The sequence below is a fragment of the Saccostrea echinata genome, unplaced genomic scaffold (genome assembly GCF_033153115.1).
Source record: "Saccostrea echinata isolate AGI-Se365-2 ecotype Australia unplaced genomic scaffold, CSIRO_AGI_Sech_v1 ptg000054l, whole genome shotgun sequence".
Taxonomy (NCBI): Eukaryota; Metazoa; Mollusca; class Bivalvia; order Ostreida; family Ostreidae; genus Saccostrea; species Saccostrea echinata.
In genome coordinates this window covers 49,414,422-49,542,378 of record NW_026889803.1, presented here as the reverse complement: position 1 = coordinate 49,542,378, position 127,957 = coordinate 49,414,422, and the positions used below count along the sequence as shown (strand labels likewise).

General features: G+C 34.6%; 7 protein-coding genes, 1 long non-coding RNA gene and 1 pseudogene across 17 annotated transcripts in view; 3 read left to right on the top strand and 6 right to left on the bottom strand.

The window, feature by feature from the left end:
* The first annotated feature begins 3,975 nt into the window (after positions 1 to 3,975).
* Positions 3,976 to 15,080, top strand: LOC133172268 (DDB1- and CUL4-associated factor 17-like). Its single transcript, XM_061307124.1, has 14 exons — positions 3,976 to 4,088; positions 7,203 to 7,264; positions 7,411 to 7,452; positions 7,960 to 8,053; positions 9,061 to 9,203; positions 10,083 to 10,158; positions 10,885 to 10,977; positions 11,102 to 11,209; positions 11,484 to 11,583; positions 12,017 to 12,153; positions 12,273 to 12,382; positions 13,354 to 13,537; positions 14,201 to 14,365; positions 14,507 to 15,080. Exons 1-14 carry the CDS (start codon positions 3,981 to 3,983, stop codon positions 14,897 to 14,899), a joined length of 1,815 nt encoding a protein of 604 aa, XP_061163108.1. The 5' UTR covers positions 3,976 to 3,980; the 3' UTR covers positions 14,900 to 15,080.
* Positions 15,081 to 16,561: 1,481 nt separating this feature from the next.
* LOC133205575 (60S ribosome subunit biogenesis protein NIP7 homolog) lies at positions 16,562 to 26,492 on the bottom strand. Its single transcript, XM_061341415.1, has 5 exons — positions 26,385 to 26,492; positions 20,433 to 20,519; positions 19,273 to 19,411; positions 17,201 to 17,341; positions 16,562 to 16,895 (listed from the first exon to the last, which is right to left on the bottom strand). Exons 1-5 carry the CDS (start codon positions 26,438 to 26,440, stop codon positions 16,776 to 16,778), a joined length of 543 nt encoding a protein of 180 aa, XP_061197399.1. The 5' UTR covers positions 26,441 to 26,492; the 3' UTR covers positions 16,562 to 16,775.
* Positions 26,493 to 26,542: 50 nt separating this feature from the next.
* On the top strand, positions 26,543 to 42,816 carry LOC133205574 (FK506-binding protein 5-like). Of its 2 annotated transcripts, XM_061341413.1 has the most exons (6): positions 26,543 to 27,172; positions 28,583 to 28,636; positions 30,227 to 30,751; positions 36,654 to 36,700; positions 36,809 to 36,955; positions 41,819 to 42,816. In XM_061341413.1, the coding sequence occupies exons 1-6, from the start codon at positions 26,719 to 26,721 to the stop codon at positions 41,903 to 41,905; spliced, it is 1,314 nt and encodes a 437-aa protein (XP_061197397.1). In that variant the 5' UTR covers positions 26,543 to 26,718; the 3' UTR covers positions 41,906 to 42,816. The 2 variants fall into 2 exon arrangements, with proteins under 2 accessions (XP_061197397.1, XP_061197398.1); XM_061341414.1 differs by lacking the exon at positions 28,583 to 28,636 and having other exon boundaries at positions 26,545 to 27,172; positions 41,819 to 42,814.
* A 3,422-nt stretch (positions 42,817 to 46,238) lies between these two features.
* LOC133172260 (zinc finger protein 628-like) lies at positions 46,239 to 63,883 on the bottom strand. Its single transcript, XM_061307108.1, has 4 exons — positions 63,386 to 63,883; positions 60,648 to 60,920; positions 49,792 to 49,976; positions 46,239 to 48,794 (listed from the first exon to the last, which is right to left on the bottom strand). Exons 1-4 carry the CDS (start codon positions 63,630 to 63,632, stop codon positions 48,015 to 48,017), a joined length of 1,485 nt encoding a protein of 494 aa, XP_061163092.1. The 5' UTR covers positions 63,633 to 63,883; the 3' UTR covers positions 46,239 to 48,014.
* Positions 63,884 to 91,312: 27,429 nt separating this feature from the next.
* LOC133172267 (ankyrin repeat domain-containing protein 46-like) lies at positions 91,313 to 93,652 on the bottom strand. Its single transcript, XM_061307123.1, has 2 exons — positions 93,331 to 93,652; positions 91,313 to 91,905 (listed from the first exon to the last, which is right to left on the bottom strand). The coding sequence occupies exons 1-2, from the start codon at positions 93,639 to 93,641 to the stop codon at positions 91,608 to 91,610; spliced, it is 609 nt and encodes a 202-aa protein (XP_061163107.1). The 5' UTR covers positions 93,642 to 93,652; the 3' UTR covers positions 91,313 to 91,607.
* A 419-nt stretch (positions 93,653 to 94,071) lies between these two features.
* On the top strand, positions 94,072 to 100,303 carry LOC133172262 (transmembrane protein 185A-like). Its single transcript, XM_061307119.1, has 7 exons — positions 94,072 to 94,197; positions 95,797 to 95,973; positions 96,633 to 96,840; positions 97,165 to 97,248; positions 97,867 to 98,043; positions 99,033 to 99,156; positions 99,367 to 100,303. Exons 1-7 carry the CDS (start codon positions 94,160 to 94,162, stop codon positions 99,579 to 99,581), a joined length of 1,023 nt encoding a protein of 340 aa, XP_061163103.1. The 5' UTR covers positions 94,072 to 94,159; the 3' UTR covers positions 99,582 to 100,303.
* A 2,646-nt stretch (positions 100,304 to 102,949) lies between these two features.
* Positions 102,950 to 103,567, bottom strand: LOC133172269 (uncharacterized). Its single transcript, XR_009718924.1, has 2 exons — positions 103,455 to 103,567; positions 102,950 to 103,016 (listed from the first exon to the last, which is right to left on the bottom strand). It is a non-coding gene; the product is annotated as an uncharacterized LOC133172269 (long non-coding RNA).
* A 10,762-nt stretch (positions 103,568 to 114,329) lies between these two features.
* LOC133172264 (uncharacterized) lies at positions 114,330 to 117,405 on the bottom strand (annotated as a pseudogene).
* A 5,069-nt stretch (positions 117,406 to 122,474) lies between these two features.
* The window catches only part of LOC133172261 (zinc finger protein 135-like), a 110,350-nt gene continuing 104,867 nt past the window's right edge, over positions 122,475 to 127,957 (bottom strand). For 8 of the 9 annotated variants that reach the window (XM_061307110.1, XM_061307111.1, XM_061307112.1 and 5 more), the window contains one exon: positions 126,457 to 127,957. This exon is cut by the window's right edge and continues 3,789 nt beyond it. Coding sequence is in view for 1 of the 9 variants with exons in the window: in XM_061307118.1 (XP_061163102.1) it covers positions 122,602 to 122,631 (30 nt within the window). In the remaining 8 variants the exon portion in view is untranslated. Of the gene's footprint in view, positions 122,632 to 126,456 lie in introns of those variants that run through there. The other variant, XM_061307118.1, reaches the window with a different exon arrangement.

Below are 127,957 nucleotides of genomic sequence, written 5' to 3'. Positions count from 1 at the left end.
GTTATGGCCAAGGTTAAAGTTTTTAAAAGAGTAGGTCAAACTCCAAGGTCAAGGTCAATGCCAAAATTGTTGGTATCCAAAGGAAAGTCTTGTCCCAAGGAATGCACATGTGAAGTATGAAAGCCGTAGCACCAAATGTTTAAAAGGTATGGCAAAGATTAAAGATTTTCAAAAATAGGTCAAACTCCAAGGTCAAGGTCAAAGTTGTTGGTATCCAAAGGAAGGTCTTGTCACAAGGATTGCATATATGAAGTATAAAAGCCCTACTTCCAACCATACAAAAGCTATGGCCAAGGTTAAAGTTTTTCGAAAGTAGGTCAAACTCCAAGGTCAAATGGTCAAGGTGGTTGGTATCAAAAGGAAGGTCTTGTCACAAGGATTACATGTGTAGTATGAAAGCCCTAGCACAAACCATTCAAAAGTTATGTCCAAGGTTAAAGTTTTTCGAAAGTAGGTCAAGGTCAAAACGTCAAAGTTGTTGGTATCCAAAAAAGGTCTTGTCACAAGGATTACATATGTGAAGTTTGAAAGCCCTAGCACCAACCGTCCAAAAAGTTATGGCCAATGGTAAAGTTTTCCAAAAGTAGGTCAAACTCCAAGGTCAAGGTCAAAGGGTCAAAGTTGTTGGTATCCAAAGAAAGGCCTTGTCACAAGGTTTACACATGTGAAGTATGAAAGCCCTAGCACCAACCGTTCAAAAGTTATGGCCAAGGTTAAAGTTTTCAAAAGTAAGTCAAACTCCTAGGTCAAAGTGAAAAGGTTAAAGTTGTTGGTATCCAAAGAAAGGTCTTGTCACAAGGATTACACATGAGAAGTAAGAAAGCCCTAGCACCAACTATTAAAACGTTAAGGCAAAGGTTAAAGTTTGGTAAAATTTTGCAAAGCTGGGTCAAACTCCACGTTCAGGGTCAAAAGCTCAAATATGGTGGTACCCAAAGAAAGGTCTTGTCACAAAGAATACACATGTGAAATATGAAAGCCATAGCTCCAACCAATCAAAAGTTATGGGCAATGTTAAAGTTTTTGCGAACAAACAGACAGACAGACAGCTAAACAGACGGACGGACAGGGCAAAATCTATATACCCCCAAATCTTCGATACGGGGGCATAAAAAAAAACAAAACAAAACAAACAAACGAACAAAAAATAAACAAATAAATAAAATAAACAAGATGTGTTTGTGAAACACTGATGCCCCCGTATGGCAACTTATAGCAAAGGTTAAAATTTCTCAAATGCAAATCAAATAGTTAGTACCCAAAGGAAGGTCTTGTGCCGAGGAATATACCTGTGAAATATGAGAGCTCTGGCACCAACCATTGAATAGATATGAAAAAGGTTAAAGTTTTTTAAAAAGTAAGTCAAACATCCAGGTCAAGGTCAAATGGTCAAAGTTAATGGTGCCTAAGGAAAGGCCTTCTCAGAAGAAATCTGTATATTTCTTGTAAAATATGAATTAAATAAAATGTGTAAAATATGAATGTTGAAGCACCAATCGTTCAAAAGTTATGACCAAGGTTTAAGTTTTTCAAAAGAAGGTCAAACTCCAAGGTCAAGGTCAATTGATTACAATTGTTGGTATCCAAAGGAAGATCTTGTGACAAGGATTATATATGTGAAGTATGAAAGCCCTAGCACCAACGGTTCAATAGATATGGCCAAGGTTAAAGTTTTCCAAAAGTAGGTCAAACTCCAAGGTCAAGGTCAAACGGTCAAAGTTGTTGGTATCCAAAGGAAGGTCTTATCACAAGGATTACATATGTGAAGTATGAAAGCCTTAGCACTAACCGTTCAAAAGTTATGGTCAACTTTAAAGTTTTTCAAAAGTAGGTCAAACTCCAAGGTCAAGATCAAAGGGTCAAAGTTGTTGGTATCCAAAGAAAGGTCTTGTCACAAGGATAACATATGAGAAGTATGAAAGCCCTAGCTGCAACGGTTCAAAAGTTATGGCCAAGGTCAAAGTTTTCCAAAAGTAGGTCAATCTCCAAGGTCAAGGTCATAGGGTCAAAGTTGTTGGTATCCAAAGGAAGGTCTTGTCACAAGGATTACATATGTGAAGTATGAAAGCCTTAGCACCAAACGTTCAAAAGTTATGGCCAATGTTAAAGTTTTTCAAAAGTAGGTTATACTCCTAGGACAAGGTCAAAGGGTCAAGTTTGTTGGTATCCAAAGAAAGGTCTTGTCACAAGGATTACACATGTGAAGTATAGAAGCCCTAACACCAATTGTTCAAAATTTATGGCCAAGGTTAAAGTTGGGTAAAATTTTGCAAAACTGGGTCAAACTCCAAGGTCAAAAGGTCAAATATGGTGGTACCCAAAGAACGGTCTTGTCACAAGGAATACACATGTGAAATATGAAAGCCATAGCTCCAACCAATCAAAAGTTATGGGCAATGTTAAAGTTTTTGCGGACAAACAGACAAGCAGACAAATAAACAGACAGACAGACAGACGGACGGACGGACAGGGCAAAAACTATATACCCCGAATCTTCGATACGGGGGCATAAAAATAAAGTAGCATTACTTTTTACAGATAAATAATTCAGTTAAAAATATTATGTTTTTATGCCACCGTAATCGAAGATTCGGGGGCATATAGTTTTTGTCCTGTCCGTCCGTCTGTCTAGCTGTCTGTTTGTCCGCAAAAAACTTTAACCTTGCCCATATCTTTTGATTTGTTAGAGCTATGGCTTTTATATTTCACATGTGTATTCCTTGTGACAAGACCTTTCTTTTGGTACCATCATATTTGCCCTTGACCTCGAAGTTTGACCCAGTTTTGCAAAATTTTACCCAACATTAACCTTGGCCATAACTTTTGAACAGTTTGTGCTAGGGCTTCCATACTTCATATATGTAATCCTTGTGATAAGACCTTCCTTTTGATACCAAGAACTTTTACCGTTTGACCTTGACCTTGGAGTTTGATTTACTTTTTAAAATCTTATCCTTGACATTACTTTTGAATAGTAGGTGCAAGGTCTTTCATACTTCACACATGTAATCCTTGTGACAAGACCTTACTTTGGATACCAACAAGTTTGACCTTGGAGTTTGATCTACTTTTGAAAAATGTTAACCTTGACCATAACTTTTGAATGGTTGGTTCTAGAGTTTTCATTTTTCACATGTGTAATTCTTGTGAGAAGTCCTTTTCTTGGGCACCATTAATTTTGACTGTTTCACTATGACCTTGATGTTTGACTCACTTTTGAAAAACTTTAACCTTTTCCACTTCTTTTCAATGGTTGCAGCTAGGGCTTTCATGTTTCACAGGTATATTCTTCGAGACTAGACCTTACCTTTCGTACCAACGTATTTGATTTATATTTGAGAAAGTTAACCTTCGCATAAGTTGCCATACGGGGGCATCAGTGTTTCACAAACACATCTTGTTGTTTTTGTTTCAAACTTGCGATTTTCAACATTTTGTTATAATGCAGTCGGTAGGGGTTGTGCCGGGGTGGGGGTGGAGGGTCGCACCCAACGCACCTCTATTATGATCATTTATATTAGGTCATTATAAGGCTTGGGAGGAGTAGGCTGGCAATACTTCTTCAACATTACTGAATGGAATTATAAAACTGCTTGTATGAAAATCATACTATGACGATCATTTTGACCTGACTTTTATTACCTATGTTTTAGTATTATCACCATTGATTTACATATATATTTTTTGTCAAAATATGTATTTTACACCTCACTCGATCATCCCCTTTTCCTTTTGGAATCCTGGATTCCCCTCCACCTCCCTCAAAAATGTCTTTGTTTGTTTGTTTTGTTTTGTTTTGTTTGTTTGTTTGTTTGTTTTTTTTTTGCACGGGGAATTTTTTTTTTTTAGATTGTGCCCTCCCATCTGAAATTTATCCCCGGGGCCTGTCGAGGCCTTTATTATTATATCCGGAAATACTGATCTATATCGTGCTATTTCGTGGTCTTACTTTCTACTTTCATTTTCATTTTTATAGTGACATGGAAGAAAAGTGTAGAAATGTGTATCAACAAATTAGGAGACGAGAATATGGTGTAAAAAAGAGACCGAGGTCTAAATTTGAGATACTGAAAACACTTGTATTAGATGTAAGTTATGTTTTTTTTTTCTCTTTTATTAAAACATGGTACATAAATAATTCAGTGTACAGAAAATCATAATACATATATTGCATAGAAATTTATAAATCAAAATCACAAATAAGTAAGATATGTTTTTATAAATGAATAATGCATATTTAAAAAGTATCAAGGTATAATTTGCATGTAATGACCCCAAGGATACATGTATCCATACAGGTTGCACAACAGTATTAAATTTTGCTATATATTCTTACCAAAAATGTGCAACTTTGAGTATGTGGTATTAATTGAAAACAAACTTTTGAGAAGTTTCCTTTTCAGATCTTGTAAAACAATTCTTTATAAAGATTTTAGTACCAAAAAATACATAGCCATCCAGCAAGGCACGCAATTTTGTTTTGGTCGAAGTCGAGCAGGTGCTTGAAAATCAAGTCCAGGACCTAATCACTCACCACTCAAATACAGTATATAGAAAAATCAGCACGCCCTAAATTATAATGAATCTGGTCAATACAGGAAGTTTACATATTGTTTTTCATCTCATAAAAAAATTCAGCTCCAGTCTCGTATTAAAATGCCCGAATCGGAAGGGAAGATTCAGGAATTATTTTGCGTCAGCCATGATTTGACGTGAACCTCAAGTGAAATACTCAGTTATGACACCTACATATGGATGGCTATAATCCGAGATTCCTCTGACTCTAACCCCTGCTTTTATATTGTGACATGTCCCCTGCACATGACACAGTATAAAAGCAGGGGTTAAAGTCAGAGGAATCTCGGATTAGGATTGCTACTGGCTGCAGCTGAGAAAAATATAGGCGTCAGATTCATTAGTCAGTCTATAAATGTGTGTCATATTTTCTAACAAAGGATAACCAGGGTACCTATTACTTTCTGAATGGATTTCAATGAAACTTGCACATTCTTTATAATTGTGATAATACATGTATCTACTAAACATAAATATTAATACATTTAACCAAGCAACTGCTACAAAAATGAAGCAAAACTTTGTTTAACAAGCATTCTGAGAGTATTGCATTAGCAATACTAGTCCCCTACCGGCAAGTGTAATCTGGTTGCCATTAAAAATTGAAAATGCCATAATTCTGTCAAAAATCATTGAAGCGGAACGAAAGGCAAACTTGATCTGTAACTCATCAAGATACACTCACATACCAAAAATCAGCTCAATATCTGCAAGCGTTTAAGAAAAAAGTGCGGAAAACCAAGTGGGACAGACTGACAGACAGACAGAGGGACAGACAGACGGACGGACAGACTCAGAGGAAACCTATAGTCCCCTCCGGTTTCACTGGTAGGGGACTAAAAAATCTTTATTTACAACTAATTACAAAAATCAAGGAAGATGGATAGGCTGTGTGCTACTCCTGTGTGTTTTGTTTTGTTTTTTTTTTATATGAGCTCCTAAAAAAATGTCATTTTGAGAACAAATAAAACAAGTCAAAATATGCCCAGAGAGGTCCTAGATGCCACCTCCTGCAATGTAAATTTTAAAAATTTCAGGGGGAGGACCCCTGGATCCCCCTATTGCCAAAAGGGGGAACCCCCCTCTTGGACTCCTCCCCTTGGACCGATGGGGCTTGGTTCAGGCCTTCAGCCCTCAAATTAACTGTTTCCCCTACTTTTTCTTTTTCTCCACCTACTTTAAAAATTAATGAGAACCCTGCTGTATACTACGTCATCAGTTTCGGAGAGGGGTGATATGGATTCAGAAAACACACAGTGTGGTGATCTGGAAAGTTGGATCACACCATCATGTGATTGAAATCAACAATAAAACTGAGTGATACACAGTTGGATATATAATAAATGAAAATATGTGCGTGACAGTGTAAGTCTGGCTGAGCTCAGTAGTATATGAAATAATTACAAAATTTTTATTTTATTTTTTTTGACTTGACAAAAGATTTCATGTTGTCTGTCATTTTAGATGGCAGAAAAATAATATCCTTGAATGATAGTCAGTATAGTTGGAATAATCTAATTGTGTCTCGGGACAGCCCTGGGTCCGTAGGACATTTATCATTTTAATGATAGAACATTCTATCTAGATGGTCAGGTTTGGTACAATCACTACAATTAGCTACGTAGCTTGAATTACCTGAATAAGTTTATTTGGCTTCTCGAAGTAGCTTTATGAGCTGCTTAATTATAATTACATGTATTCCTTAAATATGCATTTCTTCTACTTGCAAAAAAAAAATTTGCACTTTAAAGATAGTTTAGACTGTTCTGAAAACATTGTATAAAAAATTGTTTTGAATATTTCTCCTTAAGAGTAATTGCAATCAAAGTTCTTAAAGTTTTGGGGCCACATGCAACAGTTGATTTGTAATTAAGATAATATTACTTCTTTAATGAAATATGTACACTTGTGCATGTATCTAACTGTTTAAGTAATCAGCTAATACTACGTTGTACTTTTTATTATACGTAACCTTGTTGTATGCCAATATGTTTGATGAATCAATAAAAGGAAATTGAAAATTGAAATGAAATATAAGATATGACCAATTCTTGTTAACATGTTAATTGATTGGTTATAATTCAGCACAATGTGAAGTAATCATGGCGGTCAGACGGGTTCGATCCCCAGTGCTCAGATAACTTAGTTGGCAGAGCACCTGACTGGAAATTCAGGGGACCCAGGTTCCAATCCCAGTCTGGTCCATCACATTTTTCTCCTATTACACAGTGTGAAGTGATCATACTTATCCATGCCTGACTACACACAGAGTGGTATACAGTTACTCAAACAATGGATATATATATCTTCTGCTTAAAAGTGTACAAAATCAGCGATGTTTAAACTAGCTTTGCTCTATGTTGCTTTTTTTAAAAAAAATCCACAGTTCAATTATCAATAGTCACATATTTGTGAATTTTTGTCTATTTTAAGTAAAAACCAAACTTAATTGTGAAATTGCATTGAAATAGCTAATACAAGCTATTTCGAGTAGTGAAATAAAGCTACCTAGGTAATTAAAGCTATGTAGCTAAATGTAGCGATTGTACAGGATCTATTAGTGCAACAGAAGGATAAGTCATTACAATACAAATCAAAGTGGTTTTGCTTTTCATTTTATTTAACAGGAAAATTATGTGTACAAAGAAGTATGGACAAAATATTCCAGCAAAGGCATCAAGACTGAAGGGTAACACTGTGCTTCTTTATTTCAATATTTCTTAGACGACTAAAGATAGAGATTTGTAATGTTTCAGTGTCTTACATGACATTAAATCCACTTTCATTTAATGAATATTAAGACTTCATAAATCATTGTATGATTTTTTTTTCTAGAGGAAGAATATACTTTGAGAATTACACAAACTGTTATGGTGGGTAAGTATAGGAGTATGTAAAGAATTAAGTTCACAAGATGGACTTATATACCAGTACATGGTACCAGTATGCAGTGACATACAGTCAAACCTCATTATCTCAAACTTGATGGGATAAAGAAAAAACTTAGAGATATCCAAGGATTAAATTTATTGAGGATATAACACTTTAAGGAATAAATGGATGGGACTTTCAAATCACCATCATTGTTTGTGGGGGGATCAATGTTTGTGGATTTCATGGATAACCCTTACCCACAAATTTACACCCCTTGAACAAATCGGTTTGCTGAATTTTCTGTATGTATGAATTACGTCCCCACAAACAAGTAAATTTTGGTTGCCAATTAACATTGACCCCCTAACAAATTAAAATGATTCCAGAGTACTATGTATTTGTACATTTGCTTTGTTCACTGTTGCAAGTCATGTAATAGTAAAAAAAGAACTATTAATTGTCTACTGTACACTCATGAATCCCATTGCAGTTTAAATTTTGTTTGTTTAGGTATGGGAGGGACAATAAGCCAGTACATCTGCATTCTCTGTCTACTCCCTGGGAACAGAAGATAGAGACAGCATTAGTAGCCTCCATTCAACCAGTAAGAAAATTGTTAAAAGTGTTTCAATATCATGCCATTTATTTTATCTTGATAGGGGTATATGTCAGACTAGTGTAGTGCTGGAACCAGATTGTTCTATGCCAAATTTTAAATGGGACTGTTTTGGTAGTTGAGTTTTGGGGAGAGGGATACTTATGTCTGGCTGTTTCCTCATGGATACTGGAGTAATTGTACCTGAATCCAAATTATGTTTTTAAAAAAGTCTTAATCTAGTAATAAAGGAAAACCTTTAAACAGACTTTAAAAAGCTAATTGGTTCCACCTCTTTTTAAAGGATGCATGTTCAATAAGTTAACTCAGTTTTATACTTCAAATGTATTATTATTGTAATATTATTACCAGGGTGCTGTATACAGGGTTATTTTCGCCCTTTCACACTTGCAAACAATTTTGCCCCATTTTAAATTTCCCTGTCACAATTCTGTTTAACAAATTATACTGTGTTTTTTTGATTTTGCCCCATTTTAAATTTGCCCACATGTAGGGCGAAATGGGCGAAAATAAAACAGGGGCAAAAATTTCCCTGTATACAGTATTATTATTGTTAACGAGAGTGAAAGCTTTTGATTGTGATGTCTTAATAGAACAACAGAAAAACACAGTTCTTTGTGACATATTTTTATTTATATGCCAAAACTCAACATAATAAGATGTAAACAAAAAACGACATGCATAAATTGCATTAGAATAGGAATAACTGTCTTCTCATTTGTTATTTGTGACTGATTTGCTGATTTAAAAGTAGCAAGCATCCATATATTTTTACTTGCACCGCTTACGTGTCGCTGGTAAAACTCAGTTTTGACCCTTAAATTAGCTTTAATGGTCACAAATAATGAAAGAGAAGACAGTTATTCCCTATTTGTATGTTTGTTTTAATGGTAGTCATTTAATTTTCCCGTATATATTCAGCTGAAATTTGGACAATGTACCTTTATATCAATTGGATGAGAGAATTTCAGTGTCTTACTGTAATAAATTTTTAGGAGAAGTTATCCTTGCCACATAAAGGAGAACGGCCATCTTTTTTCTGCATTGTGGGTAAATGTTGGTTGATGCGCTTTGACTGGATCACTGGACAGCTATTGGAGGAAGTGTACTTGCTGCCACGGACACACTGTCATTTTAGGTATTAAGGGTGCACACAAAAGCACTCATCTTTGATGTGTTAAAATCAGCTAATGTCTGGTGTACACATCTTAGATGCTTTGAAGGCTACTAGTTGTATAATTTTAAAATGAAGCATGTTAATGTATTAAGGCCAGTTAAGTGACTCAGGTGACCAACTGACCAACTGTTTTCTGTTTTTGTCCATCATAACCCTGTATCTGTTGTACATCGTAAATAAACTTCTCACTTTGACAACTTCCCCCTGAACAAATGAGTCAATTTTGATTAAACCTGGCACAGAGCATCCTTTGGTGAGAGGTACTAGTGTTTCAATCTATTCAAATGAAAGGCTTGAGTCCTTTTCAAAGGGGAGATGAGTAATAAAGTAAAAATATGGTGGGTTCATTTACAAATCTTTTTCTCAAGAGGCGCTTAGCAGGAAATAGCCATACTTATGAGGAAAATTCTTCATAAAATGAAGATTTCATTTTTTTAAATAGTGACCCCTTGGACAAAGTTTTGTCCGCAGAAGTGTACCGCATGTTCCACTATGCATAGGAAATATCTTAAAAATGACATCACAAAAACTACAAAGCTGCAAATTGCCTTGCATCTTCATTGTTCAGTGCAGAATGAACTTAATGCAGGAAGTCACAGTTTTATATGCATATAGTATTCATTCACATTTGCATAAACCACAGCCATGGGGGGGGGGGGGGGGGAGGGGAGAAGGGGGGACAAAGTAGCAGTGCATTAGGAATGAAGGTTGCATATGTCACTCAGGTGACCATTAAGATCCATAATTTATGGATGAATATAATTTTTCTTTCGAAAATATTTTTGTAACAGTTTCTCACAGTCTGAGTATACATTTTATTGAGGACATTGTTTCTTTCAGTGATCTAAGCTGGAATGAGCCTGGAGCTTCTATCGTTTTAAGATCCACTCACAAAATGACTGGTTGCATTAGACAGGTATGTTACTTTTTCCTCAATACTAACAACGTAGAAAAGTACCTCGAAAACAACGAAAATTAAACTCCCACAGAAATGAGAGATTTCACAGTATGTCAGTCAAAATACGACCCATTGATTAGTTATTTTTACCAACAAGGTTGTTAAAATGACTGTAGAATTTACAAAAAGCTGACTTTAAACAAGAATGTTGAAATCCCTATAAAATCAACTAAACTCTCAATTGTCTACCTCAATTTAAAAATTGGTCGTACTCATTGCATGCTCTTGAGTATCCAATAAGTTGGGAGATATAAACACCATATACAGGTGATTGTGCAATGTTACTACAGAAATAAGGAAAGTTGATGATGGAAAGACTGAAGTCATCTCCTTTGTCATACATTTTAGTTGTTAGTATACCAAGAACACGAGTTGGCAAGTGGACTGTTGATTGAGATTTTGACATATATTTCAGCAATATAAAATAAAAATGAGTACCCAGTAATTTTATTTCATGAGTTGTGCTTTTTGCAAAATTATGTGATGATAAATTTATTATGCATATTAAGGAAATTGACTGCAGTGACTCCTGTACAAATTATTACTAATGATCAAAACTTCCTTTTCTAAAGAATATTACTGAGGTTATTATCATGAACTCTTAGTGATTTTAAAAAATCTTAAGAACTTTATATCTGACCTGTATATTGTGTTTTTATCTCCTCTCCAATTCTTTGTGTGAAGGTTGAAGCTGATCGCCCTAATGTTGTCAAAGTCCTCGCCCTGTTTGATGTGTTTCCAATCAGGTTCACTGGAATGTTTGAAGTCACAAAGAGTTTAAGTTTACTGAAAAAGTACTCAGGTAAAAATCTTTCTTTGTACCAGTGAGAAATATGTTGTTTTATTTACTTTCAAAAATCTAGGACTACCCTTATTTTTACTGTTGAACTGAACATTTCAGGTGTTTGGAGATGACACAGTGGATGCTATGGCATCTAGTGGTTTCTTGACCACCATGCATAGGTCTGGAATGGTCAAACTTCACAGCATGGAATACATTCTACAGAAGGTGCATTGAATTCTTAGCTCTTCTGAATGAAGGCCAGAATAGCATATGCATTGTTAAAGTTTGTTGCTTTACCAATTTTGCTTTTAATTTTTTAAAATAGAATAATTTATTAAAGTAAAATTATCTTTTCTTCTATAGGGTATCAGTAGAGCTAAAGTTTCATCAAATACTTTCCATTACTAGTGTTCATATAATGCCACTAAATTTGATTTTTTTAATCATACACACGTTACCTTGTTTAGAAATTCTACCATTTCTCGATTGTTTTGAGTAGTATAAGCTATATGAAGCAGAACTTTACACAAGACTTCAAAACCAAGAGGAGATTTGTGGGAAACAGCCATGTGGTCTACCACTAAACATTATAATCAAAGGTAACAATCCTCATTCAAAATCTAGATCTGAATATTTTCAAAGTACTGAAAACATTTGATCTTCCTTCCAACTATTTTTTTGTATAAGAGATCCAAACAGCCTTACAGTCAGAGACTTTCTTGAATGCAAGAAACAAACCTAATTTTGCCCCTGACAAAAGAGGTATCAACCAGGCTAACAATTGTACTATCCTTTGCTTTTGAGTCAAAAACAATATACCCTTTATCAATGGACACTTAATAAAATATGACCTCTTTTTTAACTCTGACCCTCAGCATTAGATTTTAAGAAATGGACAGTGGACCAACAGGTTCTGGAAGTAATATTCAGGCACAAGAATTTACAGTCATTCAGAACAGAAGATGTTAAAAGCAAAATATTCTGTATCCGTGGTGACATCTGAATTGACCCTTGACCTCTTTGTATTTGTAGAAGAACCACCTGTGCTATTCCAGGTTAAATGTCATCAGAACAGTTTGGAGGTGGGAGGATGTCCCTGGCACTTCATGTACACACCCCCAAGGAAGGAGGGGTCCTTCCATGTGAAGTCTCTTGTTTCTGGACAACTCGTAAGTATGCTAACATATAGAGGTGAACTCTGTTACAAGTTACCCTTTGTCCAGGTGTGAAATCTGTTGAAACAGTCCCTATTTACATTATACCGGTACATGTAATTTTATAATTGTAGGCCAAGAATGGTGTTCTCAAGTCTGAAGAACTTGGCCTTGATGCAGACAGAGCCCAGTTTTGTACAGATGAAACTGGCAGGATTTTACATATTGACAGTAAATCTGTAAGGTAGAACACCCTCTTTTATGTCAGTGAGAATTATAAATATTTGAAGAGACAGATGGACAAACAAACAAAGAGATGAAACTCTAATACAATCACAAAATTTATAAGAGTCTTATTTTTATAATCAATTCCTTCTGTATAAAATTTCAAATACTTTTTGTGTCACGATAGATATACATACAGTCAGACAAAGTGATATAGTTGCAAAATTTATTGGGTCTTTCTCTTATTGTAAAGTATTGAAGTACAAAATTTGACAACATTAGGTTGAAAACTGGGTTATTGTGTCACAATAAAAGTGTTGACAGACAATTGACTGAACATACTGATAGGCCTTAAAATTGACAGGTGTCTTCCTCTTATGGCCAACTCTTTCTGTATAAAATTTGAAAAAAGTTTTGATGAAAATTAATTGATTTATTGTTTCTTGATGGATATACATTCAAATGTGTACAGATAGACAAAGTGATATGACCCCAAAATCTACAGGTGTCTTGCTCTTATAGTAAAGAACTCAAGTACAAACTTTGAAAATGTTTTGATAAAAACTGCTCGAGTTATCATTTCATAAAAAATGTCATGGATTTACATTCAAACATACATACATACAGACAGGCAAAGTGATACGACACAAAAATCATTTAAGTGTCTTGCTCTTATAGTAGAGGTTTTCTGTACAAAATTGAATACATTTTGTTGAAAACTTATTTTTTCACAACAAAAGTGTTGATGGACAGACATATGGACGATGTGATTCCTATAGGGCTCCTGCATTTCATGCGGGGCCCTAATTAAGGTTTGGAATATACAAGGTAGTAACTTTATTTCAAGGAAAGGTGTACACTGTTAGTCATTGGGTCACTACATTACAATAGCTTTCCATGGTTCTTCATTTAGGTATAAACATAAGATACATGAATGTCATAAAAGCCAAATGAACATCAGGACTCAGTATGTATGCTTTGTTTTTACAGTATGCACAGAATTAAGGAGACAAAATCTACAAAATCAGAGATAGAGAAATGTTTCACAATTAATCTAGAGAGAAAGGACAAAGCCCAGGTCACATCCACTGACACATACACCTCCTCAGGGCGGCACGTCACAAGGATCAGTTTTTGGTCGATGATCCACATGGACGTGGAGCTTCCAAACATGGCAAGTCAATTCTAGATTACAAAGTTTTGATAGATAGTAAAACTGTAGAAAACTTTATAATCAGACCCGTTGAAAAGTGAAAAACCTGTGCTACTAAGTCTAATTTGCATTAAAATCTGATAGAAATTGATTTTGATACAGAAAAAATGTTCATGTATTTACTGCATTTGATAACTAAGAGAAGCAAAATTATAGTATTTCCTGCCAAATGAATGATGGTTTGTCCTTTTAACTCAACCGAGCCACAGTATCAAGTGAGCTTTTCACATGTCATCTGTCTGTTATATTTTTTCTCTTCTTCTACTTCTATAAAACCATTTGCCCATTTTCAATCAATCTTAGAACACAAATCCTTTGATGAAGGAAATTCAAGTCTCATATCATACCTAACTCTTCTGTGGCTACAATAAGGGTTTATTTATCTTTATTAGGAAGGGAAATGTGCTTCCAATTGATATACTGTATACAGTGTTATTTTTGCCCTGTGTTATTTTCGCCCTTTCACACTTGCAAACAATTTAGCCCTGTTTTAAATTCGCCCATCTGTGTGTAGGGCAAAAGGGGCGAAACTAAAATAGAGGCGAAAATTTCCCTGTATACAGTATAGCCTTTGAGCCCATTATTCTGATGTTTTATTCATTTGATTTTTTTTATCACCTTCAGGTTATTCACAATGTGGATTATGAAGATGAGCTGGATCTTCTGTGGACAAGTGTGGATTACTTCATAGCAGACAATGACATGGAGAGTTATCTTAGATTCCATGACAACAACACAGGAGAAACAATCAAGGAGATCAAACTAGCTCAACCTTTTGTGGAATCAATGGTAAGATTTGTGTCTTAAAATTTTATAGACGAAACTCTTCTAAATGGAAATTTATAACTCTCAAACAAAGGGTACATAATTAAGTTGTTCATGGGTTAATTTTAGTTATTCATTCCATTAATTGATTAACTTTTTTTCAAGAATGAAGAAAATGAGGTGAAGGTGGACCTGGATACAGTGGTACAGACTGTGAAGTCATTTAATGGAGAGTTTGCGTGTGTGGTGTACAGACTACAAGCCAAAGTAGAGGAACAGGAACAAAATACAGACAAGCCAAGAAGAAAAGGAGCTAAACTGGAAAATAATCAACCAAGAGAGTCAGAGGACTCAAGTACAGGCTCTCAAAACTCATCTAGATCTCGTCGAGCTCAGCGGAGGAGTCGGGAAGGTGAGTCTGACGAGGAGTGGACAGTTCCCGGTAGTTCGTCAGAAACCCGGCACTCAAGGCGACGGAAACAGCGTGGTACCAGTGAGAGGTCATCTGAGAATCGACAAACTGCCAGACAGGAGAGTAGGAGGAGAACAAAGGAATGAAGAGACTGACTGTCAAGAATCTAAATCTGTGTTACCACAGAAAAGGCACTAACTGAGGATACTTCTTTCTCTCTGATCTCAAGGGACCAGCAAACAGAAATCAGGTCCAATACAGAAAGGAACTGATCAAGTGATCATGGGTTCTGGTCACAGCAGGGTTTTCAGGCCCGTAGAAAGCAATTTCATTGGGGGGGGGGGGGGGGGGAGGTTGGCACAACCAAACATTTTCAGTTCAAGTGAGCACTACCAAGCATTAATTCCCTGACAAGCAAAAACAAGTCATCAGATGTTATTATTGTAGAGGCACAGACATAATGTAGCTTTGTTTTCTACAGTATACTATGCATTGGCAAAATTATTGGGGGAATTAAGGGAGCATGCCCCTCCCTGTACCCCCCAGTTCCTACGACCCTGGACTTATTGAAAGGCACTTTTGAAACCCTTCATACAATTATATTTCTCATTGCTCCCTTTGGAAGAAACATTTAGTTTTGGCATGGTTGACTGTCTGTCTGTCTCAAATCATACCTGGGCCATAACTTTGAAAGTCTGGAATAGATTCAAACTTTGATATGTTGTTACTTATCTCTTAAAAGTATGTCTTGATTTTGAATTATGAATATAAGTCAAAGGTTTGGGTTACTAAGCAATGATGTATGAAACTGTGTCTAGGCTTTAACTCTGGAACCCTTGGTTGGAATAAAGCCAGACTTGAATTTGTTGTTGCTTGCAACCCATGGTTGGGAAAAAATTCAAACTGGAGGTGCAGTATCTGATTACCAAACGCATGTCTTTGATGTTGATGTAATGTAATAAGGTCAAGGTCATTGGACAGTGTTACATCAGAATCCTTGATTTGAATGAATTCAAACTTGAGCATGCTGTTGCTGATACCCAAAAAATATTTCATGATAGATGTATTGACTTAGGTCATGTCTCGAAGGTCATGTTGAAACTACGTGTTACAACTTTTGTTTGTTCAATTAATAACAATTATGAAGTGAATTAACATATTCAATGCCTAATATGTTGTTAATGTTTGTTGAAGACATTTTAATATTGGCTATAATTGGAAAATGGGGGAAAAAGTTTGGTCCATTGGTCAAAAAAAAAAAAATGCTAGCATTCTCCAGCACTAGCAGCTATGTTAGTCTTTCTGTACTGGGATACGTGAATTCACAGTAGGGCATTCTGGGTAAAGATATCATGTCAGTTTCGCATTATCATCTGAAAATAAATATTAGATGAAGTTTCATGTGTTTTGTTGTCTAACCTGTATGAAAAAGTACCAGTAACATAGGCCCTAGCTATTACATATATATATATATGCCAAGACTGCAGAGATCAATTATTTCTATAATTGATAATAAACACCTAGGTCTTCTTAACAACTGTATACAGTGAAATTTACGCCCCTCCCCCCATTTTATTTTCACCCCTTTCAACCTATATGCCCCCGACCATTTTATGGAAGGCGCATAAAAATACATGTAATTCAGAATTTATTTTCTTATATCATTATTATTATTTCTGAACTTGTGGTGATTTTCTCAAAGATTAAAATTTGTTATTTGCTGTGAATTCCACTTCTATCATATACAACAGAAATAATGGAAATTAAATTCCTAACACTCTTAGTCTAATAAATTTAACTGCAACATATTGTTATTCTAGCTTTTATTTTCAACAAGGTTATGTGAGGAACATACAAGCCTTAAAGGCAGTATTACAAATGACATGAAATAAATGATGATTCACATAATGATTTGTCCATTATTCTTCAATCAGTACAAGTTTATGATATTGCATAATAGAGGAATAGTCCAAATAGTGATGAACACCAGTCCTGACTGTAAGTGACTGACAATTCTGTTGTCTATAATAAAGCCTCCTCATTTCGGATGTACTCTCCTATATCAGCCTGATGAAATGCCACCAAGGTCATGGGGTCAGCATGGCGGCAGTCTTGAGTGGATTTGGCAGCCACCCCAAAACCCTGAAAAACAATTCTTGAATACTAAACATGTTCTGTTGATTTATGGGTAATGGATACTGACAAACATTGACAGGTAATTCAGCAATGAGAGTTTACAAATGTATATAATTTTGTGAGAATGATGCTGCAAGGGAAAAAAATACAGCAATATTTATTTTTAAACTTTAAAAAATGCTTCAGTAGATTAAAAAAGGCATGAGAACTCTTCAGACTTTTTTCCACAAAATAACAGTGCAGTACTAGCCATTACCAATACAAATATTCTACATATTTAGTGAGTACATTTCACAGATAACGATACATACCAAAGGGAGGTCATTCATGCTATAAACTACCACTCCTTCATACTGGGAGGTATTCGCTGTGATTCGACCTAAGCCAGACTTCATTACATGATGGCCATATACAAACTGCTGTTCAGCATTAGGCTTCAGCCAGATCTTATGCTAAAGTAAGACATTGTCATTTTAATACTTGTTTGGCTTCAAAAATTGAGCACTAATGAACATAAAAAACAGAGAGCAGAAAAGAGCAAATAAAACAAGAGGCCCATGGGCCACATTGCTCACCTGAGCACTTTGGCTAGGAAAACGGAAATCGGTCATTATTGTAGTTTAAATATAAAAGTGGTCCGGGGTAGGGAGGGGGGTCATGATTTGAACAAACTGAGGATGCTTCCATATAAATATGACTTACTACGGTTTTGCTGTTCTAGGGAAGAAGATTTTTAAAGATTTTTCTTGTGTATTTCTATGTAAAAATTTGATGGCCCATTGTGACCCTCCCTACCCCCAGGGCCCAGGGGTCATGATTTGAACAATTTGGATCTACACAACCTGAAGATGCATTCAGTATCGTAAAATATAAATATGACCAATCATGGCTTTGCTGTTCTTGAGAAGAAGATTTTTAAAGATTTTTTCTATGCATTCCTATGTAAAACTTTGATTGACCATTGTGGCCCCACCCTATCCCCCTCAGGAAGATTGCACATAAGTTTCACCTTTTCTGGTCCAGTGGTTCTTGAGAAGATTTTAAAAGATTTTTTCCTACATATTTTAATGTAAAACTTTGATTCCTTATTGTGGCCCCAGCCTTTCCCTATGGGGCCATGATTTGAACAATTTAGAATCTACTCTACCTCAGGAAGATTGCATATATAAGTTTCACCTTTTCTGGTCCAGTAGTTCTTAAGAAGATTTTTAAAGATTTTCCTACATATTTCAATGTAAAACTTTGATTCCCTATTGTGGAACTACCCTTACCCTGGAGGCCATGATTTGAACAATTCAAAATCTATACTTCCTCAGGAAGCTTCCACATCAGTTTCAGCTTTTCTGGCCCAGTGGTTCTAGAGAAGAATTTTTAATGACCCCACCCTATTTTCATTTTTTCTTGATTATTCCCCCTTGGAAGGGAGATTGGCCCTTCATTTTAACAATTTAAACTCTCCTTTATCTAAAGATGCTTTTTACCAACTTTGGTTAAAATTTGCCCTGTTGTTCCAGAGAAGAAGCTGAATATGTGAAAAGTTTACAGACGGGTGGACAGACAGACAGACCGGTGAACAGAAAAGCTCACATGAGCTTTCTAAGGTGAGCTAATAAAAATAGCCATATTTGTCCAGTTATATCCAAGTTTTACAAGGTAACCTTAGTCACTCAGTTGACCAATTGCTATCCTTTTTAGCTCACCTTGTCATAGTTGGAAGGAGTTTATGCTATGACCGCAACACTGACATCCCAGGTTAAAGTTTTTGGAACAATTTTAAGTGTCTCTATGCCCTATATTGATCAGAGATGCATGAGCAATGCTTCTTGTATGTTTCATTGTATTAGTCAGGTTTCAGATACTGTATTTTCAGCAAATATTTTACATAAGAATGACCAGGTTAATGAATTTGGTGCAGGTTAAAGTTCTTGAAGCAGGTTAAAGTTTCTGGAGAAGGTCTCAATCCCAAGTAAGTATAAGCCCTACGTGTGTAAACTTTCATGGATGATGCTTCTAGGTATGGACACTACCAGACTTGCTTCAGAAGCTGGATCTGAACAAATTTTCTGGGCGATTGAAATGTTAAATTCAATTAATGCAAGCAAATTTTTAAAATATATAATATAATTTCTATGCATGAATCACCCTGATTCTGTTAATTTACTGGTAGATGTATCACAAAATATGATTTAGAAACAGTGAAACTTAAGATGCTGAAACTGAATACACAGTCAATGGTGTTTCAGAGCAAAGATCCAAGGTCACTTAGACAAGGGCAAATTTATTAGATTGAAATTTCTTTACAGAGTAACAGGCTTATAACATGGGACTTTGATATTTGTATTACCCCTGACTGTCAATTAAGGCCCAAAGAGCCAGATCTGACCTTTGCATAAGGAGCCATAAAATCCAACGCTGTTATTTGCAGACGAAATTTTCCAGATTTTGTCATTTTTCCAAAGCATGTCCCCATACTGAGGAGGTTTTTCCTGGAGACATTGCCAGCTTTCTTCATCAGATCCTCCCTGTAACAGAATTAAAGGTGACTGTAGTCAGCTCAGTTGCATATAGGTTATAATTAAATGGGTAAATACAGTATTCATTCTCATGTAAAATAGACCTCAATACAGTACAATACAGCACATTTACATTACCGTGATTTTCATCTACCCTGTATCAACCCTTTGAAATCTGTTTACTAGAAAATACACAAAAAAAAGAACACTAAAAAAGTACTGTGAAAAACGCTTATAACAAAGTGCCAGGGACAGGTGCTTCAACTGCTTTTGCTTCGTTACAAGCACAATTCGTTATATCCATCAAGTTTACAACGTAATAAAGTCATGGGGAGTGAAAATCACTTCGCTGTAAGTGTCAATTCATTATAAGCATGTTCGCTACCTGTTTACTGTATACAAAAGAAAAAACACTATCTGATTTGTTGTGAATTTGATCTCAGGTGAAATATGATTGACTTAACTGTAATGTTTGAATCCACGCCAAGATAACATCTTAAAGATCTATTTGAAATGGTCTAAAATATACTGTAAACTTGGAAAATGTATGCACAGAAGTAAATTGTCAGCCTTCCAGAAAGGAACTTCTAATAAGATGATCTATCTTGTGTCAGCTTGTTTTGTATAGTAAAACTTGTATCTGACAGGAATAAATCTTGTGCTTATGGTATAGGTGTTTATAAAGGTTTGTGAAATCACAAACACAAGGACTTTTCTTTACTGAAGTTTTTATTACGTACTATTTAGCATTTGTTTGGGTTTAAGTACATGTGTTTAAAGTGAGCATGCTTTCATTATTTTCTATTGAGTCATCGTTTATACAATACAGTACATATAATCATATGAACTAGATAAAATTAAGTAATAAAAGTCTAAAAGATAACATGAAGTAGCCTTGACTGCTCTGAGAAGTCATAATGTGTTACTATAAGCATGTATACTGGTATACTGAAAGTCAGGGTGGTATGTTGTCATTAATATCAGTCCTATGATTTTATATCTATATTACAGCTAATGCATGTGTACTTACCTGACATAAAATATTCTATCTCTGTGAAGTCTAAAGCAGTAAGATCCATCTGGTCTGTCTATAAGTAGTTTTATATTTTCACCAATGCTGAAAATGAAAAAAAAAATCTATAAGATAGTCTGTTTCACAATTTACTAAACATATTAAAGGCTAGCTGTGCCCAATTTCCTCTTTCGTAAATTATGAATTCAACAATACATGTGATCGACATGCATATGAAACAGATTATTATACAGATAAATTTCTGTTTCTCAACATGGACGGAACTCTCGCAGAATGTCGAGATATCTGGGGTGTCAAGACAACAAGCTGAGATTCAACGACTAAGATTTCATGGCATGGCAAAACAATGACAAGTTTATTACGTAGTACATGAATTCAATAATCAGTCATGCGTCTAACTTTCGGAATTTATAAATTATATATATAAATTTTGTTTCTTATCTTGTGTATTTCACGGCAAATCTCTAAACGTAAAAAAAAGTACAGGGTTGCAAATAACCACTCGCCCACTCACAAATGTGAGTAATTTGCTTGTGGGCGACCAACTCTTAAACATGTTATCACCCACATGGCGAGTAAGAATTTTGTTGAACCTTTTCCAGAACCTGACCATGGTTTAGTTCCACTATTAAATGCACTTTCTTTTTAACTGATTTCTTCCTATAAAACATTTTCAAGACCCAGAATCATGTGGATGATACTGTTCCTTAAAAGAATGAAAATTTCCTCAACATTTATTTAATTTCCTTTTATGTATCAACGGTAGCGGGTTTTTGTCCATATCCTATTAAGGACTGTATATTATTCACAATTAGCAGCTATATATTCATTTATTTTCCTCCTGAAATAAGTATGTTGAAGACAAAATCGTGGGCCCCAAAATATCAATGTAAGCTAGTAAAACTTGTGAAGTTTGGGGCCCACATAGTCCCTAAGGTTTTAAGTGTTATTTGCAAACTTGAAGTATAATACATTTGCATAGAATGAGATATAAGATGTGACTGATGGGGAAATATTATATTTTTGAGAAATTATACGCTCTTATTATTTTTTTTATTTAATTGGGGGTGGGGTGGGTTTGATCCACACTTCTGGTGCCTGTGTGGTAGTGTGCAATGCACAGCTCCTACTAGCTTTGGCTAGTGGGTAAAACCTTTAGCTCAATATTGGTAGGGCACTGGACTGGTATGCCAGTGGTCTCAGGGTCAGTCTAAAGCAGAGGCAAATCCTGCCTCTGTTACATGTTACTTTTGCAATTCTGTCGCATATCCAGCAAGCTTGAACTTATAGTGAAGTTGATATATATATATATATATACACTGAGTGGCCAAAAGTATTACAAAAAACATGGCTGACGTCATCATGTTTAACTCGCTTCAAATTTTGTTTTCAATGTTGATGCATAGCAAAAAAGATTTGGAACATAAAATTCAGGGTGTGAATTAATAGGGTATGATTCATTTTCAGGACCATTTTTGTTTCAACTAAAGCAGACAATTTCCGGTGGGTTGTGAATGTAAATAATGTCGAACAAAAAAAAGAGAACTGTATTTAACTGAATTTAAGGAGGGGATCATACTTTTGAACTCAAGGGGATTTAACAACAATAAAATAGGTGAAGCATTGGGAATTCATCGTAGTACTATACAGTGGATCGAGTTTTGGTGAAATTCCATCAGAAGGGATGTGTAGAAAACAACCCCAGAAGTGGTAGGCCAAGAGTGACAGATGAGAGGGGGGATCGGAAACTTTATCGAATCCTTAAAGGAAATCACCGACAATCTCTTGGAGATATAACATCAACTTTCAATAGAAATGAGCTAACAAATGTGTCCAGTAGAACTGTTCGACATAGATTGCATCAGGAAGGATACAGGTGGGATAAAATCCAAAAAACTCTGACAATATGTAAAACTAACCAACAACAGAGAATACTGTGGTGCAGAGGGAAAAGACATTGGAATTCTGAACAATGGCAAAAAGTTATTTTCTCAGATGAAACACATCGAAGTAAGTTGTATGTTTTGGGGTTGTATTACCTACGACATTATTGGTGTTATTATACCAGTTGATGGAAATCTAAATTCTGTAAAGTATATAGAATTGCTAGATCAGATCACTTATGGCCAGTTATTGCTAAAGTGTTTGGAAATCGCCAGTTTATTTTCCAAGATGATAATGCTACCTCACACGCATCTAGACAGACCAATGCTTGAAAACAAGAAAACGGTATTCAAAAATATATCTGGCCTGCTCAGTCCCCAGACCTTAATATAATCAAAAATGTCTGGCTTTGTATCAAAATCAAATCATCTCGTGAGATTGACAACATTGAAAACAAGAATGACTTGGTGGCTGCAGTCTCAAGAATCTGGAATGGACATTCACAGCCTTCCTTCCAGACTATGACAGATCATCATCCAAAAAGGCTATGCAACAAAATACTAAAGGAATATTGTAAGTAAATAACTTTTATTTTATAGGAAATTGTTTTGTTTTCATACATTCCATATTACAACGTATGTTTATTGCAGCAATACTTTTGGCCACTCAGTGTATATGGTCAAAATTTAATGGAAGTGTCTATCGGCACGACGGTCGTGCCGATTATTTTCGTTATTCGCACGACGGTCGTGCTAATTACAGTTCTTATCCGCACGACACAAGAGAGATAACTCTATAGTACATTATGTACACTTTTCACCAAAAATTTAATACAAAGTAAAAGAGATGCACCTAATACACACATGTAGAACTAATATAACATTCGGTTAAGTAAAATTTGCTTACGGTGAATTTTCTTCGTGAATTGTCGTGACACAGTATAATAAGACTTAATTTTTTATTCGTCCTTTATTTTATCTCTTGAGTACATGTAACGTACTTTGAACAGACGTTGATGGGAAATATAAAAAAAAAAATATAGCTATCTATTTTCAATAATTTTCTTTCGTTTGTATGGTGTTTATATTCTCTTTCCATAATTTTCCATTTTTCTGGATGGTCTTAACCCTCTCTCCTTCCATGCAACCTTCCAGTATACTGTAGACGTATTTTTTTTATCAAGGGGATTAATTAATAACGCTATATGTGAAAATTTATCACAGCGTACAAATTTAAAAATCTTTAACAGTGCAAAGGCAATCAAAAATTCAGATAATTTTATATCTGCGAATATTGAACAGAGTTTGCGATTCCATGGAATTGTGACCCCGTGGAAAAAATAACGTTAACATTACTTCACATAGCTATTATAAAATGATTAAAATATTCTGTCGTATTTCCCCTATTTATTTTATTTTAAAATAAAATTTATGTTAAACAGTAAATCAATTTATTTCTAATATATTCATAGAGGATTTTTTTTTAAAGATTTATGCATTATTATATACTTTGATAGTGAACATATATAGTTTCATCTAAACGTTTTCTTATTTAAGTACGTTGATCAAACTTGTTTGGAGTTTTTCAAATATACAGGAACATTTAAATTCATTCAAAAATTCTTTAAAATTAATATAATACGATATAATCCATGTCCATAAAAGAAAAGATACTGATTTTAATTTCAGAGTAGTAAATATAAATTTTAAAAAAAAGCATGGGATAGATTCACATCTAGTCTACTTTATTGCAATACTGAGACCTTGATCTTGATTCCGATATAATAATTCACGTGTACATGTATATGTATCAGGCGCGGATCCAGGAATTTTTTCCAAGGGGGGTCCACCCCAGTCAAAAAAAATTCAAACCCAGAAATTTCTTGACAAGTGAAAATAAACGTAAACTCCTTTCCCAAACGTGAAAAACCAATTTCGGGGGGGGGGGGGGGGGGGGGGGGGTAGTCATTGACATCTAAAGCTTCATACCTATGTCTTTTCAGACCAACTAGGGGGTCCATGGTCACTTTTAGTTGGTTTAGTATATACATTTGTCGCAGCCTTAAATATGTGGTAAAATACAACACAACACAGCTGCTGGGTTCGATGTTTATATATAATATATATTCTACGGTTATGGAATTTATTAACATAGAAGGAAGGGTGACCGTAATTCCTAGACTGAAGTTCACAATTATCGTGAGATAAAGTTGTGTTGGGGAGAGAGAGCGTCTTCTCTCCCCAAAGTCTTAGGTTGGAGTGCTTGAGAATTAGTATTGGCGCGAATGCGCAGGGGACAGAATAAAACCAGTTTGACCACTCACACACCCGTACTCTCACTGACCACTCACCCGTATAAATGAATGAATGAATGAATAAGGCAATGAATGAACATAGTAAATTCCGTAGTGAGAATGGAATTCACTTGTTACTATAATAATATAATGCCTTAGACAAATGTATGAATATGATATGAATGATAATTAGTAATATTAATTAATTAATTATAATTCACCCTGTGACATTCTCCTCCTCTTTGAGAAAAATGTGTCCTCACATTTCATCAAATTACATTGTAAAAAATATATATTAACTGAAATAAAAATATTAAATATTAAAAATATCAACACACATATAATTGATAATTAATGTTTTGCAACATCTTCTGCTCTATAACAGGAAGCATTTTGTATTAGCACAAGCTGAAATACAAAATCATTCAATCAATTCATATCAATGTATTATTGTCATAAAACTGGAATCATGAATGGCTAAGCTGAAAAGCAATCCATGATTAATAAAGTATCCTAAAATCTAGGTAACATGATCAACTAGCGATCATGTAAGTCGTAAAACTATCAACTATCACATATACGTCCTAAAACTATCAATTTTAGATATCTACTTCATAAAACTATATACAACTAACTATCTGAAATATACTATCTGAAATCTAATCCCTGTAATAATCCTGTGACACATTTTATAACTGCAAATTCCGGGGAGGGGGGTGTCCTCTAGATCCGCACATGTATATCATAGGACGCAGACTACCAATTTTTTTTCTATAATGTACTCCTTTATAACAAAAAAATTTTAAAGAATTTCACTGCCTCAACTCACCTGGAAAATCAGGAAAATTCGTAGTGTACAAGCCATGCTGTGACACTTCAAATAACCCCTACACTGCACGTATTTCAAATTCCCTTAAAATTTGAGAATTTGAGAAGCAGATAAAAAAGTCTTTTTTTATACCCTTCCTAAAAGCAAAGCAAAAATTTAAAAAAAAAATTCCAGACATTTTTTTCTATCTAAAATCAACCAATTCCACCCCATACACATTCCAGAAACCCTGTATTTTTTTAAATGGCACCACTTGCACAAAATGGGGCACATTAACCATCAGTGTTGGACTGTCCAGAAGCTTTTTTTCTAATATATAAAAACTGAAATTTGAGTGTCATATTTCGAAAAAATGCCGTTGTTTTCTTTTTGAAAAATCGTAAATTTAATTATGCCGCGGCAAACACTCTAGCACTTGAATGAACTAGGAATTTCTGAAGAGTTAGGGATAAGTTCACTTTTTGTGTCCGTCTAATATGTTAAATTCGCTTTGAGTTTCTATACAAACAATAGCAAAAATCCGAGTAAAAATTTATTTATATAAATAAAGTATATGCAAATATTAATAGTATAAAGTTATAAACAAAAAAATTATAAAATTGTTTCAAAGTTTGTCGTGCGAATTGCCTCCGTAATCGGCACGACCGTCGTGCGGATAACAACAGTAATTAGCACGACCGTCGTGCGGATAGCCTCGGCCAAATTTAATAAATAAAAAGATCATACTTTAGACAAAGGGTTATTCCTTTCTGTGTTGCATAAAATATTGTATGATCTCATATTAGGAGTTCCTGAAAAATATTAGACTTTTTACTTTTAGGTTTGTTTGTTTCTTGGTGAGGGCTTGTCCCGAGACACAGTTAGATTATTCTAACTACCTGTTTACCCACAGCAGCTGACTACATTTAGCAATTGAATGAAACTACATGTACCTCAAACTTACTATTTGGAAAGTTTATCAAAGAAAGTTTTCGTTTCTTCTTCTGTAAGAGGTCTCATAATTGTTGATTTATCTCATTTTTCTTAAAAAATATGTTTTGAAACACCAAGTGACCAACACGTGTTTATAAGATAAGATTAAATGAATCTTGAACCCGAGTTTAAATATAGAAGTATTTTTAATCGAGATCGAAATTGAATTCCGAAGTGTTCCGAACGGTTGCTATGGGCGCGCAAACAATTTTCAATGTAGCTCAATAATCAGAAAATCGTACTTGGACGCTGGGTTTTTGCAAGATTCAGTATTATGTAAAGCAAAGTAATTGAGAAAATGCAGGATGACCACCGGTGCATACACGGGAGAGGGCTTTGCAGTTACTTTCGACGCAAGTCAATACCAAACAGATTCGAGGAAATTCGGAGGAATAATAAGCAATCGCATGTCCATGTACATTGATAATACGCCCCAAACTGCTGTCATCAAATTTACTCACAACAGCAGCAGCTTGTTATTTAACGAGAAAAAACTTGATGTAGAAAGACTCCAAAGTCGAGTCAACAAAGACGAAGCAGATAACAATTTAATAAATAACTTAGACTCGCATTTCAGATTATTAACAGCAGAATCTAATGCACGACCCACATCTAGCAATGTAAGTGACAGGATAGATTTAGGAGCTACACAGCCCATCAACAGTCGACTCACTACTCCACAAACTGACAACAAAGAAGAGGATGTACAACTTACCGAACACAATCAAAAAGTCATCTCAAAGTCTTCCAGCAGAAAGGGTAAGTTTACAACAGTGTCTTCCCTTTATTTCAGAGTAAAGGTTGGAGATCAATTGTAAAGGATAGGTGTTCAGGTTAATGAATAAAATCTCTGTGGACCTTATTACAGTTATGTTGAAAATTTTGATTTCTAAGTGGCATTTATATAAATTGAAGTGGTCAATTTGGCCGGTAGCCGTTCTTAGGGAAAACACTGGTACAAAACACCTTTGAGACGCATTAAGTATATTCTTAGGTTTAAAAAAAAAAATAAGAATATTGCACCTCATAGGTATGGAATAATTACTTTCAGAATAGGACGTGTATTGGTACCTGATATTAATATCTAGACTATATTACTGGTATTACATGTATAATCCAGTTTAGCTTCTACCAGTTTGCCAATTATTGTTACTGTGAAACAAACATATATGTAAAATATGTGCTTTTGTGCAGGTCTTTTGTTTTCTGTCAAGATATCAGGGGTAGAAACTCCCTAAAATTACAGCTCGTAAATAATTGCGAGTACCAAAAAAGTGAACCCGCAATTTCACAAGACTTCTCGCAATTTTCATATAAAAGCCTTTATTGATTTAGATAAATCAACTCGCAAGTTTTTGTAAGTAACCAAATTTTAAACTTGCAATTTGGGAGTTCTAACTTGCATTTTGCGAGTTGTATATAGTGAATTTCGAATGTTCATTACTGGTTACTGGTCATGCAGATTAATGGTAACTCAAGTGTAAGATTTTGGTATATTCCATCATGTGTACTTTTAGTAGAACGAACGTGCCCTGCTACGCATGCTATCCGATTAAAGACATTTGATTTACTCATCAAATTGATATTTCATCCTTTTGTATAGGAAAAGGTGCACTATGCCCTCTGAGTTAAAGCAGGTGTAAATCAAATTTGGGAGTAGTTTAAAGAACCAGTTTTACTCAGATTGATGCATGTTAATCATTTACAGAACCTCTTTTAACATTTTATGCTGATTTGGATAAACATTCATACTTGGAACATTTCTGTCTTGATTTTGGTATCAATTATTGAACTTTTTAAAAAAAATTATTTCATTTTGATTTAAGAATTCTAGACATCATAGTATTTTGTTCTTTATGGTATCCCACAATACTTGAGAGGAACGTACTTCCCCCCCCCCCCCCCCCCCCAATTTAACATGCATCTACTTATATTGGTCTATAGTGAATCATATACAGAATGATGTATTTACATTCAAAACCATCAATCAAATGGATTGAAATGGACAATTTTTCTCCAGTTCTGTGTAATCTTTCAAGGTTTAGACTTAATTGATTTGTTTTTGTACTGGTACACCATTAGTATACTAGTATGCTTTAATAGATATGGCTAAAATATTAAATAGATTATTAACCATCAAAATGGTAAGTGATTTTTAATAATTTTCAGAATTGAAAAAAATTCCAAAATTGCTGCAAAAAGTTACTAAAAAGAGGAAACAAGGTCGTATTTTCAAGAGATTGCTGTAACAATGTGTTTATTCTTTCACTGTAACTGCATGCTGTTTCTGAAATTTAAATCTTTTTGTTTTGTTTGATTTGGGAAGTTAATGTTAATGTATATATCATCTCTTCAGATATGTTCTTTTTTCTGAAAATTATTATTTGCAATCTGGTAGGTGTTATTAACATTTTGCACAGAATCAAGGCAGTGAGTTCACTAGTTTAATATACATGAAAAATATTTATTTGTGACCAAAATTTGTAAATAAAGAAGAAATAAAATATTGCTGAAATCTTCTTCCCTTTTCATCGATTGTAGGAATATGTTCGTATACTTGTGACACATCACTATTGTACTGTACATAACGGAATGTTAGTAATGAAGTTTAAGGGTGTGTCAGATGATACATACATAATGAATATCCTAATTATTACATAAATAAATTTTTTGTAGTCCACAATTACCAGGGATTTTCCACTCCATTTTGGGAATGGGGCCCAGGCCCTTGGAATTGGGAATATAACAACATTTTATGACTTATTGGGAAGTTTTATTACATGACGTTTGTCAAGAAATAAACACTTATGATGAAGAAAATTAATCTTTTACTTAATTATTCAGAACTGTAAGTCAGAGAATAGATCAATTATAAGGCCAAACAAAAAAATATGTGTGGTTCCGGTTACATCTCCAAAAAAATTAGGGTAGGTAGGTAGTATTTTTTTTTTTTTTTTTTTTTTTTAACAAAATGATTTTCTTAATTTTTCTAAATAATACCTATCACTGCTTTGCAAGTGACATTTAGATGTGGCGTGATAATATACTAGTCAACATTGGTAGGGGACACCTGCATGCTAGCTTGATTTGGATTTAACACTATCAACAACTTGCACTATGTGTTGAAATGATGTTTTGCAAGGAGGACGCCATCGCTGCATGAAACTAAAACTAATAATGGAGCCGATGATGGAAGTCAGGGAAAATTCTGGAAAAAATATGAAAATTGCCAGAAAAAAGTTTAGGGTCGGGGGTATAAAATAGGGACGGTCGGGTAACCGGAACCACACATATTTTTTTATTGGCCTAATAAAGTTTTAGCCAATTTTCTTAAAATTTTGTTCATTTCATTTAGATTTCCAAACCTGGCCATGTTTTTTTTTTTTACCAGAACTTTGATCATATTAACTTTGGGGGTTCATTTTTGGGAAAAAGGGAGGGATTTTGCAATTGGGAATGGGGCCTGTATTCGGCCCTACACAGTGCAGGGGAAAATCCCTGGTTACAGATATAAAATGCATCCATACAATCGATTGAAATATACTGTTAATCAAAATAAGGAGTAATAGAAATAATTGGTAATCAGTCATTTAATTAAAAGAAAATTCATTTAGCCCTCTACAAAATTTAATTATGAAAAAAGCACTTGAATTTGTTTGTATGTTTGTTTGTTTGTTTTTTTTTTTGTTTTTTGTTGTTGTTGTTGTTTTTTTTTTTTGCTCAGTTCCATCTGATTTGGACAATAAAAATATTTAGAACTACAGTCAAACCTGTATATATTATACAACACCATATATATATCTTATTTTATAGGGAAGAGGAAAAAGCGGGCAAAATCCAGTAGAGGCTTACGGAGCAGGTCTACCCAGGGTAAAAATGGCGGAGCCTGTAAGCAGAGCACTCCTGTAGCAACAAAAGTAAAACATAGTGTGATTCAGAATGATGCTCAGAATATGACCACAGGTGTAGCTGGGCTTGGTGTTCTTGAATCAATGTGTAAGCCAATGGTTCTTCACAAGACTCTAGAACGAAAAAACTCAGAGAAGAAAGATTTGACTAAAACAGTCAGCTCAACAAATCGTCAGACAATCCAACCCAGCACAAAACAAATATCACTTCCACAAATGACCAACAACTTCATGGTCAAAACTGATACCACTTTGAGGACATCAGTCTCCGAATCTCTCCAATCTGCCAAGTCTGTGTATTCATCTAGTCGAGTAAACCATGCTGAGATTGCCCGCATTACAAAAATTTATCTGTCAGAGAAACAGTCAGGAGTAGTGAGGGATTGTGGAATGGAGGTTCCTTGTGCACCTCCTGCCACTCCTCTTCCTGGTGAGTTCAAATCCTTATTAATTAACAAAAGTGTGTAAAAATTAGCAATGCCCTACAGTGACTTTGCCAAGATAAATGTTAAGTGTTCTTTTAAAAATTGTAAAAAAAAAAAAAAAAAAAAAAAAAAGGAAGTGGGGTAAGAATAAAGGCTGTTATTTATCGAAAGCACTGTTTCTGGCATGTTGAACACACTAATGGTAGGAAGTAACGGTATTTAGAATAGGTATTATTTTTCTGCAGCCAATATAAGAAATGTATTTTCAATTCTAAATTTTTAAACAGCAATAAATTATAATATTCTGTAATCAATATCTACTATTTTATAATAATAAAGATTTTGAATGATAAAATTGTAAGTAGGTTATGACTTAAGATTAATTGTTACCAAAACTGTATATGATTTAATTTAACACACTGATGTCATAAAAGCAATTTCTGTTTCAATTGTTCAAATATACTTTCGTATAGAAAAACAAGACCACAATTAATATGTTCCCATGTAGTTTCAGCTTTGTTCAAATCATGGCCTAATAGGACTAGGATGCTGGGTTAAGATTGCTATTAGCCAATGGCCAGTTGCCAATAAAAATTCAAAATAAACTGTAACAGCCAATTGAAAAATGGCCAGTAAGTTTAACACTAAGCAGACATTATGGCTGATTAAATTCACCCATGTACCAATGTACCCAATAGCTGGTCATATCATTTTTTTTTTCATTCACATCTGATGAATTCACTTTTACTATTTTCTGCAACTACATCATATGCAGGAAATTCTCATGTAGTGTAAAACATCTTGAGGCTAGAAGAGAAGTGATTCAGATCAGTGTTGTGGCCTATGGGTAAAGTACATCTGAGATAAGAAAGCTGGGTTTCTTCTGTATGGGGAACAAAAGACTCCTAGTACATTGTACAGTTATAAACATTATATTTCATCTGGTATTTGTTTTAGGGATTCTTGAACAATTTGAAAATTCCATGATATGTAAATTCTACAAAACTAATCAGAAAATACCTTTGACACAACTGGAGTGCCATGTAACTTGGCATGAAACCCTTTGGAACAACAAACTTGACAAATTTAATCCAAATATTCTTAGATCTTAAATGTTTGCCATTATTGATTCAATTCTTTCAAAATGCTACTCCTCCTACAGTCTTGAACTGATCTCAATAAAACTTTCTACACATGTAGAATACACTAAGGTACATTATACTGTATATTGGTTTTTTATTTCGATGAATGATGTTGCTATGGTTACTAAAAATAGAAATTTCTGTGAAATTCATTCAAATTGCTACTTCTCCTACACTTTTGATTCGTTTATCGGTTTTTGATCACAATAAACATTATTGCCATGTTTACTAAAAATAGAAATTTCTATGAAATTCTTTCAGAATGCTACTCATCCTATAGTTTTGGTCTGATTTTAAATAAAACTTGGTATACAAGTGGACCATGTATAAGATACATAATTTTGACAAATTGTCTTACCATGGTTACTAAAAATAGAAATTTCTATGAAATTCTTTCGAAAGGCTACTCCTCCTACAGTTTTAATCCAATTGCAATAAAATTTGCCACAAAAAGAGACTAAACCAAGGATCATTTTATTCTACTTATTGTTGCCATAGTTTCAAGTCAAAGTGCTACTTTACTCTTCCTTTGTCATAAGTACAAGCCAGCAGAGCTACAATCTCATCAGAGACTTCTTGTTCATATCTAAATTAAATTTTTGAAAACAAACTGAACAACCATTACTGCATTATAAGTAGGAAAATTAGTCGATTGTTATAATATCCAAAATGCTGAAATATAAATTTTTATTTCAATTAATTTGTTCTATTATAAACAAGCCATATTTGCAAGATTCCAGTCATGACCTATCTATTACCCTAAGGCAACCGGTAATGGCACATCATGCTTTTTTACCAGGTGCTCCACATGCATAATTCCCACAATATATAAAAGTCTTTATACATGTACAGTGTATATTTAAGTAGTATTCTAGGTTACTTTTAGTTTATTATAGTCGCAATTATACACTTCCAAGAGATAAGTGAGTACAAGCACATTTTATGTCAAGAAAAAAAAATCTTTCTGCTTAGAAAATGTTATGTTTCAATTTATAACTAATAATTAGTTACAGGAAACCCATCACTGATAATGAAATTCTTACCAATTCCCATCACTATAATTATAAATGATAAGATGTTATGCAACTTCATTTCATATGTTAATTAGTATATGTAGTTGACCAAAATTTTTCTGATCTCCTATTCCATGTAATACTGAGAGAATGTGAATTTGGGATTTGTATCACCACCTGAAATTCAGTATTTAATTTAAAAGTGTCATTAATCAAGGAATATCAAAAAATTGAATGCACTTGTCAGCAGTAAAAATTTTGAAAACTATTTATTGCAAGTCATTTAGGATTATTTATAAATCTCTACTGTAAAAAAAATCACTCTCTTCTCAGCTAGTGCCAGGAATCTCTCCCTAGCTTAATAATCTTATTCAGGTTTTAAGTAATAAGTTTAAAAGTCTAACGTGCAAGGAACTCAACATAGAAAATATTTTAATTTGTCCTTTAAACCTCATACAAACAATCCGTGTATTGACAAAATTGCTGAATTCTTGTGAAAGGTAGATGATGGCTGGATGATCTAATTATATAAACAATGAAAACGGGGGAATTGAAAGTCCTATTTGGTATATTACACTAAATGAATATTCAGAAGTGGAATTTCTGAGAATTTGAACTTTGAAAAAGATTCATAATATAGTGAATTAATTGGAGACCATTTCTGAACATGGCGTTCTGTTAGTCGGAGAGGAATTAAAATGTGTGGATTGGTGAGCAGTCGACAAGACACGGAAATTATCAATGTAGCTTCCTGTCACGGTAGTGTGAAATTCTTTCCATCTACTTAGGTGGTTGTATGTTTAAAAAACTCCAAAATTCAGTTTTTGTTTAAAGAAATACTTTGTAAGTCTCAAAAGCAGTGATAGGAAAGGACAGTGCTTTTTTTTTTATTCCGTGATTTCAGGAGGAAGGGGAAATCATAAACTTTTTCAACATGAACAAAAAACTATATATAAATTATTCCTAATGCTTAAAAGGAAGTGAAGGTATTTTGAGACAAAAGGACCTCACCAAAGATCTGAATAACCAAACTGTGTGAAAAAAGTTTCATAGAAAAATTGGTTACATGCAGTGACATTCTGCATTTATTACATGCCTGCATAGCTTAATGTTGTTTATTTTTAAATGGCTCTTATGTTGTGAGGTCATTTCCCCTTCTTTTTTTCTCAGAAGAGACTAAAAAATGTAGATTTTAAACAAAAGCAAACAAAGCTTGCACAGATTTTGTTACATTTTTTTGTATGTTATGGTCCCTTGGAGGTTTATTTTTGTAGCCATATTCAATAGAGTGTCAAAATTTTTCATTGGCATAAAGAGGGACAAAAATAATATAAAAGTATTCTTCTGAAGCACAGCAGCTAGGGCCAATGTTACACTGGTGAGCATTGTGGCTCATGGGCCTTTTGTTATTACTTTGACAACATTTAAACCCCTTTTGTGGCCCCATTCCTTCTTGGAAAAGGGGGGGGGTTACATTGAAAATCTTGAATCTACACTACATAGGGCAAGCTATTCCTGTTTGACTGCTAGATTGATTGATTGATTGTATATTGTTTTACGTCCCATTCGAGAATTTTTCACCCATATAGAGACGTCACCATATACCGGTGAAGGGCTTCAAATTTTGACCTTTACTCGGCACTCAGGGCCATTGAGCAGTGAGGGATCTTTATCGTGCCAACGCCTGCCGTGACACGGGGCCTCGGTTTTTAAGGTCTCATCCGAAAGACCAGCAACTTTCACTCCAAAGTGCCGAGCGCTTGGCGAAGGAACAGTTGCTACCTATTTTTTATCGACTTAGGTCTGTCGCGGCCGAGATTCGAACTCACGACCTCCCGATCACGGAGCGAGCGCTCTACCGACTGAGCTACCGTGAACGGTGTTTGACTGCTAGATGTTTATTAGTTAAAAAGATGTACAAAAGTGAATGTATAATTTTCTTTATATGCCCTATTATGCCCCATAGACCATAGTTCTATCAAAAATCATTAAAGCAGAATAAAATTGAAACATGATTTGTAAGTCATCAAGGTAGACTCACATTCCAAAAAGCAAGCAGTATCTGCAAGTGTTTAGAAAAAAAGCACAGAAAATCAAGTGGAACAGGTTGACAGACACAGGGAAAGACAGACAGAGAGACAAGGAGGAAACCTCTAGTCCCTCTCCAGTTTCACCCGTAGGGGACTAATCATAACTGAGGATAAACTTTTATTACAGAAACAAATGCTTGTGGGTATATAATATTCCACATTTCAGCAACAAGGAACCTAACTAAAAAAATTATGTTTTAGTATATTTTCAATGAAGCTGATCAAGATAATTTTATCAAACCTTATATGCCTTATTGGTGAGAGCTTTTCAACTTCATCAACATTTTTGACCTTGATCTTTTCTTTGACCTTGACCTCAGTTTTCTTAACCGAATGTTTAGCTGAGTTTCAAAGAAACTGTTCAAGATATTTTCATCAAATCTTATATGCTGATACAAATTAGTGGGAGCTATTCAACTTTATCCGTATTTTTGGCCTTGATCTTTTCTTTGACCTTGACCTCACTTTTCTAAATATTAAGTTAGCTCTGTTTAAAAGAAACAAATCAATATATTTTTATCAAAGTTAATACGCTGATACATTTTGGTGAATGCTGTTAAACTGCATCAAACCTTTGGACCTTGACCTTCCCTTTGACCTCTTTTTTCTTTAATTTGCATTTGGCTTAGTTTTAAAGAAACTATTCAAGATATTTTTATGTAAGCTTATGCACTGATGCATAATTTGATGAGAATTTATCAACTGTGTCATTTTTTTTTTTTACCTTGACCTTCCCAATGACCTTTGATTTTACTATTTATTGAGTGTAACACTCACTTTTCAAGAAACTATTTATAATACATGTATTTCATCAAAGTTCATACACTGTTAAAAAATTTTCATGTTGCATTACTAATGTACCATGGGCAGGGCATGGACATACATCTAGTTTTCACTGTGCTTTTAGATAATGAACTGATTTTTGGCGTGTGTCTTTATTTTGATGACTTTCAGATTTTTCAATTTTGAGTTATATGTTGATTGACCCATTTTCTCAATGTTACTGCCCTTAGATTTAGACTTTTGGAGTTACATGTATTTTTGGTAATGTGTTTGTAGTTGATCACCAGTGCCCATTTTCATGCAGCTTAAGTATATTGTGGTATTGGTAATTCAAGAAATAAATAAGGGGCAATACATGTATATTTTATTTTTGTATCATTTTCATCCTGTAGTTTTTTGTTATCCTCTGACTTTCAAATATTTAAAACATCAGTTGGGGCAATCTTGTCACTGAAACATCTTGTTTTTTTATCATTTGCATTTATTGTAACTTACAAACTGCATAAAACTACTTTGTACTCTTTCTGAACAGATTTTTATGTACAAAAATTTTAAACACAATCTGCATGCAGAGATATGGTTAGAAACACCATTTATCTCAGTATTGAAGGACACCAGCTGATTAAATATCAGCCATCAAAATTAGAATTCAATAGCAATTCAATTCACTTTATTGAATATACAATGTCAGCATGTAGTCATGAACATCAGACATGATGCAGTGTGAAAGAATGGTATCCTCTGTTTAAATTTGAAATAAATTTTCTTTCTTTATAATAGGAAATTATGTGTTGTGCATGAGACCACTCTTTTAATTTTCCAGAATGTTTTGGATACCTTTAATAATATGAAAATCATCATTTTTTGTTCTCTTTTCAGACCCATCCAAGAAGGTTGAATATATACCAAGTATGAATGACATAAGGGTATGTTTCTATTATAGAATTTTACAAGTCAGAACACATAATTTGACGAAATAATATGCTATACTTCTAAGGCATTCAAAGGGAGTATATTTTATAAAAATATTTTAGGCACAAAGAGCAGTCAAAGTTAAACTGCAAGTTCTGGAGAAGGAAGCCCAAAAGAGGTCAGCCAAACGCAGGGATGACCAAGCAAAGCAGGAGAAACAGCAGCAAAAAGAGCGAGAGAAGGATCTTAAGGTCAAACAGAGGATAGAGGTAAATCTAGAAAGAAGGCAAAAGACCTGAAGGTCAAAAACAGGAATGAGGTTAGCATAGAAAGGATAGGCAAAAGACCTCAAGGTCAATAAAAGACAGAGTTAAGCCTATAAAAAGGTTAGGCAAAAGATCAAAACATAGAGATAAGCCTATAAAGGGAGAGTGACCTTAAGATCAAACAGAGGATAGAGGTAAGCCCAAAAAGGGGGAGAGAGACCTCACAGTCAAACAGAGGATAAAGTTATACCTAGACAGGGTAGGCACTTGACCTTAAAGTTAAAAAGGTAATAGAGGTAAGTGGCTAGAAAGGATTGGAGAAACCTCAAGGTCAAGCAAAGGATATTGAGGATATAGGTTAACTTGGAAAAAGGGGGAAGAACCCAAGGTTAAACAGAGGATAAAGTTAAACATAGAAAGGTGGCCAAAAAACCTCAAGTTTGGGTAGAGACAGACCTCAAGATCAAAGAGTGGATAGGGTTAATTTATTGAGGTTTAGAATGAAACCAATTATAGAGCTAGCATTCACAGATTCTACATAAAGAAATGTTATTCACATGGTAGAGATAACTGGGAGAATGAGAATGGTGTCAAGGTAAAACAGATAATCTTAGTTAAAGTTAAGAACTTCAAGACAAGCAGATAATGGGGGAAACATTTAGGAATGGGTATCGCCAAAAATTTCTTATCATGATATATCACGATTTTTTTCCGAAAATATCACGATAACTTCGTGATATTTTTACACGGAATTTTTACTACAACTTCAGTAATCTAATGAATTTCTGTAATTTTTCTAACAAATATGCTGTAAAAACATAACTTCACATTTTTCATTTTTATTTATATAATATAAAAGCATGTTTGGATGCCGTAGTTTAACTTTTTTCAACTTTTTTTTAGACTTCCTGTAATTTTTATTTAATAGTTCGAAGAAATAAATGAATAATTTCTGGAATTTTTAATTAAGTACCTGGTACCAAATACTGGTATTTTAGTCTCTATATCAAGATATGTATCACGCAATAAAAAATCACGATATACAGGTGTAGCATAATATTTTGAATCCGGGTTCACTTTTTTGCTGCGATATAATGAACCCCCTTATAAAATATTGAACCCGGTGGGTTCAAGATATTATGACCATAAAATATTGAGTCCCCTACCCTTTTAATTTAAGAGGGAGGGGGGTTCAAGATATTATGACCATAAAATATTGAGTCCCCTACCCTTTTAATTGAAGAGGGAGGGGGTTTCAAGTTGAGTCCCCTACCCTTTTAATTTAAGAAGGAGGGGGTTCAAGATATTATGTCCATAAAATATTGAGTCCCCTACCATTTTAATTGAAGAGGGAGGGGGGTTCAATATATTATGACAATAAAATGTTGAGTCCCCTACCCTTTTAATTTAAGAGGGAGAGGGGTTCAAGATATTATGACCATAAAGTATTGAGTCCCCTACCCTTTTGATTTCAGAGGGGAGGGGGGGTCAAGATATTAGGACCATAAAATATTGAGTCTTCTACCCTTTTAATTTAAGAGATAGGGGGGTTCAATATATTATGACCATAAAATATTGAGTCCCCCTATCCATTCAATTTAAGAGGGAGGGGGGTTAGATATATTATGACCATAAACTATTGAGTCTTCTACCGTTTTAATTTAAGAATTAGGGGGGTTCAAGATATGACCATAAAATATTGAGTCCTCTACCCTTTTAATTTAAGAGGTAGGGGGGTTCAAGATATGATGATCATAAAATATTGAGTCCCCCTACCCTTTTAATTTAAGAGTTAGGGGGGTTCAAGAGTTATGACCATAAAATATTGAGTCCCCTACCCTTTTTAGGTCACCTGAGTCACTCCGGTGACCTATTGCTATCCGTTTTCATCTGTCGTCGTGCATCATGCGTTAACATTTTAACATTTTTAGCTTCTTCTCTGAAACTGCTTAACCAATTTCAACCAAATTTGGCACATAGCATCTATCGGTGAAGGGGAACAAAAATTGTGAATTTCATGGCCCCTGTCCTCCTGGGGCCTGAGGGATGGGGCTAAAACCACCAAAATTAATGCAATCTTTAAAAATCTTCTTTACTCCTGGACATCAAGCATTCAAACTGTTGGCATGATTGTAATAAGCATTGAGCCCTCTACCAAAAATTGTGAAATTCATGGCCCCCAGGGTCAGGGGTTCTGGTGTCAGGGCAGGGCTCTATTGATTATATAGTGAAAATGCATGAATTCATTGAAAATCTTCTTCTCTGCTCCTGAGTATTAAATAAACTAACTAAGTACATAGTTATGATGAGGAAGAGTGCCTCTTCCAAATTGTGAATTTCATGGCTCAGGGTCAGGGGTTCTGGTTTTAGGGCGGGGCTCTATTGATTATATAGTGAAAATGCATTAATTCTTTGAAAATCTTCTTCTCTGCTCCTGGGTATTAAATAAACTAACTTAGTGCATAGTTAAGATGAGCATGACTGCCTCCTCAGAAATTGTGAATTTCATGGCCCCTGGGTTAGGGGTTCTGGTGTTAGGGTGGGGCTTTATTGATTATATAGTAAAATTGCATTAATTCTTTGACAATCTTCTTCTCTGCTCCTGGGTATTAAATAAACTAACTTAGTGCATAGTTATGAAGAGCAAGAGTGCCTCTTCAAAAAATTGTGAATTTCATGGCCCCAGGGTCAGGGGTTCTAGTGTTAGGGCGGGGCTCTATTGATTATATAGTGAAAATGCATTAAGTCTTTGAAAATTTTCTTTCTGTCGGTGAACTAAGTACATAGTTATGATGAGGAAGAGTGCCTCTTCCAAAATTGTGAATTTCAATCATGGACCCTGACTCAGGGGTTCTTGTGCTTAGGTGGGGCTCTATTGATTAGTTAGCAAAAATGCATTAATGCTTTGAAAATGTGCCTTTCCTATGCTCCTGGGTATCTAGGAGGCAGAGTTCAAAATCGTAATAAGTTAAGCAAATGAGAGTTACTCCCCTTTGCTAGATATTGTTAATCAAGAAATCCTTGTGTATAATTTAATTAATAGGTTTTTTGATTGATTGAGAATACAAGAAAGAATGTTATATATATATTTATTAAAAACAAAATAAAAATGAATGTTTGGTTTAAATGAGAAAAGCATGCTCAAAATCAGATTCTTGCCTGGAAAGCTATATAAAAGACCGACATAAAGATTATTTATATATTTAGCAAAAGTTGTAATTGTATAATATGTCTACATTGTGGTGATCTGTTTGACAGTTGATGATATTTTATCACTGGTAGAGTCTAAGTTGACAAGAGACTGGATAAAGTTGTTTTATGCTTTTTATCAAAGTGAACAAAGAATCACAGAGAGCCAGATGACTTATTGTAATTAGACAAGTGGCAAATAGCCAGTTGTATACCCATGTCTATGTGTACTGAATTGTAGCACTTAAGGCAAGTGACAAAAACATATCTGTATATATATGTTGAATACCTTGCACAACAGGCAATTGTCCATTGTATTTGTATATTTTGCATTCATTATCATCCCTGTAAGACTTGGGAAAACCAAGTATGATCCCAAGGAGATCACTCGAGTCTAGCAAGTTACAATAAGCAAGGGTATTTTTACCAGATTTTTGAAATTCTTGGGCAACATTGCTTCGGCTATCAGTTAATTTCATTTTATACTTCTATGGATCCTTTACAGTGTTGAATTATACTCAGGTGACCGTTAAGGCCCTTGGGCCTCTTGTATACGAAAACCCCACAAATTGTTGGTAATTAGTTTAGGATCCATTTTTTGACAAAGTCCATGTAAATAATAACTCTCCACAAAAGACAAAAGAAGTGGTTAAAAACACTTTAAATGTTGTAGTTTACTTAGGACTTTAATGTCAGAATAAATAAATTAAATTCTTAATTTCTCTTAATTAAACACAAATAGATTCGGTAATAAAAAGGAGATGAAAAAAGGTACCATTCAAAAAAATTATTTTTAGGTCAATATAATTAGCAACATTAATTTTTGAACACCCTTCTACACATATATGTCTAACAGGGATACAACATTTTACAGCCATAAATCCAACCTACCAAAAAAATTAAAAATTAGGAGGTACAACAGTTCAATGCCATAATCTTTCAAACCCCTAAGCTTTAAACAGAGAATGTCTGTAATGGGGTTCAAAATATTATGGCCATAAGGCTATTATATATTGAACCCCCGGGTTCAAAATATTATGGTCATTAGGCTATAATATATTAAACCCGGGTTCAAAATATTATGGCCATAATATTTTGAACCCTGGGTTCAATATTTTATGAGGGGTGCAATATTTCGCAGCGATATTTTGAACCCGGGTTCAAAATATCATGAGGTTCAATATATTATATGACACCGGTATACCGATAAAATCCCTAGAATTGGATTGGATATGACATAGTGAGATAAATTGTTAAGTGGAAGTCTGCACATCATCAGAAGTAATTTATATACATGTATATAAGAATCAAACCTCTTTATCTCAAACTTGATGGGACTAAGAAAAGACTGAGATATCTGAGAGTTTGAGATATATATTGAGGTTAAAATAAGTAAAGAGAAGGTGGACTTTCAACTCATTTTCACATATCAGTGTTAACAGAGATACTGAAATTCAGCTGTACACGCCTTTACAAATTGCATTGAATATATAGAATATGGGTATGACACACCAGTAGAGAACAATAAAAAAAACTTGTATCCTTGATTTGTTATAGGTCAGTTTTCATTACTTGAACTTCTTGCAGAAAAAAAATCTTCTGTTATAGGCATGTATTCATTTTAGTATGTATTTCACTGAATAACTTAAACCAATTCTATTTTTTTTTCCCTTGAAGATATATGCCCTCAACAAAATTATGACAGAACTTGAGAACAAGAGATTTAAAGAATTTTGTGAGAAGAAAGGAATAAGTATAACATAACATCAGTACATAAGGTTTCAGTAAGAAGGTGCTTGTTTCCAGACGGTAGTTAAGGGATTTACCCTGGGTATACAGCAGTCAAACTGACGGAAGTCCAAAGGTGTTTCTGTGAAATCTTTGTGGCATGCCTATCTAGTCCACATGTGTCTTTGCGAAATCTTTGTGACGTGCCTATCTTGTCTCTTGTGCTTGGTTTCATCATTCTGTACTGCTTATAGTCATAGGATGGCTAGTAGGAGGAATTAACAAGAGGTTGTTTGCTATACAATGAACAGAAATATTAAGACATGACAGAGAACTCTAGTCAACTTCGTCTCCCAGAGTCAGTCAAATTGAGGCCATAATATGGAGAATACACTGTCAATTTACCAGGGGGCTGAAGAATTCACCCTATAGAGTCAAAAATATGATTAGTGTTTCTCCATGCAAATCTATAACAAATGTTCAGGGTATGACTTTTACTTGCACTGCTCTATTCTTGAAATCAATAAGGCATTGTAAACTGAACCCTGAGGTCAAGAGTTAAGTTGCTCCAGTGGTTCATGTTAAGTTTATTCTATCTGGAGTAATTCTGCATTTTTCTTTTTCATACACAAATTTCTTGTTGCTTTAGAACCTACAAAATTTTCATATTTAAATGGCAGATCAGTGGTGCTTGTCATTTTTTGCTCTGTTCATTAAGTTATGAGAGAGATTATATTAATACGAAATTATTACTGTAATAAGATTATGTAAATGCATCATTAGAGTTTCATGTTCAGAAGTTATGTATGTACCTTTGTCTTTCATTTTATAAACATGGACCTGTTTAAATTTTAACAGCGTATTTGTAGATTTATTTTTGTACATTTTATTCAATTTTAACATTTTCTCATCAAGACGTATATGTAATACTGAATGTGAATCTAGTACTATCATGATCACTATCACTACAAAAATTCCGTATCTAATTTAAAAGTATTCTGAAATTCAATACAAAAATTAGTGTTGTTTTTTATGGATGTTAATTTTACAAGTCACTATTCTGCTTTGTATTTTCTTCTCAAATTATAATAAGTTCTTGTCATAGAGTGTTTCCTAGTTGTAACATTTTTTTCAAGTGTGACTTTCACATTTTTTTAAGTAATGGAATTTTCTTTTTCAGAAGTTTGATGTAAAATTTCAAATGGTCGTTTTTATGTCAATTTGACTATGTCGTCTGTGATGGAATAAATATATTTTTACACATATTTTAAGAGATATAGATATTTAAGAGATATAAATATTTAAATGTTATACCAACGACTTATGATTTAATATGTTGTAAGAGCAGTGATATAAAAGTAGAGCCATTTTACAGCTGTATATCTCAGTTTTACTACTCGCTTCTTAAAATTTGTTTTTTAAGCAAATTAAAAGCTTAATTTTTTATTCTTGATCTTTTTTTTTTTTGGCAGAAAAGATAAATTATCCCAAGGTGTTTTATAAAACATGGAAAAAGTTTTTGCAGTACATTTTTAATTGCTATATTATCAAACATTACGTGTAAATTAGCTTGATATATTCAATTTCTATGAATACCAAAAAAAAAAAAAAAATCTTAACCGTTTGAAAGCTTTTTCTTTCTGCTCTGAATGTTTTATTTAAATATAAACAAGCATTCTTAGAGTATTGCATTAGCAATACTAGTCCTCTACTGGCAAGTGTAATCTGGTTCCAGTTAAAAATTGAAAAAGCCGTAATTCCACCAAAAATCATTGAAGCGGAACGAAATGCAAACTTGATCTATAACTAATCAAGGTAAAGTCAGATACCAAAAATCAGGTCAATAACTGCAAGCGTTTTTAAAAAAATGCGAAAAACCCTAAAAAATTGAAAAGGTCGTAATTCGGTCAAAAATCAATGAAGTGGAACGAAATGCAAACTTGATCTTTAACTCATCAAGATACACTCGCATACTAAAAATCAGCCTGACCCAATATCTGCAAGCGTTTAGGAAAAAAGTGCGGAAAACCAAGTGGGACAGACAGAGGGACAGATGCAGAGGAAACCGGTTTCTCCGGTAGGGGACTAATAAACAAGGAAATAAATAAACAGGTTTTGACATCTTCTACTTGCACTTATGGATCATTCACACAACCACTGGCTGTCCATAAAACGTAAACTGATCACAAATTCTTGTCCATCTGTATCACATACCACTTCAGTTTCAAGATTTTATAATGGTAATTCATAAATTGCACCTGCAGTTTCAGTAACCTTCACTTCCTTGTCAAAAGATTTGTAACTTTAAGAAGAAACGATACAAACAAAGAAAAGGATGCCTGGATTGATAAATATTTTTTAACCAATTTTGGTAGTACATATATAAATGATTCGAATAATAAATTTCTACAATATTAAGAAATTGTAAACTTTCTACAATGTTCAAAATTCCCCCTTTCTGCAGCTTTCCTTATCAATCTATGCAACTTTTTGTCACTTTAAATCAAGTTATTGTGAAAAATTTTATTGAAAAATAAAAATCTATGCAGTTAAACATATTGATTTTATTTATATACAGTTGACTTGTTATTTTCAAGATTTTTGATAAAAGTTTGTATCATCTGTCCTTAAAGTACACCTTGGAAAAGACAATAAAAATCAACAAATTCAGGTAGATTTTCATACAGACCATAATATAAGTGAAACAGAGACAGATTTGTGCCTCAGAATAGATGTGAACTCTGGTCCTCTGGCATGCCAGTTCAGTACTCTACCAATCAAACTATTAAAAGGGCTAACCTACAAGCCCAAGATAGTAAGATGTCATATGTCTTACACTACCATGCCTCCTCCCTCCTCCAGAGAACGAGATGTCCTTATCTCCTTTGGAGTGTCAACACCTGTGGGGCGAAGTTCTAGGGGCAATTACTTTCACCTGCTAGAGAATACCCAGGTACTATGTTGGGCACCAAATGTAATAGAGACATGTTTGTGTCTCTCTGAATGGATTTGAATCCAGGACCTCTGGCATGCCAGTCCAGTGCTCTACCAATTGAGGTAAAGAGTTAACCCACTAGTCCAACCTAGCAGGATGCCATGCATCTTACACTACCACATAAACCATGTGCTGATCCAATTTTGTATTTACAGTAGCACTAGTGGATTGGATGTCATCTCTACTCACAAGTTGACCCCTGGACAAAGCCAAACTCAACAGGATATATTGAGAAATGTAGATCAATGAAGGAAATTTTGATTCTGCATGATGCAGGCATTAACATTCAGAACTGCATGGATTTAAATTCCAAATCTCTTAGCCTCTTGACCAACCACACCAGATAACATGCCAACATTACATGAGATTTTTAATGTGCTTATACATAAACTCTTTTGCAGATGTGCCTAGGCTAGAATTGATATAATAATTAGCTTCTCAATGCAATATAGGTTATCCAGTATTCAAAAGCAATTCTAAACAAGAAGTCTGTGAGCCAAAGCTCACTAGTAATACCCCCACTCTGATGTGAATATACACTCTAAGCAAAGATAAACAGGAAGTTGACATCGGATTCATATAAAAACGAATCCCACCATATGGCATGCCTAAACAAAGAGTGTGTTAGAATTTCAAGCATCTGTGATGAGTAGTTGCTGAGAAAACTGCGACAAAAATTTGTTATGTATGGTACGGACAGATGCATGGATAAACAGGAAGTTGACCACGGATTCGTACAAAAATGAATCCCACCATATGGCATGCCTAAACAAAGAGTGTGCTAAAATTTCAAGCATCTGTGATGAGTAGTTGCTGAGAAAATTGTGACAAAAATTTGTTATGTAATGGTACAGACAGACATGTGGATAAACAGGAAGTTGACCAAGGATTCATACAAAAATGAATCCCACTATATGGCATGCCTAATCAAAGAGTGTATTAAAATTTCAAGCATCTGTGATGAGTAGTTGCTGAGAAAACTGTGACGAAAATTTGTTATGTATGGTACGGACAGATGCATGGATAAACAGGAAGTTGACCACGGATTCGTACAAAAATGAATCCCACCATATGGCACGCCTATATAAAGAGTGTGCTAAAATTTCAAGCATCTGTGATGAGTAGTTGCTGAGAAAACGGTGACAAAAAATTTGTTACGGACAGACAGACACACACACACACAGACAGACACACAAGGGTAAAACAGTATACCCCCCTCTCCTTCGGAGCGGGGATATAATAATTAAGCTTTAATGAACTTCACTGGTCTAATAAACATTGTTAATTTCTACTATACAGTGCAGTATGATCTTGGTTTTTTTTATTTATTTATTTATTTTTTTTAAAGGATAAGATCACTTAAAACAAATCAACTTAATTAGTATTTCATTTATTCTACTGATGACAACAAAGTATGAAACAAAGCAGATTGGACTATACAACTGGGACAGAGGGTCACACGGCTTACCTGAAAAACTACACAAATATCTACATAATTATCCCAAATTTCCCCACATATTTACACAACACTGGTACAAAAATCCCCTACTCTTTCAAATTACCAAATTTATATTTTTATATAGTTAAAGTTACCCTGATGTATTATGTGCTGATGCAGAATAATTCCCTCCACACTGCATATAGAACTTAGCACTAAAGGTGTAGTTGTCTACTCATTATGCAGTGGTCTGTTTAACACAGAATGATTTTAAAACGTCAACATTATAATACACAGCGGTCAGCTTATGTGTTTCCTAGAATTGACACAATCCCTCTGCCCCCTGTGTGCTAAGAAAAACATGGAGATTCTACAAAACCAACAACATAAGTCAACAATCAAATATAAATAAAATGTCATTAAAATTTACACCAACAAAAATACAATAAAATTCAGCATTTAACACCTTAACATGGTTATATGCTGTAAAAAAGGTTGATCGTCAATAACATATTATGCAAGCTCCTGTATAATTTACAATTGACCCTTTCCTGTCAACCAACAAAATATTTCTTTAGTAAGAAAAATTATTTCAGCATATTAATTAGAAAATTCTTGTTGAAATTATTAAAGATTAATTCCAATTTGGTTTTTAAAAAAAAACCCACCTGCCTACTTTGATGATTTTTTGAAATTAACAAATAGAGGAACACAAGTATTGCATAGGATTAACTGGTAACTAAAAAAAATAAAAAATTATCCAAACAAACACACAGATACATATGTATCAACTTACACACAAACAATAAGATAAGATAGGACAGTGATTATTACATCTGAGCTAAGGTTAGATTTTTTATAATACATCCTCTTAGCTGATTGTTCAGAATGTTGAAGATAACAGTACATTACATCAAAAGATAATGGTAATGTTCTTCATTCTTATCTAGGTGCTAGTACAATGTTTGAAAGCTAAATACAATACCTATATTATTTGAAAGTCTGAGATCAAAACAGGTCGAGAAGACTGAACCCTGCTTCAGGGTTGACTAATAAGGCTTTTTTTCCTAGAAAAAAAATTGTTGCACTTTATACTTTCATCAAACATAATTATTTACAACTTTAGTGCATTTCTAAAACTTGACAGCATTTCATTGCACTATTAAAACTTATTTTAATGTTGCACCAGTTTGTCCTATCCTAATTCAATGTACAAAAAAAATTCAATGTAAATCTATGATCAACATTGGTATAATTACTGTAAAGGTACTTATTTTAGCAGGTATGGTATTTTAGCACCTTCCGTGCTGCTTCTTGTCTGCTAATTCAAATACATGATAAATTATCATTTCAACAAATACATATAGAAGCTTTGCTCCAAATGCGTTGATTCATGTTTAATCAGTTGATGGGGAAGATTGTGCTAAATTTTGAGTTTTATGTACCTTTACAGTACAACAATTTGGTAATTACTGTTTAAATAGAATTTAACAAGTTATACTAAGAATAATACATATACATGTAGTACACAAACTTTATAATACTTTAACAACAAACAAAGCCATACTACTAAGTAGTACAGAAATAAAAATACATTCTGTGTAAAATCTAATGCTGCTTTAACAGCAAATATTGACAATACAAAATAATTAAAATTAATTACTATTATTTGTTCTACTTTGCTGAAAAGACTAGTTGTGAGCTTTACTCTGTCACGAAAAATCCACATGAGCTGGAGATGTCTTTAAAAGACAGTTAAAGTGTGAGTTAAGTCTTGAGGGTAGAGATAGGGGGAGGGAGGTTTGAGGGACGGTGAAGGGATGGGGTAGTGGGGGGTTATAGGGAACACCCAGACTGGTGGCTGGTTCTGCTGCTTCTTTATGTGGTGTGCTAGAATCTCTGTTGGTTTGGGATGACAAGGTTTCCTGGGGGGTGGATCTCTGGTCTTGAGAGGTGGGTGTGACACGAGAGCTACTGCTGGTTGGTGGCTGAGGAAGTGGGGAGGATCTGATTTCTTGTGGTGTGGGTCGTGTTGATGACATTAAGTGGTTGGCATGTCCTGAACTACTCTGTACAGCCTGCTGAAGATGAGATATAAATGAAGGTGACATCAAGGAGGGCGGGACATTGGTGGGCATGAGAGAAAGAGGGGGAAGATGATGTGAGGGTATCAAAGGGGTCTGCATGTGATGAGACGATGGCAAAATAGTAGTGGATGATATATTATTAGATTGCTCAGCAGCCATGTTTGGTGAAAGTTGATTTGAATCCATTGGTCTAGACAGAGTTTCTTTGTGGAGGTCAACAAAACGACTGAAGTTAGATGCCCTTGGGTCACTAACAAAAGAAAGGGGTACAGAGCTCCCTCTAGTCGATGTTGGGAAATCCTTCTCTTTGGTTACCATGGAGTTATTTGTGCTAGACTGCCGTGGTTTCCTTGGTTTGTAAGGGAGAGGGTACGGGGCTTCCAAAGAACGCACATTCACATGCATCTGCAATCGAAAACAAAACCATTGAAAAGATATACAAGTAGAACAAGGAATACGAAAGTTCCATTTCAAGTGGGCAACTACTTTCAATTTTAGAAAAAATCTCTCAATGTTATATGTTGTCTTAAAGTAATTTTTCACATATTTATCAGTAATAAAAAAAATTCTTGAAGATTAATTTAAACAGATGAAAAAAATATTTATTTTGTTTAAAAAACGATATCTTAAAGTTTTTCTTTTTTTTTTGGGGGGGGGGGGGGGAGGGTATTGCAAACCTTCACAAATATCATATGATACCACCATTTCAAGGTATTTTATTTATTCAAAAATTAAAAATCACATGAAGCTATGCATAGGAAATTTACTAAGATGTACACTTAGTCTAGGGGTTTGTTAACAAGTATTAACATATTCCAAAAACATTTTCAACCTGGACATTTGTTTCGTTTTGAGAAAGGTCATATGCAACCTTAAACCATAACTGAAAATACTGTACTACGAAAAATTTTCACCTAGTTTTATTTTTGCCCACTGGCATTTCACCCTTTAAAATTTATTTTGCTATTTTATAGATGAACATCATTTGATAAGTTACACCTGATTAAATCTCATCTATTTAAAAATATGGGTGAAATGTGTGAATTCCACAGTGTATAGTAAGAATCTCTAGCTGCATGATTTGAGTAATTTTTGTTCTGTGAAAGTTTTTATAGTTACTAGGAACTGTAAATACAGGAAACATTCCTTAGCAAATTATTATTTATCAACAGTACATATGAAGGTCCCATTACACATTTTAAGCAAGAATTTTTGCAACCATCATATTTGCAAATCATTCATACAAGAACAGACAAATAGTATAACCCTCCATGACTTCATAAAGGTGAGCTATGGTAATGGATGTACCTTCAGCAAAAACTGACCATGTGTCATTTCAATTCTTAGAAAATGGATGTTGAAGTTAACACATTTTTGAGACTGAATAATTAAGAAGTCTGACCTTCAGTGTGTGATTTTTGAGACTGCTCTCATTTGTGTAGGCCCGGCTACACACAGAACACTGGTATTGTTTGTTAGCTGCCTTTTTCACATGGTCTTCATGGTTTCTCATATGATGATGAAGATTGGCCATCTGAGCAAAGGCCCGGTCACAACCATCAAAACAACAACGGTATGGCTTCTCACCTACAACACAGGTCTCATGCTCTTAAGACATACCACATAATCATAAATTTAACTACTACTAGACATAATATTCTGTACTAAAGTTTACTTATAATACTTATAAGAGGCCCATGGGCCTTGACAGTCACCTGAGTATCAGGGGTTTTTCAGGTTATAACCAACTCAGCCTTAGCTGGAACTCAAACCTTGGAATCACAGGAATTTAACAAAGTGGAAGGGAATTTTGTTCAGCATAGTTTCAGGGCTGTCCCTAAGACCCAGGGACTGGTGAATTTCCCTGCCTGTAATAACTTAATCCCCCAGTTATTTTGGTATTCTCCTTCAACCCCCTATAAGAACCCCAGTCCCCCTTCTATTTTTTTTTAATGTCCCCTGTTATTTCAATTCTTAGGGACAATCCTGATAGTATTGCATCAAATTTGTCTCCAAAATTCTCTGAAGTAGATAGAGCCCCCCCCCCCCTTCCCCACTGAAAAACACCAGAGCCTCTCACCCTGGGACCAGAAGTTTGCTCATCATAAGTAATCACTTTGTTAATCTGCTTAACACTAAGGAGCAGACAGGATTATTTAATAGAATTAATGCATTTTCACTACATTATCAAGAGCCCCACCCTTACACCAGCATATCTGACCCAGGGGTCATAAAATTCACTACTCTGGAAGAAGCACTCTTGCTCATCATAGCTATACACTTAGCTTCTTTGCTTTTTAACCAGAAGCAGAAAACAATATTTTCAAAGAAATATTGCTTCTTCACTATATAATCAATAGAGCCTCCCCCTTTCACCAGAACCCCTGACCCTGGGGCCATGAAATTCACAATTTTGGAAGAGGCATCCTTGCATATCATAACAATGTACTTAGTTTGTTTAAATAATATCAAGGGGCAGAGATGAAGATTTTCAAAGAAATAATTCACCTTCACTATAGGATCTATATAACCCCGCCCTAGCACCAGAACCCCTGTCCCTTGGACCATGAATTTCACAATTTTGGAAGAGGCACCCTTGCTTATCATAACAATGTACTTAGTTTGTTTAAATAATACCCAGGAGCAGAGAAGAAGATTTTTAAAGAATTAATGCATTTTCACTATATAATCAATAGAGCCCCGCCCTAACACCAGAACCCATGATCCAGGGGTCATGAAATTCACAATTTTGGAAGAGGCATCCTTGCTTATCATAACTATGTATTCAATTTGTTTCAATAATACCCAGGAGTAGAGAAGAAGATTTTCAAAGAAAAAATACACTTTCACTATATGATCTATATACATGTAGCCCCACCCTAGCACCAGAACCCCTGACCCTGGGGCCATAAATTTCACAATTTTGGTAGAGTCACCTTTGCTTATCATAACTACATATTTAATTTGTTTCAATAATACCCAGGAGTAGAAAGAAGATTTTCAAAGAAATAATGCACTTTCACTATATGATAGCACCAGAACCCCTGACCCTGGGGCCATGAATTTCACAATTTTGGTAGAGTCACCATGGCTTATCATAACTATGTATTTAATTTGTTTCAATAATATCCAGGAGTAGAGAAGAAAATTTTCAAAGAAAATAATGCATTTTCACTATATGATCTATATAGCCCCACCCTAGCACCAGAACCCCTGACCCTGGGGCCATGACTTTCACAATTTTGGTAGAGGACTCAATGCTTATTACAATCATGCCAATAGTTTGACTGCTTGATGTCCAGGAGTAAAGAAGAAGATTTTTAAAGATTGCATAAATTTTGGTATTTTTTGCCCCACCCTCAGGCCCCAGGGGGTTGAGGGACCATGAAATTAACAAATTTTGTTCCCCTTCACACATAGATGCCATTTGCTAAAATTGGCTGAAATTGGTTGAGTGGTTTCAGAGGAGAAGCTGAAAATGTTCAAATGTTAACACATGATGGACGACGCATGATGACGGACGAAAACAGATAGCAATAGGTCACCTGAGTGACTCAGGTGACATAATAAAATGGTGAATTTTATAAATATTATATAAATAGTGCACGTTTTTGAGGGTAACAGTTGAAATTGACACCCCAAGGAAAACCATTGTCAACCGACGCGTTAGCGTCGGTTGACAATGGTTTTCCTTGGGGTGTCAATTTCAACTGTTACCCTCAAAAATGTGCACTATTTATTTTATTACACTGAACGTCTTATTGATTTCAGATGTCATAAAAAAAATTCGGAGATAGTCGTTAAGTTCACGCTTAGAAAGCTTTCAAACTCCCCGCTTCTATTTATCTCAACAAGAAAGCTTTGGAAAAGATTTACCAACCTCTTTATTGTTTGTTTACTACTCAAAAAGTCCTTTATCATCTAAAGTTTGCACTCGCAAGGATGTTTCATCTGTCGTTTTTGTTTTCAAGTAAGCTACATCGGACGCAAGCTTTTATTGACATCATTTATTCAGCTTCTTTCAAACGCACAACTGACATTTTGAGAATTCTACGGAGAACTGTACGCGCATGATTTGAAGGCATGTGACATTTTCGTAATGTTACCCGTTGTCAAGTGTGTTGCTAATGCTGAGGGTAACATTACGGATTGTTAAATGCGTCTAAACCAATCAGATTTTAGTATTTAATCTGAAAGTATAATAAATAAATATATTGCATTTATCACTTACTAATAAGGTGTATTTGACACATGAAACATGGGGTAATAGGGAAGTTTATGCGCCTAATTGTAGTACACCTATGCATTTTTAGCTCCCTTGATCACAAACAGTGCAGAAATCAGAAAATATATGTGCTGTGCATTTCAGAGAACAAGTCCTTAGGTTTCTTTTTGTTGTACTTTTAGGGTACATTTTCCAGCTTTTTAAAGAGCTACTTTACCTGCTACTCAAATCATGCAATTCAGCACATGTGAAAAATGGGTGTTTTTAAGAGTTATCTCCCACTATTAAAAAGTCACACAAAAATTAATTCTAAAAAAATATTTGTATACTTCTTTCATTTAATCTTAAGAATAAGATTCTACTTTATGCAAAATAATAATAAAAAAGCTGCAATTTTCATGAACACTGCATAAAAATAGCAGGGAAATCCCTACTCATCATGCTTTTCTCTGAGAAATCCCCCCAGATTTTATATGAAACTGTGTTTAGCTACCAAAAATACAGAGGAAATCATGAGACCATGGCTATGATACCCTAGCCATTATAAAACAGGAGGCCCAAGGGCCTTAACAGTCACCTGAGTATAATACAACAATTTAGAGGATCCATAGAGTATGAAATGAACTGAAAGGTGAAGCTTTGTTGCCCAAAAGCAAGAAAAATAGGGTGATCAGGATCAACAAAATAATTATTCTAGTATTCATTAACAGTTCATAAATAAGGTTCTAATCTGTTCCCTATTTATCACTCTCACCAGACAGTATAAAAACAAACTATCAGTGCTTCTGTACTCTTTTAATTCCTTGTTGAAATTGTTGCATTGTTACATTGGCCTCTCTTGGTCTTTGATGAACATTTAATAAGACAAGTTATTTTTGTCTCATTTTTATTTATCTATTACTTACAAGTCTACCTGCTCATTAAAAGTTTGAAAGTACTTTTTATATTATACAATAAAAATTCTTGCATAATTCTCTTATTCTATTAACCTTTTAAGTACATTATTTACAGTGATTAATTATCACACATAAATGGCAAAGGGGAATAATCCTCTCAGTAGAATACAAATTAATAGAGCCCTGGCCTGGACCAGAACACTTGACCAAATGGTCCTGATCATGTTCAATAATCTGGTAAAAATACCCTTCCTTATTAAAAATTTTACTCTTTTTGCCTCTGATATGCCCAGGTGCAGAGAAGATTTTTAAAGCATTTTCACTATATAATAAATAGAGCCCCCCTCTAACATCAGAACCTCTGATCCAGGGGTCATGAAATTCACAATTTTGGTAGAGTAACCCTTGCTTATCATAATCATGTATTTGTTTAAATAATATCCAGGGAGTAGAGAAGAAGATTTTCAAAGAAATAATGCACTTTCACTATATGATCTATATAGCCCCACCCTAGCACCAGAACCCCTGACCCTGGGGTCATGAATTTCACAATTTCAGTAGAGTCACTCTTGCTTATCATAACTATGTATTTAATTTGTTTCAATAATACCCAGAAGTAGAGAAGAAGATTTTCAAAGAAATAATGCACTTTCACTATATGATCTATATAGCCCCACCCTAGCACCAGAACCCCTGACCCTGGGGTCATGAATTTCACAATTTCAGTAGAGTCACTCTTGCTTATCATAACTATGTATTTAATTTGTTTCAATAATACCCAGAAGTAGAGAAGAAGATTTTCAAAGAAATAATGCACTTTCACTATATGATCTATATAGCCCCACCCTAGCACCAGAACCCCTGACCCTGGGGTCATGAATTTCACAATTTTGGTAGAGTCACTCTTGCTTATCATAACTATGTATTCAATTTTTTTTCAATAATACCCAGTAGTAGAGAAGAAGATTTTCAAAGAAATAATGCACTTTCACTATATGATCTATATAGCCCTGCCCTAGCACCAGAACCCCTGACCCTGGGGTCATGAATTTCACAATTTTGGTAGAGTCACTCTTGCTTATCATAACTATGTATTCAATTTGTTTCAATAATACCCAGGAGTAGAGAAGAAGATTTTCAAAGAAATAATGCACTTTCACTATATGATCTATATAGCCCCGCCCTAACACCAGAACCCCTGACCCTGGGGCCATGAATTTCACAATTTCAGTAGAGTCACCCTTGCTTATCATAACTAGGTATTCATTTTGTTTCAATAATACCCATGAGTAGAGAAGAAGATTTTCAAAGAAATAATGCACTTTCACTATATGATCTATATAGCCCCGCCCTAACACCAGAACCCCTGACCCTGGGGCCATGAAATTCACAATTTCAGTAGAGTCACCCTTGCTTATCATAACTAGGTATTCATTTTGTTTCAGTAATACCCAGGAGTAGAGAAGAAGATTTTCAAAGAAATAATGCACTTTCACTATATGATCTATATAGCCCCGCCCTAACACCAGAACCCCTGACCCTGGGGCCATGAATTTCACAATTTCAGTAGAGTCACCCTTGCTTATCATAACTAGGTATTCATTTTGTTTCAATAATACCCAGGAGTAGAGAAGAAGATTTTCAAAGAAATAATGCACTTTCACTATATGATCTATATAGCCCCGCCCTAACACCAGAACCCCTGACCCTGGGGCCATGAATTTCACAATTTCAGTAGAGTCACCCTTGCTTATCATAACTAGGTATTCATTTTGTTTCAATAATACCCAGGAGTAGAGAAGAAGATTTTCAAAGAAATAATGCACTTTCACTATATGATCTATATAGCCCTGCCCTAGCACCAGAACCCCTGACCCTGGGGCCATGAAATTCACAATTTCAGTAGAGTCACCCTTACTTATCATAACTAGGTATTCATTTTGTTTCAATAATACCCTGGAGTAGAGAAGAAGATTTTCAAAGAAATAATGCAATTTTACTATATGATCTATATAGCCCTGCCCTAGCACCAGAACCCCTGACCCTGGGGCCATGAATTTCAAAATTTTGGTAGAGGGCTCAATGCTTATTACAATCATGCCAACAGTTTGACTGCTTGATGTCCAGGAGTAAAGAAGAAGATTTTTAAAGATTGCATTAATTTTGATGGTTTTGGCCCCACCCCTCAGGCCCCAGGGGGGCAGGGGCCAGGAATTTCATAATTTTTGTTCCCCTTCAACCATAGATGCTATATACCAAAATTGGTTGAAATTGGTTTGCTGGTTCCAGAGAAGAAGCTGAAAATGTTTAAAAGTTTACGACCAACGACCGACCGACGACGCATGACGACCGACGAAAAGAGATAGCAATAGGTCATCTGAGTGACTCAGGTGACCTAAAAATTGAAGATATATCTTTTATTCCTGTCAAACAATTTCATGAATTTACCTCTGGTACTGATAAGATCATAAGAACAATTATGACCTTCAAATGCAAGTTTCATTGGTTATAATGAATTGTGACAAGCCTTTACACTTATCATAGAAATTCTGATACCCTCCTTCCCATTAAAACTATAAACTTATATCCTACACATATACTAATGCTTCAAGGTTTGATTAGAGATTTGTGTACTTTGTATTATGACTGTTGTTAATGAACATCAAATATCTCTTTGGGTCAAGGTACTACAAAATTTTTGGGTAGTTAGCATTAAAATTACTTTTACATTCTATTCACAAAAAACATCATATGGAAGGTAAAATCTCCAGACGAGATAACTGTGTTCCCATTTATTGTGCACTCCTGCATGACCATGTATTTTTTTACCTTTAAAAATTGGTTCCTATATTAATCTATACTAAAAAAAGTCAAAACATTTCCATTGTTTTACTGAGCGGTCATAAAAAACAGATGTTTGACTGCGGAGTGAGATATTGGACCTGTCAGTGAGATATTGGACCAGTTACGTCACATTGTGGGCGGGATCAGCTAAATATCATTTGCATTCATTGGTGTTTGACAGTGATGAATTTAATCACAGTGTGGGTAAAGGAATTTTACTTCATGGAAGCCAGCACAAAATACATGTATGTCAAAAAAAAAGAAGTAAATAAAAGGTATAACAAAACAATTATTGACTGTGTTCTCAGGCAGAATGTGTTTTGTCGACCCCTCGAACCGAACAGTTTGCCTTCGGCCTAACAGCTTTAGGCAAACATTTTGGTTCTTGGGTCTGACAAAACACATTTTTCCCTTGAACTCATGAATTTATAATGTGAACCACTAATATTTCAATGTAATTACGTTGTATGAAAGAGGCCCATGGGCCACAATGCTCACCTAAATTACGTTCTTCATCAGCATACTTTTTTTCTTATATATTCCCATGTAAAACTCTGATCATATATTGTGGCCCCAATGTATGACTAGTAGGTCATAATTTGAAAAAAACTTGAATCTACACTACCTGAGGATGATTGCTTCCATATCAATATGATTGAGCATGGCTTTGTTGTTCTTGAGACAACATGACTAAGCATGACTTTGCTATTTCTTGAGAAGATTTTTAAAGACATTTCCCTATATATTCCATTGTAAAATTTTGATCTCCTACTGTGGCCCCACCCTACCCCCAGGGGCCAAAGTTTGACCAAATATGATTCATCACTACGTGAGGATGCTTCCATAAAAATTTGACTAATCATGACTTTGCTGTTCTTAGAAGAATTTTAAAGATTTTTCCTATATTTTCCTAGTAAAACTTTGATTATCAATTGTAGTCCCACCCAACCCCATGATCTGAACAAACTTAAATCTTCACCATGTAATGAAGCGTTCATAGAAGTTTCATCTTTTAAGGCTTAGTGGTTCATCAGAAAAAGATATGTGGATAAACTTAAATCCCCTTCACCCAAGAATGCTTTGTGGCAAGTTTGACTGAAATTGGCCCAGAGGTTCTGAAGAAGTGGAAAGTGTGAAAAGTTTACAGATGACACGGCACACGACAGACAGACAGATGGACGCTAGACACATTTTGATCAGAAAAATTATTAATTTTAGCTTTTTTGGAATTTCCAAGTGGATTTTTAAGTGTTTTTGCTTTAAAGATGGATGAATTTAAAGTAATCTAGATGCTGTTGATGAATGTAAACTAATGGCAATCTAGATGCTTTTGGTGAATATAAACTAACAGTAAGTTAGATGCTATTAGTGAATGTAAACTAACAGTAATCTAAATGCTATTGATGAATGTAATTTTATGGTAATCTAGATGCTATTGTTAAATGTAAACTTATAGTAATCTAAATCCTATTGGTGAATGTAAACTTACAGTAATCTAGATTCTACTGTTAAATGTAAACTTAAGGTAATCTAAATGCTATTGGTGAATTTGAACTTAAAGTAAGCTAGATGCTATTGGTGAATGTAAACTAACAGTAATCTAAATGCTATTAGTGAATGTAAACTTACGGTAATCTAGATGCTATTGGTGAATGCAAACTTACAGTAATCTAGATGCTATTGGTGAATGTAAACTTATGGTAATGTAGATGCTATTGGTGAATGTAAACTAATAGTAATCTAAATGCTATTGGTGAATGTAAACTTACAGTAATCTAGATGCTATTGGTGACTGTAAACTTACGGTAATCTAGATGCTATTGGTAAAGGTAAACTAACAGTTAGCTAGATGCTATTGGTGAATGCAAACAAACAGTAATCTAAATGCTATTGGTGAATGTGAACTTATGGTAATTTAGATGCTATTAGTGACTGTAAACTTACGTTAATCTAGATGCTATTGGTGAATGTAAACTAACAGTAAATTAGATTCTATTGTTAAATGTAAACTTATGGTAATCTAGATGCTACTGGTGAATGTAAACTAATAGTAAGCTAGATGCTATTGGTGAACATAAACTTACGGTAATCTAGATGCTATTGGTGAATGTGAACTTACGGTAATCTAGATGCTATTGGTGAAGGTAAACTAACAGTTAGCTAGATGCCATTGGTGAATGCTTACTCTAGATGCTATTGGTGAATGTTAACGAACAGTAATTTAAATGCTATTGGTGAATGTAAACATATGGTAATTTAGATGCTATAGGTGAATGTTAACTTACGGTAATCTAGATGCTATTGGTGAATGTAAACTTACAGTACCCCGGTAATCTAGATGTTACTGTTGATTTAATTTCTCTTATTTGTTTGACTGTATCTGCCACTGTAAATCACTTTTTATTTCTGAGAACTTTATTTTCACATAATTATTTATGTGAGACTATCTGCTTGAAAAAATTTCATTCTAGCATATAGATAAAAAGATTACATTTAAGCACTGAATTCTTATTTTTGGTTGTCGTCAGTCCTATAAAAGCACCTGGTCATGCCAACAAATTGAATACTGCACAAACAATTCTACTATTAAAGATTATATAGTCTTGATTAGAGCAATAACAAAATCATGAAAATTTTGTTTCAATATAAATACCAAACAACATGTAACAGGGCTCGACATTAACGCTTGTCCGCTTGTCCGGTACCAGTGAAAAAAAAATTACGGACAAGTGAATATTGCCGGGCACTTGTCCGATTGGACAAGTGCATTTTAATGTAAAAGAGTCTCTAAATACTAAAAAGAACGACTGTTGAAAGTTTAGTTTCAAGACGGAAGCTGTACATAAACACCGAATTTTGATCCCGATAGAGATCGTTAATTGAGTTCACATTCGATTGGGATCGAAGTTCACTAATTGCATACTACTGAAAAGGCATGAAACTTACGAACTTAACGAATGTGGACATTTATGTTGTTGTCAGGACAGAAAGTCTAGATAAAATTTTGTTTTATGTGTTTTTTGTATTTGTCAATAACATCATGAATCAATCAAGCACATGCCATGTGTAATGGACTTTATTTTAGTTTTAAAGTTGACAGTATTAGATCTCTATTGAAAATTTTTCGGACAAGTGAAGTTGAAGTTCGGACAAGTAAATGTCTTGGTCACTTGTCCGAATGGACAAGTAGGGAAAAAAGTTAATGTCGAGCCCTGATGTAATCTCATTAAAATAAGGTGTCACAAAATTTAGTCCTTTACAGTATAACTGCATGTGCCTCCTTTTGCTTTGCAGCAATGTGCTGCTATTTTACATCTTTGTGTAGCTATGGATACATGTACATGTATGTTGCTATAGGCTACCAATTTATTTCTGCTAGTTTATTGTAGTGAAAAGTAACCTATTTATTACTTAAGGTTACTTATACACTCACAACTTGTAATTTGCATTATCCATGTGCATTCTTATACTCCTAGGCTAATTAATTTAATTAAGATTAGATTCTTTGATCTGCTTACTTAGATCAATGCACAAAGGATCTTGCGATTTCATATTAGGGTTCATCTCTGATTGAGCTTATATCTAAATATAAAAGCCAATGGAAATTGCCAATACAGTTTTTTTTAATTTCATTTCTTGAACTGAAAGCACGACCGCTTGATAATACACAAAGACTTGTCAACATGAGGGATCATACAGCATTATTACCAACTGGGTTTTGACAATTTTCAGTATATCAATTACCTATATCTGTTAGTCGCCAAATGCATTCCAATAGACACCCCTACTTTTAGAAGGTGATGTACTGATTGGTTAAATGAAAGATTTATCTAAATCATTCTGAGAAGAACCAAGGCAGAATATTTGATCTTTTGTGTACTGATCTAAAAGAGCAGAGCAAAGTATTACATTTTATGTAGATTGCTTGGTTGCCATAATCTGTATGTTACTATGAACTCATTTGAGATGTAGTAAAATATTTATATAAAGCAAATGATAATCTGTGTTGCTAATGATTATCTGTATGTTATATATATATTATATTATCTGTATGTTATATATATATATATATGTTATATATATATGTTATATATGGTTATTTGTATGTTGCAAAAGATTATCAGCATGTTACTAGTGGTTACCTGTATGTTGCAAATGTTTATCAGTATGTTGCTAGTGGTTTTACTTGTATGTTGCAAATGTTCATCAGTAGGTTGCAAATGGTTACCTGTATGTTGCAAATGTTTATCAGTATGTTGCTAATGGTTAACCTGTATGTTGCTAATGGTTTACCAGTGTGTATCCTAAGGTGTTGCTGCAAGTGACAAAGCTGCTTAAATCCTTTATCACAGAAGGAGCAAATGTGCCTGCGTATCCCAGTGTGCACTAGGCTGTGCTGAGCCAGCTGCTGCTTACTCTTGAAGCCCTTGTTACAGTTTGGACAGATATGAGTACGGTCAGGGTGGATGGTGGAATTAACCTCCATAAAGGGCTGGTCACTAGAGGACAGCTGGGGGTCATCTGCTGATAGGTCAGGGTTATCGGCAGGGTGTGGCATACTCAAATCTATAGAAATAAATATCAGTGAATGGCTACTATTAATAGATACTATTACCTTGATTTGTACTACTACTAAAGATGTCATATTAGAATAATGGTTATCTATACTCTGTTATTTTCCAAATGGACTTAATAATTAGAGTTTATGTTTATAATGAGGTACCAAATTAAGGGTTGTTAATATTTTGCCAATGTGACACTAGCAATAAATTCATGTTTACTGTAATTTACCACAAGATAAATAACTGTCAATCTATTTTATTTAATTTTTAAATACACTTGTGTTGCAAAGTAGGAACTAAATGGCATTTTTTTCAATTTATTTACTTAACTGAAATGCACTTTAGAGAAAAAATCCAATATCTGCATTATGTAAACTTTACATGAAATATGAACAACAATAAAAATCTATGATGTTTGTACTTTCTGCACTTTACTAAAATTTCAATTCTCAACAGCAATGTTTAAAATGAGTATGCATCACCATGGTAGCCACCTTCATTTTATGTTACTAGTAACCAATAAGAGATTTAATGCAATACGTGCAGCTTCACTATCCCAATTCTGTATCTAATTATAATGTAACTAATGGTGAAGCTGTACAAGTTTTATATTCAGAGCTTTCAATGAATGAGTTTATATGTTTGCGTTAGTTATGATCATTTTCATAACCGGTAATTAAAAACAAGAGGCCCATGGGCCACAATGCTTACCTGAGTCACTTTGACCCTTCTGTTCTTCAGATGAACAAAAGAAGATTTTCAAAATATTTTTCCCCTCTTTATTCTTTACTCTGGCCTCAACTTAGCTCAAGCTAGTCAAGGGATGGTAATTTAATTGAATTGAATTCACACAACATTTGGATGCTCCAATATCAATATGACAGGGCCCTGCTGTTCCAGATAAAAAGAGTTTTCCCACATATTCCCCTATATCTTTTTATCTAAACTTTTGATTTCCTATTTTTGTCCCAGTCTATCCCTAGTGGACCTATATTTGAACATTTTGAATCTGCACACCATCTAGAAACTTTCACTTAAGTTTAATCTTTCCTGACCTAGTGGTTTTTGGGAGGATTTTTAAATGACCCCACCCTATTTTTTCCATTTCTCGCTTATCTCCATCAGAAGGGGGCATGATCCTTTTATTGAGCAACTTGAATCCTTTTCATCCAAAGATACTTTGTGCCAAGTTAATGTGCCAAATTTGATTGAAATAGCCCAGTGGATTGGTTCTAAAGAACATGAAAAGATGAAAAGTTTACAATGACAACACCAAAGGTGTCACTGCCTATGACACACTAAAGACAAATTTTGATCAGAAAAACTCACTTTGAGCCTTTGGTTCAGGTAAGCTTAAAAATATGATGCATCTGATCAAGATAAATACTTGCAGATGTAAGAATCTCTTTTACTCCACTCCTCTTAGATCCACCAATTATAATATTTAACCCTCAAAATACATAATGTATTTAATTAAAAAGGTAAACATATTTCTTCAAACAGCCTAAAAAGACAACCGCATGTACTCTGACTTCATCTCTTACAAATAATTTTCTCGGCAACCAGTGACCTATTTTACAAACAAAAACTTACAATGTATGTTTAAAACTTAAGAGAGACTGAAATCATATTATTTATTGTTTTAGGTATTAATTTCTAAATGATTTAATAATTAAATGAAAGATTACGCTGAACAAAATTTACTTGATGGCAGGATGAAAATTTCATGAAATATGAGAAACTCAGTGTGCCAGAATGTTTGACCTCCATTAACTATTATCATTAAGAATGATGCAACTGTTTCTCAGGACAGGGCCTCAACTCTAAAACGTTTTCTCAAAGATTTTTTCCCTCACTTCCAATTTATTTGCCATGTTAACTATTCAATGTTATGATTGCATAGATTAGACTTACATCTTCCCCTGTTTATTTTACATTTCCATTACATGGAACTTGGCCCATCCTTTAACAGTGGAACATTTTATCTAGATTACCATGATTACCAGGTATTGAAAAGTCCCAGAAAAGGCTTAGGAGCATTTTTTATTACAATGACAAATGTTTTCTCTGACTTTAAGATGCACTCAGAGAATGATACCCTGAAATAAGTAACATACAGTATGTGAGCATTGTTTGGTATGCCAAGGATAGACATGTACTTGTATGGGATATACCTAATAAACCTCAGGTTCACAAGTATACACTGACAAAACGTCAGAAATACCAGCTGTAGTATGTAAAATTCACTAAAGAACATCATAAATATTCTACACTGACATAAAACATAAGCAATAATGTTTTGATATTATATTATTATGATGATATTATTATAAACATTTTACAATGCACTTAATGAATGTACTAGGTTTGATTTTATAAACCTATTAAATTGATGAACAAGCATTGTTTTAGATACCTCAATCCCTTCTTCATCTTAATCCTCACATCTGTTTGTCAATTGCTACTTACCCTGTGGATTCCTTGGGTACTGCGAGGCACTGCTGGGCGTATCCACTGGCAGGGACATACCTCCTATAGAGGACATGCTGTAGGGAGGTCTGCCCGGGGGTGGGGGCTGAGGGGGTGGTACCTGCTGCTGTCCATAAGACAGGAGGGCTGACACAGCACTAGCAGCCTCTGACATATTGTCCCTGTTGGTAGACATTAACCAGTAAGTTAGTAACAGTTTAAAATTTTCAAACCATGGGTCCATCATATATGAAGGTCAAAGTCGTAATCCTCTGAAATGAATTTAAACGCTTGGCTGGTGAAAGTTGTTTACTTTAAATTCCACTTTTATTTTCTCATTGCATTCACATTTAAAGTACACCTGTTCACTCTTCAGGATTGGGTTGGATGTGAGCTTGTGGGACTCGATTTTCCTGACTGCATTTTTAGTCTCTCTGTTCATTGTCATGCACAATCATTGTCATGTTCTCCTACTCGCACAATATATTCCCTTTTTTTTTTTTAAAGTTTCATTGCTTTTTTTTCTTTCAATAAATGCTGCTCTTTACATATTAATTTCTCTTGAGAGCAGTAGAATTTTTTTTTAAATGAAAAAAAAAAAAAATTACATAACTCTGGGGCATCAATCATCAGCCATTCTTGGCGAAGAAAATAAAATGGAATTGCCACTTCCATTAAAAATTTCTAAATAGTACTTGAATTTTCTATCTAAACTCTGATGTGGCAAACTTGTATATTGATCACAGATATAAATTTCCATTCACTATTATGTAACAGTATAAAAACCTGAATTTTAATTGATCACCAGCTTCAATTAATCCAGTTTTGATTGCATCGATCGAAGAATCTGACACAATTGTTTCACGTTTCTTTTTAATCTAAACTTGCATGATAATTACTCTGTTGCAATTCTGCAAGTTTTTTGAAATATATTAAAGTTTTACAAAAATCTCATCTCCTTCAGATAGAAATGAAAAACTTTGCAATCTGCTTTTAATGATACACATATCTTCTTCCCGATCATGCACATTCCAACAAATTCATCTTGTGCACAGATCTATTTTTATCAAAATCTACAGCATTCAAATATTGAGTTGAATTTTCTGATATCAATATCTTCCATCACCACTGGATAAATTGTGTATTACATAATACAAATCAGAAGCACATTCCTCCATTATTTCTTTTGACAGCTTGTCGACTAACACACAAACCTGCACAAATCAATTTTTTTCCAGATCATGTGCAGTTTTCTCAATGCATGTTTCAACTTCGATTAAGAGCCTAACACAAGAGTTCAGCATGTTAACCAAGACACAGAAAAATGTCTATTGGATTCGGGCATCTCCTGTGTGGAAAGGAAAAAAAAAGCCTCCAGGTTATGTAATCAAACGTTTGAATAATTTCCACAATTCACATGACAGCTCATTGTCACAGGTTATCAGCAAAAAGTGAAGGGGAAAAAAAATCTTTCAGACTAAACAAAAACATGTGAAATTCAAATGCCTTTATCTTTTCCTCCTCTATTTCTAACTCTCTGTTTTGAAAATACAGTACATCCTACATGCTTGAGTGATGCTTTTATATTTCAGTTTAAAAATTTTGTCCCCAGTGACAGGACGCCTATTCAGATTAAATATTCCCCATCAGGTTTTGTTGGTTGCTATATAGCCCTGTTTATCTACACATGTCATTCATTTTTTACCTGTTTTTACCTGTACACAGACTGGCAGGTATCAAGGCGCTCATAAAAAAATTACTGTATGAGTCATAAGGAACATGTTCAAATAGGGTGTATTCATTAAAATTTAATTCAAATTTTATTGCATAATATATTTTAATTGTTTTTTGCTGACTAAATTAAGAAACTTATAAAATGCTGAAAATGCTGTATGATCATTATATCCATATCAAAAGAAAAAAGACAGCAGGGATAGACATTAACTTTTAGATTCACTTGCCCTTCGGGCAAGTGAACTCAAACTTTGACTTGTCCGAATGCAAAACTTGGTTGCCCAAAATCTAGAAAGAAGTGAGCTGGTATCTTAATTTATTATTTGTAAATAAAATGAGATATTATATTTGCAAGTTAAGTGCCAGAAAAAAATGTGATGTGCTGCTCATGCTACATTTTAAATACTTGTAAACTCACACTGCCATGCAATATTTCCTTTAAAATAAAATTCATATTTTTGAAATTATTTTCTGTGGATCTTTTTGTGAATTTTGATTTCCCCCCCCCTGAAAAACTGAAGCAACGCTAAAGGAAAACAGTTGCCATGTTTCGAAACATACATATACACAGAATACATGTAACTGGTGTTCTTTATATTCTGTGAGTTAATAAATTAACTATTTTATAATATCGTAATTTCATAATAAGAATGTAAAGAAAGTTGTCAAACGGAAAGCATATTTTTGTCAACTACCACGAAAGAAAAACGGAATAACAAACCCGATTTGTTAATAAACGGTATGATCTAGAAACCCTACAGAGGAATTTCCGAATGCAAAAACAATGTCATATTCCTGGTAGAAATCAAATGTTCAATTAATTGTAAGATTTAAAACAAGAGGCCCATGGGCCACATCGCTCACCTGAGCACATTGGCTTGAATTTTAAACTACCTGATGATGCTTCCATGTCAATATAACAAATGGCTTTGTCGTACTTGAGAAGATTTTTAAAAAATTTTCCCATATATTCCTTTGTAAAAATTTGATCCCCCATTGTGGCTCCTCCCTATCCCAGGGGTCATCATTTGAACAAACTTGAATCTACACTACCTGAAGATGCTTCCATATCAATATGACTAAACATAACTTTTCTGTTCTTGAGAAGAAATATTTTTTCTATATGTTCTTATGTAAACTTTCCATCCCCGATTGGGCCCCACCCTACCCCTGGGGGTCACCATTTGAACAAAATTGAATCTACACTACCTGAGGATGTTTCCATATCAAAATGACTAATCATGGTTTGCAGTTCTTCAGAAGAAGATATTTTCCTTTATATTTCAATGTAAAACTTTGATCCACACTTGTGGCCCTGCCCCACCCCCGGGGATCATGGTTTGAACAAACTTGAATCTGCACTACCTGAGGATGCTTCCATATAAATATGACTCATCATGGCTTTGCTGCTCTTGAGAACAAGATTTTTCCTATATATTTCTATGTAAAACTTTGATCCTCCATTGTGGCCCCGCCCTACCCCCGGGGGTCATGGTTTGAACAAACTTGAATCTGCACTACCTGAGGATGCTTCCATATAAATATGACTCATCATGGCTTTGCTGTTCTTGAGAAGAAGATTTTTAAAGATTTTTCCTATATATTTCTATGTAAAACTTTGATCCTCACTTGTGGCCCCGCCCTACCCCCGGGGGTCATGGTTTGAACAAACTTGAATCTGCACTACCTGAGGATGCTTCCATATAAATATGACTCATCGTGGCTTTGCTGTTCTTGAGAAGAAGATTTTTAAAGATTTTTCCTATATATTTCTATGTAAAACTTTGATCCTCCATTGTGGCCCCGCCCTACCCCCGGGGGTCATGGTTTGAACAAACTTGAATCTGCACTACCTGAGGATGCTTCCATATAAATATGACTCATCATGGCTTTGCTGTTCTTGAGAAGAAGATTTTTAAAGATTTTTCCTATATATTTCTATGTAAAACTTTGATCCTCACTTGTGGCCCCGCCCTACCCCCGGGGGTCATGGTTTGAACAAACTTGAATCTACACTACTTGAGGATGCTTCCATATAAATATGACTCATCATGGCTTTGCTGTTCTTGAGAAGAAGATTTTTAAAGATTTTTCCTATATATTTCTATGTAAAACTTTGATCCTCCATTGTGGCCCCGCCCTACCCCCGGGGCTCATGATTTGAACAAACTTGAATCTACACTACCTAAGGATGCTTCCACATGAGTTTCATCTTTCCTGGCCCTATGGCTCTTGAGAAGAAGATTTTTAAATGATGCCATTATTTTTTCACTAATTCCTAATTATCTCCCCTTGGAAGAGGGCATGGCCCTTCATTTGAACAAACTTGAATCCCCTTTACCCAAGGATACTTTGTGGCAAGTTTGGTTGAAATTGGCCCAGTGGTTCTTGAGAAGAAGTCGAAAATGTGAAAAGTTTACAGACAGACGGACAGACAGACGGACAGACAGACAGACAGACAGACGGACGCCGGACAAAATGTGATCAGAAAAGCTCACTTGAGCTTTCAGCTCAGGTGAGCTAAAAACATATCTGAAATATTCACTTGCCCAATCGGACAAGTACATCAGCAGTTAAACTTGCCCGAACTGAGAATTTACTTGCCCTGGGCAATCAGACAACCATTAATGTCAATCCCTGGAAAGATTGTTTTATATAAATTATCCCCCTTCCAGTAATTTTTGTCTATGTTTTGTTTTTCTGATGTGTTTTAATTCAATTAAGTAAATATGCACATTCACAACACTTTAAAAGTGTTTCAATAAATCACTAGGTAACATGAAACAAATCAATTCAGAGAATTTATCCCCCCCCCCCCTTTAAGAACAAATTAATTGAGTGGAATATCTAAAAGGAATGCATGTGGTAAAGAAAAGAAGGAATGACCTTTCACCATTTAAAAGGAGTCTCTCTTTAGCTAGAGAGTCATCACCTAAGTTTAATTGCAAATGCTCAGAGAACTTATCATCTGGAAACAACTTAATGCAATATTAAAATTTAATATTTGTTGTTTTTGAAAAGTCATAGGGAATAAAAATAACTAGAAATATGTCCATAGGACATGAATGCCCCGCCGAGGGTATATTAGTGATGCAACATGGAAATTTGTTTTAGTGTATGAAATTTGATGAGAATATCTTGAAATTGAAATCTAAAAAGTTGGATATTGATGATAAATTCTCCCCAAATTATGTATAAGTGCATAAACTTACATAAATATATCTTAATGGTTTCTTTAAAATTAAGCAAAATGCTAATCTAAGAAAAGTGAGGTCAAGGTCACAGGAAAGTTCAAGGTCAAATGTTTTTGATGCAGTTGAGTACTTTTCACAAATTTGTATCAGTATATTTAAGCATATTTAAGTTTGATAAAAATATTTTGAATGGTTTATTTAAAACCGAGCTAAACACTTTTTTAAAATAAATGAAGTTAAGGTCAAGGTCAAAAAATGTTGATGCAGCTGAAAAGGTTACATCAGTATGTATTAGCATATAAAGTTTGATAAAAATATCATGAATGTTTTCTTTAAAAACTGAGTTAAACACAAATTGAGAAAAGTGAGGTCAAGGTCAAAGGAAAGGTCAAGGTCAAAAAATATTGATGCAGTTGAATAGCTTACATCAGTATGTATCAACATATGAAGCTTGACACTAAATTAAGAAAAGTGAAGTCAAGGTCAAAGGAATGATCAAGGTCAAAAAATGTTGATGCAGTTGAAAAGCTCTCATCAGTATGTTTTATCATATGAAGTTTGATAACACTGTATTGAATGGTATCTTTAAAACTGAGCTAAACACTAATTTAAGAAAAGTGAGGTCAAGGTCAAAGGAAAGGTCAAGGTCAAAAAATATTGATGCAGTTGAAAAGCTCTCATCCACATGTATCAGCATATGAAGTTTGATACAAATATCTTGAATGATGTCATTAAAACTGAGCTAAACACTAATTAAGAAAAGTGAGGTCAGGGTCAAAGGAATGGTCAAGGTCAAAAAATGTTGATGCAGTTGAATAGCTTACATCAGTATGTATTAGCATATGAAGTTTGATTACACTATCTTGAATGGTATCTTTAAAACTGAGCTAAACACTAATTTAAGAAAAATGAGGTCAAGGTCAAATGAAAGGTCAAGGTCAAAAAATGTTGATGCAGTTGAATAGCTTACATCAGTATGTATTAACATATGAAGTTTGATTAACCCACCTTGAATGGTATTTTTAAAACTGAGCTAAACACTAATTTAAGAAAAGTGAGGTCAAGGTCAAAGGAAAGGTCAAGGTAAAAAAATGTTGATGCAGTTGCATAGCTCTCATCAATATCTATCAGCATATGCAGACCTGCCTACCCTTTTCATTTATGTTTCCCTAGTTTGTTGTTTTGCAATGATACTCTTGTCTAAATAAACCTGTAATTGTACATCATTGAATAAAGCAACCATGAATGTTCCATTTTCAAATCATTTATTGACAAAAAGTCCATGTGTTGTAAAACTGGTATCCAAAATGCAGTCATATCAAACTTGTTTAACTTACATGCCTAATGAACTTTTGGAAAATTTAAAGCAAATCACACAATTCAAAGTTTCTTTGCATGTTAATACAAATTCTACATAATTGTGCTATTTCGTTTTCCTTACATTTACTTGTCTCTGTGTTGTTCTAAGCAATGTAAGAATAAACGGAATTGAAAATTAAACTGACTTTACTTATTGCACATATCATTTCAAAGTTTTTTTTCTTATTTTTGGCATGCCACCTCTTTAAAAGGTATAACTACAAGGTATACTACGTATGATTTTTTTATTGGAAATAATCATATCGTGAAAACCCGAACCCTCTATTAATTTGTATTAAGGAAGCTCTAAACACTAAAGAGAACTGCTTTTTGGACTTTGAGAAAAATATATCATATAAAAATGCACATATTCAGTGTATCTAGTTCATTTTCAACATAGGGTACCTGCCTTATTTCTGCAGAAAAAATGTTCAAAGACAATGAAATATTTGTGAACAGAAATCACTGTTGTTTACTTGCATTTGGAAAATTAATGGAATTAATGTATTCAATTACTTAATCTTGGTCTAACATAACATTAAGAATACTTTAATTCATAAGAAATTGTGTCATTTACTGTAGATTCCCATTTATACTATTTTTGTTCTAAGGGCAGATCACTCTAACTCAATAAAACTATCCTACAAATAGAACTCTTTAGTGTGCAGTGTTCAGAGCTTCCTTAATTACCTTCTTCTTGTTTTTAGTTAGGAAAGCCTTTACTTTAACTCCCAAGTAAGCATTTCGTTAAGTTGTCTAGGAAAAATATTTAAAAGCGTAAAATTAAATTTCATGGCATAACAGCGTAATTTCGTGGTAAAACATAGGTAATCAGAGATTACAGAGCTCACCTCAACGAATGTTGTCTTTAAGTAAGGTAAAGTCCCACACTAAACTAATAATCTAGGAGTGTGCATCCCTAGATCCAACATTTATGCAATTTTGGTCTGAAAGGGCTTGCAGTTACTTGGGAATAGACTTATCTGAAAACTTAAAACTAGTCACTCATCCAGAAAATGTAAGTCAAATCCAGCATCCGAAGCAAGTTTTGAGATTGTTCGTCCCTTGATGCATCATCCATGCAAGTTTGGTTCAGATAGGCCTTATAGTTACTTGGAAATGAGATCTGCTCCAAAAACCTTAACCTGGTCACTCATCCGGAAAATGTAACTCAGATCCAGCATCCGAAGCAAGTCCAGTAGTGTGCATCCTTAGATGTATCATCCTTGCAAGTTTGGTCAATATAGGGTATATAGTTACTTGGAAATGACATCTGCTCCAAAAACTTTAACCTGGTCACTCATCCGGAAAATATAGGTCAGATCCAGCATCCGAAGCAAATCCAGTAGTGTGCATCCTTAGATGTATCATCCTTGCAAGGTTAGTCAATATAGGGCTTGCAGTTACTTGGAAATGAGATCTGCTCCAAAAACTTCAACCTGGTTACTCAACCGTAAAATATAGCTCAGATCCAGCATCCGAAGCAAGTCCAGTAGTGTACATCCTTAGATGTATCATCCATGCAAATTTGGTCAATATAGGGTTTATAGATACTTGGAAATGACATCTGCTCCAAAAACTTTAATCTAGTCACTCATCCCGAAAATGTAGGTCATATCCAGCATCCGAAGCAAGTCCAGTAGTGTGCATCCTTAGATGTATCATCCATGCAAGTTTGGTCAATATAGGGCTTATAGTTACTTGGAAATGAGATCTACTCCAAAATCTTTAACCTGGTCACTCATCCGGAAAACGTAGGTCAGATCCAGCATCCGAAGCAAGTCCAGTAGTGTGCATCCTTAGATGTATCATCCATGCAAGTTTGGTCAATATAGGGTTTATAGATACTTGGAAATGACATCTGCTCTAAAAACTTTAACCTGGTCACTCATCCATAAAATATAGGTCAGATTCAGCATCCGAAGCAAGTCCAGTAGTGTGAATCCTTAGATGTATCATCCATGCAAGTTTGGTCAATATAGGGCTTATAGTTACTTGGAAATGAGATCTACTCCAAAATCTTTAACCTGGTCACTCATCCGGAAAACGTAGGTCAGATCCAGCATCCGAAGCAAGTCCAGTAGTGTGCATCCTTAGATGTATCATCCATGCAAGTTTGGTCAATATAGGGCTTATAGTTACTTGGAAATGAAATCTACTCCAAAAACTTTAACCTAGTCACTCATCTGGAAAATGTAGGTCAGATCCAGCATCCGAAGCAAGTTCAGTAGTGTGCATCCTTAGATGTATCATCCATGCAAGTTCGGTCAATATAGGGCTTATAGTTACTTGGAAATGAGACCTGCTCCAAAAACTTTAACCTGCTCCAAAAACATTAACCTGGTCATTCTTTAGCTGAAATTGCAGCATCTGAAACCTTGACTGGTACAATAAAACACACTAGAAGCATCCTCCATGCATCTCTGACTAATATAGGCCATAGAAGTACTTGAAAAGAAAACTGCTCCAAAAACCTTAACCTGGGACGCCGACGCCAAGGGTATTACATAAGCTCCCCCAACTTCATTGAGGTGAGCTAAAAAACGGAAGAATTACGCCAAAAGCGGAAGGGTAGGCAGGTCTGCATATGAAGTTTGATAAAAATATCTTGGATAGTTTCTTAAAAACTGAGCTTTGAACAGAGCTAAACGCAAAGTGTGACGGAAGGACAGACGGAAAGACAGAAGGACAGAAGACGGACATGACAAACACTATATGCCCCGGCCATATTCATGGTGGGGCATAAAAATGTCACAGCAAAATCTCAAAGAGAACTAAAGTTATCATCTGGAAACTACTTTATGCAATGTATGAATTTTTGACCTTGGCTTTTGACCTCAAAAGTGATAAGGAATTTTTAAGACATAAGGGGCAAAGATACAAAATTTCATTGCAAAAACCTCAAAGAGATATCTGGAAACCATTTTATACAATAAATGAACTTCTGATCTTGGCCTTTGACCTCAAATCAACAGGGTTCCTGCTTTAAGCAAAAGCAGGAGACAAAAACTTGATGTGTCAGGGTGACATGAATGCCCCCATTGACATGCAATTTCTAAATATGTGAAAGTCCAAGAATGGGTGGAAATGCCAGAAAAATAAAATATATTGCTGCCTTTGTTTTCTGGAATCAATTGTTTTTACCACAACATACTTAAGCTGCATAAAATGGTGATCACTTCCAAGCAAAACAATAAAAAAGACCAAAAACAGTGAATGATTAGACATTTTCAAATTCTGAGGGCCATATCTTTTGGTAAAAATGAGTCAATCAATAAAAACTCATATTTGATCTGTTAGTTTTCAATATCAAGAGTCATACCAGAAATCAACTCATTATCTACATGCATAGCAAAAAAAGGTCCCGAAAACTATGACAGAATGACAATGATGCAGTGATGGACAGAAAGGTGTAACACTATAAGCCCTTAAAAATGAATCAATCTGTACAAAACTTTAAGTTGATCTGTAAGTTAATAATATTGAGACATACCATAAATCAACTCAATATCTACAAGCATAGCAAAAAAAGACTGTGAAGCAGTGAATTATTAGAAATTTTTAACTTTCGTAAAAATGGGTCCATCAGCATGAAACTTGAATATGATCTGTATCAAGAGACACACCAAAAATCAGCTCAATATCTTGAAGCAAATAAAAAAAATAAATTGGAAAACAGTGAATCATTAGAAATTTTCAAAGTCTCATTTGATTTGAACTCGATTTGTAAGTCATCAATATCAAGAGACACACCAAAACTCAGCTCATTATCTGCAAACTTAGCAAAAAGTAGGGAAAACTAACAATGACTTATTGATGAGTGATGGAATGATAGATGGAAAGGGGAAACACTAGATGCCCCCCCATCATTTCAGGGCGAGGGCATAACAAGTCCTGAAAGCAGTGAATTATTGAAGATTTTCAAAGTCTAAGGATCATAACTTTCATAAAAATGGGTCAATTATCACAAAACTCTGTAAGTCATCAATTTCAAGAGACATACCAAATATCATGCGGGAAAGGAGGGAGGTGGTGTAGCTGCAATAATGTAGCCCTCTCTGATTTTTTTTAATCTGATATTTCCCCCCCCCCCCCCCCAAAAAAAAAAAACGGAGAGGGCTACATTATTGCAGCTAGTGTGGTGGTCCATAAACGCTGAGCCGTTAAGTTAGTAGGAAAAGTCATACATATGAAGCTTAAGAAGTGAAGTGGAGCGTGGAGTGGCCTTAAAGTTATATGGAGAAGAAAATAAATTCTTTTCCTGGTACACATGCATTATATAAAATTTGATCCTGATTTTAGCCAACTCTAATAGCCTTCGGCTCAGGTGAGCTAAAAATATGGGAGTCTTTGCAAATTAAGGGTTGTGTTTCGTTAGGCGATGTTTAAAAATAAAATCTATGGTAGTTCCATGTGAAAATTTTATCCAATTTTATGGCCCAACCCTAACCCCTGGGACTAGGAGTTGAACAGCTTGTACGCGGTGACAATTTTTCCATGGAAATTTGTCCCAGCGTACTTCGAGTACATTTAATGCACGTAGTAGCAATTGAAGACATCCACGTAATTTTCTACCCATGGATCAAACAGAAATTTTAATTCCGTGGAAAAAATATATTTACAATAAGTTTCATCTTTTCTGTTTCATTGGTTCTTGATAAGAAGATTTTTCCTATATATTTCTATGTAAAAATTTGATCCTTTTGGTGGCCCCACCCTTACCCTGGGGTCCATGAATTGAACAATTTACAAGCTACATTATGTCTGAAAACTTTCACTTAAGTTTCATCTTTTTTAGCCCATTGGTTCTTGAGAAGAAGATTCTGGGATCGACATTAACGGTTGTCTGGTTGCCCAGGGCAAGTAAATTCTCAGTTTGGGCAACTGAAACTGCCGATGTACTTGTCCGATTGGGCAAATGAATATTTCTGATAAAAACTTTTTTAATTTTACATTAGTTTATAAACAAAACAATAAAATTGAACACTGATTTCTGCCAGGTTCTGAATTTGGAATCCCTTGGTAGCATTTCTCAATCGTAACTTTTATTCAGAAATTGGGTTCATTGTTCCATTTTCCTTCTTGGTAGCTGGCAACTTAAAATACGCTTTCCATCAGAAAACTCTTTTTACATTCTTCTTATGAAATTAGTTGTTATAGAAAAGTTTATTCGTTCATTCAAATAATATAAAGTACACCCTTTATTCTTAGCGCACTAAATATCCTGGTCAGGATATGTGTTTCGTTTACCTTTAGTGTGGCTTCAGTTTTTTCCAAGGGAAAAAAAATCAAAATCAACAAAATTAAGATCGTACAGAAAATAATTTATAAAAACGTTAATTTCACTTTAAAGGAATTATTGCTGCATGGCAATTTGAGTTTACAGGATGGTTAATGAAAGGAAAGTGATATACATCTATATACAAATGTAGCATCACCGGCACATCAACATTTTTTTCTGGCAGTTTACTTGCCAAATAGAAAGTAATATGTCACACTTTGTTTACAAATAATGGATTAACTTACTGGTATTTTCTTCTTTCTAAAATTTGGGCAACCAAGTTTTGCATTCGGACGAGTCAAAGTTTGAGTTCACTTGCCCGAAGGGAATCTGAAAGTTAATGTCTATCCCTGAGATTTTAAAAGATTTTTCTTAATATATACTTTAATGTAAAATTTTGATGCCCTATTGTGGTCCTGCCCTAACCCCCAGGGTTATGCGTTGAAAAATTTAGAATCTATGCTTCCTCAGGAAGCTTCCACATAAGTTTCTTACTTTCTGGCCCAGTGGTTCTTGAGAAGGAGATTTTTTAACGACCTCATCCTATTCTTTTGCTTTGTAATATCCCCTTGAAAGTGGGTTTGGCCCTTTATTGGAACAATTTAGAACCCCCTTTTCCTAATAATGCTTTGTGCCAACTTTGGTTAAAATTGGCCCAGTAGTTCTCGAGATGAAGTCAAAAATGTGAAAACAGACAGACAGATGGACAGCTAGACAGATGGATGGACACTGGTGATCAGAAAAGCTCACTTTGAGCTTTAGGCTCAGGTGAGCTAAAAAAAAATCCAGGTGGATGCAAAAGTCTCTCTGACTCTTCTTGACATGTATTTTGTGCACTTATTAAATTTTGAACTCTAAAGCATCTTATTTTCAAATAAAACAATATTACATTTTCTTTGAAAAATACAAAAAAATTCATATAAAATAATGAAGAGATAACATAAATCTTTCCATGCTGCAACCATATTTCAAATGAGATGTCTTAGAGATCCATTAAATGAAATTTTGGTGTAGTATTCCTCCTTAAGAACTTGTAGAATTACACATGCACATACAACAAGAGGTCCAAGGGCCTTAACAGTCACCTGAGTATAAAACAACAATCCATAGAAGATCCATAGAGTATAAAATAAACTGATAGAAGAAGCTTTTGTAAATCTTTGATTTTCCCTTGTGGCCCCACCCTATCCCAGGAGTCCAGAGTCATGATTTGAACAAACTTGAATCTATACTAGCTGAGGATGTTTCCATGTAAATATAACCAATCATGGCTTTGCTGTTCTTGAGAAAAGAATTTTTTCAATTTTTAATGAATTTTTCTATGTACTTCTATGAAAAACTTTGATCATATTAAAATGACTAATCATGGCTTTGCAGTTCTTGAGAAGAAGAAATTTTCCTATATATTCCTATGTAAGACTTTGATTCCCCATTGTGGCCCCACCCTACCCCGGGGGGGGGGGGGGGAGGGGGGGTGTCAGGATTTTAACAAACTTGAATCTACACTACCTGAGGATGCTTCCATATATTGATTAATCATGACTTTGCTGTCTATGAGAAGAAGATTTTAAAAGATTTTTCCTATATATTTCCATGTAAAACATTGATCATCCATTGTGGTCCCATCCTACCCCATGGGTGTCATGATTTGAACAAACTTGAATCTACAATACCTGAGGATGCTTCCATATAAATATGACTCATCACAACTTTGCTGTTTTTGAGAAGCAGATTTTTAAAGATTTTTTCTATATATTTTTATGTAAACTTTGATCATCCATTGTTGCCCCGCCCTACCCCCGGGGGTCATGATTTGAACAAACTTGAATCTACACTACCTGAGGATGCTTCCATATAAATATAACTCATCATGGCTTTGCTGTTCTTGAGAAGAAGATTTTAAAATATTTTTCCTATATATTTCTATGTAAACTTTGATCATCCACTGTGGCCCTTCCCTACCCCCGGGGGTCATGATTTGAACAAAATCGAATCTACACTACCTGAAGATGCTTCCACATAAATATGAGCGATCAGGGCTTAGCTGTTCTTGAGAAGAAGATTTTTAAATATTTTTCCTATATATTTCTATGTAAAACTTTGATCCTCCATTGTGGCCCCACCCTAACCCCAGGGGTTATGATTTGAACAAACTTGAGTCTACACTACCTGAGGATGTTTCCATACAAATTTCATCTTACCTGTACCAGTGGTTCTTGAGAAGAAGATTTTTAAAAGATAAAACTAATTTTTCACTAATTCTTAATTATCTCCCCTTGGAAGAAGGCTTGGCCCTTCATTTCAACAAATTTGAATCATCTTTACTCAAGGATAGTTTGTGGCAAGTTTGGTGAAAATTGGCCCAGTGGTTCTTGAGAAGAAGTAGAAAATGTGAAAAGTTTACGCACGACGCACACCCACACGACGACGGACGAAAACAGATAGCAATAGGTCACCTGAGTGACTCAGGTGACCTAATAAAATGGTTATTTTTATAACTCAGCTACACATATACAGTGTATTTGATTCAAGGAAATACAGTAATATTTTTAAATATTGTGCCTAGACCTTACGAGAATGCACAAGATTCAAATCTGCTTTCAGTGCTTAAATCAAAATAAAAGCAAATGTGCATGCAAATAGAAGAATATAAGCAGCAATGCATGTTTGGAATTTTTTCCTTTTTTGTTTTATATACATGTATATTTCCCTTTCATGGAATTCCTATTCCTGGATTTTTTTTCTCTCACCATTAGTTTTAATTTTTATAAACCTGGAGTTCATATTATTGTAGCAGATAGGAAATTAATATCTATACTACACAAATTTTCCATCAATTTCTCAGGAGTCAGCCAAAATAGGAAGATATGTACAAGAATGCTCCAAAACTTAGATATGTAAAAATTCAGTTCCTTTAAATAGCATCATCCTTCTCAGAAAAAGCATGAAAAGATGGGTATTAAGACCTGCAGAGTTACATCACTTAGTGTAAGCCACATTAGAAAACTGACTTTATACAGGACCCCATCATGTTCTTATAAGAAAAATCTTGAATTTTTCACCATTGCTGTTAAGTATTTTTATGCCTATGAAATAATCAATTTGAGACAAAAAAAGGTCACACACAAACAGGCTGGCATGCCAATATTCTTGACCTTTGAACAGGTGACATAACAATCCATTACTTTTTCTTGAATCTTAAATTATCTTCTATCTACTGTGTAATACAAGTAGTTTGCAGGATGAAAAATTGTCAAGTTTATTTCATTACCTGGTTATAACATCTATGCAAGTTTGGTTTGGGCAGGATTCGCACTTCTTTAGAATGAACCTCCTCCAAAAACTTCAACAGTTCAATCGTCTGGAAAATATAAGTCAGATCCACCATCATTAAGGCTAAGTATCGCCTAAAGTTTTGCATTGCTATACTGGGGGGGTATATCACGAATTTTTCCAAAAATATCTTGATAATATAATACCATGATATTTTTACTATGACTTTAAATGAATTTCCATAATTTTTCTAACAAATTTATTGTGGAAACAAACTTAAATTTTTTTTTTTTCATTTTTATTTATACATTAATTAAGCATGTTTGGATGCTGGAATGCCACTGTTTTACCATTCCACTAATTGTAATTCAAAAGTTTGAACAAAAAAATTATTTCTGGAATTTATTATTAAATACTAAATACTGGTATTTTAGTCTCTGTATCATGATACCCATTGCACACTAAAAATCATGATACACCAGTATACCAATAAAATCTCCCTTCCCTCACCATCACAATGGTGATGCATCATCATTGCAAGTTCAGTCACCATAGGGCTTTTAGTTACTTGAGAAAGCTTCTAAAACTTTAACCTGCTCCAAACACATTATCCGGGTCATTCTTCTGAAAAAGATTACTGGAGAATGCAGTATCTAAAACCTGACTGCTACAATGAAACATACTAGATGTATCATCCTCGCAACTCTGATCCAAAAACTAGGACAATGACATTGACTGTGACAATGACACTGATGGTAAAGCATAAGCTCCTCCAGACTTCATTGAAGTGAACTAAATATTCAGCTTTCTTCTAGTAAAAGATGACTAGGGAAAATCACTGCAGTTGTCCATGTCCGAGTTATTTTGCTGAATCAAAGACTTCTGTCATCTCAAGCTGAATCTTAGCACCGCCTTTGCATAATCAAATTAAACTCCAGAAATTACCCGTTATGTGTGTTACTTCTATATGAAGATATATTCAGACATAATTTCTTACTACTATTTTGCGACAACTTCCATTATACTTACTTTTGTTCAGAATTTATAGCAACTTCATCTCTTCCTTTACACCAAAACAGGCAAAATGGAAAACCTGTAAAATAATGAAAAATCATTTCAATATGAAGTTACAAAATGAGTTGAAATCCCCAACTAAGGGGGGGGGGGGGGGGGGGGGACTAAATAAACACAACAATTCCATATTTCGAGAGAATTTACTGAACAAATATTGTACCTATTGAAATTTACAGAATACTGTAATTGTTTTACAGTTGGCTGTGTATTCTTTTTTAATAGTACTTGAAAAACAGTATCCTACTGATTTGACTGAAATAAATGATTAAATGTCTCTATATATATTTAGGTAAAGAACATTCAGAAATGCGCTAAATCAAATCTAACTTGTTCATTAATAAAATTCTGCCAATTAATATTGTAAACACTAAATATAATACATTTACAATATGTTTACTGCAGAGCATTATACATTATACATTAGTTTTTCATTACATTGAAATAAAAAGTTATTACAAGATTATTTATGCTGAAAAATTACACAAGAATGCACAACTTTTGAAGGTCAGTTTTGGATTCCCCTTTCTTTGCAATAGAATCAAGTGGTATGCAAGTTTGTGTAAGAATGACCAGTATTTCGACAGTTTGCTATTGTCAATCATGGTAAGGCCATATAAATTTAAAATTTAGATTCTCATCCTAATTTGCTAAAAAATTGGGGCGGGTGGGCGGATTTTATTTTTTATTTTTTAATTGAAAGTATCAACAAAACATTCGTACACGTAAATTTTACAGTATGTTAATGCCAAATGAATATGAATAGATTTTATTGTTTTCATATTCTTTTAAATATCTACAGAAGATTCTTGTTATAGAAAATTAAAAATATATATAACGTTAGTTTTATTAACAAATTATCAAGTACACGGATACGGCACACGCCAAACAAAATGAGGTGCTGATCCTAATAAATTGCATATGCATGTTTTCTCATCGGCCTTTTCCCAAATACCTTATAGTTTTACCAACAACTCCTGTTCTGTGTGATATACAGATATCACAGATTTACACTATCCTGATACATTCAGTCGTTCTTGAGACTTGACATGTTCGACATTAAAATACATCATATTTGCAAAACAGGATTGTGTAAATCTGTAAAATATTCTACTGAAAAGCCTAGGCCTGAACAGTTTTAAGATTTAACATTTCCTTAGCACTATTATTCTCTAAAGTCTTTGGACGATGTTTTATTTTTTTAATGCAAAATCACATACATCTGGAGATCGTTATTTAAAACTTGACCATGTGTATTTTCTTCGTCTGTTTTTACTTGATTAAAATCTCTTTAAAAACTTGCCCATGCGAGTGATGGTATCTAGATGTGTTTATATGTTATTTTTGCTTTTCTGCCTTCTCTTTACTAACAAATTATCTTTTCCTTACATATTTAAACTGCTTTTATTGCCGATTTTTCTCCATTCTTCACATAGTTTTTTTGCTATAAATAGCGCCACGCGACTTTTAATACAGACTGGAGATAACTCTTAAATTTTGACCCAGATTCTTGCTGAATAAAAATACATGAAAATAATACGTTTGGCACCCAAAAAGCAAAATAAAAAACAATGGGGCGGGGCACTTTGAGAGGGGCGGGCGGGGATGAGAATCTAAAGATTAATTTTACCTGGCCTAAAGGTTTTCTTTTTTAAAAAATGCGTATGTATTTTTATTAAATTAACCTCTCAGCCTGACATAATGACTGGTAACAAATGAATAAATTTTCCAAAGAATTTGGGGGGTTCAGACTGGGACAAAGAGAGACAACTTTGAAAGGCTCTGAATCTCAGTTTGACCCAAATGGTGCCGACTAAAACTTTAAAAATTCAAGATAGCAAAAGCAAGGCTAACTCTCATCTTGAAAAGACCCAAAAGATGAGAAGAGCAGGAATTGAGGTAAAAACATGCAGGAAGTAGTCAGTCGGTCATGCAGTCCATCAGGCAGAAAGCAGAAATGTGCAGATATAGTGGGCCCAATAGCAGAGGGGAGGCAGGGAATAGGAAGTACAAGCAGAAAGCTGGAGAAAGAGCTACACAAAGAGAAACATGGGATTGGCCAAGCAGAGATACGAAAAAGGAAGAAGAGTAAATGAAAATGGGCAACAGAGAGAAAGCTGGGGGATGGAACCACAATACATCCAGTTCCTACTAAGATTTGTGTAGGTTCTGCTACCATCAACAACAAATCTGTACAAGTTGTGTCTTATGGAAACCCTGAATTGTGAACTTTGCAGTAAATAGGAACAGTTTGTCATCTTGTAATATTGCTCTTACAGAAGACAAGTACAGGTGGATACATTACCCTAGTACTTAGAGAGCTGAAAGATACACTTGAAAAGAAACAGATGAAGAAGAGGGGACAGAACTACGCAATTCATTAACTTTGTGAAAGAAGGTGAAACATCAGAGTCACTAAACCCCAGAAACAGAAATCCATCCTAAACTCAGCAGTTTCCTGAAAGATCCAGGTAGACCAAGTGACAACTGGTATTCCCAGCCATTATACAAACTTCTGCCCAACTTTCATTACAAAAACAAATCACAATGGTGGAACTAACTGTAACCAGGGAAGAGAAACATAAGGATGTCTACCAGAGAAAACAAACAAAATACCAAATCTGGCATTCGAGATTTTAAGCAAAGGATGGAGTGCATGAGTGCTTCTTGTGGACATTGGCTGCAGAGGATTCCCAGCACAGTCTACCTGGTGGGCCATGCAAGCTCTGGAAATCACGGGAAAGTACAGAGGAACAGGAATTCAGACTGTCAAATAGTCATCATGCTGGTTATGGTGGAGAAGAGCAGAGCTGGAGGCAATCTACAGACGAGTAGAAATTTTCCTATCTTGTGATTGGTAATCTACAAACTTACTTTGTTGGGAATCATTCTGATTCTACACAAATGCTCTGATGTTGATTTTGAAAAAATGCTCAAGTTCATCATTGACAACATCTATGTAGTCTTTGGAGACCATCATCCAACAACCTGTGTTTGTGCTAATTGTTCCCCCTTTATTAGCAGACCTGTTTTACATGTATGTTCTTTGGAGGCAAAATTTATTCAAAAACTTCAACTTGAAAATTAGAAGCCTCATGCCTTTATTTCGACACTTAGATATATGAACGGCATTTTGTCAATTAACAATGATTATGTTCATTCTTACATTGATTTGTATGCCCTTGATTTGACATGGATAATAAATTTATTTCCTATGTATCCAAATAAATTCTTTGCTAACTAAAGTCCAACAACTGTGTTTCAAACTATCAAAAAGATTTTTCAAGGTACTACAATGCAGCATGACATCATGTTATTTGCTTTTTGTGATAGAGAAAATTTTCATTGTGAAGTCATCTTACTCACCCCAGGCTCAAGCCAGATGTAAGGAAATTTATACCTGGCTTGCAAACATATCAAATCTTGTGTTACAAGTTTAAAAGGAAATAGTAGCAATATATCATTATTACCTGCAATTGGTGTTTATGTCTCCCAGTTGATTTGATAAATTGAAGCACATTTACAATCAATTTCTAAACATTTTTTACACAGGCTACTGATAGATAAGTTGATGATACAAGGGTATCAACAATCTCATTAAAAGTCAACATTTTGCAAATGCTATGGTCAATACAATGACCTTGCTTGCAAATTATACAACCTGTCATTTGGTCAAATATTGACTGATGTTTTTTAGTACATATTGTTGGCCATTATTTTCATATGGAATGGTCTATGGGTTCTTCAGCTTACCCAACAAAGACGAAGGTTTCAAGACAGGCATTACAGGGTTAAAGGGGTTGCTTATTCCTAGCTACAGAACTTTATCTCTCTCATGCCTGTTGTTTCACTTATCTAATTTCTTTTTTATATTTTATAAATATATATTTCATATTTTACTGACAATATTTAACCAAAAAAAAAACAAGATGTGTTTGTGAAACACTGATGCCCCCGTATGGCATCTTATGGCGAAGGTTAAAGTTTCTCAAATGCAAGTCAAAATCCAGGCCTAAAGATAAAAAATGTTAAATTTGAAAGCCCTAGCTGCAACTGTTCAAAAGTTCTGGCAAAGGTTAAAGTTTTTTAAAAGTAAGTAAAACATCAAGGTCAAGGTCAAAGTTGTTGGTATCCAAAGGAAGGTCTTGTCACAAGGTTACATATGTAAAGTATGAAAGCCCTAGCACCAACCATTCAAAAGTTATGGCCAAGGTTAAAGTTTTTTGAAAGTAGGTCAAACTCCTATGTCAAGGTCAAAGGGTCAAAGTGGTTGGTATCCAAAGGAAGGTCTTGTCACAAGGATTACATATGTGAAGTATGAAAGCCCTAGCTCTAACCTTTCAAAAGTTATGGCCAAGGTTAAAGTTTTTCAAAAGTATGTCAAACTCCTAGGTCATGGTCAAAGGGTCAAAGAGGTTGATATCCAGAGGAAGATCTTGTCACAAGGAATACACATGTGACGTTTGAAACCCCAAGCACCAACTGTTCAAAAGTTATGGCCAAGGTTAAAGTTTTTCAAAAGTAGGTCAAACTGCAAGGTCAAGGTCAAAAGGTCAAAGTTGTTGGTATCCAAAGAAAGATCTTGTTACAAGGATTACATATGTGAAGTATGAAAGCCCTAGCTCCAACCGTTCAAAAGTTATGGCCAAGGTTAAAGTTTTTCAAAAGTAGGTCAAACTCTAAGGTCAAGGTCAAAAGGTCAAAGTTGTTTGTATTCAAAGAAAGGCCTTCTCACAAAGAATACACATGTGAAGTTTGAAACCCCAAGCACCAACTGTTCAGAAGTTATGGCCAAGGTTAAAGTCTCATAAAATTTTGCAAAAGTGGGTCAAACTCCAACGTCAAGGTCAAAAGGTCAAATATGATGGTACCCAAAGAAAGGTCTTGTCACAAGGAATACACATGTGAAATATAAAAGTCATAGCTCCAACCAATCAAAAGTTATGGGCAAGGTTAAAGTTGACAACAGACAAAAAGACAAACAGACAAACAGATAAACAGACAAACAGATAAACAGACAAACAGACAGACAGGACAAAAACAATATACCCCCGGGATCTTTCGATCCGGGGGCATAAAAATTAATTACATTTTTTCGACATGTGAATTTTCTATGACATGCCCATTTTATTATGAGAATAACAGGAATGTCAGAACAAGAAATTTTTTAAACTGACATTCCAAAGCCAGATTAGGAAGTTGAAATTTGGAACCACTGAAAGGAAATGAAGTAGCAAAAGTTAGGAGCAAATTATATAATACCATACATTAAATCGAGGAATGCATATAATGCAAGAAAAGCCTGCAACAAAAAAGCATCACCGTCAATTGCAAGGTTTTTACAGTGGGTGGATCTTTAGCTCTGGTATATCCTTGAGTGCCCATATTTCGACAGTCTATCAAGATGTGTCAATTTTATATGTCAAATAAACAATTATCCACAAAAATAAGTTGTGCCTAAAATACTTCATTCAAAGGGTAGTATTTTCTATATAGCAATTCTATTTATTATTTTTAACTAGTTACCATATGCGATGCATTTAAAAAGTGACATGTAAACAGCGGGCGCTGCCATACCGGGTCCGAATTTCGGCGGTTGTGTCATCAATCGATATGCAAGACCAAACAAAGAAAAATTTTAGCAAAGATGTAAATTTTGTTAAATTTGTTGCAATTTAATCTGAAATTAATTCTAACAAAGGTAGAATTAGCCTTTGATTGGCTATATGTCATTCTCAATACAATGGTGGCACATTATACTGCCTCACTGCTCCCAAAACCGAATAGGCCTATCTGTCATTTTATATTAAGATGTAGGGATATGGAGGGCAGTTGGTGAATATGGTCTGTATTTGGATAATTTCTTTATATTATAATAACAAATGCGAGCTTTCATATTACCGGTATGTCATTATTTTCTCTTTCAGATTTTGACAAATTCTTAGTTTTACTTAAAACATAGGTAATCAAAGATTACGAAGCTCACCTCGACGAATGTTATCTACATGTAAGGCAAATTTCACATCATATTTTTTTGCTAGTCAATATCCATGCAAGTTTGATTTAATTATAGACCTGCTCAAAAAACTTTTGACCTGTTTAGTACCGGTAATCAAGAAACTTTGGTCAGTTCCAACATCCACAGCAAGTCTGGAAGTTTTCATCCTTAGGTGCACCATCTATGCAAGTTTAATCATAACAGGCCATAATATTATATAGCTACTCCAAAAAAATTACCCTGGTCACTCATCTGGAAAATGTACATCAGATTCAGAATCCAAAGCAAGTCCATCCCTAGATACATCATCCATGCTAATTTGGTTAAAATATGGCTAAAATTCACTCATGTGGCAAATCTAGGTCAGATCCAGCATTCGAAGCAGGTTGGTTAGTGTACATCCCTAGATGCATCATCCATGAAAGTTTGGTCCAGGTAGGGCTTATAGTTACTTGGGAACGAGACTACTCCTAAATCTAAACCTGGTCTCACATGTGGAAAATCTAGGTCAGATCCAGCATCTGAAGCAAGTGTGGTAGTGTCCATCCCTGGATGCATCATCCATGCAAGTTTGGTTCAGGTAGGGCTTATAGTTACTTGGGAATGGACCTGCTTCAAAAACTTTAACATGGTCACTCATCCAGAAAATCTAGGTCAGATCCAGCATCCGAAGCAAGTGTGGTAGTGTCCATCCCTAGATACATCATCCATGCAAGTAATTGGTCAAGGTAGGGCTTATAGTTACTTGGGAATGAACCTGCTCCAAAAACTTAAACCTGGTCACTCATCCAGAAAATCTAGGTCAGATCCAGCATCCGAAGCAAGTGTGGTAGTGTCCATCCCTAGATGCATCATCCATGCAAGTTTAGTCAAGGTAGGGCTTATAGTTACTTGGGAATGGACCTGCTCCTAAAACTTTAACCTGGTCACTCATCCGGAAATTCTAGGTCAGATCCAGCATCTGAAGCAAGTGTGGTAGTGTCCATCCCTAGATGCATCATCCATGCAAGTTTGATCCAGGTAGGGCTTATAGTTACTTAGGAATGGACCTGCTCCTAAAACTTTAACCTGGTCACTCATCTGGAAAATCTAGGTCAGATCCAGCATCCGAAGCAAGTTTGGTAGTGTCCATCCCTAGATGCATCATCCATGCAAGTTTGGTCCAGGTAGGGCTTATAGTTACTTGGGAATGGGACTTGCTCCTAAAACTTTAACCTGGGACGCCGACGCTAACGCCGACGGTATAGCATAAGCTCATCTCGACTTTGTCTAAAAATTGTTTGCATTAAACTCAAAATAAAATTGTCTTGGTCTCTTTTTCTATAACACGATTGTGTAATTTTCATCAACGAATCTTCAGTTGACGTTGTCAAATTATGTGTTGCAAGCTTTTACTGGTAATATGATTCCAAAGATATTTTAAAAAGTGAGTTAACGTAAGTAAGACATTTTTTTGTCTGAAAACTTTTATGAAATAATTCACTTACAGGTTATTAAGTATATTTTGATTGCATGTGGGTGATGCAATTGCATGTTTTGTTTACAAGGATGAGTCTTATTCTTAGGAGATCGAAGGAGATATAAACAAAATAATGAAACCGTCGAAATTCAGACCCTGTCGATTTTAGGACCTTCTACTATATATGTCTGTCAGAAACTTCCATCTTAGACAGTTACAATTCTACAGTTATCTTACTCCTCCATGGTACCTGAATGATCCAACCTCTGATGTTTTCAGGGGTCTCTGTTAGCTCTGCTCTTAATTTGTATTGTTTGAGCATGGTTACCATTTGTCATCTTCACATTTCATTACATATGAATGTCTCTGTGTAAATTTTCAACTTCATTTTATAGATACATTATTTTTAAATGAAGCCATGAATATATGTCAACATTTCTAATGTTGAGAAAAGGAAAATTAATATCACTTAGTTTCAATGCACGACTACTCACATTGGAAATGACAGAAACTGGCCATGACAGCAATTAAATTTTCAAAGTAGTAATCCCAACATCATGGCTAAAAATTCTAACCACGTTAACAGTTCGTAGTTATACTAAAAAACAGGGACATAACGTTAACCATACACTTACTAATCTATATTTTTTAAACTAAAGATGACGATCGAGATTCAAGAACAGCAAAATTCTAAGAATTACGTTAATAATTCCTTAAAGCATATTTTCTTTTCCATCCCCAGCATTTCGACCAGAAGGATGTATTGCCAAAATTCTTAAACTAATAATTTCTGAATGCATGATCCTATAGAGCCAATAATTGTATTGTCAAACTCTATACCTTTCCTGTCTTCTTGGTAATAATGTTTTCAGAGACCGCATTTATCATTAACAAAAATGAAAATAAGTTCTTTGCTGATCTTTAAGTTTCTGTACTTCAAATTAAATTTTTTTTTCTTTTTATCTATTTAACTCTATTGCAATAAGAATAGAAACAACCACACTCCTTTTCTTCTTCTCTCTCTCTCTTTTTTTTTTAATTCAGCCGCTTATGCCTCAATGGAAATTAATTTCCTGAGTTATCGTTCCTTGTTCATATTTTTTAGACACAGTCATTCAGCACTCCGCAGGTTAATTGTTGGAAAAAAAAAACCCAAACAAAACAAACAAAAACAACAAGAACAACAAAACCAATCTACTATACTATAAACATTAATATATTCATAGTATAGTTGATATATATTTTTTAAGACAATTAAGCTCAAGGAGAGCCTATGGGCATAGTACACAGTAGTACATGTACTACTACTGTAGAATGCTCATTTAAGTCTCTTTTAAATGAAAATAAAAAATAAAATAAATAATTTAAAATTAAAATAAATTTAAATAAAATAAAATAAATAAATAAAAAATTAAAAATAAGTAAGATAGTATTGGCAACTAAAAGAAATAAAAATAAAATAAATTTAAAAGAGAGTATAAGTACATGGATATAAATAAATAAATAAATAAATAAATACACATTTTAAATAAATAAGTTTGTGAGAGAGTAAGTAAGTAAATAAATAAATAAACAAAGAAACAAATATATATAAATAAATAAATAAATAGATATAAAATAAATAAATAAAAATAAAATAAAAAAAGTAAATACGAGAGTAAGTAAGTAAATGAATTAATATTTAATAAATAGATAAAATAATAAACAATAATTAATTAAACAATATAAAAATAAAATATAAATTATAAACAAAGAAATAAATGAATGAATAATCCAACAACATAATAGCATTATGCCACATTGCATAACCAATAGGCATGTGAGTCTTAAAAATTACAAAAAATATAATGGAATTTGATTGGATTGAACCAAAGACCCCAAACACAAAAACAGTTCAGTGTACACCACTAGGCTATGCACGCTATCAAAAAAATTGGTGCCTTTTTTTTTTTTTTTGGATAGCCTATGGAATTCCATATACGACAGCCAACTGCTTACTGCTTACTGCCAACTGTCAATGATTATAGATGATATTGCCTATTTTGATATCTTAACATCTATAATACGCATGCTCGAATAAATCTTTTGATTGCAAGAAAAAGAACTGCGACCTACCTCCAACTCAATTTTCAAATTTAACATATTTGAATTATTTTTTTTCATCATATTTATATAGATATTTATGTGAATTTTCATAAAACATAACTTAATTGAGAAATTAAAGAGTTAGTATATAATTTTGGTAAAACTTGTGTTTATCACTATACAAATCAACGGAACACGGATATTTATACCTCCCCCCCCCCCCCCCCTTCGCAAAACAACAATTCCTTTTTTACAATTATTATGAATATTTCACGAATTCATAGCAAAGGTTTTGTTGTTTCACAGGGGGAGGAGGGGGGGTATGTTTACAGACTAAAAACAGCAAAAATAGTCACATGTATTTTATTACCAAATTCAAATAAGAAAACAAATAAAAAAAAAGTTCTTTGTCAATCTGAAAAAAATTTGTTGAATTTTACATAAGTTAAACATATGGAGAGATTTAAAGGTTATTTATCCATTTCCATGTGTATTTGAAAATTTGCTGATGATTTAAAGCCTGATTTCAATCGGTAAAATTTTCTCTCCCCCCCCCCTTTATGAAATGAGGTGAAAATAAGAGCAATTAAAATTTTTGATATTGGTTCCAGAATTATTAATCCATTACTAATGAACTTTTCCTTGCTTTCAAACAAATTTTAATGGCCAAAATCCCATGAATTTTGAATTAAATGGGTGTAAAATGTAGACGGGAATCGAGAGTTGCGTAGTTCTTACAATGATTAAAAATAAATAGCGGATTTAGGAACTGTAAAGGCAAGGAAAGAATTTCCTCTTTTAAAAAATCTAATTCCCACATTCCCTTGCAGGCAAATAATTCAATACCTTGTAGCTGTTTTGACGAGGGGGGGGGGGGGGGGGGTACTTGTACGATAGAAAAATTAACTTTTAGAAAGGTCTTGGGATTAGCATTTTTTTGGTATATGTATTTATACTAGAAATATTACTGAAAATTACAATTACGTTTCAGTACTTTCACTTGGACGTAAACTTTAAGCGTTTTAATGATGCTATTTTGACGTTACAAAATGGGCCCCAATTCTGTGCGCAACGTCTAAACTGTGTCTGTTATTTAAATGCGGAGTCTGTAAATAAATTGATTATGGTTTTAAATTTTTGATTCCTTTGAAACGTGATTGATTAAAATTGTGTAATTTACAGGAAAGTCTTATCTTTATAGAAAGTAATAAAACAAATAGAAAGATCTTTTTAATTTGAGTTAGTCTGAACTTAAAAAATAATACGCCATATATGACTATAATAAGCATGGTTGAATAAACCCTATCAGGCGCAGATCCAGAAATTTTTTCCAGGGGGTGACATGCACCCCCGACAAAAAAAATTCTTGACAAGCAAACAAGGGGGTCCAAGGTCATTTTTAGTTGCTTTGCTATACACATATACATTTAATAACTTTGCAAATTCCAGGGGGGGGGGGGGGACCCCCGAACCTCATGTTTCTATAGTTAAATTGACTTTAAACTGAGGTTATTCAAGTTCAAAATTGGTGAAAATTTTAATTTGAACGTAAATATCTACACTAAATGTTTATCTACACTCAATCTCGTATTTTTATTTATTTTTTTTTTTTAGCTCAGATACTCCATATTTAGCTTTCAAGATATAAAAGATAACAAAGTATGCAATATCATATATGAGCAGTGGCAGTTGGCAGTAAGCAGCTGGCAGTTGGCAGTAAGCAGTGAGCAGTTGGCAGTAAGCAGTTGGCTGTCGTATATGGAATTCCATAATAGCCCCATGTAAAAGTCTTTCTGGAAAATAGGATAACTGTCAGAAGTACATGTATATAATCAATTTTTGATATAAAGACCAAGTTAAACCCAAAAGATTTTAATATAATAGTATAGTTTGGTATCAAAAGAAAATAACCCATTCCAGATTTCTCTGGTTTAAGTTGGTTCAAATACAATGTAGATATAAATCTGTATTTTTTTCAATGATCACTCAATAATTCTCTATATATCCCATGCAAAACACATAAATTTCATTGATCTTGTTTCAGATGATTATGACTATTTTTGCCAGGTACTGGTATAATTTGTATTTGTTCATATAGCTAGATTAATTAAATATAAATATTGAAATATTTTGGATGTTTTTAATTGCACTATATAGTAGACCATTATATCAAGTGCACCATACCATTTCAATAATATAAGAAAATATTTTTTCAGGCACCAAAATATAAAACTTCTCAAGTTGTACAATGCTCCTTTTTCAGCTCTCAATTCTCATTATCAGTCTACAACTATTAACACTACAGTGACTTTGACTAGAGAGAGAGAGAGAGAGAGTTTAAGAGTTCTGTGAATCATGGTCACAAATTTAAAGCATAACAAGTGTGTGAAGTATCAAATTTTCTGATTTCTTTTTGATTATCAAAATAGTAAAATGTAGTTTATGATTAAACCAATTTTAAAAGAAGTACAAATACTAGTATGCTTTTATTAAATTAATATAACATCTTATGAATGAATACATTATAATAAAAGAAGCAAAAAATCTGGTTAATCAAAGCATCATAATACATTAACTACACGACGAAGATATCATTTTAACTGTCTGTAATTGTCATTGATTACTTTGGTAATACAGCAATTCTTTATTGTACTGGATATGATCATAAAGAACTTTTTTTAAAGAATCTTTGCAAAAATTATAACATCATTAGCAGCATACAACATAAAAATTATAAGTTTTCAAGGAAATGACATCTCATTCTCTAATTAAAGTTTAATACTCTGAGTCTCCACAATGATTGGATTCCTTGTCTCAAAATGTCTGGATATACCTGTAATAGTAATGGTGATGTAAAGAACAATGAAAAGGAGTCCAAGAATGAACAGAATTGTGTACCTTGGTCCCAGCTCCTCATGGATTTCTTTAAAGGAAGTCACAATAACAGACAAACTCTCTTTTTTCTCCTCATTTCTTGACTTTTCTAATCGCTGAAAAAACTGAATGACATCTTTTGAGACCCCTCTTCTTGCTGCCATATGTCTGGGTAACAATCCTGCTTTATTCCTAAAAAACAAGAGGCCCAAGGGTCTTAATAGTCACCTGAGTATAATACATCACTATAAAGGATCCATACAAATATAACTAAAATGAAATAAACTGATAGATGAAGCTATGTTGCCCAAGAGAAAGAGGAACCCTTGACTGTGAGGTCATGAAATTCATAATTTTTGAAGAGGCACCCTTACTCATCATAACATGCACTAAGTTTGTCTGCTGAATACCTAAGAGCAGAGAAGATTTTCAAAGAATCAATGCATATTCACTATATATTGATAATATTCAATAGAACCCCACCCTAGCACTAGAATCCCCTATCCAGGGGACACAAAATTCATAATTTGGAAGCGGCACCCTGGCTCATCATAACTATGTATTTAATTTGTTAACTAAATGCCAAGGATCAGAGAAAAAAGATTTTCAAAGAAATAATGCAATTTCAATAAATAATCAATAGAGCCCTGCTCTAACACCAGAACCCCTGACCCTGGGGGCAATAAAATTATTGGAGAGGCACCCTTACCTATCATTACCATGCTTACCATTATTACCATCATTACCATACTTATTTATGTTTTAATACCCAGGAGCAGAGAAGAAGATTTTCAAAGATACAATGCATTTTCACTACATTATTCATAGAGCACCCCCACGACCCCCTGAGCTAGGGACCAAGAAATTCACAATTCTGAAAGATGCACCTAGTGATCCTTGTTCATCATAACCATGAATTTAGTTTTTTTCCTTAATAAGGAGCAGAGAATAAGATTTTCAAAGAATTAACCCATTTTAACTATACAGTAATTAGAGACCCACCCTAACACCAGAACCCCCTGCCCAGGGGCCAAGAAATTCACAATGTTGGAAGTAGTTAGAATAATCTAACTGTGTCTCGGGACAGGCCTTCACCACAGTTAGAATGCCTCCCATATACCCGTAATGTAGCAGAAAATTGCAGAATCGCTCTGAAACGATTTTGGAGAAAATTAATGAAGTTGCATTGAAATTAACAGTCAAATTAATCATAACAAACCTTTTTGAGACTGTAAATACCTTTCATCTAAAAATTTAGTCCATATAATGGAAGAATTCAACACTTTATCACCAATGCTTTTTACTCGTTTGGTTTCAAATTTAATACCATATGTTGACATTCGGAACTCTCGGGATTTTTCATGGTAAATGCACTGAGTTAGAGTTATCTCCCGTATTTTCTTTGCTACATTGAAAATACACGGAACACATTCTATTGTTAAACCGGGTCCGTAGGACATTTATCATTTTAACGATAGAACATTCTATCTATGTTGGAAGAGGCTCCCTTGCTCATCATAACTTTGTACTTGGTTTGTTTGTCGAATGCAATGTCTTGATTAATTTCCCAATTAAATTCATATGACAAAATATTATTTCAATTAATATGATATATACCTTGCAAACACATCACCACCATAACTAACAATTAGGTCAATAATCTCACAATGACCACTCCAATGCAGAGGAGTATTCCCATTCCTATCTACGATTCTCGCGTCAGCTCCGTTTTCTAATAATATCCTAGTGATTTCCGAATTTCCTCGACAGGCAGCAAAGAATAACACAGTTCTTCCCATTTTATCCCTCTTGTTCAAGTCATACCCACCCTTATCTACCAACATATACAGTTCATGCACATTTTGATTCTGAACTGCTTCTGTGATAGTACTGGCTGATTCCATTGCGCCAAATTCCTTTTCTGACATTTCTACGGGAAATAACGGGGAATATTTCGATTTCGGTGAACTTTTTATTATACCATCCTCTTTCTATTCGTAATGAAACGAAAAGTTTAAAAATACATTTGTAGGGGTTAGGATTTTTCAGTTCACAGTTTATTACTCCAAAACATCAAACGCCCTTACAAATATTATTATATCTGAGGTGATACCATTTTGAAATTGATATGGAGATACATTTGCATATTTTACGAATATCATTTTGAACGTCACGTCCAATGCTTACATCAAATTAAAAAAAAGTTTGTAATGAATTTCTTAATATTCATGAGAACATTACTGCATCACTTTCATGAGACTGGTGATTATATTGTCAATAAATTTGTAAATTTAAGAAAATGTCTAGCATTTCTCTCAGAGAGAGATTTTTTTCAAGGATATGTGCGTCATGTAAGGGTCTGTAAGAATCATAGAATGAACTAATCTGCAATCAAGACTAATTTAAGGCTTTTTAGATTCACCCCGATAGATATGGATGATTGAGAATGAATTTGAAAACCCTTTTCCAGGATTTCAACCCTAGGTATGTAATGGGTACTGTTCTACACACAGATCTACATGTGATAAGTATCACACCCTGTTCAACAGTTCAAACCCAAATACTGATTTTATTTATGAATTGTTCAGTACTCTAACCTTTAAATTTATTTTATTGTCATAGTAGAATCTACAGTGATAATTTTCTTAATTGTTGGTGTAGTTGTCGTTCAATCAACAGAAAACAGATACAATTTCTTCCACTTGGAGGCGCATCTCTCCAAAATCGACCTGGAACAAATTGACTTGGAAGAAACGAAAGTTTACAAAGTCACAAAATTCATTTGAATTCACCATATAAACCTCGAGTTATTTAAGGTTCACTAGAGTTCTCTGTTTAGTCAAAAGTCAAATTATATGTACACCCATGGAAATTAAGGTCTTATCATGATGAATAAATTATATTATACACATGTGAAATATGAGAGCCCTAAGCACCAACTGTTTGAAAGTAATGGCCAAGGATAAAGTTGGGTAAATTTTTGCAGAAGTGGGTCAAACTCCAAGGTCAAGAAGTCAAATATGTTGGTACCCAAGGGAAGGTCTTATCACAAGGAATACAAATTCATGTGAAATATGAAAGCCATAGCTCCAGCCAATCAAAATTTATGGGCAATGTTAAAGTTTTTGCAGACAAACAGACAGGCAGACAGACGGACAGGGCAAAAACTATATACCCCCAAATCTTCGATTACGGGGCTTAAAAATTGATCATTTTAATTTCTTCTTTAAAATAAACTTCCACCAGAAAATATAGTTCCTCACTTAATGCCTTTTGTATGGAATTTATGCGTGGGTGTTTGATTTGATATATTAGTTAAATTGGCATAGAAGAATCCAAATTTATTGTACTAAATTATGGTGCAGAATTTTTGAAATAGAACTCCAGACAAAAATCTGCCCAAAAGCTCAGGATCAAACCTCCTTAACATGTTTGTACTGTCAAAACTGAAACATTAAATTGTGGATAAGTGGAAAACAGGCCATTTAACTAAGTTTTAACTAACTTGAAACTCTCTTGTAAGTCAGACATAGATTTTCAACCAAAATATAATACCAAAAAATCTGATTTATAAGCAAGTATATACGGTAAACCTACAGGGGCCAGTGCATACTTTGCTTGATTTTACATGATCACTATATATACATATACAATATCCTTTTTGTATATATATAGTGATAACGTAAAATCAAACAAAGTATATGTACTGGCTTCTATGGGTAAACCTAGCACTTCTAGGTGCTCAAATCAAAACTAATTTGCCCACAAATTATCACAACCAAGAGTTTTGTCTCCAAGAGTCCAATAACAAAATTAAAGCAATCTGAAAATGTAATCAAACTGCAGTGAATTTTTCTATTGTTGATTTACTGGAATCTTCCAGGTAATTTTGTAACATTTAAGTTGATTTTTATTCAGTGATATACATGTCATATTTTCAATTCTTTCTAAAAGAAAAAAAAGTGATGTATCTGTTCTAAGGTTATGATAAAAACATTAGATAGTATTTCTTTTATCCTTTCTTTGATTTACATTTCTATTAAACTTACAAGTTATAATTATTGAACATGTCTTTATTTTCAGTAAATTTTTGGTCTTCACTTGCCTGCTGTTGTTTTCTCTATTATTTGCCCTGAGGTTAGACAACACAATAGAATGGAGCTACTGGGTCATCTTCCTTCCTATCTGGATATGGAAGATCTTTGTCATTGTTGGGGCTTCCTTAGGAAGCTACATCTGGTGGAAACATCCCCAGTACAGGTAATATACTTCAGGTAATGGAAAAATCCCCAGTACAGGTAATATACTGGTGAGGAATGGAAATAACAGCTTTCAGGGGCATGTTGATTTGAATTTAGTTGAACTGTCATTGAAGCTGTATTATATTAATGTATGCATATTTGGAGCTTTGTGTTAAAATCTGACCTAAATGGAATATCCAAGATTTTACCCTTTTTTTATTTTGAAATCTTGTAAAATAATTTTCTCATAAGTTTAAAATCCATTAAATTTATTTTAACAGCTGTTTGAATTTACTTGATATATGTGTACAAAAAAAGGGTCCATATATAACCCAGTTTTACAATATGAAAAACTAAGTTTTGACTGACCCTAAGCAAATTTGGGCTCTCCTTTCCCCCTGTTTTATAGTCTGACACAATTGACTTGCAGTCAGTTTTGATATATTTATTGATATTTTCTCTCTGTGATTGTTATTTATGTGCAAAGAGACTGAAATGTATTCTCCCTGTATAGAGTGAATGGATGCAGTAGATGTAAAGTCTTGGGAGCAGGTGTTATTTCATACATAGTTTGAATATGTGATATCACCTAATCGATTTGGTGATATCACCTATTTAATTTGATACTTGAGTAACTGGTTACTTGTTGATAAACCTTATATTTATTCATTGTTTTAGAATGGAGAACAACAGCCATGTACAGTTTAAAGCCATGGTGATATGTACAGGAATGCATCTGTTGTTGTTGATGTTTGAGATTCTGGCATGCAATAACCTGGAGACAGAGATTCACTCGTGGATCCTAGTTTTTATTCCTCTCATGTTCATGTCTTTAGTCTCCATAGGGATCTGTATATGGGCGGTCAAGAATGAAAGGTCCTTTGAGGTAAGATAACTGTTAATATTTAATCTAATTAAAATTAGATATTCCATCCACTCTCTTTTTTTATATACGTTATTCCTCACAACGTATAAAAAAACTGGGGAGTGGATGGAAGTTCTAATTTTAATTAGATTGTGTTAATATTGAAACTTGTATCTGTGTCTGAGAGAGAGATGAGATTTAATTAATCAAAGACAAAGTACCATGTAATTATCTTCATAGAAATGGTTTTTAGTTGTTTACATAGTCAGTCTTGTAAGTGTGATGATACATCTATTTATTTTCTCTTAAAATAATATTCCAAAGTAACTTATTATTTTTTTGTAGATGGAGTTCTTCTGCTCAGTGAACATATTACAGTTTATATTCCTGGCACTGCGCCTTGACAAGTATATTGACTGGAGTTGGGTGGTAAGTAGATAATGACTCATTATGAGTAGGTACACATGTAATTGGTTAAAACACTGTGGAATAAATGTACAGTGAAAGGAACTCTAAGATAGGTAATTATACAATGGAAATTCTGGAAAGAAAACTTATAGTGCACAGTCAAAATACTTTAAAACTCATTATATTAATAATGGATTAATCGCTTTGATGTGTAGCTTTATAGTTGTTAAGGTACACAGACATGTACCTGAGGAAATGTAAAACTAACTTTACAATAAGAAGTTTTTTTTTGTATTATTTTGTATTCTACTGCAACAAATTGGATAGTATATAAAATAAACAAAAGAAGCAGTTTGTCATATGATACATTTCAATGAGAAATTTTGTGTGACATGATTTTGATTTTATTTTGACCACAAGCCATGTAACAATAATCTCCCATACAAAATAATTTCTCATACAAAAAAAACAGGACAAGCCATGTAACAATAATCTCCCATACAAAAATTAAACACGTCTGGTAGACTCCCCTCAATGATCAGATTAGATAATTTGATCTGAAGATTACTGGTTTCTTTTTAAAAAATTAATAATTAGGAGTAAGTCATATGATATTTGACCATGGGTTTTTTTTTTTAGATTGTTTTTATCCCGATTTGGATTGTGATGTGCACTGCCATGATTGGAGTTCTATATGCTATTATTCTGGCAATCATCCTAGTAAAATCTCCTGACATTGTGCCTCAACACAGGCGCGGAAATGTTTCGTCAGCCGTAGGCTACTCCTTTCTTGTTGTTCCATTACTTATATTTGAGGTATGTTTCGGTTTGAAAAACAGCTTCTTTAAGCATCTGATCTTTTAAATATGATATATTTTATGTTTCAAAACTGGAATTGTCATATTTGTTTACTGTAAAACAACTTTTATTCAAGTATGAGAGATATTTTGGAGTTTTGCAACTTTACTTTGACTTAGTTTAATTATGAATTTATGGAGAGTATTTCAAGAGTAGCAAAAATTATTGTTATACCTTTAAAAGTTTTTCCCTATATAAATCTATACTAAAAAAGTCTAACATTTCCAATGTTTTACTGAACTGTCATAACAAAATCGATGTCTGACCGCTGAACGAGATATTAGACCTGTTGATGAGAAATTGGACCGCTTACGTCACATAATGGGTGGGATAAGCTAAATCTCATTTGCATTCGTTGATGTTCGACAGTGACAAAATTGACCGAGTTTAACTTCAGTGCTGGTAAAGGAAATTTATATTAGGGAGGCCAGCACAAGAAACATGCATGTCAAAAAAAAAAAAATAATAATGAAATAAAAGGTATAACAAAACATTTATTGACTGTGTTCTCGGGCAAAATGTGTTTTGTCGACCCTCGAACTAAACTGTTTCCCTTCGGCCTAACGGCCTCAGGCAAACAATTTGGTTCTTGAGAACACAGTCAATAAATGTTTTGTTATACACATATGTATAATACTGACGATTACTGTATACAGGGTTATTTTCGCCCCTTGTAATTTTCCCCCCATCACATTGCATACGGTTTTCTCCAGTTTTAAATTTGCCCATTAAAGAATTAACTCTTTCTAGTTTAAATTTTTCCAATTTTAAATTCACCCACTTGTGAGGAGGGTGAAAGGAGCAAAAATAAAATGGGAGTGAAAATTTCCTGGTCTACAGTAGTCATGGATGGATTTCAAACTGACAAATTTCCAAATTTAAGTTGCCATGAATAAAAGTTGGTGTACAGTAATTTCCTCTCACCTGTGAGATGAATTTATTGGCAGGTGCTTTTAGCCAATCGTTTGGATGGAGATAATCATTTTAAATACACTGCCATAACTGTTCCATTATTTGTGTCTCTCATTACAATGATCTGTCTATCATTTGGAGCCAAGGGAGGTAATCAATGTAAGTATTTTGCCATTGAAGCTTCTTTACATATGAAAATAGATGTTCATCGAATTCAGGAATTTTACAAGAATATAAGATTTAACAGTAATCTTTAATTCAAACTGACAATGCTCGTGCTGAATTTCTTTAAATGTAATCAGAAAGAGACTCTATTTTTAAATGTATTTTAAAACATGACATTTTTAGACACAGATTTTTGTCTTTCAGGGTGGTTTGGAATGAGAAAAGATTTTTGTTTGTTTGTTCTTGGAGTATGTCCATTCCTGCAGGAATATGGAAACATCTCTTACTCCTTACATAAAAATCACCGTAATCAGGAGCAATCTGACCCACAAACTAAAACAGATTCTGCCAAAAAATACAAACCTACAGACCAGACCAAGGTTGTGGTTCCAGTTATATCTATAGAAACACCAGACTGAGTAGTCAATTTTCTGTATCACATAATTCAGGGAAATGTGTTTCAAATGTCATTTTAGAATTTATGTAAAGATATGCACATTCCATATACATATATTACATTGCCATTTTTTATGGCTTTGTGAGTGTTGTAGCTTATTCTAGATTGGAGATTGAGGAGACTAGATATAATTATGCACCAAACTGAAACAATTTATTTTTCTTCAACCCCCCTGAAGTTTGAATAGCTCTTGGGACATTTTGGAATTTTTGTTTCAGCATTTTCTGTGACCTTGACTGTTGAGACATGAGTAGAGATCTTGACATGCCTTTCATTTATTGACAACATTCTTTACATTTGTTTAAATTATTTTAAGCCATGTTTGTCAGGATTTATACCTTGAATGATGTGTAATGGACACAGAACTACTGTTGTGTCTCCTCTGAGGAGGAAAGCCATTTTGATTTGGAAAGTATTATGTTATGGATTAAAGAGTTACATACTGAATGTATAAGTTTTTAATGTCTGTGATAAGTTTAATTAAATATTTCATGTAACAGTTGTAAATCTATATCATTTTTTATGAGTTATACAATATGCATGAGTATACGGGAGCTCATCTAAAAGTGTTTCTTGCAATTGTTGTTAACCAGGAATAAGTACTATCATTAATGAACAAATTATGTCGTAAGTTTAAGTACATGTAATATGAATGAATATATAAGAGCACATCTAAAACTGTTTTGTATACTTGCTGATAAATATGTGTACAATCAATAATGAATGAATTTTGCGACCTTGTACAGTTTGTACTGGCTATGCTGTGACATTGTATTGTACATGAGTAGCCCCACTGGGAAGGCTTGGGCCACTATTGGGAATCTTTTCAAGAGTAGCAGAGACACACTGAATCATTTTAATATGCTAACATTCCTGCAAGTAAGTTGTTGGATTTTTTTTTCAAGCAATGAATTGTTATGATAGCTTGGGTCAACAATGGGGGATTAAATTTTATATAATACATGTACATGCATACAGGAAAAATATCTTTATAAAATCTTCTTCAGAACAGAAAGGTAATATTGATATTAAAGCATCCTTATATTTTAAATTTGTGGATTCAAGTTAGGTTAAATCAAAACCTCTTTGGTCTATGGGTGGCAACATTTGTTAAATGGGAATCTAGAGGGAAAGAAATCTTTTTAAAAAACAGCAGAGTCAATGTAACTCAGTTGAGCATTGATTGATTGTATGTTGTTTTACGTCCCGTTCGAGAATTTTTCACTCATATAGAGACGTCACTATATACCGGTGAAGGGCTTCAAATTTAGATCTTTACTCATCATTCAGGGCCATTGAGCAGTGAGGGTTCTTTATTGTGCCAACGTCTACCTCGGTTTTTAAGGTCTCATCCGAAAGACCCGCAACTTTCACTTCAAAGTGCCGAACGCTTGGCGAAGGAACAGTTGCTTGCTATTTTTTATTGACTTAGGTCAGTCGCGGCCGTGATTCGAACACACGACCTTCCGATCATGGAGCGAGCGCTCTACCGACTGAGCTACAGTGACGGTCATATGTCGACGTGATTTGGAAGTTCCAACATATGTATTCTTTAAGTATTTTACCCTCGATATCTCGAAGTTTTTTCTTGGTCCTATCGAGATAACGAGGTTTGACTGTATTTCAATTTATTTATACGATTTGTCAAGTCGCCCGCGTGGCGCAGTGGTTAGGGTCTTCGCTCTAGAGTCGCGGAGTAAGGATTTGATCCTTGCGTCGCGGGTTCGAATCCCACTGTGGGACGTGGAGATCGGTCCTTCGGATGAGACCGTATAAACCGAGGTCCAGTGTCGCAGTAGATGCTGGCACGAAAAAGATCCCTCACTGCTCAATGGCTTTCAGTGCCGAGTATAGGTCAAAATTTACAGCTCTCCACCGCCAAGTGGTGGCGTCTCCATATGAATGAAAAATTCTCGAGAGGGACGTTAAAACAATAAATAAACAAAACAAACGATTTGTCAATATTATTTAAAAAAAAAGGGGGGGGGGGACGAAAACCCACTTATACGGTAAAATTGTGTTATAGTATGAAGAAATGATAATTTTTGACTTCTTTGGTGTGTGTATGCTACTAGTATTTCAGAGACAAACAATTTCAATCTTTTTGATATTGTTGCCAATTGTGGAAATTTTACAAAAAGCATACGTTAATGTAAAATGAAATATCAAAGAAAATTTTGTCATAATTCTGATTTAATTTTTGACTCTTTTTTTTTCGCACAATAGGCATTTTGCTCGTCTTGTTCGCCCATCTCCTTTGAAATCCTTACAATGAAAACTTTTTGAACTATTGTACATAAAGCCTGAGTCAGACAGAAAAAGCGATATTTCCCCAAAATTTATTGGCGTCTTCTATTATTGTAAAGTATTATGACAAAAATTGAAAAAGGTTGAAAACTAAGTAATAGCGTCAAAATTAAGTGTTGACAAACAGACGGAAAATTAAGGGTTGACAAACAGAGGGACCTTAATATAAAAAAAAATAAAATAAAATAAAAATTGTTTTCCTCTTATGGCCAACTCTTCCTACAGTCGTTTTACCGGTCTTGTAGAGTAGGCTTTCCCCCTCTACCCCCCCCCCCCCCCCCGAAAGCTGGCGCTGGCTCTAGAGTAGGACCCCCCCCCCCCCGGAAAAAAGGCTCTAGAGTAGAATTTCTCCCACAGAAAACGGGCTCTAGAGTAGAATTTCTCCCACAGAAAACAGGCTATAGGGTTTCTCCTACAGTAATCCCTCACCAGATTCAGTTTTCCGGTGAAAAACCCTCCTCTGTGTAATAGTTATAGAGTGCGATTTTCCCCCGAGCCAATTTCCCCTCAGTAAAATATCATGACTGTACTTATGTATGAGGGAGAGGGGGACACATTGTTACAAGTGTCCCTTCTTCAAAATGGCGACCAGTTCCATTGAAACATACGAAGTATAAAAAACGAAAATTTGAAATCTCTTTTTTTCTCAGTAACGAACAACCAATTCTCTTGAAGCAATAAAATCTCAATCTTTTCTTTTGGTTCAACTGGTTAAAAAAAAGGGGTACAGTCTATGTAATCGGTTGGAGACGAATTTTTAACTGAATCCATGGAAACAAAAAGGAATTTTATTTAAATGGATTTTTTTCCTCCAATTTGTATTTCAAACTATATGTACATAATATTAAGGCGAAGGTGTCTCTCCAAGATCCTTGTTTGTAATTATCAAAAGTATCTACCGTTGCCATAGAACTAAAAATGGGTCATTTATTTCTAAAAATTTGAAATTTTGCAAAACTTAAAAAGAGTATAACTAATGTAATAGGGTTCGTTGAATAATTTAAAAACGCAGTTGATCCTTGCTTCATTGTTGTATTTTATTAAATAATAGTAACCATGGTAACAGTAGAGTAGTATAATATAGTAGACCCTGTAATAACAATAACAATTATTAGACAAGCTAAAAATACACATTTAACTCCATTATAGTATATCATCATTATAATAAATCTCATACTTTATAATTCATATTCTCTTTAAATTAAATTGATATAAAAAATAATTACCACTTCTTTATCACAGAACAATTTATCATAAAAATAATTCCTTTATTAATTTAGTCATTTAAAAATAAAAAATCATAATAATTATCAAAATCATTATCTGATATTAAATAATTCTAAATCAAATAATCTTATGTGATTTCATATTGAACATTAACACAAATACAATTTCATGCATTGGACATAACACACATGAAATTTAATTCAACATAAAATATAGACATGCATGACAAATACTCAAAAATAAGTTCTGTCAACACATACACATAATGGAACAACACATAAACATGAAACACATAAATTACCTTTAATATGGTCAAAAGGTCTGGATTATATACTAGCTGTTACACATGTAGCTGTGACAGTCCTATAAGGAATGCATAACAATGAGTAATCTCCCTTAGCTGCTTTAAAAATCTTTAATAATAATAACTGCTTTATTTAATGAAAAATACCTATGCTTTTAAATTTAAAGAATTATTTAAATTATATGAAACAAAAGATAAAATTCCTAATTTTACTATTAATCACATTACAGTTATACAAGTTAATTATAAAAAATAGTTTTACAACTTTAGACTTATTTATTCATTTCACTCAGTCCTACATATATACAATTTAATTCTTGAATTAGAGTGAAATGTCTGATAAAATATTTATACTGCTCATATACACAATCTTTCAAACTTGCATTCACCATTCAAACACCTTTTTCACTCACTTTCACATAAACATACAAAATCACAATCATACATGAAAATAATATAAAGAACAGACCTGAAATTCTGGAATTAAACACTAAAACAAAATAAACTGCTACACCCCAAATCGTGTGAAATCAGGAAAAATTTAAGACATCCTGTCAGTTTTGACACAAAGACTGGTATGACCAGTTCTAACCAAAAATAAACTGCCCACAAAGAGATTTCCCTCCAAAAACCTCGACCAATGAAATCTCACTGATGGGTCACTTCATAGGTCACTGACCTCTCAAAGTTTATTACTATAAATACTATAAGGGAAACATATTTATTTATACTAAAGTAATTCCTAAATAATTGTATCTTCTAAAGTATAATATACCTTAAATAAATAATAAATTCCTGAAATATAAATATAAATTTAAATTAAATAAATTTCCTGTAAATAATAATATCAAAATTATTTTGTAGATAATATTACTAAACATATCAAATAAACACAAAATCCTAAAATACTAAAAATATATACACTTTTCAAATATTTACACTTTACCACACTAAAAAAAGAGAGTATTTGCTCTCTGCTTTCAAATCCAATGATAGTATTACTGAGTATACCGCTGGGGTTGAGGGGACATACTTACGCTTCGGCTTTCAAAAGCAGGGTTTCTTGTATATTGCTTTTGGCTTTTTTTCCTTTTTTCCCTTGAAGAACAATTCGATTCAAATACTCACAAAATGGTATGTTGAACCCATCAGTTACACACAAATTTTAGAATTTTTTCACTCACTCTTTTTAAAAAGGATCGACTCATAGATAAAACACTGGGCCTATAAGAGCAAACAAATTATTAAATAAATAAACTTTTTAAAATTTGTGAACAAACATGTACCCCGACAGAGGAAGTTGAGACATTCGAATTGTTTGAGTGACTAATTACACAATTTCCTGTAAGTTAAAGTTTTGGGCTGAGGCTCAATGAATGATGTATTCTAAGATTTCATACTAAATTTTACAATTCTTGAGTCGAAAACACTCATATTTCTATTAAAAAATTACTCAGTAGTTGACTCTGTCACGACAGCCGTCGTGTTCTGTTCAGTCAGACACAACAAGATTTTTTTTTTTCTATTTACATTTTTTTTATATATATAAATAAAATCAGTATTAACAATATTTACACAATATTTATATAGTTATAATTTACAATATGGAAAAAAGCAAGATGGCGCTCGTGAGGTGACAGGTCGATTTTTGGTGAGCGCGAGTTTGGAGATATTTAACAAAATATTGACTGATATGACAGAGAATTTTCTAACAGAGTGTTAAAATACCTTGAGGAGCGTCTTTACATTGTAAAAAACATAGTGAAAAATTAAGATTGGATCTAACTATCAGTGTTTAAAAGGAATATAAACATTCTATACAGCCGTGAGTACTGCTTACTACAGTTTACTACAGTTTATTTTAAACACCTCGATTCACCTATGTTGGATGACCTCTTTGTTTAAATTGTTTAAACTTTGTCTCCGCTACCCCAAAACATGCCAAATACCAGGAAAGGGTCTGAAAACAGTAAATCTGGGCCTGAAAAAAATGAAACGATTGTAGCAACAAACGACCTAACATTAGCGTCCCTTAAAACTGATCTACACGAAATAAAAGAATGCTTGCAAAAAACGGTCAAAACATGCGATCTCGAATCTATGGTGACGAATATTGTGAAGGGACTTTTAAAGATTCATGAAGAAAATGCAGAAAAACGAGAAACACAATTAAAACAAAAAATTGATGGTCTAACAAAAGACGTTGATAGATTAACATTGGAAAATGAATCTCTACGAGAAAAATTATGTGAAACAAATAAAAACAATAGAGAACTGCAAAAGGAAATGAATGAGCTAAGAGATCTTGCTACTTTTGCCACAGTGAAGGCCAACTATAATGAGCAATACAGCAGAAAAAACAATGTTAAAATTTACGGTGTTCAAGAGACAAAAGACGAGAATATTATCGAGGTCGTGAAATCTGTATTGAAAGAGAAGGGGGGTGTAGAGGTCAATGAATGTGACATAGTGGCAGTTCACAGAATACCAGGATCCAGGGCAAAAGCACCAAAACCTATTCTTTTGAAGATGAAAAATAACGACAAAAAGGCCCACATAATGCGAAAGCGATCAACGGTGAAGGACGCCCCTGGTAACGTTCGATTGGGCGACGACGTTACCAAAGAAAACAGCGAGTTAATTGCCCGCCTGTTGGATAATGAATGTGTAACGTCGGCATGGTACTTCAATGGGTCGGTTTATGGACAGGTGAAGGGAAAACGAGTAAGGTTTGATATTCTAGATGACATCGAATACAAAGTAAATAAGATCCGGGACTAAAAAATCCGACCGTATTCCCACCGACGTTAGTTGACAGTAATGTTTATCCGGTGTCATAAGCATTGACTTTTTTCCGAACAGTGACTCACTAGATCACGGTAGTCAACTTGTTTTTCTGTGGAATTTTTTTTTAACTGTTGATAATCATTATCTGACTTACTGTATTGTTGCTTTTTCTGTGCTCTTTCTTTCTTTCTATCTCTATAGTAGACTTATATTCAATATCATGAGTTCACCTCCATGGTTCCGTTGGGTATCTAAACGTTTTTGCGTAATTATATCAAATGGTTAAAATTCTATCAGTAAATTGCCAAGGTTTAGGTGATATTGCAAAACGCAAGGATGTTTTCAATTATTTAAGAGCGTTGAAATATAACATTTACTGTTTGCAAGACACACACTTTTCCTGTGATATCGAAAATGAAGTAAGAAATTTACGGGGATATCAGTGCTTTTTTAGCTCATATACTACAAACTCCAGGGGAGTTGCAATTCTGATAAATAATAACTTTGATTTTAAACCCCTTGCAGAAAAGGGTGAAGTTGATGGAAACTATATTTTGCTTAAAGCATGTATAGAGGGACATGAAGTATTGATATGCACTATATATGGTCCTAATAATGACACTCCACTCTTCTATGAAAACATACAAAATCACATTGAGGATATGCACTGTAGTAATTTTATCTGGTGTGGTGATTTTAATTTAGTTTTAAACCCAGAAATCCTTAATCAAAATTCTTCTGTTGCAGCAGGTAAAACACATTGGAGTGAGCTTCTAGAAATTGAAATTAAGGAATGGAAAAAAATTCACATAATACCCTTCAGAGTAACAAAAGACTGTAAACTCCAATGGTTCCAGTATAGGATTATAAACAAAATTTTAGCAACAAATTCATTCCTATTCAAAATTAAGAAAAATGACTGTAAGTTCTGCAGTTTTTGCCACACCGAGGAGGAAACAATAGAACACCTTTTGTGGGAATGCAATAGTACACAAATTTTTCTAGAAGAATTTGTTCATTTACTTGAAGATAAGACTGGTCTAAAGATTAGAGTTACTAAGAAATCTTTTATTTTAGGGTTTATTGATGAAAACACTGATGTTCAAAATGCTATTCTTCTTTGGCTTAAATATTATATTTATACTGCAAGATGCACCCAGAAATCTATTAATGTACATACTGCAATATCACAAATGAAATTTTATTATGAAACACAAAAATTTATTTCTTATAAGAATGGTGGAAAGGAAAAGTTTGATACCCAGTGGAACAGGTGGAACCTACTATTCTCTTAACTCTCACCCTCTCTCTCTCTCTCTCTCTCTCTCTCTCTCTCTCTCACTCATAAAATAAAAACGCACTTCTGCTTTTGAAACTTGATGTATGTATATAATGTTATGTATGTTGTGTGAATAAAAAAAAAAAAAAAAAAAAATTTACAATATGTATATCTTAAAAGTCTCTTTCAATCCACGTCATCCTGGTGTTCGCTCACAACCACGTCCAGACACGCCCCGTTTCACGACGGACTCCCGCCAACTGGCTCCCAGTGGGTCTCCGGTCTGTTGAACGTCATTGCCAACACACACATGACTAGATATTATCAGGATTATATCAGGAACCTTTAAATTAAATAACATTTTTAAGTCACACGTTACGTATACCTAAAAAAAAACTAGTCACCATTGACTATCATTGCACAAATGGCACACCGTACAAACAGTAAATCTATCCAAACACTGTTATATATGTAGACAGGGTTAAGAATACACAATTTCTTAACATAAGTGGTTTTAACAACTAAACCCACGACACCGACTGTATAAGCGGCAAAACAAAATACATTGCGTGCGTACATAACTTAGTACCTGCACAAAACCAGAACATTACACGCATGAGTAACTCTACTCAGCAAAACTTGTATACGTAAACAGTAACAAAAACATTACTTAACCCATTTTCTTACAAAGTTAACAAATCTTAATGCAATATCAAAACACTAAATAATAAGAAAATTTAACTTACCCCTCATGGAGAAATGGTTACCGTTGTAAAAACTACCTATCTACACATCTTGGATTGTACGTCAAGCATGTAAAAAGTATGAAAACGTGGACCCCGGCTACCTGGTCAGCAATGCAGCGATTTAAATACTCCAAATACAATAGGCCGTAACTGACCAATGCCTGCAATTTCTAAATTTGAGGTTCATTACAGGTAACAGAATAAAGAGGTCCCGTAAAGGAAAAATAAGTAAAAATCATAAACATAAATAAAACAATAATCGGGATTAAATTTTGATTGTGACAGACTCGTATAAACTTTTAGCCAAAATATTGTCGATGTTATTTAAACATTAGATTTCCCCTCAGGGAGAAATCCTACTCTGGAGTACAGATTTCGGAGGGAAAGCTGGCTATGGGGGAAATCCTACTCTACAACACCGGTAGCGAATCGGTTTTATTTTTTGTTGTTGTTTCATCTTGCACTCACCCTCCATGGTCAAAGTTCCAAATGTTCTGGGTTGTTGTCTAATTACCAGGATCCCGAAAATATAAATGGTACAGACACAGAGATGTTAATTACAACACCCCTATTTTCCAAGTTTCGAACTCATTTTCAGCATCGAATCAAGCGCCTCATCGTACTGTTGCACACCCAGTAAATAAAATATGTGTTGATTCAAAGGTCTTTTCCCCGAAATTAAACGGTACGAAAATTGTACATTTTTTCCCCAAAATTAAATAGTATGAAAAATTGTGCATTTTATGATAAACTATTTTCTTAGACACAATTTTCATGGAATATCTTTGCTTATTTTAGTAGTATTTTCACTTTTGCCAGCTTTTCAGGTTTTTGCATCCCGTAAAACATTTTTATGAACTTCAAAATTTCATGAACCGAAACTAGGAAAACAACACATGGTTGGTGTGGACGTAATTTTTATCTAAAAGTCTGTTATTGTTTAATTTAATATTTTCACGTTACGTTTATCCTAAATATTGAAAACATAATCAACACACTGAAAATTTTGATTTAGAAACTTCAATTTATTTACATATTTTCGTTTTCTATGACTTGCACCTGCGCGTGTTCAAATCTAGGTCTTTGATTCAAATACATGTACTGTAAAACTGTGGAAAATAATCATGCTTATGTTACAAAGACACTACGCAGGGGAAAAACCCTACCTATTCAGGGTTCTAATTGGCGACTAATTTAGTCGCCATGGCGTCTAAAATTTTTGATTGGCGCCTAATTTTTTTTCCATAAGTCGCCAAATTTGCGACCATTTTAAATTGACTTCGCGATCGACGAATTCCGGAACTTTTAACATTTTTCAAGATTTTTGTTTTTCTGAAGAAGCGAAAAGAAATTTAAAAGAAAAAAAAAATATTTTTAGCTATGGACATGTCATGTTTTATTAGTCACCTTTTTTTTTTAGTAAGCACACGTGTGAACAAAATTTTACGTCGCGTCATGGGTCCATATATTTATAACTATTAACTTTTAAAGGTGGCGCCTAAAAATATTGCCTGGCGACTAAAAATTTGCATTGGCGATTAAATTTTTTGACAAGGCGCCAGCTGGCGCCTAAATTTTAGAGGTCACTTAGAGGCCTGCTATTAAAACACACACACACACACACAAAACCATAAGAGTTTTAGTCAGAAATGAAATATGGAGATAACGAACAGTATTCAAGCTCAAAGTCCATTATAACAATACAAATCGAGAGCAGAGCAAACATGGACCTCCGAAAACATCAGAGGTGGGATCAGGTTCCATGGAGGAGTGAACATCCCCTGCCGACCGATCACATCCGTCATGTGCTCCTTGTCATGATCGGGAAATAACGCCATTCAAAGGATTTGATTTCACCAATCTAGTATTAGATCTATTTCTTAGGAAAATCAAGGTATTAAATGCTTAATATAGACATAATATGACAAATTTTCGACAAATATAGAAAGAAATTGACAGAATTCAAAGGCTTCGACCAGAAGAATCAATTTTAGGACTCTTGATTTTGTTTTTTGTGATCTAAAGTGTCAAAAATCAAAAGGCGCTCGCGGATGCTAAACTGGCCTTTTAAAGGAAACAATTTAAAAGGTAATGTAGAAGGAAAAATAATATATAATTTTGTTCAAATGAAGGGCAACACCCTCTTTCAAGGGGAGATAATTAAGAATTAGTGAAAACTTATTGGTATTTTTTTTTAAAGTATCTTTTTCTCAATGACCACTGGGCCAAAAAAGATTAAATTCATGTGAAAGCTTTATTACATAGTGTTGATTTAAGTTAAATAAATCATGACCCACAGGGATAGGCGCGGGTGGTACCACAATGGCCGATTGATTGTATATTGTTTTACGTCCCATTCGAGAATTTTTCACTCATATAGAGACGTCACCATATATAGGTGAAGAGCTTCACATTTTGACCTTTACTCGGTACTCGGGGCCATTGAGCAGTGAGGGATTTTTATCGTGCCAACGTGTAACAATTTGTGATAATGGCATGGAAATATTCCCTCGCTGTAACCAAATCTTTGAAAAAGAACAAAGAGTAAGTGCAAACAAGTTTATTATAGTGCTCCAAAAAAATGCAAAGAATATCTGCACACCTGCACACACACACACAACACGCACATCTACAACAATCGCACAAATAAAAAAAACAAAAAACAAAATAATAATAAAAAAAAATAATGATAGTATCAATATACCGACTATAATAGATTCATACCAGACCCGACAAATGTTTCATTGCCATGTGCGAATAAAATCAAAATCGGAAACACTGACTGGCGAGACCACAGAGGTTGACCCAAGACGTTACCGTATACTGTTCATGGACACACAGTCGTTGGTTACTCATGGAATTACGGTTACGACACTGTCCAAAGGCCGCACGTCCCTCTAGCCTTCAACGCCTTAGTACGTAGAATTTCCTCGAATGTCTCAGTATGCCATAATATTCACCTGCTACTGTAAACACGCACATACACAGCTGGTCACCTAAAATAACACATTATTTAAAGGTCTGGGTTTCCATAGTCGGTAATAAACGCATTCATAAGGAATACTTGAATATGTCGGGTACATTATCTAGTACAAATAAAACTTAACAAAGTAATGAAATAATAACTTTTCTTTTTAAAAAAAAATAACAAAAAAAACCTAGCTAACAAAATATACAGTTCAAACTCACCGCTGCCAAAGTTCTCAAAATTACTCTACTGTCCACACAGGAAAACTTCTCGAACACACACAAACCACTCAGGCCAAATGCACGCAGCCATTTTTCTCGCGACCACACAGGTCATACAACATTTGTACTTAGGAAGGACACACCGTCTCACTTCTACGGCCTGCTCAGAACTAACTTACACGTAGACTAAATTGTTAAAACCGGTCTGACAGCCGTGACCAGCTATCCGTAACGACTATACGATGAGAATGAACCTATGGTACACCATAACCAACATAATCAAATTAAACAAAATTGTGACAATACCTCCCCTTTTAAGTTTCAAAATTGGAAATCATATTTTGAGAGTTAACATGAAACAACTATATTTACAAAACATGACGACTCAAAAAATCAGCGCCCACGTTATCAACACCTTTGATAGCATGAACTACAAAATTATAGGACTGCAGAAAGATGGCCCAGCGCATTAACCTACCATTTGAAACTTTTGATCTGTTCAGATACACCAATGGTTGATGATCTGTCTGCAGAACGAAAGTCTTACCGTACAAGTATGCCTGAAATTTTCTTACAGCCCATACAATAGCTTAGCACTCTTTCTCAATCACAGAATAACTTCTCTCTCTTTCACTCAACTTTCTACTGGCATATGCCACTGGAAACATTTTCTCATGCATTTGCAATAAAACAGCACCTATTCCGTAGTCGGAAGCATCTGTTCTGAGAAAGAAATCTCTTTTAAAGTCTGGGAGTCTCAGAATTGGGGCATGTAACAGTAATGACTTTAAATTCATAAAAGATTTCTCATGCTCATCGCACCATTCAGTTTTATTAGCTCACCTGAGCTGAAAGCTCAAGTGAGCTTTTCTGATCACATTTTGTCTGTAGTCCGTCTGTCCGTCTGTCTGTAAACTTTTCACATTTTCGACTTCTTCTCCAGAACCACTGGGCCAATTTCAACCAAACTTGCCACAAAGCATCCTTGGGTGAAGAGGATTCAAGTTTGTTAAAATGAAGGGCCACGCCCTCTTTCAAGGGGAGATAATTAAGAATTAGTGAAAAATGAATAGCATCTTTAAAAAATCTTCTTCTCAAGAACCACAGGTCCAGGAAAGATGAAACTCATATGGAAGCATCCCCAGGTAGTGTAGATCCAAGTTTGTTCAAATCATGACCCCCGGGGGTAGGGCGGGGCCACAATGGAGGATCAAAGTTTTACATAGAAATATATAGGAAAAATCTTTAAAAATCTTCTTCTCAAGAACAGTAAAGCCATGAAGAGTCATATTTATAGGGAAGCATCCTCAGGAAGTGTAGATTCAATTTTGTTCAAATCATGACCCCCGGGAGTAGGGCGGGGCCACAATGGAGGATCCAAATTTTAAATAGAAATATATAGGAAAAATCTTTAAAAATCTTCTTCTCAAGAACAGTAAAGCCATGAAGAGTCATATTTATAGGGAAGCATCCTCAGGAAGTGTAGATTTAATTTTGTTCAAATCATGACCCCCGGGGGTAGGGCGGGGCCACAATGGAGGATCCAAATTTTACATAGAAATATATAGGAAAAATCTTTAAAAATCTTCTTCTCAAGAACAGTAAAGCCATGAAGAGTCATATTTATATGGAAGCATCCTCAGGTAGTGTAGATTCAAGTTTGTTCAAATCATGACCCCCGGGGGTAGGGAGGGGCCACAATGGAGGATCAAAGTTTTACATAGAAATATATAGGAAAAATCTTTAAAAATCTTCTTTTCAAGAACAGTAAAGCCATGAAGAGTCATATTTATAGGGAAGCATCCTCAGGAAGTGTAGATTCAAGTTTGTTCAAATCATGACCCCCGGGGGTAGGGCGGGGCCACAATGGAGGATCAAAATTTTACATAGAAATATATAGGAAAAATCTTTAAAAATCTTCTTTTCAAGAACAGCAAAGCCATGAAGAGTCATATTTATATGGAAGCATCCTCAGGAAGTGTAGATTTAAGTTTGTTCAAATCATGACCCCCGGGGGTAGGGCGGGGCCACAATGGAGGATCCAAATTTTACTTAGAAATATATAGGAAAAATCTTTAAAAATCTTCTTTTCAAGAACAGTAAAGCCATGAAGAGTCATATTTATATGGAAGCATCCTCAGGAAGTGTAGATTCAATTTTGTTCAATTCATGGCTCCCGGGGGTAGGGCGGGGCCACAATGGAGGATCAAAGTTTTACATAGAAATATATAGGAAAAATTTCTTCTCAAGAACAGCAAAGCGATGAGGAGTCAAATTTATATGGAAGCATCCTCAGGTAGTCTAGATTCAAGTTTGTTCAAATCATGACCCCCGGGGGTAGGGCGGGGCCACAATGGAGGATCAAAGTTTTACATAGAAATATATAGGAAAAATTTCTTCTCAAGAACAGCAAAGCCATGAGGAGTCAAATTTATATGGGAGCATCCTCAGGTAGTGTAGATTCAATTTTGTTCAAATGATGACCCCCGGGGGTAGGGCGGGGCCCAATGGGGGATCGAAAGTTTTACATAAGAACATATAGAAAAAAATTTCTTCTCAAGAACAGAAAAGCTATGTTAGTCTTATTGATATGGAAGCATCCTCGGGTAATGTAGATTCAAGTTTGTTCAAATGATGACCCCTGAGATAGGGAGGAGCTACAATGGGGGATCAAATTTTTACAAATGAATAAATGGGAAAATTCTTTTAAAATCTTCTCAAGTACAACAAATTCATTTGTTATATTGACATGGAAGCATCATCAGGTAGTTTAAAATTCAAGCCCCCCCCCCCTTTCATTACTGAATTGATTTGTGCCTTAGTCTAGCCAGTGTGCTCAGGTGAGCGATGTGGCCCATGGGCCTCTTGTTTGGGGTGCCTTTCTTAGTCAAATCCGTCAAAGGACAAGCAACAACAGCAAAATTGGGAACAAACGTACGGTAATAACCAATCAGTCCCAAGAAAGAACGTACCTGTTTCTTGGTTTCAGGACGAGGGGCATTCTTGATTGCTTCAAGCTTGTCATTGTTAGGTCGCATTACACCTTTTCCAACTGAGTGACCTAAAAAATCAAGTGAGCTAAAACCTACAAAACATTTAGAAGGTTTTGCATTCAGTTTCCCCGACCGTAGTCTTTCTAATAGACACCTAATAGACACCAAATGTTCTTCCCAAGTTTCAGAATGAATTAAGATGTCGTCAATGAAACTATCGGTATCTTTTAAACCTTTCAACAGAACACGCATCATACGATTAAATGTCGCCGCCGCGTTTGATAAACCGAATGGCATTACTTTGAACCTAAACAAACCATCAGGAGTGACGAATGATGTCAGGTCTTTGTCCTCGTCCCTCATAGGAATTTGCCAGTATCCTTTGCAAAGGGCTACTTTAGTAAAATACTTACTTTGTCCAATTCTAGCAAAAATTTCCTCAGGATCAGGCATTGGTTCGGCATCAAACACTGTCACCTTGTTTAGCTTTCTAAAGTCGATGCATATTCTCTTAGAACCATCAGCTTTCTTGGCAACAACAATAGAGCTGGCGTAAGGAGATTCGGACGGCTCTATAATGTCCATCTCAATCATTTTCTTGATTTCGTCCCTAACGGAATCACGCAAAGCAAATGGAATTTGATACGGCTTGTTGCGAATAGGATCCGTAGTTGTCAGATGTATCTCATGTTGAGCCAAATGAGTAAGATTAGGTAAATCAGACAAAACATCTTTGAATTCTGATAAAATCTTTTTGACGTCCTCTTGTTGCGATTCAGTCAGATCCGAGTCAACATTCACGTTTTCAAATGTTTCCTTGGCTTCGGAAGGCGGTATCTCTAGAGGGAAATCACTCTCACCTTCTAAATTCTCACCATCTTGAGGTATTTCTTCTTCTATGACAGAGCAAGAACTAAGAACTTCAGGTGAATTTGTTTCTCTTTCAACATACTTCTTCAAAAGGTTAGCGTGGAAAGTCTTGATTTTGCCCTGAACATCAACTTTGTAGTCAGCCATTCCACATTTGGAAACAATGGTAAATGGACCCTTCCATTGCATGAGTAGCTTATTGTTGTCCGTTGGAAGAAGGATTAAAACCTTGTCCTGGACACTGAATGAACGTGACCTTGTTTTCCGATCGTAATATTTCTTATAGCGCTGACTGGACGTCTGTAAGGACTTTCTAGCTAATTCACATGTCTCTTCTAAGCGCTCTTTCAAGTCGATCACATATTGATAAGTGCTCTTGACTTCTGGGTCTTTTAATTCCTTCGTCCACATCTCTCGTAGAACTGTCATCGGTCCCCGGACTGATCGACCATATAATAATTCAAATGGGGAAAAACCCATGCTATCTTGAGGAACTTCGCGGTATGCAAACAATAAAGGTGCTATATACCTGTCCCAGTCCTTGGGTCTTTCAGCAGCCATACGTCTAATCATTTGTTTAAGTGTTCCATTGAACTTTTCAACTAAACCATTGCAGGCAGGATGGTACAGAGTGGTTGTTAGTTGTGCAATGGAAAGTAAACGACCTACCTCTTTCATAAAGTTAGACGTAAACTGGGTTCCCATATCTGATAAAATCTCCTTAGGAATTCCAAGTCTAGTGAAGAATTCAAACATTGCCTCAGCAACACGTTCCGTCTCAATGCCTTTCAGTGCGACGGCTTCAGGGTACCTTGTACTGTAATCTACCATAGTGAGTACATACCTGTTCCCACGATCGGTTGCTGGAAAAAATGGCCCAATCAAATCTACAGCAACTCGCTCAAATGGCGTATCAATGAGGGGCATTGACTCTAGTGGAACTGGGGAGACCTTACCTTTTGGTACGGTTTGCTGACACACGTCGCAGGATCTACAATATCTTCCTACATCTCCTTGTACTCCAGGCCAATAAAAGTTAGACAATACCCTATCCGTTGTCTTTTTGATTCCCAAGTGACCAGACAGTACATAATCATGTGCAAGTTTCATAACTGTAATGCGGTGTGGTGAGGGAACAACAAACTGTCTAAAAATGTTATTACTACTCACCTTCGGAGACTGAAAATATCAGAACAACAGATCATCTTCAATGGCAAACCAAGACACATTCTGTTGTCCTGTGAACTTCCGAACACCAGTCCTTGCATATTCCCGATACTTATCCAATGTAGCATCCTCATTTTGTGCAACTCTCATATCATCTACTGAGGTAAAATTGTCAGTGATACTAGTTACCTTCAATGTTTTGTACTTTTTCTTTTTCCTTCTGAACTTGATTTCTTGTCTGTACGGCTGAGCCTACCACCAATTCTCGTGTATCGTTTTCCACAACTTCGTTGTTATTTCTGCGAGTGTCCCATTCTGGATCAGGGTCTGATGGATCTCTGGCGCCGTCTATATTACCTATGATTAAACCATAGACTGGGTTGTTCATACATAGAGCTTTGACCTTACCTGATATGAACGGTGTATGTATGTTGATGTACGCCTCAGGAACTTTCCGGACAGTTCCGTCAATGAGTACACATTCAACATTCCGCCCTGTCAGCTGGTCTTGAGAAACTAGACTGTGTTTTACTACAACCCCACTGCATCCACTGTCTCGCAGAACCTCCACAGGATGATTACTTACATACCCATCTGAAACTGGCATATTATGACAAACACGACAAGCTCCACCAATAACTGGTAACATATGTCCACAACGTAATGTTACTTGATTGTTCTGTATGCAACAATCTTTTAGTTTATCTGACAAAATGCACAAAGAACCTACATGTTTACCTGATTCAGGGGATTGGTTTCCTTGTTGATTCTCTACCTCAACATCCAATTTCTGGAGCTGTGACTTCGTAGATCGGGAAGTAGCCCTTGATGAAGAACCAGAGGTTAACATTGCTGCGCTTTTGTAAGTGTGAGTACGATTTCCTTTCTTAAGCCTGTCAAAACAATCCCTAGCGATGTGTCCAGTTCGGCCACACTCATGACACTTTCTATCATTCTTATCTGTACTTGAGAAAGGTTTCTTTTGAACCGTTGTTGATGTTGACCTCACATCATCGGTCGCTACTCGATAATTTGTGCGATCGTAAGAAAATGAAGAAGTACCATGCGCTTCAATAAACTGTTCTGCTAAACGCGTCATTTCTTTAACATCTTTCGGGTGACGTTCTCGTAAGAAAGTAGCTAAAGTCTTACTACAACTTGAAATAAATTGTTCGCGCAACATAAGATCTTTTAAGCCTTCAAACGTTGATGGGGATTTCGCGAGTTCCATCCACCTTTTCAGATAATTGTCTAAACGCGCGAAGAATTGAGGGGGATTCTCCCCTTTTTCTGGCTTACTACCTCTGAATTTCTCGCGGAAACCTTCTTCAGACAATCTAAACCTCTGAAGCAACGAACATTTGAGCTTGTCATAATCAAATGCATCGCCAGGAGATAAACGAGAGTAAACCTCAAGAGCAGTACCTGTAAGCAAAGCACTAAGATTTATTGACCATGTATCCTTAGACCATTTAGCATTTTCTGCAAACCTTTCAAATCTTTGTAGATAAGCATCAATACAGTCTCTTTGATCATTAAATGGAGGAAGTTTGGGCAACTTAGCACGACTTTGAACAGACACATCAGGGGACATGGGGGCACTTTGATGCTTAGAGTTAATTTCTAATGCTAATGCATCTGCTTTTGCTCTCTCTAACTGAATTTGTTTTTCCAACAATGCCAAATGATTGTTTGATTCTTTCATTTGCATCTCCATGCTCAACTCTTTTTCTTTTCTCCTAGACTCTTGCTCACATTGTACTATCTGCAAATCAAGTTCTTTCTCTTCTCTTTTCGCCTCTCTTTCCTTTGCTCTCTCCTCTCTTAACAATTTATCTTCTTCAATTTTTCTTTCAGCTCTTTCTTTTTCTCTTACATATTCTAACAACTGATCTCCTTGCAAACCTAACTTTTGCCCTATCTCCACTAATTTCTCTAACTCTTTCTCCATTTTCAAAGTTCAGTTAAATCAGCGTAAGGATAATGTGATCTAAAATATTTCCATCCCGGACGAGCCCCCAATTGTCACAATTTGTGATAATGGCATGGAAATATTCCCTCGCTGTAACCAAATCTTTGAAAAAGAACAAAGAGTAAGTGCAAACAAGTTTATTATAGTGCTCCAAAAAAATGCAAAGAATATCTGCACACCTGCACACACACACACACAACACGCACATCTACAACAATCGCACAAATAAACAAAAAACAAAAAACAAAATAATAATAATAAAAAAATAATGATAGTATCAATATACCGACTATAATAGAGTCATACCAGACCCGACAAATGTTTCATTGCCATGTGCGAATAAAATCAAAATCGGAAACACTGACTGGCGAGACCACAGAGGTTGACCCAAGACGTTACCGTATACTGTTCATGGACACACAGTCGTTGGTTACTCATGGAATTACGGTTACGACACTGTCCAAAGGCCGCACGTCCCTCTAGCCTTCAACGCCTTAGTACGTAGAATTTCCTCGAATGTCTCAGTATGCCATAATATTCACCTGCTACTGTAAACATGCACATACACAGCTGGTCACCTAAATAACATATTATTTAAAGGTCTGGGTTTCCATAGTCGGTAATAAACGCATTCATAAGGAATACTTGAATGTGTCGGGTACATTATCTGGTACAAATAAAACTTAACAAAGTAATGAAATAATAACTTTTCTTTTTAAAAAAAAATAACAAAAAAAACCTAGCTAACAAAATATACAGTTCAAACTCACCGCTGCCAAAGTTCTCAAAATTACTCTACTGTCCACACAGGAAAACTTCTCGAACACACACAAACCACTCAGGCCAAATGCACGCAGCCATTTTTCTCGCGACCACACAGGTCATACAACATTTGTACTGAGGAAGGACACACCTTCTCACTTCTACGGCCTTCTCAGAACTAACTTACACGTAGACTAAATTGTTAAAACCGGTCTGACAGCCGTGACCAGCTATCCGTAACGACTATACGATGAGAATGAACCTATGGTACACCATAACCAACATAATCAAATTAAACAAAATTGTGACACAACGTCTGCCCATTTTTTTTTGTTATAGACTTAGGTCAGTCGCTGCCGAGATTCGAACTCACGACCTCCCGATCACGGAGCGAGCGCTCTACCGATTGAGCTACCATGAACGGTGTACACAGTGGCCGATCAAAGTTTTACAGAGGAAAAAATCACTAAAAACCTTCTTCTCAACAGTTAATTTATTTATTTATTTATTTGCCATCGAATATACTCTTGCGCATCATTTAGCCAGGGAAAACACAGTCCATATGATGTATTCTTTCTTAATTATCATTGTTTCAAGATGTATGGCATGGTAGATTCGATGTCCCTAAGAAAATAACCGTTGAGGTTCAATGAGAAATATCTGTTACAAACTAAAGATGTTCTATCAGTTGCGGGTACTTCACTTTTTGAGCCCTAGTTGCATCATGCATCTCCATTTTTCTTTACTTGGCTATTTTTATTTACAATGTATTTATTTATAAGATTATGAACTGCGCGAAATGCATTTGTCAAAACTTTCTGTTGAAGCACTGATACTAAAAATGTCTTATTTATAAACGCGATGGATAATTGATATTATTTCAAAATCGAATTTAATGAAAATAAATAAAAGCTTTTTCTCGGAGACAAAAATATGCCTTGTTACGACTTTGGCTCATTTTTCTCAATACTTAATGAAAAAGAATGGTGTAGATACCAAAATCATCTCAACACATTTCATAAAATCCGTGCAAGTAATTGTTTCAGCACCGTAGCATCGATTGTGAAAGTGTGCGTCTGTGTGTGTGTGTGTGGGGGGGGGGGGGTGTAACTTAAATCTTTGACAACAAACAGAGAATTGTCTAAACTCGAAGATGCCATATCGTGGGGGTGGGGATGGGTAGGTTCCAACGGTACAAAAATCTGCACAGGCGGATTTCACTTTATATGTACTGGCTTTAAAATGATCATTTAAATATTATATAAATAGTAAAAAAAAAATTGTTCGGATAATCTGTATATAAAGGGCGGCTCACATCTATTAGCAAAATATTCACTGTATTTCTAGATAATATGAGATCAGGAATCTGCACCTATGTTTCTTAGAAAGTCGAATGTATAACTCTATTCAGTTCAAATTCGATATACATTAGGGCACATAGCACTGTTTCCTTTTTTTTTTCTTTCTACGGGGTGGGGGGTTAAAAATATACAGGTTAAATAAATAATACCAAATAATATATACTAATTACATTTAAAAAATAATTAAGTAAAGAATAATCAAGTAATTAAATAAATAAACAAGAAGTTTAACTACTAGTAACTCAAATTCTTACATTGTGCTTGTAAATTAGTGGGGCATACAATGTTTTTCTACGCAAAAAAGTTTCGTACTATTTAAGGCTCTCGAGCCATCATTAAAAATATCTTTGTTTTCCCTAACCCGACCCAAAAATCTCAAGTTGAGTAGGTAGGTAGGCAAATTTTTTTTTTTTTTTTTGACAGCAGCTTTGAAAATACATCCCTAAAATTAAATGGAATGATACCTTTATAAATAAGTTAAGTACAAAAGAAAGCGATTTGTAAACAGCCATAATACAATACAAATGCCGTTTATTCTCAACATTTATATAAATTAATTCACAACTATTATTAAATCGAAATTGTGAAATATATCATACCAGGAAAAAAAATTGTTGAAATTGAATACATTGTACATCTGCATGTTTAAAAGATTCTTGGGTACACAATGACTGGACATCAGAGTATATTTTTCATACAGATCTCTTATCAGCTTCCAGTTCTTACATATGCAATGTACTTTTTCAAGGGCTTTGAATTGTGCAGTGGTTCTAGAGCATTTCGTTTTGGAGTCTCGAAGTAAGGAGCTATTTCTAATTTGTGGGTTCAAATCCCAATGCGGGACTTTGAAACCGTTTCTTCAAATGAGACCATAAAAACTTAAGTCCAGTGTCGCAGTAGATACTGGCACGAAAAAGATTCTTTAGTGCTCAATGGCCTGAAGTGCCTAGTACATGTCTAAATTTGGATCCCTTCACCAGACAAATGTTCAAATAAATGTTGTTGTCACAGTAATTATCAAAAATATGAAAAAATAAATAAATATTGAAATAATCTTATGAAAAAAACTTTCCAGTCGGCGCGTTTTAATTGGGTCGGTCGCGTTAGGGGAAACAAAGGTATTTTTTATTTTGGCCTCGGTGTGACTTCTGTGACTGAAACATAAAAGTTAACTTAATGTTCCGCATCTATTCCTAATTATAAATGTCACAGAAGTTTGCAGTTTATTCGATAATCATGATTTGAAATTGCCATTGAAGAAATAAAAAGGTGATTAATAATTTCTACACTTTGAAATATTCCCCTTATTTAAAGTCCGAAGTCTGTAGTCCATTGTCCGCTATTCCGCAAATGTCCTATAGCCCGGCCCTCACTTACACCAGAATCCCTGACCCAGGGGCCATGAAATTCATAATTTTGGAACTGGCACCCTTGCTCATAATAACAACGCAGATAGTTTGGTTGCTTAATACCCAGGAGAGGGAAAAAAGGATTTTCAAAGAAATAATGCATCTTCACTATATAATCAATAGAGCAGCCCAACCCTAATGCTTCACCCACAAAGGATGTCTGCACTTAACAAAGGGGTTTGGGTCTTTTTCGGTCGCTTTTGTCGTTTTCATATCTTAACCTAATTTACACTTTTGTATTTTTACTGGAGAATTCTGTCAATTAGGTACCAGATTTATATGTTAAAATGGTTTTAAGCTGTGATACAATGATTTTTTTGTCTTTACTGCTTTCCAAATGTATAGAATTTACACTTACCTGCCCTTCATTATGTATGCATGAGAGGTGAAACTAACATTGTAAGAATGGGTCTAAAATTAGACGAGATAAATAACAATGACATGTATACAAAATAAGAGATCACTCTTTTCCATCTTTCTCTTTATTATGTATGGCACAAGTACACTCTTTACAAAGGTTTCAAAAATAATTAACAAAATGAGCACGTCCATGGTAAAGAATATTTTAAATCGATGTCTGTCAATTTAACGTGTTCGAGCACAGTGTCCTTAGTTAGCACGGCACATACTACACTGTACCTGAAAAGTCACGTGGCGGAATTTAGTATTCATAGAGTTAACTAAGGTAAGAAATCACGTGATGAATTATAATATTCAACATTTCACAGCCCTTGGTAGTGCGAAATATCTTACGTTTTCCTGTTTTTTTTTTTTTTTTTAATAAATATTTTGATATTTTACGTGCCAGGAAAACGCCAGAACTGGCGCCATTACGAAAACTGAGAATTCGCCGCCTCCAACCGGAGGCGGCGTTCTCGGGTTGATTTTCGATACTTGCGAACCGAATTAAATGTCAAACTCCCATATTATCAATAGTACAATACTTTTAGTACTTACCAACATCGTTTTTATGGTTCGTTTATAAAATATACAATCCGATGAAAACATTTTATCTGACTGTCAAGATTTGTTTTCATTTCGTGCATTTTTAATCTTGCAAGTCCTGTATCGAAATGTGGAGTGTTGTTTTCTTTTCATCGATATTGGCGAGTACTAGAAGCATTGTGCTATCGATAAATTGTGAGTTCGTTATTTGTTTAATTCGGTTTGCAAGTATCGAAAATTAACTCCGGTTGGAAAAGGCGAAATTTCCAGTTTTCGTAATTGCGCCGGTTCTGGCGTTTTCCTGGCATATAAAATATCAAAATCGTGAAAAAAAACCCTGCAACACGTCAGATATTTCAGACTAAGCCCTTGGTTACGAGAGAGAGAGAGAGAGAGAGAGAGAGAGAGAGAGAGAGAGAATGCCAGAAGCAGTTTTTTTCTCTTTTAAATCATGAGCGCATGTTTGTCTATTAATCTCCTTTTGACATAACATTAACGAAAATATACAACTACTGTTAAACGGCGAACCATAGTCAAAAATGCGCTGTGTATAAAGTCAGTAAAAAAGTGGGCGTCCTCATTATCGTACGGAGATTCAAGAAATTGTGATGACCACCGCCTTTGAAAAGATTCGTACTTCGTAAATATATAGGTATTTTTATTTAATGTTATTACGTAAAGTTGTACATTAGATGTTGATCATCCCTGCAATTAAAATAAAAATGCTTCTTTTGAAAGTTTCTTTTGTCGCAAATTTCGTATGGCCTTAATTGCAGTCAACCTTTCACAATTTTGGAAGAGCCATCCTTCCTCGTCATATTCATGCATCTAGTTTATCTGCTAAATATACAGGGGGAGAAAAGAGGATTTTAAAGAATTATGCATATTCATTATATGTCATTAGAACCCCGCCCTAACTCAAGAACCCCTGACCCTGGCGTCATGAATTTCACAATTTTGGAAGAGGGTTCAAAGCTTATTACAATCATGCCAAAAATTTGACTGCATGATGTTTAGGAATAAAGATTTTGACAGCACTAATTTTGAGGATTTTAGTCCATCCCTCGGGCCCCAGGGATCGTGAAAATGATATTTTTTTGTACCCCTTCACCCATTTATGTTATATGCCAAAATTGGCTGAAATTAGTTCAGTAGTTCAAGAGAAGAGGCTGAAAATGCTCAAAAGTTTACGACCGAACGACGCACAACACACGTCGCACGACGACATACAAAGACAGATAATAGGTCACCTAAGTAAAAACTCTACCGGGGAGGGGGGGGGGGGGGCTAGGACAGTTCATTCATTTTCTTGCCAGCCGAGGACAGATTATATGTTTTTCAACATTTTCGAGGACAGGTTATTTCCAAAATATGCCAGCCCCCCTCTTCTCAGAATCAAATGGTCGTTCCCTAACCATTAATACAAGATTTTTGAAGTGTCAGATAGGAGCTTAAATCAATTTCAGTTTTGACATCATTACAACCCTTGTGTTCCTATCTCATGTGACGATTTCTTTAAATAGTAGAGTACAGGTTAATTTGTAACAAGGAAATACCAAGTCAAGGTCATGAGTAATGAAGTCCACTGATTCCACTCTCGCTAAAATGTAAAGGGATTTTTTTTTTAAAGGGAATAAAAGGAAGAAGGTGATAAGATTCGTCTTATCGCTATTACTAGTGCCTTTCACTAATTTACAATTTTCAATTGTTAATCAGTACACGAATAATTATAGTCATGTGCTCATTAACAATTGAAAATTGTAAATAAATGAAAGACACTAGAAGTATTTGTATTCACCATCTGAAATGTTGTTTGTTGGGATCAATCAAAATCAACCACATGGTTTTCGATGCAGTGTATCCTAGCTCAGATTTTTGTTCACTAATGAAATTTGCAGATGATAGCAATCATGGACCATCGACAGCAAAGGCATTTACTAATTTCTAAGTCAGAGGACAATATTGATTGATGGTGGTATTTGATCAATTTCATCATGATTTACCTTATGTGAAGTTATTAGTAACAAAAAATGCGTCTTCCTTCTTGCAGTGATTCATTAATCATTGCAACGGCATATGTCAAGGCCAAAGTCAACTGCAACTGCGGTTTTTGAAATCTACTTAAATATGAAACTTAGTTGATGATCAGGTCACCATGATTGAATGGACATAATAATGAATAAACGTTTTTCAGGGTTAAAGGTCAAGGTCTACTCTGTAGGCTGGGAATTGAAACATCCTGTTCCGATTTGAATAACATCATCCTTTTTTCGATCTCCTCTGGAAAGTACGTGCCTTTTGATTTTTATTTACAGCAAATAAATTTGGAAAAGAAAAAAAATTCATATAAATATTTCGTATACAAATTTAAACAAAAAAAATCTAATTTTTGTAGAGGACACCATTCCAGTTGGAATGCACTTTCCGTTGTTAGGCCTAGTATATAATTACATGTAACTGCGTCCACTCTGGATAGCACTGTAAATTATTAGTTATCTGAAGATTCTTCATTAAAGTAGTTGTACTTTGATCCATATACAGATCCACAGAAAGTTACTACATGTACACTGGACAAAATGGCTAACGCACCACCAAAGAAAATTGAAAGATAATTCATTCCTCAAGTTAAAAATTGTTGCTAATAGATTAAAAAATATATAGATCATTAGATGTTTATTATAGATATCCACGGCATTAAGCAAGCATCACACGACGATTTCAAAATTGTTCATTAAATTGGGATAACCGGAAGTTGGGTAGACTGGGTATGGACACCAAGGCACTGGATGACTACTAGGTGATATGATAGTCAATCACTGTATGTTATTTGAATATTAACTTGGGAGACTGCTTCGGACCACCATCAATAATCACTAACTTCACATCTCAGCAAAAACAGTGCGCAGAACACGTCGGTAAAAGACATCCCCTCCTCCTCCCCCTTTTTCCGTGCTTCTGTTGGTTTGAATTTCATTGCCAATGCATCAAATTCTTTTGAAATTATATATTTAGACAGAAAATGACTTACTGTTGATTTACTTTATCGAGCGAAATGCATGAAACTTGCAGAACACCATAACAAATAGATGAAAGTAACACTCTCAAAAATTATTTATGCACAAATAATTTTAAAAATTTAGAAATTAAAAAAAAAAAAACTCCTAAAAAAAAGCAGATCATGACAAGGTCAATGATCTTATACATGTATCTACACAATTTTTCTGACCGGGAAAATTGGTTTTCGGGCAGGAAGGGAATGGGTCTTGTAATGACACCCAAGACATTTTTCAATCCCACGGTATTTGAAAAGATAGCACATTATATATACTATAACCGATTAGGCAAATTTTCAATTCACAACAAGTGATACGTTAGCAATTTTATCTTGTGTATATGTTTCTGTTTGCTTTCGCGAAAGGCTCACAGTCTCCAGTACTGAACATAATATTTCACATCTTCAAGCAATGACTTACCTGTTTTCCTCATAAATTGTTATGTTTTTCTTAGCAAACACAAAAGGAATGTTTTCTACAATTTATTTTATAACAAAAGCAATGATACAATATAGCACTAAACACAACTGACCACCAAGTGACACGTGACACGATGTTGTCCAATCACAGTACTTTTTAGAGTTGCTTTAGCAACTTGCATGTCAACAATGAGAATGAAGTCTTAACTTGGTTAAGCACAGCTGCTGGGACAGATGACGAAGCATGGCTTTTGACTGTGTCATTAAAGCGTGTCGTTCAAAATGAGATTCCTTAAAGATTAATCACATATGGACAAGAGAAAAAGACAAATATCAAAAGTAGAAAATAGAAGACTTACAGATAAAATACAGAGTGCAAGTTTTGAGTTGAAAAAAAACTGATGTACAATCCATATCATTTCACAATTACATATTTGTAAGAATAGTACTTGATTTTCTGTATTGTCAGCAAGAATATTACAATTGAGCTTCAAGTCCTTGATCTGGTACTTTAAACGACGGGTCAAAATGATAATTTTTACTCTTGTGAACTAACAATTGGAAAATTACAAAAATTAAGTTGGATTTCCCTAAATGTGCCCCCTTAGACTTAGGTCTGGAACACAAAAAAATGTGGTCCTATAAACCCCTCCCCTTTTTTAAACCCCTCTTAGTTATTTTCATATCTCCATCGACAAATTAAAAAAACTTCCCCTCATTTTGTCCCTATGTAGCATTACAACTGTTCCAAAAGGAACACTAAAATCTTACTTAAAGTAAACCAAGTAGACATCGATTAATAGACATTCAACATAAAAATCCCACTTAAATTTAATTACTGTCATGTGATTCATGAAAAGATTGTAATGCCCTGCATAGTATTCTTCATCAAAATTCTTTAACATTATGTTGTAAATTAGCTGCTTCTGAAAGTTCATGAAATGATTCTTCATCAAGTCAACTACCCCCGCAGTTTGACTGAATGACATGCATTTTCTTTTGATTTGGGGCCGATTGGAAACCTACATTTGAATAAAAAATAAAATGTCTGAGCCAGACAATTTAAATAAATTTCGAATTCTGACTAAATCAAAATTAAACCTTACAGTAATGGGCCACACATGAATTAAATTTCAGCCATTAACAGACATGAAAGCGGAGGTATCAAATCGATTAGATTTTATTACATTATAATGTTGTACTATTTGCTTCATTGGCCACAGAACATTTTTATTCCATACTTCAAAATGTTATGCAATATAAATTTAATTGTAATATAAAATATTCATCAATTCCCACAATGAATGCAGAAATATAAACCATAAGAATTGACTTCGCTCTCTAGAGTTGATGAAAAAACTATTCAGGACGTGGGGTGGAGTGCATGGAAAAGAATACAGAAGTGATTTACAATGAAAATTTTACAAGCAGGAGCTTTGACAGACATAATATATATATAGGTCTGGGGATAAATGGGTCCGAACCACATGACACATCTCCATAACAACGGTCCCAGGACAAACATTGTAGGAGACTATTAAAGTTACT

Bases quoted from the DNA above. Each gene is read 5' to 3' on its own strand.
- LOC133172268 (XM_061307124.1), top strand. From the start codon at position 3,981: ATGGAAGAAAAGTGTAGAAATGTGTATCAACAAATTAGGAGACGAGAA. The intron at 7,453-7,959 runs GTAAGTATAGGA...TTGTTTGTTTAG, and splicing joins TACACAAACTGTTATGGTGG to GTATGGGAGGGACAATAAGC. The intron at 11,210-11,483 runs GTGCATTGAATT...TGTTTTGAGTAG, and splicing joins TGGAATACATTCTACAGAAG to TATAAGCTATATGAAGCAGA.
- LOC133205575 (XM_061341415.1), bottom strand. From the start codon at position 26,440: ATGAGACCTCTTACAGAAGAAGAAACGAAAACTTTCTTTGATAAACTT. The intron at 19,412-20,432 runs GTAAGTACACAT...ATTCTGTTACAG, and splicing joins GATAGAATATTTTATGTCAG to GGAGGATCTGATGAAGAAAG. The intron at 17,342-19,272 runs GTCAGATCTGGC...GTCTTACTTTAG, and splicing joins TTATGGCTCCTTATGCAAAG to CATAAGATCTGGCTGAAGCC.
- LOC133205574 (XM_061341413.1), top strand. From the start codon at position 26,719: ATGACCACCGGTGCATACACGGGAGAGGGCTTTGCAGTTACTTTCGAC. The intron at 28,637-30,226 runs GTCGTATTTTCA...CTTATTTTATAG, and splicing joins TACTAAAAAGAGGAAACAAG to GGAAGAGGAAAAAGCGGGCA. The intron at 36,701-36,808 runs GTATGTTTCTAT...AAAATATTTTAG, and splicing joins CAAGTATGAATGACATAAGG to GCACAAAGAGCAGTCAAAGT.
- LOC133172260 (XM_061307108.1), bottom strand. From the start codon at position 63,632: ATGATGGACCCATGGTTTGAAAATTTTAAACTGTTACTAACTTACTGG. The intron at 49,977-60,647 runs GTAAACCATTAG...CCTGTGTTGTAG, and splicing joins ACACCTTAGGATACACACTG to GTGAGAAGCCATACCGTTGT. The intron at 48,795-49,791 runs GTCAGACTTCTT...TTTCGATTGCAG, and splicing joins TCAAAAATCACACACTGAAG to ATGCATGTGAATGTGCGTTC.
- LOC133172267 (XM_061307123.1), bottom strand. From the start codon at position 93,641: ATGTCAGAAAAGGAATTTGGCGCAATGGAATCAGCCAGTACTATCACA. The intron at 91,906-93,330 runs GTATATATCATA...CTTGTTTTTTAG, and splicing joins GGTGGTGATGTGTTTGCAAG to GAATAAAGCAGGATTGTTAC.
- LOC133172262 (XM_061307119.1), top strand. From the start codon at position 94,160: ATGAATTTGAAAACCCTTTTCCAGGATTTCAACCCTAG. The intron at 94,198-95,796 runs GTATGTAATGGG...CTTTATTTTCAG, and splicing joins TTCCAGGATTTCAACCCTAG to TAAATTTTTGGTCTTCACTT. The intron at 99,157-99,366 runs GTAAGTATTTTG...TTTGTCTTTCAG, and splicing joins AGCCAAGGGAGGTAATCAAT to GGTGGTTTGGAATGAGAAAA.